The sequence below is a fragment of the Hesperophylax consimilis genome, unplaced genomic scaffold, assembly GCF_061612785.1.
Source record: "Hesperophylax consimilis isolate HC1 unplaced genomic scaffold, BYU_Hcon_1.0 scaffold_36, whole genome shotgun sequence".
In the NCBI taxonomy this organism is placed as follows: Eukaryota; Metazoa; Arthropoda; class Insecta; order Trichoptera; family Limnephilidae; genus Hesperophylax; species Hesperophylax consimilis.
In genome coordinates this window covers 1,135,882-1,280,060 of record NW_028301266.1, presented here as the reverse complement: position 1 = coordinate 1,280,060, position 144,179 = coordinate 1,135,882, and the positions used below count along the sequence as shown (strand labels likewise).

The window sequence follows — 144,179 nt, the reverse complement described above, 5'->3', positions numbered from 1 at the left end:
AGAATTACAAACTGTAATGTTTTCATATGACGAGCGTGTAGGTAAATTGTTACGGTGTACCGTTCAGTACTTTCAACACTTTTTTTCAGTTTGAAATGTTGTATGGGTACTTCTTATTTTATTATTTTAATTTCTGAAAATATTAAAACTGTTTGTGAAACAAGATAAAATTATCTTTCCCAATCAAGAAGATCAATTGGTCCCGGTTTATGACAGTCAGGATCGGCAAGAGGCAAGTCTCTCAACTGATGCCACGATGACTTATCTAGACGAACAGTTGGCATATTGCCGCAGATACTAGGCAGCGTAAGTGCCTTGATGTTGAAGAGAACCCGTCCCTTAACACCGATCTCTAATTGAATGATTCCTGACGTGGTTGCGGAAGATTGGCCTAAGCCGCTAACTCTCTGAGAACTGGCTTGACGAGGGATGCCTACGAGCTCTGCAGCACGATCGGTAATGAAGTGAGCTTGACTGCCCGAATCGATCAATGCGCGAAAGGTTTGGAAACGGCCGGATGAATCGCGAATGCCAACATTGGCGGTTGACAATAGTACTATGGACTTGTCTCCTAAATTGGTGAGGACCTGAGAGTCGGAAGAAGAAATCTCCTGGTCCGTAGACGTCGTGGGGTGTTGATGCTGATCTTCCAAAGAAGCGTTTTCGTCTCGATGGAATAAAGTATGATCTTTGTGCCAATTCGATACAGTAGACAAAATACCCTTTTCTACATTGATAGATGCAATACCTATTCCAAACAAAATGAATTTATCCAAAGGACATGTAACTACTATAATAATAAATTTGCAAATATAGACACTCGTGCTGACATATTCACTGCTAGTTACAATCACTACAGAATTTCATTGTATCACATTCTAACTCATATTCACGACTGTTAAATTGGTGGAGGCTAATATTTTAATATTACTAGCGTGGCAACTTTTCCTTATCACTCTCCTCCCCTTTCCCGTTCCAACCCAAGTCTATTTAAGTATAGTTATAATTATAATTATTTATTGCTGTTTATGGTAGGCATATTATAGGTTTATCGTTTGTTGAATTTACATTCCGCTGTCCTAGTTCTTGTATGTTATTCTTGTATTCAGTTCTGTCTGCTACCGGGCAGGCAACAGTCGTGTGCCGCTGTACACTAACAGTGCTAACACTTTGAGACCAGGAAAAATAAAACAACTTTAACGATGGAAGAAGAAGTCGATCCACATGAATTTATTAACAAAGCTAAGAAATAAATAGGTGAATTGACCGCATTATTAGAGGACAGTCCAACAAGAATCACCAAAGAAACGAAAATTGAAATCTCCAAAAAAATAAGTACAATCATGGAAAATATTTCACATATGGCGATTGACATGGCAACATTGAAAGAAAAAAATACGATGCTTAAAGAAATGTTGAAAATCGAAAATGAAAGAGCAACGTACGCATCAGCAATAAGAAGCAACTATCAACAAGAAACTATCATAAAAAAAGAAGAGACTCAGGCTATAAAATATGGAATAATAATATCTACTAAGGATGTACACATGGAACACGAAGAACTGAAAAAAAAGTTACAGAAAAATGTTAATGTAACTTCTCTAGGTATCGGCGTAAGCGGAATTAAGAAAATATTAAATAATCGTTTAATTGTGACCAGTGGCGGTTCGTGGTCTTTTTAACAGGGGGTTCAGAAATTCAAGAGAAGATAAACATATCTAATTAAAATTTACTTACTGTTGTCCTTCGTCAAATAGTCGAATACGGCAGCAGTCACACAACTTAAATAAAGTTAGTGGGAGGGGTACCTACATATTATTGTTTTTAAATCACTTCACTAGACACAAATATTAGATAATGCGTAAAGTTTTATGGGAATTAAATTGTTTAATGTTTTTATAGCACTCAATGTATGTTGCTAATTATTATTGTTTTTTCGAGAAGAATAATTTCGTAGAATATACATATAATAGATATTTAAAACATAAAAAAAAAAACAAATAAAGGTGGCACGAAATAAATTTACTAAGTCTACTTCAATAGGTAGTAGATTTGCAAATGCCATAAGCAAACGGTTGGAGAAATGCAGAAACAAGAAAACAAAAATATGTACAAAAATGACTACAAAGTTAAATACCATAATATAACATAAAAAATAACACTTGCTTCCTTAAAGGTCAAACGTCGACCGCGAAGTTCTCGGGTTTCTTCGGTTACATTCGTCAATGTTCGGAGGTCACGTGATAACATAACGCGTGTTCGGCGCACACAATTTGTCTTACTTTTGCAAAGAAAGACCAAATTTTGTATATGTCACCGTCATAGGGATCTGTACCGGCTAAAATTCTTTTGTATGAAGAGTTTGGCGCGGATTTCAACTCGCACAAAATTTGGAATATGTATCGTATTTTTCGGTGGCGCGGGTTTTGAAGGCGAAATTTTAATAGCGTGCTATCTATAATGTGCTTATATTATTATAAAACAAGTTTGTTTTATTTTCTCATCTTTTTAATGGGGGTTCGCCGCACAAACGCACTTTAGAGAAAACCGCCACTGATTGTGACATGTGACAAGAAAGATGACTCAGAAAAACTGAAAAAAGAAATAAATAAACAAACTAACATTATCAACATAATGGCAGAAGAGGTGAAGAAGAAGAAACCACATATAATATTTAAAGGAGTTGAAAATGATATAGTTAATGACAATAATTTATTGGAGAGCATTTTACTACAAAATGAAGATATTAAAAATGTTCACAAAACGGACGCTACTTTACACAAAATGGAGATAAAAAAGGTAATTAAGAGAAAAAACACAGAATTTTCGAACATCATTGTGGAAACTAGCGGACCCATGAGAAGAATTATTTTGAACAAAAATAGTGTTAATATCGGATACCACAAAGTTAAGGTAGAGGACTGCAGTCCAATTATGCAATGCTACCACTGTCTTAAATTTAATCATTCGAGCCTAAGATGCCTAAATAAAATAAAAGACCCAGCCTGCTCACATTGCGCAGGCAACCATAAATATCAAGACTGCAATAACAAACAAGAACAACCAAAATGCAAAAATTGCATCTTAAACAACGAAAGAAGATCTACAAATAATCCAATTAATCACAGTGCGAACAGTGACAAATGTGAATACAAACAGTTTATGATGACAATTGCTCGTCAAAAAATAGACTACTAAAAATGGAAGATTTTATCGGAAAACATTGACCAGCTGTATAAAATAAACGAAAATGTTTGTGAGACTAGCGACGAGTGCAACGATGTTCTGGATGAGTGTGATCCTCTGTTTAGTATAATGCATATAAATATAAGAAGTGTCAAAAAATTTTTTTACGAATTTTTGGTGCAATTAGATTTAATTTAAAAAAAAACCGGGAGTTATAGTGTTAACCGAATGTCACTCCAATACCAATACTCGCTTCGATATACCGAACTACGGATGCGTTGCGACAACACTCGAAATCAACAAAAATTCGGGAATATTATTGTTCATTAGAAATACATTCATAGTACGGAATATTGAGGAAGTTGCTTTTGACAAGGTAAACTGTTTACGTGTTTTATTATGTGTAAGTAAACTGACAATTAATTTAATTGCAATCTACAGGACACACTCGTCAGACCTTTCGCAGTTTATATGTCAACTAAATGAAATTCTTTGCAAAACACGGGATTTGTTTACGTTTTAGTTGGTGATATTAATTTGGATATATCTGAAAATCATCGATCTCATCTAAAGGATGAATATATTAATATGCTAACTGAATTGAATTTTAAATCATGTATTAACAATTTTACTCGTGACGTCGCCGGTCAGAAACCTTCCTGTATTGACCATATGTGGGTAAATAGTAATAATACTAAGAGATTTCAGTCTATTGTTTATAAAACCGGTATAACAGACCACTATATGTGCCTACTATATTATAATGCAATAGCGCGTACTAATCGATTAAAAGATAGAGAATATAATATTAAACTAGTGTTAAATAAAGAGCTTCTCCGGGAAAAAATATCTAAGGAATCCTGGGCTTGTGTATTAAACAGCCGGGATATTTTAGAGAGCTCTCGCCTCTTTGAGGAAATTTTAACAAAACATGTAGAGGCGAGCACCGTCTCTAAGGAACAGAAGCTAGTTTCTAAATACCGCCCAATAAACCATGGATTAGTCCTGGATTGGTGAAATCTGTGCGTGAAAAACAACGTTTATTTATTCTTTGTAAAAAAAACCCTTTCAATTATATATTAAAAAATACCTTTGTCAAATATCGAAATATGCTTACAAATTTAATAAGGAATACTAAAGAACAATATTATAAAACAAAAATGTGGTCAACAATTAATGAAATTATTGATAAGAAACGGAAAGGGTCGGAAATACACAGACTGACGTACAACGGTAATTCTATAGACGTAAAAGATGAGCCGACTCAATGTACGAACTTATTTAATAATTTTTTTGCATATGTTGGAAAAAATTTAGCACAACAAATTAACCCTTTAGCTGCTAGCAAAACCACTGAGGCTTTTGAGAGAAATTCAATAGATACAAATAAAATGCAACTTCTTGGACCCACATCGGAACCGGAAGTTGTAAATATAATTAGTTCACTGAGAGGTGGCTCAGCGCCGGGATACGATGGAATAACAGTAGAAATCATAAAAAAACTTAAAGATTTTCTAAAAATACCTATCGTGCATATCATTAATTTAAGTTTTTCGGTTGGAAGATTTCCAAATAATTACAAAAAAACTGTTATTAGTCCGATTTTTAAATCTGGCAACCCAGAGGAAATGACTAACTACCGGCCTATATCTTTGACATCTAATATTTCTAAAATAATTGAAAAAATAGTGAAAAAGAGACTATTCCTATTTCTAGAAGAAAAAAAAATTCTGCATTCTAACCAATATGGATTTCGACCTAATATAGGAACTCATGATGCAATTGCAAAATTGACTTCTCTAGTTACATCGGTACCGATGATTCAATCCAATATTGTATTTGTATGCCTTTCTCGAAAGAATTAAGTCTTTAAACGAACAAAACTATTGATTCATATTCATATTGCGTATATACGGACGCAAACAAATGATTTGTCTTAATATTGTAAAGCAATACCTTGCGAAAGCGTATTTAAACAAAATAAATTAATTAACGCCATCTGTGAACACGTAGAATACAACGAGCGTTGCGTTTAACCTTAAGCAACTCTACTTTGCCTATGTATAAAGTCATTTGGAGTTTGCATCAGCAATTCAAAACAAATTCCTAAAATATCTTTGTTTCAAGTCGTATGCAAGATTTAATAATTATGCAGAGGCAGCTTCATACTTTAAAATTGATTCACTGAGTGTACGGAGGAATAATTAGGATGCACTATTCCTAAATAAAGTAGTTAACAATAATATTCAATGCCCAGAGTTCCTAAACAAGATTCCGTTCAATGTACCTGCGCGTTCAACACGCTCTTGTATCCTGTTCAGGGTTGATCAAAGTAAAACGAACTCTAAGCAGAATTCTCGCCTGAACAGACTATGTAATAATTACAATAGCGTATTATTTAAGGTTGATATTTTCAGTTGCGAACTTACCAAATACAAGAGGTCCATAAAAGAATATTTCTCTGATGGTTTGTGAATAATATTTATGTCTCTATTGTTTATATTGTGTGGTGGGTTGCCCATATATATACATACATACCTACATATACATACTAGCGCGGCCGGAAGCCGATCACGCGGACAAAGCATGTCAACAACAAAATTTCCAGGAGCTTACAACCAATAGAAGCACGAATCCAGAAAGCATTACCTTTTATGGAATATTAGACAGTCCACGTGGAGTGCATGTTACTTATGAGGTGACCGCATTGACCAATGAATGCAGACATGGCCATATACGGCAGTGCCCCCCCTCTCTTCTGGCCCGCTCGCTGGACAGGCAAAGCGAGACAGGATTCCACAGTCACCCGGGGATCGCCCTTGAAGTAACATCAAGGTTTTCAGGCCGCCAGCTGTTGGCCCCCCAACTCGCGTAAGAGTCCGGAGTCTACCCGTCCGCCTTATAATTGGCTAGTGTTTTGTACGAATTACCAAGTTACGATCGCCAGGGCCCCGCCACCAGACCGTTTATTGTACAATTGTGTCATGTCCTGGACCATCACAGCCGCCCGCGGACCCTTTACATTTTACAAGTGTGTCATGTCCCGGACCGCCGCCTACCATGCCGCCTACTTCTGCCTCTTGGAGAGCCCTTTGCCGCCCGCACAGCGCCGCCTACTACTGCCTGATGCGTGGAGAGCCCTTTACCGCCCGCACAGCGCCGTCTACCATGCCGCCTACTACTGCCTGATACGTGGAGAGCCCTTGCTTCCGCGCAGGACCGCCCTACTACCGTCCCGCCAACACATGCCGCCCATGCTACCATCGTTGCTAACACGTGAGATACTAATATACCTAATTCTGTCTGAGCCCTAGATTCCTAGCTTGCCATAGTATATTCAGGTCTTAAACTGGTTCACTGTAACTGTCTAGTATTACTCCTTGTATGTGATAATAAACCATTCATACCGAAGTACCTGTTTCATTGGATATCGTACTATAGAGCCTTACCCCTAGAGATGGAGTTCTATCCTCGACCGGCACCATCGTGCGACGAGCATATAATACACTTTAACACTAGTACCCAAGTGGTCTATAACTCACCTATAACTCAAATATAACTCACATATAACTGGAGTATTACACTGGCGCCAACGTGCCCGGGGACATATAAGAATATAACACTGTATAACATAACACTTAATAACATAACAAAGCTCAAACATAACACTGGCGACCAAAGTGGAGCTATGTTACATAATACTATTCGTATTCCGAAAGGACAGAAGCACTGGACAAACACGAGGTGGTGGACTACTGATGGCATTACTGAATGAAGAAAACATGAAGACAGAACGTTTTTCACAACTAGAAACGGGCGATGAAAATTTATGGGTCAAGGTCACTATTCACGACGTTTGTTTGTTTATTTGTGCGGTTCATATACCACCCAGTTCCAAAACAAGTGTTTACACGACTTTTTTCGAAATGCTAATTAGTAATTTAAACTACCTTGTTCGCAAGAAAATTTTAGTGATTGGTGATTTTAATATCAATTCTTCACAAAATCCACGTGCTGTGAAAACCGAACTCTCGTATGTTATGGAACTATTTCAGCTGAAACAATTTAATATAGTTCTGAACTCAAGTGGTCGTACTTTGGATCTAGTGCTAGGTAATTTTAATATGGTCATAGAAAAATCTGATTTCTGTCTTGTTCCAGAAGACAACCATCATCCCACACTTTTGTCAGAAATTAACCTTAAACATGATAAACCGTTAAAAAATTATCATATACTATCAGAAAATAACTTCCGTGGTTGGAATTTCTACAAGGGAGACTTTGAGAAGCTGTACAGCCAACTGCGTGACCACAATTGGCAGGCTATCTTGGAGATTTCCGATGTTGACGAGGCAGTTAAATGTTTTTACGATATCCTATTCGCGTATTTAGATGAATGCTTCCCAAGAAAAAAAAGGCATCGAAAAGAAAACTATCCTAAATGGTTTTCGCGCGAAATTATTGGGGACATAAAGATGAAGCGCATACATCACCGGCGGTGGAGACAATCAGGTTTGGAAAGTGAACACGAGTTATTTAAAACTTATCGTACTAGAATTAAACGCAATATTTCAATAGCCCACAAAAATTATATTTCGGAGGTAGAGAATAACGTGAAAAACGATCCGAAATCATTCTGGAAATATATTTCTGACAAGAAACGTGACAGAAGTTTCTTAAGTCATGTTAATCTAAATGATAGCACACACAAAGGATCCGACATACCGGAAGCCTTCGCAAAGTATTTTCAATCCGTATATAATTCAAAAAAAGTTGATTTTGAATCTTATGTTCCAAGACAGACTGAATCAACAAAAGCTCAAAATATATCTATTCATAGCGTTGATATTGTAGATTTTGTTTTAGCAGTAAAGAAATTGAAACCAAAAACATCGTATGGTCCTGATTTCATTCCACCCTTTATTATTAAGGGATGTTCTGAACCATTATGTAAGCCACTTCTATATATATTTAATCTTACGGTTAAAAACGGAATTTTTCCTAAATTATGGAAGCTGTCGAAAGTCACCCCTTTACACAAAGATGGCGACAAGTATCAAACAACCAACTACCGTCCTATAGCGATTCTCTCCGCACCTGCTAAACTATTGGAAATAATTATCCATAAATATGTTTATACCAAAGTTGAACCATTCTTGATCGAACAACAACATGGATTTAGACATGGCCGATCAACCACTACAAATTTAATGGTATTTATTTTTATTTATTTATTTATAATGTATTACAAAAAACATGGTAAGTAACACATTATTCCCAATGAGTTGAGATAAAACTCATTACGGGAAGTACAGACACATAAAATACATTTTACAAGGATATTACACTTTTAAAAAAATACAACATATTGAAAAGGAAAATAAAAATAAATAAAAAAGGAAAAATACATTGTTAAGAATAGAGATTTTAGAAATACTGAGAGACATCTATACACATGAAACATAGTAAACCAACATATGAAAGCGAGCGAAAATTCACTGGTTTAAAAACATTTTCAGGAAATAATCTTTAAGCGTTTTAACTAATATTTTTTTGTTAGTTACTGATTGCTTTATTTCATTAGGTAATGCATTGTATTGTCTATATGCAATATATTGTAATGAGTTAATACCAAATTTTGTTGTGTGGGTAGACGATGCTAGGTGTATTAGATTTTGGGACCGTGTTTTGTGCTGTTGTATGTCTGAATTAAATGCTGGTTTGATGTTAGTGTGTGAGGATCTATGTATGATTTGTAATATTGTACAAGTGATATTGTATTTAGGTAGAACCGTAAAAGGAAGTATGTTTGTCTTTAAATATATATCTTTGATATGTATATCCCACGGTAGACGGTAGATATTCCTTATTGCTCGATTTTGAATCACTTGTATTTCTGATATTTGTTTTTTAGTAATAGTGCCCCAGATACTAACTAAATAACTCAGATGGGAGTGAATCATCGCATAGTATGTGGCCCTTAGTAGAGATGTAGAGAGAAGACCTTGGAATCGGTACAGTACGCCGGTTATTGGGGATATTTTAGATTTCACATGCTCAACATGGGAATTCCACGAAAGTTTAGAGTCTATTAATAGCCCTAAATATTTCGTGACTTCTATATTTTGGAGCTTCTCAGTTCCAAGTGTGATATTCATTGGCACATAATCCTTATTACCGAAAGTTAGGTAGTGCGTTTTTTTTATATTGAGGCTCAATTTATTAATACGCAGCCAATTAGCTAGAATTGAGACATCTACATTCATTTGAGACTCAAGGTCACTCAGGCTTGTACTGTGATAATAGATTACAGTGTCATCCGCATAAAGTTGGAGGTTTCCAGAGATACCACATTTAGTTATGTCATTGACATATAGCAAGAAAAGCAGAGGCCCAAGAATTGATCCCTGTGGCACTCCACATGTGATTTTACCTAAGCCACTCGAGCCACCTTTGACTTCAACAAGACAAAATCTATCATCTAAGTAGCTTCGGAGGAGATTTAGGGGCTTCCCAACAATTCCCAAATATTCCAATTTCTTTAAGAGTATTTCATGATCGACCGTATCAAAGGCTTTTTTGAGATCTATAAATATGGCTGCCACATATTCACCCTGGTCTATATACTGTTGAAGGTTGGAGATAAAATCAAAGGCGGCACATTGAGTACTAGAATTTTTCCGAAAGCCATATTGTTGTGGTGTAAGGATATTATTCGCAGATATGTATTTTAGGAGTCTATCTTTGATTATGGTCTCAAATACTTTTGAAAAAACCGATAGAAGTGATATAGGACGGTAGTTAGAGATACATGTTTTACAGTCTCCTTTGTGTATAGGTATTATCTTCGCTAACTTTAATTCATTTGGAAACTTTCCCGAGGACAGTGACCAATTAAAAAGTTCTGTAAGGTGACCCGCTAATTCTTCTTTACAAGTCTTAAGAACTGATGGTGTTACTCCATCGATTCCCGGTGCTGCTTTCAGCTTAGTTTTAGAGATGATCCTCAGTACCTCATCTTTGTTTGTCCTAGCCATGTACAAGGATTGGCAAGCCTTCGGTTCCACAAAAACGGTATTACAGTCATCCGGGAATGACGGAATGGTAGCTGCTAGCTTTTTTCCTATTGAGAGAAAAAACTCATTAAATGCGGATGCTATTTGGCTCGGATCCTTAATTACGCAGTCATTTACCACGAGGGATTCTATTTCGTTAGTTGGTTTATGTGTTCGGTTTGATAGAATAGAGTTTATGATTTTCCAGGTTTTAGTGGGGTTATTTTGGTTTTGTTGAAAGCTGTTCGCATAATATTTGTGTTTTAGATTTCGCCTATAATTAGTAATGGTATTTCTCAATCTCTTTTTAAGTGTTACAAGAGTAAGATTACCAGGGTCTTGTTTCCACTGCTTGTGAATCTGGTTTCGTTCTTTGATTAATGTATTTAATTTGGAATCAAACCACGGAGTATTCAGTTGTACCCGACTTCTTAATCCTGTTTTTGGTGTAGTTGTACCTGATTCTATTGCCTTTTTAACTCTTAAACCCTACCACTCTGGGAATGTAATTATTCCTACCACGGGGTACTGAAGTACCCCGCGCAAAAAAGATTAATAAAATAGAAGTTTTTGATATTTCTTTAAATATTATTTTTATTATGGCAAAGTAATATGAAAAGACAATAAAATTTATTAATAAAAACTAATAAACATATTTGCCTTTACATGAAGGACTGATTTTGTAAAAATGGTCAGCACAAATATGGCTGCGGCAAGTGTTACAGACAGATCAAGATTTTATGTCCTATGTTCGCGGACAAAAGCAGCAGCGACCAGGTTTGGGATTATCAGGGACCGGCCTATGATCTTCAATATAAATATTCAAGACTGCACGTATAGTTTCTCTGATATCCCGGGGTAAACTTTCCTATTGTAATTTTGCTCTCATATGAGGCTTTATGAGTGCCATTGACAAACTCTTAGAAATTCACGCCGCTGGTGATTTTCTCTTTATCAATGTTAGTTGACAGCTTGAATAAGACCCAAGAGTTGACATCAACAGCATTTAACAACCCGTAGAAGAGATACATGGGCCACCTTTTGGTCTTCCTGGACGTCGAGTACTTCTTACAAAGATGGTTGAGCACATCCACTCCGCATTTGGTTTTACTATAGAAATGTATTATTTCTGGAAGGTACACTTCATTATCCTTGTCAGGGCTGTCATACATGGTGGACAGCATAATTACAACTTTCTTTTTAGCTGACTTCAGAGGACAATACGACAAAAGTGTGAGAGGTCCGTCATAGGCAAACATTGATGTGCATCTCTCTCGATTTTTAGTGTCCAAGAAAACCGGAGGAATTTCTCGTTTATTTTTCATTACAGTTCCAACTAATGTTATCCCTTTTTCCAATAATTTCTTGGCTGTGGGTATAGACGTGAACCAATTGTTAATTGTCATATCTCATTACACTGCATACACTGTCATTACATTCATAACACATTATTAGTCCATGAATGTCTCGTTATTGGGCGCAGGCCCTCCCTATCAACACTGTTACCTAACCATTATCACAAAATAAAGTAAATCATAAATAATGTGTAAAATTACCAGAGAGATGTCGAAAAACAACTTCAGTAATTCAAGTATAACTGGAAGGAAGAACTAACACTATTCCTACCACGGGGTACTGGGGTACCCCGGAACACCTGTGGACGCGACTGCACTTGCCGGGCGGTCATGGCTTTCTGACGTACTTACGCGCCAATTATCGAGAGTAGATTAGCTAGAGCGATTTTTGCAACAGTGCGATATTGTTAAAATTGTTGATATTTTAAACACCAGGGGGGTACTGCAGTACCCCAGGTAGGGTTTAAGAGTTAATGTGATAATTGAAACTTTTAAAAGGGTCTTCTGAGTTGCTTAAGTTGATCGTGAAATTGTTATCAAGAAGATAAGATTTTACTGACATACTGTTGATGATAGGTCTCGTAATCCGGGATTTGGTTCTATTATTAAAACATTTTTTTAAGTTGTTCTTATAATCAACAATAAGTATATTATGGTCACTAAGTGGATCATCAATATTCGATATAGTAGTCTGAATGTTTTGCCTATTTGATAAGATGTGATCTATTAAGGTGCAGCTTGTATCAGTGACTCTCGTGGGAAATGTTTTGTTATGTATTGAAAAATTGTAAGATTGTAAGATGTTGCAAAAATTTAATGAAGAATGTGTGGATATGGATATGTCAATGTTAAAGTCTCCGAATATTAATGTATCTTGTCTACTTTCGTTCAGTATTTTTTCTAGATGTATTAGAAAATCCTGCATATTTGTGTTGGGTTTTCGATAGATAGCATAGATGTTAACTGGTTTCCTATCACTGCTACTAAGCGTTATACCTAAAAAGGAATTTTCATTTGAGAAATTTTCAATAATTGCACACTTCATAGTATCAATCACATATATTGCTACGCCGCCTCCTCCTTCGTTGGGGCGAGAAGAAAAAACACTTTTGTAACCATTCAGGGAGTAAAACTTTTCCTCTCCAATCTTAAGCCACGTTTCCGTAATGACGAGCACGTGTACAATGTACCGCGAACTTCTTACTTTTTCTTCGATCTCATCAAACTTATTACGGATGCTTCTCGCGTTCATATACATTATTCGTAGACAGTTCGTCACGGGATTATAATTCTCGATGGTGAGGCACTTATGCTCATGTATGTTACACTCCATAATCTATAGTTGCAAGGTCGTTCTTGAGTGCAGCGATGTAGGCCGGGCAGTTCTCCCTATCTCCAGTTGAGTGATCAGCAGGCTTACCAAATCTGGTGCATGTCGCGCAAACTGGTTTGATGGTGGAATTTGGGCAGGACTCACCAGTATGATTCTGTTGAGCACAATGTCCACATGTGGGTTTGGTATCTCTGCAATACTTGTATGAGTGACCAATCATGTAGCATTTGGTGCAGACAGTAAGGCCAATAAAATCTCGGACGCGGCAAATAGTCCAGCTTATAAATACTTTCTCTTGCTCGACTAGAAATTTACGTACGGTAGCGGGTACTGCGTAGATACGGTGACAAGCGTTACCTGTGCGAGCACCAGCCAGGTGACTTAGTTTACAGCCTGCAATAGTTTCTTCAATGTCTTCAACGTTGGGAATACCAGTGAGAGCCATCCTTAAAAAATCTTCGTCGGTCAGGTCCCGGGGAACATTAAAGAATATCAGTCTCGGTAGACGCTTTGACGGTAGTCGGGCCTTCAGTTTGCTCGAGTTGTCGAAGCAAGGTGCATTTAATAGCTTTTGTTGTTCGCCCGTGGTTGCCGTATTGATCAGGATGCCTTTATTTCTTATTTTTTTTATTCCCGTGACCCGAACGCCTAGTTCAGATGGCCGAATTGTATCTTCAATCATTTTTTTCGTACCGTCACTGTCCTTGGTCCGACGCGATGTCCTTGTTGAGTGATTGGTGGGGGTTGGTGAGCATCATATGGCTGTTTTCGTGCCACTGCCTCCGTTGCCACTGCCACTCTCCGCATTACAGGCCCGAGATCAGACTCTAATTGTATGATTTTTTGCTCAAGGTGCCTTTTTTCCCTCTTCTCGTGGCGTATTTTTATTTCTGCCATTCTAAGTTGTGCTGTAACTGTAGCTAAATCCGCACGCATCGTCTCTCGCTCCAACAACAGCTGAGATACGGATCTGAAAACTTCCGATACGTTTCTAGCGATCCTCAGCTGCTGGTCTTTTGAGACCTTAGATTGCTTCTCTGCTAACACAAGTTGAAGAGCTGTCAAATGTGCTTGGGTTTCATTGAGCACATCTACTCCTGAAGCGCAAGGATATTCCGCTTTACAGATTACTTGTCGAGAGCACTCGATAACAACGAGCAAGTTGACGCATCTTACCATGACTTTGCAAAGGCTTTCGATAGAGTTGATCACTTAGTGCTTCTAAATAGGCTCGAAGAAATTGGTTTTTCGGAAAACTTATTGAAACTCTTTTGTAACTATTTGAGTGAAAGAGAACAATTCGTGTCCTATGGTGAGTTCAACTCTAATGCATATCCTACAAATTCTGGTGTGCCGCAGGGATCCAATTTAGGACCCCTATTGTTTTTAATTTTTATAAACAATATTCAGGGAAAGATTAAATTCGTCCGTTTTCTACTTTTTGCCGATGACATCAAACTCTTTCTGAGAATAAGATCGATAGAAGACTGTAGAAAGCTTCAGGAAGATATCGATGCAATTATTGACTGGAGTATTGATAACAAACTTGGGTTCAACTTCCAAAAATGTTCAGTGATGTGCTTTACAAGGGCACACAAGACCATATATTTTAATTACAAAATGAAAGATACGTCACTGAAGCACATGGTGACTTGCAAGGACTTGGGAATTGTGTACGACATTCGCTTAACATTTCACGCTCATATTGAAAAGATCTGTAAATCAGCCACTAAGATGTTGGGTTTTGTCATACACAATTCGAAATACTTGACCAACCTTGCAGTAATAAGGCTGCTTTACTTTAGCTTAGTGCGTAGCATTCTCGAGAATGGATCTCAGGTATGGGGGCCAGAGGACACTGTCTATGTACTAATGGTCGAGAAGATACAAAAAAAGTTTTTACGATACCTCTACATGAGAGAGTTTGGTTATTACCCATGGCTGTTTCCAACAGCATTTATCTCGGGAATGCTGGGTATATGCAGCCTTAGTTCCAGAAGGGATGTTGCATTACTCCTGATGGCGTATAAGCTACTAAACGGTTTAGTATCAATACCAGACATTCTGGCTAAAATAGGATTTTATGTCCCGGATAATTTCGCGCGAGGCCGCCAACACAGGCTTTTGATTCTTCCTAGGTGCAGAACTAACTTACCAATGGTGATGCCCTTGGGAAGAATCACTAGGTTAATTAACTGCCTCGCAGGAAATGTGGATATTTTCCACATGTCCTACAACGTATTTAAACGTGAAATATTATTATTCAATACTTAAAATTGTAAATCTAAATTTGAAACTTTTTTCTTTGTCCCACTTGTAAATGTACCTATTTGTTATTCACTTTTTTGTAAATGTTAATTATCGATATTGCAATGTTCTGGTTCATACTGTTTTTGCAAATAAACAATAAATAAATAAATAAATACAGGCGCCCTATTATGAGGGGGCCTTCTCAGATATAACGCTGACGCCAACGTGATGCGGTAAAGCATAACAATTGTTAATATCTCTATAATGATTTGATTTATATCTACAACCTCTCTCCATGGCTATAAATGTATTTTTTTGTAAATTTTTCGTTTTAAGTATATAATCTTTTTTTTTGTATATTTTTTTTAAATTTCATATTCCTTTCTCACAAATTTAAATTATGCTGTCTCAGTTAAAGTCACAAAGAGGAAATCCATAATTGGTTTCATTTTACTTAATAACACTTATGTACAAACTGATTAAATGCAAACTGTCGATTTCCCAAAAATGAATAAATAAAATGTAATCAATAAAAAATTCTTTTATCATTCACTTAAATTTATTTTTGTCATTAACATTTAAGAGGAAAAATTTAGGTTGTCACAATTTTATTTTGCACTGAGATCCCCACATGCCCTTACAGTTCACTGTTATACTAAAAACGGCATTTGAAAACACGTGCTGCATTAAACTTAACAAGTTTCAGAACCCTGCAGTTAACTTGAACGTAAGTTTTCATTGCAAAAAGATTTGAAACCTTCGTTTTAATAATATGCACTTAAAAAACCACCACTGCAACACACATCATAATATAATATAACGTAAGCTATTTAAAATATCTCAACTTATCTTTTCGGCTATAAAATTATTCATTATCACGTTAAATATTTGAATATTTGGTTGAACAGAATTTTTCCTAAGGCTTAGTTGTCATTAACATGTACCATTACACTTATTGTGGAATAAAACCACTTAAATAATAATGCTTAGTTTCAAGAAGAGAATCCTTATGATAATCTAACATATCTGATATTTAAAAAAATTTGTTATGATTAGGTAAGTAGATTCTCATATAGTGTACAAACTGAATGTTAATAATGATGGTCCAGGAAACTGAATGAATTCCTGGACCATCTCAATACTCTCCACAGTAAAATTAAGTTCACAATGGAGCTGGAAAACAAAGATAAAATACTGCCCTTTCAAGATGTGGAGGTGATGCGAAAACACGATAGTAGCCTACGGCATACCGTATACAAGAAACCAACTCATAGGAAAAGGTACTTTCACGCTGATTCACACCACCACCCAGCGCAGAAGAGAGGACTTAACCATACGTTAGTGACCAGAATATGTGAAGAACAAAAAATCGGAGCGGAACTTACAAAGCTGACCGATGAACTGGAGCGTAACGGTTACCCAGCAAGTCAGAAAAGGCAAATAATAAGAGCCAAATCTGCACCAAACGAAGACAGAATTGAACAAGGGTCGAAAGGCTGTGCCTTCTTGCCTTATATGCACAATGTGACAGACAGAATTGCTAGGCTATTGAGAAAGGAAAGTATCAAGATAGTCTTCGGAACCACGACCAAGATACAAGACTTATTGAGGTCTGCAAAGACCAAGTTTCCTAGGGAAACAAATGGAGTGTATAAACTCAGCTGTTCCGGTTGTGACAAGGTCTATGTAGGCCAGATGGAGCGGACTATTTCCAAAAGGATTTCAGAACACTTCAGAGCTTGTAAACTCGGCCGCCCTGACAGATTGGCGATTTCCGAGCATTTAATTGAAAGCGGGCATTACTTTGGATTTGTTCTTGAAGTCCTGGGGAGACCCAAAACTTATAGAGCATGGCTGATTACGGAGGCCATTGAAATTCACAAATATCCCGTAAATATTAAAAGAGACGATGGAGCTGAGCTCAGTTGTTCTAGGTATCCGGTAATTGACGGCTACACCAGAGCTAAACGCAGAAAACTACTTAAAAAAATATACGTTTATATTAGCTCAGAGGGTTGGAGCTGGCAACACGGTATCACATCTTCACACATAAGCTCACATTTCACCACAACGTCAGATAACACATCTGCCATTATGATGGACACTGCAATGCTGTCCGAAACGTTGGCTAAAGGAGTTAGCGCAACACGGCATAACACCCCAAAAGCGAAAAAAAAAATATTTAAATTTTAAAACTAAGTGATTTCTTCAAAACCATCAGAATGCCCTCAGTGAAAAATACATAAGAGAAATCTACATGCTCTTTGCAAATCGCTCCTAATATACGGAATTATCAGACGGGGAAGTGCTAATGACAATTTATCAAAATCAACTAATTAAAACCACAAAAGCCCTTATGAAAATTATTTTGGAAGTTCCTGAAAGAATTAGCTTCGCATTCAATGGTTTTAAACCCAACAAAAAAATTCCACTCTCATTTAACAGAATAAGATCATAATATACTGACACCAAATACAGATTTAAACCGAATCCATTAACCGAATAAAAAAAACAAAATGTAATTTATTTATATATTATATTTAACTGATAAGCCGGCGTAGATCAACTTTTCTCTACTTTCAATAAATATAATATCTATGTACGTATACGTACAAAGAAATAAATATAATATCCTTATATGTATATAATATATACTTCCGGAAGAAATTATCTACATGTGAGTGAAAACCCTATCAAACTACGTTGGATAGTTTAGTAGAAATATGCGCACAAGCAGAAAAACACGGATGTTATACTATAACGAGAAACCAAAATATGGTCACGAATACGAATTTACTAAGAGTTTTTCGGAAAACGCACTGTAATCCCGTTTTCGGGCGACTAATGGAAAATACCCTTAAAAACATAATTCTCAAATGATCTATATTTTTATTTTATTTTATTTTTTATTTTTTTTTTTTTTATTATTTTAATATAGATCATAGTTACATTAATACATACAATTTTTGCAAAATATAATATTTAGGTACATAATTGGTCATGTATACCTTATCAGAAAAGAGGAGCTCTTGTGCTATATATATATATATATATATATATATATATATATATATATATATATATATATTGTCCTCTTCCCGTATTATGTTGATCCAGTAAGAAGTTGTTAGACTAAGTTGATCCACCTTAAACACCATATAACTTGGCTATTATGGAATACATCTGAATGAATTGACAACAGTGGTACAATAATTATCAATGTTGCCAGTTTGCCAGAAAAACCATTTGATATACTGTTAGTAAAATTTTCAAAATTTGTATGGAAATCGGATGCATAATTTATGTTGATCTACCTAAATTGGCATACTTATGTTGATCTCATATATATTGATCTATTCCCGTAGTATGTTGATCTACCCAAATTGGCATACTTATGTATGTTGATCTCATATATATTGATCTATTCCCGTAGTATGTTGATCCAGGTAAGAAGTTATTAGACAAAGTTGATCTGTGTATATATGGTTTTACTAAATGAACCAATCAAGGGGCAATCGGTGGACTGTTCATCACAAGGTTTTATGTGATTCCGTAATCTTTTGTGATATTGAACTCAAAGTATTAGTCTCTAGAGTCGAATATCGCATGAAATGACTGTGAAATGGTACCGTTTCAAATCAAAATGACGTGTGTTGCTTGAATTGTTTATAAGAAATGTATGCGTATTTAGATCTAAACGAAAATTTCGCAAAAACAAATCCATAAAAAAATCATAACTTAGCAGGGGTACACGGGTTCATAGGGTGAGGTTTGTCTAGGTCCTGGCGGCGGATGCGTTTTCCCATCTACTGCGTGGCGGGCCGGATCGAAATAAACTGGTTGAGGGATACCTTTCGACCATAAAAATCCAAAATGGCGGCAAAAGGAATAATGTTATGTAGGAAATTTTGAACCTGTATCTTTTACCATCTCTCCTGATTACGCTTCGTGACTTAGTAGGGGAGGCCGGGTTCTTGGTTATAATAGGTAATTAATGGATGATTGGACGCGGTTGGAGCTAACTAAAAACTGTCCAAAGAAGCGAAGCTAGCAGTCCACAATGGAGTGCTGGTACCTACCCTAATATATGTTGCTTGAATTGTTTATAAGAAATGTATGCGTATTTAGATTGAAACGAAACTTTCGCAAAAATCAAATCCATAAAAAATACCTACTGCGTGGCGGGCCGGATCGAAAGAGACTGGTTGAGGGATACCTTTTGACCATCAAAATCCAAAATGGCAGCAAAAGGCATAATGTTATATGGGAAATTTTGAACTTGCATCTATTACCATCTCTCCTGATTACGCTTCGTGACTTAGTAGGGGTTGCCGGGTTCTTGGTTATAATGGGTAATTAATGGATGATTGGACGAGGTTGGAGCTAACAAAAAACTGTCCAAAGAAGCGAAGCTAGCAGTCCACAATGGAGTGCTGGTACCTACCCTAATATACGGAAGTGAGGCATGGAACTGGCAGAAGAAGGCTGAAAGTAGACTGAATACTGTAGAAATGAGATCCCTGAGGCATATGTACGGTAAAATCATGTATGACAAAATGTGCGTATGCTGTGTCTATTCTACAGATATTTTATTAGAGCCTGTTAAAAGAAGCTAGCAGCATTGATCCCCGGTGCACCGTGCACGTGCGTGATACTCGACGGACACGAGCGGAACACAGGTTCACAGTAAAGTTGATGTTATCTATGTATGAACGGGTCGTTTCTCCGACTCGTTTTACCGTAAGTCGGCTCGCATGTGGAACGAGCTATCAGCATCTGTTTTTCCTCGTCCATATAATTCGCGCCTCTTTAAGACCAGCATTAATAAATTCATTCCTACAGCCCCTACCTTAACCCGCCTCATAACGCTGCCCAACCGGTTGGCGACATAGTTTCTATGTATTTAACGTGTAAAGACAGGGGCGCTCTAGTGAGAGGTGTCACATAAAAAAATCATACCGCCGAATTTGAATATGGAGACTTACAAAAACTTCCGTCTGGAGCCAGTGAGACTATGGCATCCTCAAAGGAGACCTCAAAGGAGATGACGAGGAGGAAGGTGGGAGAGTACCTGGCTATTCAGATATAACCAAACACTAATTGTAAAATAGTGCAAATTAATTTTAATAAAATTTATTTGAACCCGCGACCTACGGATTGCTAGTCGAGAGCCACCTCAAGTAGTTTGATATGTTTGGTGACTTAGCAGGAGTGCCCGGGTTTATGGGGTGAGGTTTGTTCGGTTCTTGGCGGCGGATGCGCTTGCCTACCAAATGCGTGGTGGGCCGGATCGATTAATTCTCTTTCAACGCATCGCCTTGCAACGCAGTAGGAGAGTTGGAATCTTATGTTTATCACTCGAACACACTGACCCCCAGAATACTACCCACCCATCCATATCTATTTCCTTCCCAGAACTCACTGACCTTCCTTTCTTTCAAAATACCCCCAACACAGCATTCACAAAGATGACATAGGCCTTGAGGGTTACGATTTTCCTTAGGGCCTCCTGTGTGGAGACGATGTAAAAAAATACAAAAAATAAACAACTATCTCGCTAAATCGTTGGCGGTGACTAATGGTAGGTGTATTGGTTATCTAATAAATGGCTCCCGGGGCGGCGGTACACATAATTGTAATAATTCTCGAGGGCTCTGATGTACAGACATTATAGCTCCTGTTGATTGACGAACATATACTAAAACATCGTTGGTTGGAATCGGTGCTTGAAATGACTTTAGCCATGTTTAGTAAAAAACAAATTGGAATAAATTTTTCAGCAATTTCAATTTAAAATTTGAAAAATTAAATTCTCACCAATCTAATCACCGCAATTTTAATAGGCACATATTATGGATATTACGCTTTGTTTCAACTTAATCATTACAAGAAACTTACGTCGGGAGAGATGGTAAAAGATACATTAAAATAAAATTTTATTCAATCAATGTTCAAAATTTCTCTTATAAAATGACTTAGACAAATCTCACCCCATGAACCCGGGCACCCCTGCTAAGTCACGAAACGTAGTAAATGATGCATTAAAATTACATTTTTGTTTAATCAAGTTCAAAAGATTTTTTAAGCATGGATTTGACGTTTTTGAAAGTTCCATTTCAATATAAATACGCGTGAGGCAGTCTATCCTCTTTAAGTACAGAGTCATTTTCATAGAATATGGATGTTCTAACGGAATCTAAAAAGTACCACAACGCGCGCGAAATTGGCGGTTACAAGTTACAACACATGCAAGCGGTCAAGTTTGTCAGAAATATATAGATCAACAAAATAAATCGTGTAAAATGTATATGCGACCGAAAAATGGGCGTGGCTTACAGCAAAATCTCGATGACACAAGTTGATCTGTAGGGATTTACATATGTATGCCAGCTTGGGTAGTGGATCAACATATCCGGGGTGGATCAACAAATGCAAACGGATCAACATATACCTGGCGTACCGTCGCGCGAGATCAACATAGTACGAGAGGGGATAAATATATATATATATATATATATATATATATATATATATATATTGACCTCTTCCCGTAGTATGTTGATCCAGTAAGAAGTTGTTAGACTAAGTTGATCCACCTTTAACACCATATAACTTGGCAATTTTGGAATACATCTGAATGAATTGACAACAGTGGTACAATAATTATCAATGTTGCCAGTTTGCCAGAAAAACCATTTGATGTACTGTTCATAAAATTTTCAAAATTTGTATGGAAATCGGATGCATAATTTATGTTGATCTACCCAAATTGGCATTCTTATGTTGATCTCATATATATTGATCTATTCCCGTAGTATGTTGATCCAGGTAAGAAGTTATTAGACAAAGTTGATCTGTGTCCCTATATATGGTTTTACTAAATGAACCAATCAAGGGGGCAATCGGTGGACTGTTCATCACAAGGTTTTATGTGATTCCGTTATCTTTTGTGATATTGAACTCAAAGTATTAGTCTCTAGAGTCGAATATCGCATGAAATGACTGTGAGATGGTACCGTTTCAAATCAAAATGACGTGTGTTGCTTGAATTGTTTATAAGAAATGTATGCGTATTTAGATTGAAACGAAATTTTCTCAAAAATCAAATCCATAAAAAAATACCTACTGCGTGGCGGGCCGGATCGAAAGAGACTGGTTGAGGGATACCTTTTGACCATCAAAATCCAAAATGGCGGCAAAAGGCATAATGTTATATGGGAAATTTTGAACTTGCATCTATTACCATCTCTCCTGATTACGCTTCGTGACTTAGTAGGGGTGGCCGGGTTCTTTGTTATAATGGGTAATTAACGGATGATTGGACGAGGTTGGAGCTAACAAAAAACTGTCCAAAGAAGCGAAGCTAGCAGTCCACAATGGAGTGCTGGTACCTACCCTAATATATGGAAGTGAGGCATGGAACTGGCAGAAGAAGGCTGAAAGTAGACTGAATACTGTAGAAATGAGATCCCTGAGGCATTTGTACGGTAAAATCATGTATGACGAAATGTGCGTATGCTGTGTCTATTCTACAGATATTTTATTAGAGCCAGTTAAAAGGAGCTAGCAGCATTGATCCCCGTGCACGTGCTTGATACTCGACGGACCGAGCGGAATACACGTTCACAGTTAAGTTGATGTTATCTATACATATATGAACGGGTCATTTCTCCGACTCGTTTTATCGTTAGTCGGCTCGCATGTGGAACGAGCTGCGAATATCTGATTATAATATTGAACCAATATTTCTATTTTCATTTTTAAAAAAAAATGAATATCGCACCAGAGTCCCAACTGCTACGGTCTGGAGCCAGTGAGACTATGGCATCCCCAATTGGGGTTGTTGTGACTGTTGTGAGACTGAAGATATTGTGAACCTCGAAGGAGATGACGAGGAGGAAGTTGGTAGAGTACCTGGCTATTCAGATCTGGTTGCCAAACACTAATTGTAAAATAGTAACAATTTATTTTAGTAAAATTTATTTGAGACCGCGACCTTCGGATTGCTAGTCGATAGCCATACCCCTCGATAACGGAGGCCGTCATTTAGGTACGTTTTAAATTATGTTTTACATTTGAAAGTAGAAGTTTATCACAATTTGGGAGGAAGGTATGTGTACCGCCGCCCCGGGAACCATTTATTGGATAACCCACACTTCTGCCATAGGTCTCCCCAAGTTGTTTGATATGTTTGGTGACTTATCAGGAGTGCTCGGGTTTATAGGGTGAGGTTTGTTCGGTTCTTGGCGGCGGATGCGCTTGCCTACCAAATGCGTGGTGGGCCGGATCGATTAGTCCTCTTCCAACGCATCGCCTTGCAACGCAGTAGGAGAGTTAGATTTTATTTTTTTATTTTTTTTATAGTGAATACCTCACAAGAGTCCCAACTGCTCCCGTCTGGAGCCAGTGAGACTATGGCATCCCCAATTGGGGGATGTTGTGAGGCTGAAGGTAAGTGGGGAAGGGAAAGACGAAGGTGGGGAAGTATCTGGCTATTCAGATCTAGTCACTAAACACGGCTAAAGCCATTTGGAGCAACGTTTCAATTCTGAATGGTGGTCTTACGTGGCGGGCCGTACCCCTGCTAAGTTATGATTTTTTTATGGATTTGATTTTTGCGAATGTTTCGAATAGCTCTAAAGATGATTCTTTTAAAATCATCTCATATTTAATATTATTAAACAATATGACCGGAAATCGGCTGAAGTAAAAAAACAACTACAAGGTGGTTACACATACTATTATATTAAATCAATTTTGTCATTTAATTCCCAAACAATGTGTATTTATATTCATTTAAATTAAAATAGCAACTTCACATTAGAAAAGAGAGGACAACGAACAAATAAGTACATTTACTAAGTGTTACGGACGGACATGCACTTGAGCTTATAAAACTTGGGAGCTGTACTCACAGAAACTGGAGTTTAGTTGTAATACGGGGTCAATTGTACCGGTATAATCATCCCCCAAAATCATTAAAATAGAAACCATATAAACTACTAAATGCGGTTTAAAGCTAACGAATCCACCTAGATTTAATCAACAATCCCATATTTTTAGATTCCATAAGTACCCACTCTATTGTGTACCTAGAGGTAAAACTAAGATATTGCCTAATATTGGCAAAATATGGCAGAAATGGCTCCAGTGGATAAGTAATAAAACGTATTTTATAAGAACTTTTAAAAAAAAATTGTCTAAAGAAACAGATAAATTTTTAAAACAATTATGAATAAAGTACATTCTGGAATCGTTAATAAGTCGTTTTGAAATATTTCGTCGTGTTTAGTAATCAATAGTATCGCGGTGGCAAGACGCAGAATTCCATAGCCGTTGATTATCAAAGACAAAACAAATAAAATTATAATTATTATATGGGTTAAATGTATTATAATCAGGGTGTTGTCAACTTAGAGTAATAATATACTAGAGACCGCACTAATATTTGTACAAATCGTTGACATACTCGCAAAATAAAGCTCTCCCTTTCAGCTCGGTTCCATCAACGTACAAAAAACAGAGACAAACAATTTCTGTTAAAAACATCTTGAGTAATAATATTACTCTAAGCCCGGCAGTCTGCAGCTGCATTGTTTTAACAACGAAGTTTTGGTCTGATCACATTTTCAATACAGTATTATTTTTTAACAAAAATAGTTTTCATACAGAGAATATACAAATAAACCTTTTTTGTGTATAAAAACATATCTGCTTTTAAGTTAAGATGTAGTGTGATATGATTTGTATTTTTTTATTAAACACTAATATGAAACATGAAGGAATTATCAAAATTTAAATAAAATATATTGAAGTGTTTTATCTTATCTTTTAGTTGGTATTACTATAAACTGCACGTGTTAGTTTTACTTCTGCCATTTGTGTGCTAAAAATACTTTATTTAACTTCTCGAAGCTAGCAGCTGTGACTTTTTGTAGGAAATATGATATCTGATTATAATATTTCTGTTTTCATTTTTTACAAATAAAAATAAATTCTTGTGTGAATACCGCACCAGAGTCACACAGTCCTAACCGCTCCCGTCTGGAGCCAGTGAGACTATGGCATCCTCAAAGGAGACCTCGAAGGAGATGACGAGGAGGAAGGTGGGAGAGTAATAATAATAATAATAATAACATGGAATTTATTTAGCGCAGTTTAGTGTAATTTCACTTCAAGTGCGCTTAACTACTCGTATAACAAACTCGTATAACAAACTCGTATAACAAACTCGTATAACAAACCTGGCTATTCTGATATGGTCACCAAACACTAATTGTAAAATAGTGCAAATTAATTTTAATAAAATTTATTTGAACCCGCGACCTTCGGATTGCTAGTCGAGAGCCACCTCAAGTAGTTTGATATGTTTGGTGACTTAGCAGGAGTGCCCGGGTTTATAGGGTGAGGTTTGTTCGGTTCTTGGCGGCGGATGCGCTTGCCTACCAAATGCGTGGTGGGCCGGATCGATTAATCCTCTTTCAACGCATCGCCTTGCAACGCAGTAGGAGAGTTGGATTCCAGATTACTACCCACCCATCATACCTTTTTCATTCCCAGAACTCACTGTCCTTCCTTTCTTTCAAAATACCCCCAACACAGCATTCACAAAGATGAAATTGGCCTTGAGAGTTACGATTTTCCTAAGGGCCTCCTGTGTGGAGACGATGTAAAAAAATACAACAAAATAAACAACTATCTCGCTAAATCGTTGGCGGTGACTAATGGTAGGCGTATTGGTTATCTTATAAATGGTTCCCGGGGTAGCGGTACACATAATTGTAATAATTCTCGAGGGCTCTGATGAACAGACATTATGGCTCCTGTTGATTGACGAACATATACTAAAACATCGTTGGTTGGAATCGGTGCTTGAAATGACTTTAGCCATGTTTAATAAAAAACAAATTGGAATAAATTTATAGCAATTTTAATTTAAAATTTGAAAAATTAAATTCTCACCAATCTAATCGCCGCAATTTTAATAGGCACATATTATGGATATTACGCTTTGTTTCAACTTAATCATTACAAGAAACTTACGTCGGGAGAGATGGTAAAAGATACATTAAAATAAAATTTGATTCAATCAATGTTCAAAATTTCTCTCTTAAAATGACTCAATGAACCTCACCCCATGAACCCGGGCACCCCTGCTTAGTCACGAAACGTAGTAAATGATGCATTAAAGTTACATTTTTGTTTAATAAAGTTCAAAAGATTTTTTAAGCATGGATTTGACGTTTGCGAAAGTTCCATTTCAATATAAATACGCGTGAGGCAGTCTATCCTCTTTAAGTACAAAGTCATTTTCATAGAATATGGATGTTCTAACAGAATCTAAAAAGTACCACAACGCGCGCGAAATACAAGTTACAACGCATGCAAGCCGTCAAGTTTGTCAGAAATATATGGATCAACAAAAAAAATCGTGTAAAATGTATATGCGACCGAAAAATGGGCGTGGCTTACAGCTAAATCTCGATGACACAAGTTGATCTGTAGGGATTTACATATGTATGCCAGCTTGGGTAATGGATCAACATATCCGGGGTGGATCAACAAATGCAAACGGATCAACATATACCTGGCGTACAGTCGCTCGAGATCAACATAGTACGAGAGGGGATAAATATATATATATATCTTTATTACCGATTCCGTATTGGAGAAATTTATTTACAATCTAATTATATTCTACTAAAGATATTCGACGTTTGTAAAGTGTGTGGGAGATTGGCATTATAAAACTTGACCACGTTCTTCATACGATCGATTGCTCTGATATTAAATAATTTGAGAATAAATTCATCCGTCCGATCTCCTTTGGATGTTTAGAAAACGTCAAAACATTTTGTTTTACTGATATTAAGTGTAGTGAGTCAAAATGTGGTTCGTCAGATGCTGCTTTCGAGAACATGAATAGTTGCACTCAGAACATAAAAAAGGTTTTTCGACACTGTGAATCAGAATATGTCTCTTCAGACTGCTAATGTAAGAAAATGAATAGTTGCACTTGGAACATGAAAAAGGTTTTTCTCCAGTGTGAGTCAGCATGTGGCTGGATAGACTTCTCTTTTGAGTAAATGAATTTTTGCACAAAGAACACGCAAAAAGTTTTTCTCCAGTGTGAATCAGCATGTGGTTCATAAGGCTGCTCTTTTGAGTACATGAATAGCTGCACTCGGAACATGAAAAAGCTTTTTCTCCACTGTGAATCAGAATATATCTCTTCAGACTGCTCATGTTAGAAAATGAATAGTTGCAAAAGGAACATGAATAAGGTTTTTCTCCGCTGTGAGTTCGCATGTGTACCGTCAAATTTCCCTTTATAGTACACGAATAGTTGCACTCTGAGCATTTAAAAGGTTTTTCTCCATTGTGAGTTCGCATGTGTACCGTCAAACTTCCCTTTATAGTACACGAATAGTTGCATTCAGAGCATTTAAAAGGTTTTTCTCCAGTGTGAGTCAGCATGTGGCTTTTCAGGTGGGTCTTTAGTGTAAATGAAGCGTTGCACAAAGAACATGAAAAAGGTTTTTCTCCAGTGTGAGTCAGCATGTGCCTGGTCAGATTGCATTTTTGAGTAAATGAATTTTTGCACAAAGAACACGCAAAAGGTTTTTCTCCAGTGTGAATCAGCATGTGGTTCATAAGGCTGCTATTTTGAGTACATGAATAAGTGCACTCTGAGCATTTAAAAGGTTTTTCTCCATTGTGAGTTCGCATGTGTACCGTCAAACTTCCCTTTATAGTACACGAATAGTTGCACTCTGAGCATTTAAAAGGTTTTTCTCCATTGTGCGTTCGCATGTGTACCGTCAAACTTCCCTTTATAGTACACGAATAGTTGCATTCAGAGCATTTAAAAGGTTTTTCTCCAGTGTGAGTCAGCATGTGGCTTTTCAGATGGCTCTTTTGTGTAAATGAAGCACTGCACAAAGAACATGAAAAAGGTTTTTCTCCAGTGTGAGTCAGCATGTGGCTGGATAGACTTTTCTTTTGAGTAAATGAATTTTTGCACAAAGAACACGCAAAAGGTTTTTCTCCAGTGTGAATCAGCATATGTCTCTTAAGTTTGTTCTTTTCAGTACATGAATAGCTGCACTCGGAACATGAAAAAGCTTTTTCTCCACTGTGAATCAGAATATGTCTCTTCAGACTGCTCATGTTAGAAAATGAATAGTTGCAAAAGGAACATGAATAAGGTTTTTCTCCACTGTGAGTTCGCATGTGTACCGTCAAACTTCCCTTTATAGTACAAGAATAGTTGCATTCAGAGCATTTAAAAGGTTTTTCTCCAGTGTGAGTCAGCAGGTGGCTTTTCAGGTGGGTCTTTTGTGTAAATGAAGCGTTGCACAAAGAACATGAAAAAGGTTTTTCTCCAGTGTGAATCATCATGTGGCTGGTCAGACTTCCCTTTTTAGTAAACGAATTGTTGCACAAAGAACACGAAAAAGGTTTCTGTCCACTGTGCGACAGCATGTGGTTCGTCAGATTGCTTTTATGAGAACATAAATAATTGCACTCGGAACACAAAAAAGGTTTTTTTCCATTGTGAGTCATCATGTGGATAGTCAATTGTGTCTTTCGAGAACATGAATAGTTGCACTCGTAACACGAAAAAGTTTTTTCTTCACTGAGAGTCTGCGGTTTTACATCGGTTTTACCTGGTGTCTGGGTAATTCTTTCAAAGTTTTCTAAGCAGTCCTTTTTAACATCTGGCAGGTATATGTCGATTTCCATGTAAGGTATTCTCTCTTCTTCCTCTGCTCGGGGTCCTAGTTCTGCCTTGATGGTATCACTCTCCACATTAAAGCCACCTAGGAAAATAATAAGTATGTTGAACATCGAATTACAATATAAGGTTTTTTTTTTAAATTGAAGGTAGCATCGATTAACAATGTAGAAGCGTGAATTTGGATAAGAGAATTTACGGTAAATTTAAGAAATATGAATGACCCAAGATGTCTGCTTCAGGAACCGATGCTTCAAGAACGGAAAACCATTTGCTTTTGAGCACCTTCCGCCCAGTTAATCCCACTTTTAACTTTCTTTAGATACGCTCAGTATCGCCCGTGTTAACGCACATAAAAACGGATAAAATATAACTCCAAATATATTTAAAATCGTTTTATTCCTATGAACCCAATTCTCAAATGAAACGTGGCTGTCTATGGCCGTGTTTAGTGAGCACATCTGAAAAGACAGGTGCTTCTCAGGTTCCACTTCTCGACCTCCTTCCATCCCTTCTAACATCACCCTCCCAAATACTCAACTTTCTCCACATGGTAGGGGGCAGTAATGTCTTTGGTGCGGAAATCACAAAAACAATTCATCAAGTTTAAAGTGTGATGTTGTTTGGCTGTTTCCGGCAAGGACACATTTTATCTGAAAATGCCAAATATATGTATGTACGGTAAGAGAGGACATTGTGAACAAGCATATGTCCTCTGTGCATGACAATTCAAAACGAACTGGGATTCCGAAAACATTTTTTTACATATGCAATGCAACTAACTGGCAGTCCAAGAAGTCTCCGCACTTTTCCAACATTCCATCTTTACATCTGGGACGTCAAAATCCATATCCGTATATGGAATTTCACCTCCTTCTTCTTGTGGCCCTGGTTCCGTCTTTATGAAAACTGTATCCGGATTTTGTAGATCCATGGCACTGCTGTGGGAGGATTTGATAATTTGTATAAGCCCAATCAAATAATCCTGAAAAAGAACATTTTTGTAACGGAACTATAATTTGAGTGTGCTCGGAATATTCTGTCAAAACAATGATAATGTATGCAAAACGCATATTTGGAAATAAGGATATAAGAACTGTGACTATCTTGACCTTTAAGTCGACATTTGAAATCGGTTGAGAGAATTGTCGTCAATCGTGAGATAACTCAATATATACTATAACCATATCTAAAGTTAAAACAGTAAACATTTCATTGGGTCCGCCTTTATGCTTTAAACAGAATATTGGTTATAGATAATTGAAATTCTTGCAGAACACTTATATAAAAAATGGTGGTTGTCTAATTGACAATTTAAAGTTCCTCAAACAAAACGCTATTGGACTTTCTAACTAAGGTATCGATTGGCGTAAGTTAAAATAAGTTGCGTAATAGCCAGCGTAGATGTGCATTTGATCATTTCATAGCACAAATTAATGGACAGTGGTAGCTCAGATTGATTTGGAATAACGGACTCTACCAAAATGCATAGCGATGAATATAAGCATTAATACTTACCAATAATAATTACAAGTATGGGATTATAAATTTAACTGCGTGGGCTGAACAGTTTAAGAATTTTTATGCAAAGAGATTAAAAACAGAATGAAAACACTAGCAGTAAGGAAAGCGTACGTCAAAAAAATATTATTTATACATACGCATTAAACAATAATGAAATCACAGACATTTATTTTACTCAATCAATCTTTATATTTATATATTTTGCTAAAACCGCAGATCAGAAATAAATTCCAAAAGCGTAAAAAATATCGACTCGCTTGCTCCACACTATAACTACAACAATCAGGATTGCCCCGGAACATACGGGCGGGCGCCCGACATTTTAATGTCTTAAAACTATTAAATGTTCAGTGATAATAATCGTTTGTCATAGATAAATAAACAAACAACGTTAAAACACAAATTTGTACAGTTTCTTTATAAATACTTCGCCGGCCACAAACAATCGTAATATTTTAGAAAAATATACAACCCATCCTGACATGTTTAAATTAATATTTTCGTAAAAATTGAGAAGAAAACTTTGAGTTTAAAAAATAAAAATGCAATACTAAAGTAACTTGAACCTTAAACCTAACGATTTTTCATCTACTTCCGTATCATCAAAATGACATTTCACATCATTTTTGAACGTGACAAGAAAAGAAAATACACATTTTCGGAACTCAATAGGTAACAGTGAAAGACTGGCAGTTTGTTTTATGGTACAATTGCCACTCATTATGTGCATTATATTGAAAAGAATCAAATTCAATAAATTTTATTCTTATTCAAGAACCACATAATAAGTGTTTATGCATATCCAGCTGCTCGAGCTCTGCTTCATTTTTAGCTGAATGTAGATTAATTTTTATTTGTATCTGTTTTCGTAAGTTCTAAGTTCGGTAGAATCGCGATATTCATTTGATTTATTATTATGCAATTAGGCCCCGTGTATCTACAGAGTAGTATGGATGAAACGCGAGAGTTAAGTTGTAAATAGCCTATTATAAAACAGCCTACAGATAAAACCATAGAAAAAAATTATGCGTGCCACGAAAAAGTAAGGAAGTTGCAAAGTCGTTAGGATTTTAAATTTACTTTGTTAAGTTATAAATAAATATGTACACATTTTACGAAATGGACGTTGGAAGCACCTTGCTATTCAGATCTGACCACTAAACACGGCCAAATCCATTTAAATCAACGTTTAAATTCTGTCCTTATAACTGGGCAATGGTGAGAGTATTTTTTTCACTGGAAACATATATTATTTTAAATGACCAAATTGTGAAATTACGCGAATTAATCAAGTGAAATTTACTTGCGCAAGCCGGGATTCAAATCCCAGAAGGCTGTCAATAACAAGGCCGGTATATTTAATTTCTAGGGTTCTTACATTGTTTTTACTAGTATAACTTTGTTTTTTAGGTAACATTATTATGATGGCTTTCACCATCAAAGGCGGAACATGGACCCCGTGAAGAAAGGAAAATTTACTGAATTTAGGGGGATATCCATATACGGAAATTGACATAGACCTGCCGGATGTTAACAATGAATGCTTAGAACGCTTTGAAAGAATTGCCCAGACAGCAGATTAAACTTCTGTATAATCTGCTATGTAAGTTTTGACAATTCGTGCAATCTTATATATATGGAATGTAACTAACTGGCTGTCCGAGAACTCGCCGCATTTTGCAAACATTCCATCTTCACATCCGGGAGGTCAAAATCCATATCTGTATACGGCATTTCACCTCCGCCGTCTTCTTGGGGCGCTGCACAATGCATTGTCCCTTGGACAAAAATACAAAAATCGACATTCGAATTTATGAATTTTTATTTTGCTATTGTAAAGATGATGAGTCATAACTGCCATGACATTAATCTTAATTACTTTGATAACGTCATTGGCTAATTATGCGCCCTCAACTTAGGGATTACCGACAGCGATGCGCTAATCACATTATCAGTTGCATTTTAGCACTTGAGTAAGACGCATCGTTTATACAAAAATACCACGTTTTTATTATCAAACCACAATGGAATCTACTGGCACAGGTATGTACAATGTAATTATTTTTAAATTATTTAATTTTTTTCTTTAGTTGATCTGTATTGTGTCCTCAAAGTTGTCACCTAAATTTCACGCCTGATTAATGCGTTACTCAACTTTGAAGGCATTTTAAAAAATAACACAAAATATTACCTCGTGGTTTTTACGATTTATTAATGGTCAACTAATAAATTTTCATGTCCCAAAAAATTGGCTGCGTCTGTCGGCGACTAAGGATTTTATGATTTTTTTTTCAGACGGAGGTAATTCTATCAAAAATTTCGAACTCGCAGAAGTGTTCTTCGAAAGCGAAAAATCCGATAGACAACTGGCTGTTTTTCAGAAAATATGTTCGCTTATGAATTTTATTGACGTCGATGATGAAAATCGGGACAAGATAAGGACTTTCAGCAGAATATTTTTGTTTAAAATTCAACAATTTGCTGAATGACGTTTCACGCAATCGAGAGAAATTTCGTGCACGCAATGAGACGTGGCTAAACCAACAAATACAGTTACCATTGGGTTTAAAAGGTCTACAAGATATAACCAATCAGCCTGGACCAAGTCGTACCCGCAGAAGACCCCTCAAGCCATTCGAGGAAGCTTCGCTCAAAACCAAAAAAAGGCGCGTATCGGAGCTCGTGTCTGGAAGAAAATCAGACGAGCTGCAGTTTGCTGCGGATGTGGCTAGGGGTACACCAGAAAAGGATGGGACGTCTTCACTAACTCCTCATCAAGCACTTACCCTGTATCTCGATCTAGATATATCAGAAAGTAAATACAAAGTGTTAAGAGCTGCAGTAAATGCTGTGCACCCAAACTGCTTTCCAAGTCTTTACCAGCTTAACAAAACGAAGAATGTTCTCCCGCCATCGTTAATCACAGTCACTGAAACTTCAGCTGAAGTTAATTTACAAGAACTTCTGCAACTAACTGCACGGAGTATTATCAATTTGGCTACATTGGAGGAGGGTAGCGATAACTTAAAACTTGTATGTAAATGGGGTTTCGATGGCAATTCGGGTCACAGCCAGTATAAACAAATATTCACGGATGCTTCAAGCACTGATGAATAGTTGTTTCTGATAGCATTGGTGCCATTAAAATTGATTTATCTAGATTCTGGACGAGACGTTTGGGTAAATCCAAGACCATCATCGACACTCTACTGCAGACCAGTAAAGTTTATTTTCCAAAAAGAAAACGCAGAGCTTGTGGGCAATGAGGAGGAAGAGATGCATAAGAAAATCAGTAATCTGCAAGCTTGTGATCTAGCTACCGAGAGTGGTCAAAGATGTCGTGTTAACTGCGAGATGTTGTTCACTATGATGGATGGTGATATGATGATATGGTGATATGGTGATATGTATATATATATATATATATATATATACCTGCATATCACCATATATATATATATGGTGATATGCAGGTACTGCAAAAGCAGTGGCAGTGAACGCAACCGTTCTGCGATGTAAAAGACAATTGACATTCAATTAGAACGCCAGTTAGAATACAAGCTATTTCGGCAAGATGTCAAATATTAAACTCGGAGATTTATTAAGGTGTTTTAATGGCGAGAGCGACGTTATTCAGTGGATAACAAAAGTCGAGTTGGTTTTAAAAATTAAAGAAGTAAAGGATGTGTGCGCGATCATCCCGATGTTTCTGGAAGGACCTGCATTTGCTGTCTACAATGAGCTGAGTGCAGAGGATAAGGGCAATGGTGACGCCATCAAAAATGCGTTGATTTGTGCCTTCGCAACAAACCCGTTTCTGGCCTATGAGGAGTTCGTGAGGCGCACATGGCGTGATGAGCCGGTCGACGTCTATATGACGGACCTGAGGAGGTTGGCAAGGCTAGCGGGTGTGACGTCGGATGCTCTCCTCATGAAAGCTTTCATAGTGGGTCTGCCTTCAGTGGTATCACGTGAATTGCGCGCGCAGCCAAAAGTAGAGACAATGCCGCTGTCAACAATCATGGAGCGTGCTAGAGCTCTTATGGCAGAGCTCGTGGATCAGCCTATCGTGGCGGTGGCTCAGGGCCAACAAAAATTTGTCGCAATATCTCCAAATGCAAGACGGCGTTGTTTTAAATGTGGTGGGCCACACATGGTCAAATTCTGTTGTGAACAGCTGAAAAGTGTCTGTTGGAACTGCGGAAAAGATGGTCACTTGGCCAGGCACTGTGGGAAGGGAAACGGAAGCAGGAGAACTGGTACGCCGGCAGCTCTTCTGAATCAAGAATAAAGGCGCTACCAATAATCCAAGTTGCAGTCAATGGAAAGCAGGTGCGTGCACTCGTTGACTCAGGGTGTTCTCGTACAGTAGTGATGAGTGGGCTGTGTAGTGTACAAGGTCCTGGTTGTGATGTGATTGCTGTTGATGGCAGTCGTGTATTTTGTGAGGGGCGAGGTGTCGCCAAGATAGTAGTGCATGGTGTGTCGCTACTGGTAGACTGTGTGGTGGTAAAAAAACTATTAAGTGCAGTCGATGTTATACTGGGCATGGACGTTATCGAAGAACTGGGTGGTGTTACGATAATGCGCGATAGGGTAGAGTTCGTAAGAAGCAGACTAGACGAGTACAGTGCGAATTGTGTCGAGTCTGGTGAAACCTCGGAAGACAGAATATCTGTTGAGAACAAGGATTTTAAAGCTACATTCAACGGAAGAAACTGGTGCGTGAGTTGGGTGTGGAGAGGTTCTCCTGCTGAATTAGAAAACACTGTAGAGTGCTATAGAAGCACTAAGTTACCAGAAGCGGAGGCAGCTTTTGAAGAAGAGATTCAAAGGTGGATCTCCCAGGGCTGGCTCAGGCCATGGAAGGGAAGCTCCGGTGGTATCCTTCCTTTAATGGCTGTGATCCAAAAGAACAAAGGAAAAGTACGTCCTGTCTTGGATTATCGTGAACTCAACGAGAGTGTTCAGTGCCATACTGGTGAGGATGTAGCAGTGTGTGATGAGACACTTCGGAAGTGGAGGAAGCTACGTGAACCTCTAAAGTTGCTTGATCTCCAATCAGCATATTTACAAGTGCACATTGACGAAAAACTTTGGAAGTACCAACTCATTAAGTATAAAGGCAAAACATACTGTTTGACAAGATTAGGTTTTGGGTTAAAGTGTGGTCCCAAAATCATGACACGGATTGTAAACGAGGTGCTCTCGCTTGACGAAAGGGTGCGACGGGGCACAGATAGCTACATCGATGACATTATAGTGAATGAAAACATAATATCAGCTGAAGAGGTTGCGGCACACTTGCATACTTACGGTCTCGTAACTAAGCCTCCCGAGAAGCTTGAGGGCGCAAGAGTACTCGGATTGCGTATTGAACGTGATAAGGTTGGACGTCTTATATTTAAAAGAGGCAATGACATTCCCATAATGCAAGAAGGATCGCACCTGAGTAGAAGGGAATTATTTTCTATCTGTGGCAAGCTGACTGGGCACTATCCTGTGTGTGGATGGTTAAGGACAGCCTGCAGCTTCATGAAGAGAGAGTGTCAAGGCCAGGCATGGGATGATTACGTTGGCGACAGGGCCCAACAAATGGCTGAAGAGCTTCTGGTGAGAGTGAGAATTGACGATCCTGTAAAAGGGGAGTGGCTAGTGCCTGAATCATTAGGTGATGCCAGAGTTTATTGTGATGCAAGTAATCTGGCCCTTGGAGTTACCTTGGAAATTGAGGGAAGAACAGTTGAAGACGCCGCATGGCTGCGTAAGACAACCGATGTAGCGCATATTAACATAGCGGAGCTAGATGCTGTCCTGAAGGGATTAAACCTAGCTCTCAAGTGGAATCTTCAAGTTGTGGAAATAATTACAGATTCGGCAACGGTTTTGTGCTGGGTGAAATCTACACTTACCGGGAGTAGTCGTGTAAAAGTTTCTGGCATGTCAGAGATGCTCGTCAAGCGGCGTCTGGGATTGGTGAAGGAGATTGTAGAAGAATTTGATCTCACATTGTCGATCACCCTTGTAGAGTCTTGTAAAAATAAAGCCGATGTACTTACTAGGGTCTGCAAGGCCTGGGTAAAGAGTAGCCATGACAGGAAACGTCATGAAAGAGACTTACAATCTTCAGAGTATGAAGAGAGGTTGGAGATACTTGAAAAAGAAACTGGAGAGCAAGTATGTGCTTTAAGCGTAGAAGCTTTACATGCTCAGCATCATTTTGGAGTAGAGCGAACGCTTCATCTTGCCCGGCTGGTTGATCCCGAGGTGAGAAGAGAGGACGTCGATAGATGCGTACGTAACTGCATACAATGCAGGACAATTGACCCACCGCCGTCAACCCATGAAGCGGGTAACCTCAATGTTGCAACAAATTGGAGTCGCTTGGCAGTTGATGTCACTCATTTCGGTAGGAAATGTTTCTTCACACTCATCGATTGCGGGCCAAGTAGATTTGCCGTGTGGCGGGAAATCGAATCAGAGAACGCAGTTTCGATTGTCAAAAATCTGGAAGAAGTGTTTCGGGAAAGAGGCCCGCCCAGTGAAGTTCTCATGGACAATAGTACTGCGTTTCGTTCCTATAGTGTTGCAGATATGTGTAAGAGATGGAATGTACGTCAAAGATTTCGCGCGGCATACCGTCCAGCAGGAAATGGTATAGTTGAACGACATCATCGAACAATAAAGAGAACTGCAGCCAGAAGTGGAAGCGATCCTCTGCAGGCAGTATTTTGGTATAATTTGGCTGCGAAGAGTCAGAAGGATGAGGGTGTTGCGCCTTCTAGCTCGGTTCACACTTATTCATGGAGGCACCCTTCTGCGCAAGTGAATATAGAAGAGGAAGTATCGACTGAGTTTGAAGTGGGCGATGTCGTTGCGGTCAAACCAGTAGACAAAAGATGCACATCACGCTGGAGGCAAGGAAGGGTGACAGGACTTAATTCAGTCAACAATATCATAGTTGATGGTGTACCAAGACATGTGCTTGACCTGCGGAAGATGCCTGACAGAGAACGAACTGAGTCTGAAGAGAGATGCGAGGAATTGGCCGCAAGTCCCACCGTAAATCTTCTCGATGTGTTTGAAGAGGACAGTGAAGAAGAAGGAGAGACCAGTACAGAAGGACGACCCACTAGGGTGCGAAGGCCTCCGGGCTGGTTAAGTCAATTTGTACAGTGATGACGACATCAGGAGGGCGTGTGGTGATATGCAGGTACTGCAAAAGCAGTGGCAGTGAACGCAACCGTTCTGCGATGTAAAAGACAATTGACATTCAATTAGAACGCCAGTTAGAATACAGTGAGCAACATATTATCAGGTACAAACTCCACGTCTAAGTGCCTAATCTGTGGAGCAACTTCAAAGGAGATGAATTTCGTTGCGACAGAAACGTCAGATCAAGTTCCAAGTCAAGAGGTGGAGGAGTTTTAATTGCAATAAAACAGAAGTTGTCAGCAAGAAAATTAACCACGAAACACAATAACATCGAACATATTTTTGTGCAAATAACGACTCCTCTCGAGAAAATTATATTTGGAACGGCCTATCTAGCACCACTTTCTGACCCTCAGTCATATAGAAACCACTGTCAAGACATCGAAACAATTTCATCAAAATATCCTGACTCGAAAATTGTTATTCTTGGGGATTATAACTTACCAAACTTAATATGGAAAGCAAATAACTGTGGTCTCATCATAAACGAAAGTGAAAACGATCGTGCACGTGAAATTTTGGACATGGTAAACTTTCTAAACTTTCATCAACATAATTTTATATATAACAGTAACAATCGCTTATTAGACTTAGCTTTATCAAACTATCCTAAAATGTCTGTTGAACTCTCAAATGATCCACTTCTACCTATAGATAATCATCATCCTCCCCTATACATTAAATTAAATATGATATGTGATAATGAAAGGAAACCTTCACAAAGCGTCCTAAACTTTAAACGAGCCGACTTCGACTCAATTAACTCCCATTTCTCAAATACAGACTGGTCTTTTTTATCCGATGAAAGCGTTGATGAATCGTTAGATAAACTTTATTTATATTTTTCTAATACTATTGAATCCTATGTACCTTTTTACACACCAAGAAGCTATACCTACCCGGTTTGGTTTTCATCAGAGCTTACAGCCTCTCTTCAGCAAAAAAAGAGTCAACACAAAAAATTCAAACAAAGTAAATCCATAAATGATTATATAATCTTTAGCGAAACTAGGAAAAAATGTAAAGATCTTTCCAAACAATGTTACAAAATGTACATAACCTCTGTCGAGGACACTGTCTTTAAATCCAAAAACCTTTGGAAATTTCTTAAAAAAATGAACAATGAAAACACAGACTACCCGCCAATAATGCATATGAATGGAATCAGTGCAAACAACACACAGGATATTGTAAACCTTTTTTCGGACTTCTTCAAAAATGTATATGATGAAGACACTCCAGATGATAAAATACCCGAATACAAATTTAATATGACCACAAACTTAACAAACTGCCAAATCAGACAAAAGTGTTGCGAACAAAAATTACTTTCCTTAGACACTGACAAATCCGCTGGCCCAGACAACATTCCACCAATATTCCTCAAAACATGCTCTAATACATTATCTAAACCACTTACATTACTATTTAACCGTCTCTTGTCCCTTGGACATTTTCCAGACCGCTGGAAATCTAGCTTCATTACACCGATCTACAAAAAAGGAGACGATACTGACATAGCTAATTATCGCCCCATTTGTATACAGTCAGTACTGCCAAAGCTTTTTGAATCATTGGTCCTTGATGAAATCTATCCCAAATTAATAAAATTAATTAATCAAAAACAGCACGGTTTTATCAAAGGAAGATCCACCGCAACTAACTTAACGGTATTTCAAAACTTCATTATACAATCATTTGCAGAAAATAAACAAGTCGACTGTATATATACAGACTTTTCGAAGGCATTCGACAAAGTATCCCATAAACTACTAATCCAAAAACTATTTGCTCTAGGAATAAGGGATAACATGCTAAAATGGTTTAGTAGCTATTTGTCAAATCGTAAACTGTTCGTTAAAATAAAATCTTGGATGTCGAAAGCTTTCCGGGCTACCAGTGGCCTACCGCAAGGTAGTCACCTTGGCCCGGTTTTGTTCCTCATTTTCATCAATGATATAACCAATTGCTTCAACGATGTCGAGGTATTGCTCTTTGCAGATGACGTCAAACTATACAAGAAAATAACTGATATAAATCATTGCCATATACTACAGTCAAATATTAGTAAGTTTAGAGATTGGTGCGTTCAAAATAATTTATTTTTAAATGTAGTAAAGTGCAAAACCTTGACTTTCTTCAGAAACAAAAATCCTGTTTTATTCGAATATTCCATCAATAACATAGCTTTAGAAAGAGTCACGGAAATGAGAGATCTTGGAATTATTTTGGATGAAAAACTAAGTTTCACCAATCATATCCATCAAATTGTGAACAAAGGTATGAAAACACTAGGCTTCGTATTAAGAACAACTAAAAACTTTAATTCTTTGCAAGCCATTAAACTATTATACGTATCTCTAGTAAGAAGTCTAATTGAATATAACTCAGTAGTTTGGTCTCCATCTTATAAAATTCACATTAACAACATTGAGCGAATACAAAAAAAATTTCTACGTTTTATAAATTTTAAATTAAATATCCCTGTCGAAGACTTAAAATACAATTTCTTACTAAATACTCTAAAAATACATACATTAGAAGATAGACGTAAAATAAACGATTTAACGTTCTTATTCAAAATACTTAACTCAAAATTCGACTGCTGTGAACTCCTGCAACTTATAAACATACATACACCCACAGTAACAACACGACAAAATACAATATTCTACAGCAGCACACATAAGCGTAACTACATTGCCCACTCTCCGATACAACGACTTCACACCATGGGAAATCATTACTTGGGTGATGTTGACATATTCAATACCAACTTGGCAAGTTTTGTGGATCATTTAAAACATTTATTTCAACAATACTCCTAAACACATCATGTAAACCAACAAATAGCTGTAATTTTCTGTTTTTGTTTCTTGTGTTTGTATGACTTGTTGCATAGCTTTTATCAAATGTAATTTTATTCTTATTTTTTATGTTTGAAAGTATTTGTCAAATTAAAATTATACTACCAACAATGTAAAAGCCCTCTGGGCGTTAAATAAAAAAAAAAAAAAAAAAAAAAAAATAAAATAAATACGGAAAACGTGTTGAATCGTCCACCTAATACTGAGAACTTTCGATTCGGTTTGTCCACCCTACACTGTTGGATTCGATTTTTTGAGTATATTTTGCACATAGCCTACCGACTACCTGTCAAATTTTGGCAAGTTAGGGGGGAGGAGCAAAAGAAAATTTTCGATAACAATAAACAAAAAATTCAAGCCGACTTCAAATCAAAAATGGGTTTGTTAGTAGACAAACCGAAGCCAGGATATGGCTCTACAAACGATGGCAACACAACAAGGCGTTTCTTCTTGAACCCCGACCTCAGCGCAGAAATTACGGGTATTGAAAAGGAGCTAATTGTGAAATTTTCTTCAATTCTCAGAGTGCTAGCAAGCGGCTACCACATCAATCTCGATAGATTTAAATTATTGTTAAACGAGACGCAACAAATGTACATCAGTCTTTATGGCTGGTATTATATGCCTAGCAGTGTTCACAAGGTACTACTTCACGGGTGTGAAATAATCGACGCATTTCCCTTGCCAATAGAACATTTATCCGAAGATGCGCTAGAGGCGAGACACAAGGAGGTTAGAAAAAATCGACTATCTCATACCCCTAAATGCTCGATAGAGAGCTCCAACACAGACCTGATCAGAATATTTCTGTTGACTTCTGAACCTCTCTTATCATCCAAAAAGAATATAACTACAAATAAAGGCGTGAAAATGGATGGAGAGGTTCAGAAGTATATTAAATAAGTAGACAAACCTTCCGCCACATCCAGCCTAAACCTACATCTAGATTTAGAATTTAGTAGCGACCAAGAATCTTCGGATTCAGATTAGTTTAAGATCCCATACATAAACTTATATCACACTTACCAATTATGTAATTTTTTTTCTACTTTCTCTCTGCAATGTACTTACTACAACCTAATACATTTAACTATCGTATTATTAATTGCTCAATAACTACAATAATGTACTGTTCACTCCTCTGATAACCACAAGCTAATGCTTCCTTGGAAGAGTAGTATAAAAATATTTTAACATAGAAAACCAATGTAAATCGTAAACTAATGACTTATGACACAGATTTAGAAAACGGCATTTTTTTTTATTTATTTTACGCGTAACCGGTTTTATGATTTTTGTCCTCTCCCCCATACACTTCAATGCACTGTGCGCTGGTTCCGTCTTTAATATGGGAATTGTATCAAGATTAAGCAGGTCCATGGCACTGCTGTAGTGGGATTTGATCCTAATTGGTACAAGCCCAAACAAAAACGCCTGAAAAAGAACATAGTTGTAACGGAACCCTTATTTGAATGTGCTCGGAATATTCTGTCAAAACAATGATATCGTATGAATAACGCATATTTGGAATAAGGATAAAATAATCGTGACTATTTTGACCTTGAAGACGACATTTGCAATCGGTCTAGAGAATTGTCGTCAGACGTCGTATAACTCAATATATACTTTATTCATATTTAAAGTTAAACCAGTAAACCGCTCGTTGTGTTTGCCATTATACAATTAACATAATATTGGTTACCGATATTTGATATTCTTCCAAAACACTTAAAAATGGTAGACGTCCAATTGACATTTTAAAGTTCTTAGAACAAAACACCAATGGATTTCCTAACTAAGGTACCGATTGGTGTAAGTTAAGATAAGTTGCTTTAGACGCGCCGTTGTGCATTTGAGTATTATATAACACAAATTAAAGGAAATTGGTCACTCGTCACTCAGTTTGATTCAGAATAACGGTAGCTACCAAAATTAGTAGCGATGAATATAAGCATTAGTACTTACCCATAACAATCACAAGTCTGGGAATATAAATTAAGCTGCGTAGACTTAACAGTTGAAGGACTATAACGTAGAATTAGAGATTGAAAATATAATGAAATCACTAGCAGTAAAGAAGGCGTGTGTCAAATAAAATTGCTGAGCATAGAAATTAAACAATTATGAGTCATAGACAATTATTCTCCTTTTTATTTATTATTGTTATTATTATTTATTATATTATTATATTTCTCAATTTAGTGTCATATATATATATGACACTAAATTGCGTTGACTAGAAATATATTATAACTTAAACAATAAACCTTTATAATCTGTTGCATCCGACTCTCAGTAATGGACTATAATTTTTTCAAATAAATAAATAGAAGAAACGAAATAAACAGGCGTTTGCTAGAATTGGATGATACTATTTATAAGAATGAAAAAGATTATTTTATTTGAGTTTATTTAGGAAACATACATACAGTACCTACATGACGTGAATTAATTCAAATTTAAGTTGAATGAAAAATAAATTATTTGAGTTCCATAAACAACGAGAAGGGAAGGAAAATGGGATGACTAATCATTTACCAATGTATCTCAGCAAAAGAGCACACAAAAAAATCACAATATAGTGAGTTCGACCGCGATACCTCCTGGTAATTATCGCAACAACAAAAACAATGAGCACTTAAAGCGATATTATGCATTTCCTAGAGGGTCAACTTTTGTATTTTTATATTTCAACGATATTATTGTGATGTATGGTAATAAGTTGGGTATTTAAGCGATAGATGGCGCTAGTCACAAAGCTTACTTCAGAGTCCGTCAGATGTTGCTAGAGTGTAACAGATGCTTGTGAGGTTATAGTGACAGGGAACAAGATTCTCGAACCAGAGAATTTCCAACCCTCGGGTAATGAACAGTGTAGCTAAATCCAAACCTATTTATTGTAACGTAATAAAAACAATTATAAGTAGAACCTTTTACTTTTTAACAAAGAGTTCCCAATCCTTAAATCTGCTAAGTAAGACAGATATAACAATTATGTACACGAAAAACACCAAAATTTTGCTTTTGAGGTGGTACTAACCCTTCTCTTGTTTTCAAAAATTATACTTACTCAAATTTAAACTATTATTTTTCAATTGTCATGTTCCATAATTCCAATAGTTTTCCAGTAATGTAATGTGAACGTAGAGGTAGGCACTATATAAATGACATTGCGGTGGGAACGAAGAAAATTCTCATGTAAAGACTAAACACAATCTAGGCTGAAAATTAGTTTTTGCTAAGCACATCAAGCAAATTATTTCAAAATCCTACAAGAAGCTAGGTTTCTTGTTAAGAATAAGTGAGAATTCAAAAAGTGCCAGGACTACAGAAATGTTATCTATATTCAGTGGCATAGCTAGGCGTGGGCGAAGCGGCCCCTCGCCCACGGCCTCGCACATAAAGGGGCCTCGCGTGAGCGAGGCCCCTTTATGATCTCATCATCGATTTATGTGCAAAATTTTATTATCAATATCGATCATCGGAAATTTTCGGTATCGATCTTTGCGTTCCCATCCCTAGACTCAGATTTTGACAGATCCTCTACTTTCGTTCGATACGTCCCGACCCGGCAGGCGTCATAGTAGTGTGCATTGCTTCGACTGATTACATTGATCGTGGGCACTGTACAGTTTTAATTAAACAAAACATTAAAGTTATCACTTATCACTAAGTGTTTAATTTAACTTAACAATTAAATAGTGAGTGACAGGTGACAGTGAATTGTGGCTGAATCATACGAGTAATTAAAATAGTAGGTAAGTATATACATAATAAAATTCACATAACCTTAGTCTACTCGATGTTATTTCTCATCAATTTCATCATGGAACCAACTGGGTAGTAATTTTATAGTACCTAGTGTCTACTTTTACTTTTGAATTGGGCTAATTTTGAACACTTTTATTTTACGTTCCTTGAAAGATAAAATAAATTAACATCACGGATGCGAATGCGGAATCTAAAAAATGTGACGTCATCATTCTTGTGGGGACCATCGTCGAGCTTTCATCGGTACATTTTACGAAATAACTCTGCAAAAATGGTGACTTGTGCTATGAAAACGTGTAAAAATAGAAGTGAAAAAGATAATAAACCTAATTGTCGTATTACATTCCACATATAAGCATAATTTTACTCTATTTTAAATTTATTCAGATAAAAGGAACATAATTTGACAAGACACGGCGGGCGGTGGCGGGCGGCGGGCGCACTACTGTCGCATCGCGGCGACGCGAAACATAAAGCCGCTGTTTACTGGGCTAGGTAAATTATGAAACATTTGTAAAAGTGTCTTAGCTAAATACGGAAACAAAATATTGAACTAATGAAAAAAATGCGCTCTTACTTTGCCGTGTTTGCAGTTCGCAAATTTGTTTATTACGCGGTGAGCAATTCGCGCTCCCATGTAAAAAGGTATATTCATTCAAAAGCAGAGTCTGCTTTTAAGAACTAAATCGTGATATTATAATGCGAGATGCCTATATACTGTCAGATAGAGTTATTGACGAATCACATATCACCAAAGTTGTATTCCCGCTCTGCGTCCCGCTGCAGTTGGATTCTACCCCTCACCTTTCTGTTCTGGTCTAGTAAATATTCATATGTCTATGATTAACATATTTTTTTTAAATTAATTTTGGGTAATCACTTTTTTTTGTTATTCACTGCATTGTTAAGAATTTTAAAACTCCTATAACATTAATTTTTTTCGCGGATTATTAAAATTTCACGCTTATAAGTTTATAACTTTATTACATATCTAATGATCTTATTTAATCAGATTTTTTGTTTTTATATGCCCAATTATTTAATCTTACCCACATATTTAGGTATTCCACCATCGTACAGTTTACGATAGTTTATTTACAGTAGACAACTCCATTATGGGAGAAGTATGTGCCTGCGCAATATCTACGAAGCATAAATTTTCTATCGTTACAAAAGATTGACATTCTCATCTCAACTCACAATTATACTGCCATGTTATTCTTATATTTAGGTACGTAAATTACAAAACGATTTACAGATATCATGTCCGGCCCGAGCAGAGATAGAGATGCACATCGGAAATGGGAATCTAGAACATCGAAGCGAAAAAGAAAAGCTGAGATGGCAGTAACTAATGCAGCTCTTAGTGCTAGCATGCAGAAATTTTTGAATCAAAAGAAAATTCTTTCGACCTCTAAACTGGAGTATCGGGAATAATAACTGATTGTCAACAGAATGAAGAGAAGTCTTCGCCAGAAGAAGTTCTACAAAGTGAATCCAACGATACTACAAATGACACTGAGCCCTGAGCCCTTATTTTATGAATGTCACAAACCATTGTCAATGAGATTATAGGGAAAATTAAAGAAAGTAAGTACTATGCTATAATGCTGGACTGTACAAGGGACATCAGTCATCAGTAGAGTCGAACAAATGTCCGTTATAATAAGATTCATCAATACCTGCACCGGTACAATTGAAGAACATTTTCTTGGCTTTTTGGCAGTTTCGGAATCAACAGGAGAATTTTTAACAGAAACAATTCTCAAAGAGCTAGAAAAATATGAATTAAATATTCAAAACTGTAGAGGCCAAGGCTACGATAATGGCGCAAATATGGTTGGAATCAACAAGGGAACGAAATCCAGAATACTGAGACCATTAATCCAAGAGCATTCTTTACGCCTTTTGGCTGCCATAGTTGGAATCTTATATTAGTAGACGCAGCCAACACATCATCTATGGCAAAGGTGTTTTTTGGGTTTATCCAAAAATTATATGTCTTATTTTCAAAATCCAGCAAGAGATGGGAATTACTGAAGGATACATTGAAGATATCATTGAAATCATTGTCTGATACAAGGTGTGAAAGTAGAATCGTTTCCGTTAAAGCTATTTTATTTCAATTTGATGAAGTAATAGATGGCGTAAATAATCTGAAAACTCAATCTGGAGACGCAGATACTCTCTGCGATTGCGAAGCAATTATTACTGAAATGCTTACTCTAGAATTTATTATTTCGATACACGTGTGGTATGAAATATTAATACGTGTGAATAATATAAGTAAAATCTGGCAAAAAGTCAATATAAATTTAAAGATCGCTATTGATAATTTATGCAATTTTCGTGACTGGATCCAAGAATTTCGGGAAACAGGCTTTAATGAATGTATTACAAAAGCTTACGAGTTCATAGAAAAGAGCAGTTATGAGATTCCAACCACTTTTAAGTAGAAAAGGGCTCGCAGAAAAAAGAGAATGTTCAGTTATGAAGCTGCAGATGAGCCTATTGATTCTGCTGAAAGTAGATTTAGAATAGATTTTTTTACTACAATGGTTAATTCCATCATACAAGATACCGATACGAGATTTACAGCACTCTCTCAATACTACAATTATTTTGAATTCTTGTATGAAATAAATAATTTAAAATCCTTGACAAATAGCGAACTTTTGAAACACTGCAATGACCTAGGTATATTACTACAACATGGAGAAAGCAAAGATATAGAATCCTATGAACTATACGAAGAACTGCAACTCTTAGTTCCTAACATACTATTCCTAATAACTATTAAAGATACCAAAAATCTGATTGAATATATAATTAAAAATGAATTGCAAGACATTTACCCTAATGTTTATGTTGCGATTAGAATTATGCTGACTATGCCAGTAAGTACATCATCCGCAGAAAGAAGTTTTTCGAAATTAAAAATAATAAAAAATTATTTGAGAAATAGCATGAAACAGGAACGGTTATCTGCTTTAGGAATACTATCAATCGAAGCAGAGTTAGCTTCAAAAATCGACTACAAATCCTTACTTACAGACTTTAGCAAAGCAAAGAGTCGAAAGGAATTATTTTTGTAAAAGATTAGACTATATAAATTTAAAAAAAAAAAGCAATATACGTATGTTTATGTCTGTATAGATATGTGCACCTACGTATATATTGTGTGCTTGCATGCACCCATATCGAAAAAAAATTATGTTCATTCTTTTAACCTAATGCTTAATTACTTGTTTTACCCTTTCTATTTTCTACTTTTTATTTTTATTTTATTATAATGTTTTCAATTTTTAGCATCACTTATCTAGATCCGTTTATTATGTTCACACTAGACTACATATATAATACAAAGTAACAATACTCCATTGGTCACCATGAAACAGGCAGCCGCCTAGTATGGTGTTCGAATATATCTACTTTATGTAAATTGTTGGTTATGTATCATGTGTTTTATAAATAAATAAAATAAACTCTTTTTAAATATTTTCTGCAAAATTATATTTTATTTTTGTATTCATAAAAAATGGTAGGACCACTGTGTTGATGTATAAAACAGGTACTGAAAGAAAAGGGCCTCGCGGATGCGCCTCTGCCCACGCTCTGATTAGTCCACCACATATAGACTATATTGGTCAGAAGTCCACTGGAGAATGCTTTCACAATAAAATATATACGTAGATTTAGAATATAAGATATACGTAGATTTAATCTCAAATGACCTACCAGGTAGGGATTGTTCTGTTTATTATCTCCATATATAGTTCGTAATAACATAGATTATTGAAGAAATGTTTTATATATTTGTAAAGCGCCCTTCAGGTGATTTTGCACAAAAACGGCGTTAAACAAAAAAACGGAGGTAAAGTTGTATTATTATCTAATAAAATTATAAAATTGAAAATTTTACGTAAGAAATACAACAAAACTAAAAATAACATAATAACTTTACACAAAAAGGAACAAAGTAGACATTGTTTCTACACTGCTAAATAATAAAATGGATGGTTCAAAATTGCTACCAGTCATTGGTTTAAATGTTCCAACGTGTTGGACTAGGCGCACGACGCTTCTTTATATAGAAGCCAACAACACTAATTCAGCAAATAACTTTCAAATCACTCGCGTATATCTAATACGAAAAATTACTACTCATATTTTATTAGCATGATTTTATTATTTTATAAGCACTTAAACTTAATTTTTCAAAAAAAAATTATAAGCAGTCAATTATGATTCGTGCACACATAAACCCAGAATCACAAAATTCTGCTCCTCTCTCCACAAACTTTCCTCTTTTTAAATACTTTTACTCATATAGTTATCCAGGTGAAATTACTAAGACATTGAATATAGATACATAATAGGTTCTCTTATCAAGTATAATTTAATACACCTTACCAATTGTATCATCACTGAGCATTTCTAAAAATAAAAATAAAAAACATATTATTAAATGTATAAGAATAATATGGCGATTTCCACAATCATCCTCCCTATGGTTTACTGTTCTGAGGCGGCATTTTGTAGTTTTTGAAATGATTATCTTAATGTCTTTACATTGTATTCATCATGTTTGCAAGTAATTATAGCAAGTTACTGTTTGCAAGTTATTATTGATTATCACTTAGTTTTCTCAGACATGTTTCATTTTAGTTAGTATACTAGATAGTTGATTTGTTAGGGAATTATATATTTTTTCACCATGAAATTTAATATTTCTCTGTCCAAAAGATGTATTGAAATAAGTTATTACTCGAAATTTTCGATTTTTTCTCTGGTTAAGTATTTATGTTGAGCAGCGGGATATTCAGAAATTTGAAATTAAAGCTTTCGTGGATTGAAAATTAAAGATATTTCATGTGTAGGAGTTCTAACCAGAACGTTTAGAATTTTCTTAAGCGTAAACCTCTTTTTGGGCTATGTTGAGCAGCTCTAAGTGAGTGATCAAGGCTGGTCTCTATTCATTGGTCCGTAGACTTTCATTGGTTCCAATTCCAAGATATTCCATGTTTTTAAAGTGTGTTATAGTAGGACAGAGGCATGATAAAACTTGATAACGTTCCTCGTACGATTGATTCATTAGAATTCAAGTAATACGGGAGTTTAGTCATCCGACCAATCTCCTATGGATGTTTGGAAAAGTTATGTTTCATATGAGTCTTCAGATGGTTCGTCAGCTGGCTTTTTTGAACAGTTGCACTCGGAATATGAAAAAGGGTTTTCTCCACTGTACATCAGCGTGTATTTCTTCAAACTTCCTTTTGGAGAACATGGATAGATGCACTAGGAACATCTGAACGGTTACTCTCCAGAGTGAATCAGAATGTGTCTCGTCAGATAGAATTTTCGAATGCATGAATAGTTGCACTTGGAACATGAAAAAGGTTTTTCTCCAGTGTGAGTGAGCATGTGTTTCGTCAGGTTGTTCTTTTGAGAAAATGAATTGTTGCACATAGAACATGAAAAAGGTTTTTCTCCAGTATGATTCAGAATGTGGATCGTCAGACTGCTCTTATGAGAAAATAATTTGTTGCACAGAGAACATGAAAAAGGTTTTTCTCCAGTGTGAGTGAGCATGTGTTTCGTCAGGTTGCTCTTATGAGAAAATGAATTGTTGCACATAGAACATGAAAAAGGTTTTTCTCCAGTGTGAGTGACCATGTGTTTCGTCAGGTAGCCCTTTTGAGAAAATAATTTGTTGCACAAAGAACATGAAAAAGGTTTTTCTCCAGTGTGAGTGAGCATGTGTTTCGTCAGACTGCTTTTATGAGAAAATAATTTGTTGCACAAAGAACATGAAAAAGGTTTTTCTCCAGTGTGAGTGAGCATGTGTTTCGTCAGGTAGCCCTTTTGAGAAAATGAGTTGTTGCACATATAACATGAAAAAGGTTTTTCTCCAGTGTGAGTCAGCATGTGGCACGTCAGACTGATCTTGTGAAAAAATGAATTGGCGCACAAAGAACATGAAAAAGGTTTTTCTCCATTGTGGGTTCGCATATGTACCGTCAAATTTCCCTTTCGAGTACACGAATAGTTGCACTCAGAGCATTTAAAGGGTTTTTCTCCAGTGTGATTCAGAATGTGGATCGTCAGACTGCTCTTATGAGAAAATAAATTGTTGCACAAAGAACATGAAAAAGGTTTTTCTCCAGTGTGAGTCAGCATGTGGCGCGTCAGATTGCTCTTTCGAGAAAATGAATTGTTGCACGAAGAACATGAAAAAGGTTTTTTTCCAGTGTGAGTCAGCATGTGACACGTCAGACTGCTCTTTTGAGAAAATGAATTGTTGCACATAGAACATGAAAAAGGTTTTTCTCCGGTGTGAGTGAGCACGTGTTTCGTCAGGTAGCCCTTTTGAGAAAATGAGTTGTTGCACATAGAACATGAAAAAGGTTTTTCTCCAGTGTGAGTTCGCATGTGTGGCGTCAAACGTTCCTTTACAGTAGACGGATAGTTGCACTCTGAGCATTTAAAAGGTTTTTCTCCATTGTGGGATCGTATGTGTACTGTCAAATTTCCCTTTTGAGTACACGAATAGTCGCACTCAGAGCATTAAAAAGGTTTTTCTCTCGTGTGAGTCAGCATGTGGCTATTCAGATGGCTCTTTTGATTAAATGAAGCGTTGCACAAGGAACATGAAAAAGGTTTTTCTCCACTGTGAATCAGCATGTGGCTCGTCAAATATTTTTTATGGAAGGATGAATAGTTGCACTCGGAACATTTGAAAGACTTTTCTCCACTGTGAGTTAGCATGTGGCTGATCAAATAATTCTTTTGAGAGCACGAATAGTGGCACAAAGAACATAAAAAAGGTTTTTCACCGATGTGGGTCAACATGTGCATCTTCAGTAGGCCCTTAAGAGAAGCCGTAAAATTGCACTCAGAACATGAAAAAGGTTTTTCGCCACTGTGAGTCAGCATGTTGCTCGTCAAATTTCCCTTTTGAGAATATGAACAGTAGCACTCCGTGGTTTCCACTTGTTGTATCTTCAGATCTGACGATAATTTAAAAATAAAGGATTAATAGTTGGCTTCATGTGACTTATTACTTTCGTGTGTTACTAAGTGCAGAAAAGCATTCCAAATTCACATAAAAGTAAAAAATAGGTTCCCACAGGAACAGGTGACTAATTTGTGCTTTGCACTTATTTATACTTTTGAATTGAAACGCCGAGATGTACATAGATAAACTTTATAAAAACAATTTTTTAAGAAATAGTGTTTTCAATGTAATGTAAAGAAATAAAAATTATAATTCTAACAAAAACTATTCATAGATTATAGTTTTTAGCTATAGAAAATATTCATTCAAATTCATCTTTAAATATCTCATCAGTATTTTCAGACGTGTTGCAGCAGAATATACCATTTCAGAGGCCGCATGTAATAGAACACTCCAATACTGCACGGTTGATTTTTTTAGGAATTTATGTAAATACGGAAAATCATTGCGACAAGTGTTTATTATTATTTCCCTTTATTTCTGTATTGTAAGCTGTCAGAATTTACTACGAAATTACAGGTTTTAAACAAAATAATAGGTAGCTGAATCGTCATCTTGCTCCCAACATGCTGAGTTGGTTTTCTTTTTACAGAACTAGCGAGCTTCTGCAGCAACCAATTCAAAACACTTGACCATTTAGATTTTCTTACTGCCTTAGAAATGTAATAAAAATAACGGCATATATTATTTTTGAAGTATTTTTTCATTGACCTTAAAATAATCAGCATTCTGGTTTTTTGTTTTGATTAACTGGACTACTAAGAAGGAAAAAACATTTTACCTGCTGTCTTGGCAGTTCTTTCAACGCGTTCCAAGCACTCCTTTTTAACATCCGGCAGGTCTAAGTCAATTTTCGTGTATTTAAATCCCCCTTCATCTTCTTCTCGGGGTCCAAGCTCCGCCTTGATGGTAACAGACTCTATATTAAAGCAACCTGAAAAACAATACAACAAAGTATATTAACCGTAAATCTACAAAAAAACTGGTTTTTAATTAAAATTAAAATAAAATATCTTCGACAAAAGATAACATTGATTGACCACACAGGAGCAAGAAAAACATGAACAGACTTTAAGCTTAATTTAAGATTTAAAGATGTCAGATGTCACTTCAAGGACCGATCTTTCAAGAAGGAAAGCCATTTACTCTTGACTAGCTTCAGAACACGGTTTTGTTGTTAAAAGTCAATGGAATGATATTTTCTTTTAAAAATATTTATGTATATTTAGTTAATGGACACGAATATATGTCGAAAACAGATGAGGTGAAAATTCAAAGAAACGGGAATTTATTGTGAGCAATACGTGAGTTAAAATGTGCTTTAGTTTAGCAAAGATATATTTTAAAGTAAATTCGTCCTGTCCTGCACGACATTTCGAAACGGACATGGATTCCGAACATCTGAATTTAACATTCTACATTTATACGTATGCAATGCAACTAACTGTCTGTCTGAGTACTCTCCGCATATTCCAAACATTCCTTCTTTATATCGGGAAGATCGAAATCTATATCCGTATGCGGTATTTCATCTCCGCCTTCTTCCTGGGGCCCTGGTTCCGTCTTGCGGGAAACAGTCTCTTGAATTGGTAGATCCATGGCACTGCTGTGGTTGCGTTTGGCAATTGGTTCCGGCCCAAACAAAATTGTTTGTGCTTTAAATATTTGGTTTCGCTTGTAATATTCTGTAAAAACAGTGAAATAGTATACATAACTCATTATTGGAAATAACGATATAATTACATTTGTACCTTAACCTTGAAGTTAAAACATTTCAAAAAGTCGACGTCAATAGTCAGATAACTCTACATTTATAAATAAATCGGTATTAGCGTTCTGCTTTTGGTACCGATTGGCATTAGTTAAACTAGGAAGTTTTAGACATTTGAGCATGACATTAGAACAGTGGTCGCTTCCAAAGTGAATAGCAATAAAAATAAGAATTATGACTAACTAATTAATATAAACTAGCGTAACTATACTTAATAACTTAATAATAGCGTAACTATATCACAAGTATGGAATTATACATTTAACTGCGCGGGTGACTGATTAAACAACGGACGGTAAAGAAAACATGTGTCAACAAAATATATGAGTTATACATAGACAAAGCACTCTTTTGAGGGTGAATTACCTAATACAAAAAAAAAAGTTATACATAGACAATAGAGTCGTAGACAATTTTTTAAAATTATTAAATTAAAATAAATTTGGTTTATAGATTTTCACGGCCAAAAGCATTTTTGTTGTGTGTTTTTGGGGTGTTATGCCGTGTTGCGCTAACTCCTTCTTTAGCCGACACATCTTCGGATCTTCCGGGTCTGCCCTGATGATGGACACTGCAACGCTGTCCTAAACGTCGGCTAAAGAAAGAGTTAGCGCAACACGGCATAAAACCCCAAAAACACACAACAAAAATAATATAATTTTATTTATGTCATATAAAAAAATTACAGAGTATATCATTAGTAAGTAAAATATCTATATGTAAGTTATAAACAATGAAATTGTTGAGTAACTTATGTTACAATAATAGTTTCTGTTCTAAGAACGAACAGGGGTTGGAATAGCCGCACTTTAAAGGGCTATTCCACACAGATAAAGTATAAATGAATTATATGGCTTGTGACAGGCGATGCAAAAACACAATACATAACGTTAATTCACAATCAACTTACCGGTGAAATGATGGTGAAATCTGCATAAGCCTCATCTGTCAACACTGGAACGGGATTGTCGTTCGTTATCACTCGTTATTTTAGATTAAATTGCGATAAAAAATACGTATTACGATTATTCCGATAACACAACCGGGGATCGATATTGACAGGACGAACCGTTTTTGTGCAACTGGCTCGGCTCACGGCTTTCCGTCGTTTTAGCTGACTTGTGCGAACTTAAACTACACAGTTCAAATTCTGACGATACGATTGGTTAGTACACGGCCTGTCAAAAGCAATTGGCGTTACGGAACATTCCGCCCACCAAAATACAACAACGTGTATTTTAAAGAAAATTTAGAAACAAAACGGGCAATGCTGTGGAACGTTGCGTGAACGAAGAAACAGTGAAAAGAGAGAAGAAAAAGAAAAAATATATATATTAATAATAATAATGAAAATGATAAGAAAGAATGCGCCGCGGAAGCGAAGATGATTAGTCACATTGACTAGGCAATGGACATAATTTGGTTAATGGTCTCGTGAGAAGAGAACCATTCGATGTACGAACCGTAGCGATACGAACAACGCCGTTGGGGCCTGGATGACAATGTTCTCGATGTAGAGCGTCTATCACAAGAGAAGTCAGCTTAGATTCGCGAGGAAATAGGGCAGGATGTTTATACTCGAATTCGAGCCCAGATTGAGATAACCTGCCACCCACCCTGAGCACACCGTGGTCGTCAATGAAGGGATTAAGCTTCCGCATTTGTTTCGACATAAGGTTGCCCTCTTTCAAGCGTGTGATATCATCATTAAAATGTACATGTTGAGTGCGTTTAACTACTGTCAAAAGTGAAGTGTGAATTTCGGCACGGTTTAATGGAAGATACAAACGACGAGATTCTTTATTCTGTAGGTTGTATATGAATCTAAGACAGTAACCGAGAATGCGTTGGGTCTTCCGAATCGAAGAAAATTTAACTAGTAATAGGTCCACCATATTTTCGTCCTGTTGGACAAATAAAGATCGAACTCGTTCCTCAGAGTGAAGTTCAATTTCGTCGAAATTGCCATCGAAGAACGGCCAAGAATCGGATGACTGGATCAGCCACGAAGGCCCCGCCCACCATAACGTGTTATCGATCAGATCGGCTGGAGATTGACCACGAGAAGCGACATCCGCTGGATTATCTCCAGATGACACGTGAAGCCAGGAAGTCCCTTCGAGGGCATCTTGAATGTGACTGGCACGGTTAGCCACGAAAGTCTTCCAGTGACACGGAAGAGAACGTAACCAGGCGAGCACGATGATTGAATCCGACCACGCAAAGATATTGGAGATCGGAAGCAATGGTACTTATAAATCTTTGACGAATTTTAATAGATCTGCTAGAAGAACTGCCGCACACAGTTCAAGGCGAGGCAATGAAATCTTTTTTGTGGGGGCGACTCGAGACTTGGCGCAAACCAAATATATTTGGACTTTATTGTCAACATCCATGATTCGCAAGTAATTGAGGCAGTATTCCGGAGGCAGATCGGCGAGTAATTCTGGTTTGTTACTAACCCACTTCCGCAATTCGAATTGACCTCGTTTGAACAGCTCGATAACTTCGGTTTTCATTTGTTGAGCTTGTTCCAAGCTGTTACAACCGGTGACGATGTCATCTATGTAAATATCCGAAGTTAGCACACGACGCGCTAGCAGTAAATCATAACCTTCATATTTGGTCAACTGTTTGACAGTACGACAGGCTAAAAATGGGGCGGAGGAGACACTATAGGTTACAGTGTTTGGTTGGTACTCTTGGATGGGTTCCGACGAATGAAAACGCCAAAATATTCCTTGGAAAGCACGATCTGGTTCTTGAACCAATATTTGGCGATACATTTGTCGTACATCAGCAGTAAACACTACCGATGGTATACGGAATTTTAGCAAAAGCTCCAGCAGGTTCTTTTAAAGCTTTGGACCGATAAGCAAGGTATCATTTAACGAGGATCCGTTCACATCCGTCGCTGAGGCGTCGAAAACCACTCTTAACTTAGTGCTAGCGCTGCTTGGACGAAGAGTGCAATGATGAGGTATGTGATACTTTCCCTTGTGCAAATCTTTTCCAGGGACACGAGTCATGGGACCACTGTGTAAATAATCAGTCATGAAAGCAGAATATTGTTCACGTAAGGTTGGATTTGCTATGAGTTCGCGCTCGAGGGAATGGAATCTACGTAAAGCGATCTCATGCGACCCTGGAAAAGAGATATCCCTTCCCCTTTCTCGGAAAGGCAAGGATACGATGTATCTTCCCGAAGATCCGTCCCGTGAGTGGTCAGTGCAGTACATTTGTTTACAAAATTGTTCCTCAGGAGTGAGGTGTGAAGACTGGGGAATGGTGTATAACTCCCACAGTCGCTGGACCTCTTCGTGGAGCCGGTCCTCGTTAGTAACGATGAAAGATTTCGTTTCGTGAGCAGTTTCCGAACCAACTGAACCTAGAAGAAGCCAACCGAATGCAGAATTGAAAGCTGATGGCTGACGTGGACCACCATTCACATTACCAGGTCTCAGAAGAGAAGAGAAAACCTCAGCACCCAAAAGAAGATCAATCGGTCCCGGTTTGTGACAGTCAGGATCGGCAAGAGGCAAGTCTCTCAACTGATGCCACGATGACTTATCTAGACGAACAGTTGGCATGTTGCCACAGATACTAGGCAGCGTAAGTGCCTTGATGTTGAAGAGAACCCGTCCCTTAACACCGATCTCTAATTGAATGATTCCTGACGTGGTTGCGGAAGATTGGCCTAAGCCGCTAACTCTCTGAGAACTGGCTTGACGAGGGATGCCTACGAGCTCCGCAGCACGATCGGTGATGAAGTGAGCTTGACTGCCCGAATCGATCAATGCGCGAAAGGTTTGGAAACGGCCGGATGAATCGCGAATGCCAACATTGGCGGTCGACAATAGTACTATGGACTTGTCTCCTAAGTTGGTGAGGACCTGAATTTTAGAGTCGGAAGAAGGCTCCTGGTCCGTAGACGTCGTGGAGTGTTGATACTGATCTTCCAAAGAAGCGTTTTCGTCTCGATGGAGCAAAGTATGATGTTTTTGCTGACATTTTTGACATGTAAACAAAGATTTACAATCTTTAAGATAATGAGAAGAATGAAGACAATTGAAATACCAACAGTGTGATTGAACAAACTGTAGGCGATCCTGAACTGACATGAGTGCAAATACCTTGCACTTGGAAATAGAGTGGTCTTCCCCGCAACAGGAGCATTTCATATAAGTGGTGGAGTACGAGGACCTATTTGTTTTAGGCTGTCCTTTCTTAAGATCGCAAAGAAGCGCTGAAGTGAGTTTTTTGGCAGCCTGATTAAAGTTCCGTTCAAGAGGTTTGTCAATAGTACTGCTATCGCGAGTCGAAAAATGTAAGTCTCGTACAAGAGCTTCGCATTTGTTATAAAGAAACTCTTTGAGTTTTAAATATGAAGGCAGCTTGGTAGGAGACTGAAGTTGTTCGAATGCGCATCTTGTAGGTGAATCTAATTTCGACAGAATTAAATAACAAAGCACGAAGTCCCAATTATCTGTTGGGAGATCCAATTCTTTTAAAATTGTTAAATCCTCATTAAATACATCGAACACGCGACGGAATTCAAAAGGATCGTTGGGCGGAAAATTTAAATTCAGCATTTCCCGCCAACACGTAAATGCGAGTTCACGCGCGTTACGATAGCGCGCGATTAATCTTTGATATGCTTCAACGTAGTGAGCTCCTTGTACTGGAAATGTCCGAATTAACCCTAAAGCTTCTCCAGATAAACATGAGAACAAATACTGCATGCGTTCGATGTTGGATAAAGATTTGTTTTCATGAATCAGAGCGTTAAACATGTCGTAAAATTCGGGCCATTGCTTGACATTTCCAGAAAATATTGGAATGTTTATTTTTGGTAATTAAACGTTTGTGCACGCATTCGCGGTTTTACAATCGAGAGGCTGACTGGTTAACTCCTGGTAAATTTCGACAATTTGATAATACATCTCGTCAAAGGTTTCGCGAATTTTATCCTCATCAATTTCGTTTGTGTCATCTAAAGCTAATATACGCTAACAGTAAGTTGCACTTAGTTGCATCGTGCAAAGCGCTTTTTGCTATTTCATGTGTCTTGACTAACCTATTATTCGCTAATGTCCGTTTCCGGCGCAATGTTTGAATGGCTGGGGCCATGTTGAATAAACACGATTGGAAACGTACCCAAAAACGAAACAAAATAAATGATAATAATTTAATCTATTATAATTATATGCGCGGTAGGTCGTAAATACTCAAGCGCTAGGTACCTACCTAATTACTGTTCGAATTGATTATTATTCAAAATTTAAGAAACATTCCACAGCATTATCCGTTTTGGCATAGATAGATTATAATCTTAAAGTTCCCTAGTTTCGGCACCAAAAATGTTCTAAGAACGAACAGGGGTTGGAATAGCCGCACTTTAAAGGGCTATTCCACACAGATAAAGTTTAAATGAATTATATGGCTTGTGACAGGCGATGCAAAAACACAATACATAACGTTAATTCACAATCAACTTACCGGTGAAATGATGGTGAAATCTGCATAAGCCTCATCTGTCAACACTGGAACGGGATTGTCGTTCGTTATCACTCGTTATTTTAGATTTAATTGCGATAAAAAATACGTATTACGATTATTCCGATAACACAACCGGGGATCGATATTGACAGGACGAACCGTTTTTGTGCAACTGGCTCGGCTCACGGCTTTCCGTCGTTTTAGCTGACTTGTGCGAACTTAAACTACACAGTTCAAATTCTGACGATACGATTGGTTAGTACACGGCCTGTCAAAAGCAATTGGCGTTACGGAACAGTTTCTAATAAAAGAAAAAGTAAATATGTGTTTAAGAGTGTTATATAGATATGGCATTATATACTATATTTTAAGTTATGCATAACCTGCCTCACTAGGCGAACCTGTGTTGAGGCAGATTTTTTAGTTAATTTTTTCTCGCATTTTGTAGTTGAGTGGATTTAGTGACATTACATTGCAGAAATCAATTTTGAAGTAAATAGTCATCAAATTGATAATATTGTTGACATTAATTTACCTATGAGTACTACCTGCAACCAATGTAACAAGGCACTACAAACGTCTGACTGTATGAGGTGTATATCTTGTAAAAACCAAATGCATCTCAGCTGTGCCAAAATTACGTCTGCAAATTTAAGAAGTTGTCGGAGGAGGGTCGGAGGATGGACGTGCGCCAAATGCAAAACCAAGGGCGGATCCAGCTTTGGCGCCAGGGGGGGGTCACGTAGTCGTGGTCAAGTTTTTTTTTTTTTTTTTTGAAAGACAAACATTCCCGGGTTACGAATAACCCAACAATAACTCCTACCACCACCACAGAAAGCCGAAAATGCTTGCTTGTGTTGTGATGGAGGACTAAGGTCCGGTCAGTTACAGTTACAAGAAGTTATAATTTAATTTTGATAATAATATATACAAGTAAAAAGTAGGTATTGTTGGATATGGTAACACTAGGTATATCATTAAGATTGTCTTTTGCTCCGCAAGCCCGGGCGGCGTAGGCTCGTGTAATGTCAATTGTCAACCAATACAGTACAGATTACAATTATTAATCGTGTTCTTATTTCACCACAATATAACATGGTGTCAGGTGTGTCTTCAACATAGTATTGTGTGTAGGAATCTTACAACTTTTTGAATTTCCTTTTCCTCGTTGTAGTTATTCGCCATCATATATAAAAGAAATGATTGCTTAAAACGTTTCCACTCGCCAACCATATCCGTAGCATTCTGCATTTGCAGAATTTGACTCGACATTATTATTGTAACACTTTGCTTGTCACGACAAAATAGACAAATAATAATATTAATTAAACAATTATCTATGCGCTTTTGTTCCGTCAAAGGCGACAATTAATTTCGTTTTATCCGAATGACAGCTACCTACCTGACATCTGCTGACGGCAACCGGCTTCGTATTCAAAATTTCAAATACGTAAATGTTAAAAACAGAAACATTAGGATTAGAAAGGATTGGACCGATAATAGGCCACATGCATCACATTTAAAAAAAATCCGGTTTAGGCAAATATTCTAAGACGTTCCGTATTTTTTTTGAATCGTATTTTTGAAACCCTGGTGATTTTTTTAAAATTTCAACTCGAAAAATCAGACCATTTTTTATAAACCGGAAAGACGGGACATAATTTTATATGTGCAAAAAAACGGTAATTAACTAGCCGAAAGTCATTTAAAAAAGAACATTTTCCACACGAATGTCACAAAAATGGCATGAAATTGTACGGAGTTCTGTTCATAACATCTGTCAAAACACCGCCATCTTTAGCAAAAAGCATAAATATACCAAACCACCTACTCATGCAAAAAGTTAAATCAAAGGTTAAGTGGTTAAGTTCGCAGAGAACAAACAATAAATCTAGTGAACGTTAAACGTCAAATTCAAAAATTCGCCGGATATCAAAGTGTTGCCGTATAAAAAAAATAATCAGTGTGGAATTTTACAAAATTAAGGGAACATAATCGGAGACGGAACATTTTCATGTAAATCATTCAAAATCCATCATTAAAAATAATACTATGCATTTCTAAAAAAAATTACTAACGTTTTCGTAATCTTAGTAAAAAAAAATCTATCCACACTTTTAGCCTTCATTTTAATTGATTCTGAAGAATTTGTTACAAATATTAAAAATGTGTCCACTTCCGAAGTTATTAATTCATCATCTAGAAAAATAAAATCTGGTACTTACCGCTAAGTCCGCTAACTTTATAGTTATACACGGGTTATAAAGTTTTAAAATCGTTGAACGTAAAATATATTAATTGTAAGGTATTGTTTTATTAATCTAAAATATAAATAACTTGCATCCCTCATGCGGCATAATTTTATTTTTTTTAAATTCAATTATAATTTCGCCGAAATAAATTAAAATGTTAGCCTTGGGCAAAACCTCGATGAACGAGGTTGTGTCTCGCCTTAAGAATTGCTTTAGGAAGTATAGGAAGGCTGGTAATTCGCGCGGGCGCGTTAGACCTGTCCAGACCTGTCAAAAAACTTCCGAAAGAATAAGTTCTGAAACTTACTAAAATTACGTTAAGTGACTTTTGGTGTCGTTTACATTGGGAATTTGGCCAAACTCGCCTTCAAGAGCGATTTACAGGAAAAAAACTTACGAGTCTAACCCCAGCCTTAGAACATTAACAAATAACATTCGAGTTTAAACACACATACACTGGCATAATGAAGAAACTGATTAGATTACTTACCATTTCTTGTAATGAATTGAATTTGCAGCAACAATTTTTAAGAACACTATTACTTATATTGGAACTTATTTTTTTTAACTTAGTAAACAAATAAAAGTAAACACTTTATTAATAAAGTTTAGTCGTTCCGATTGAGGTTAGGTTTTGCTAGACGCTAGAAGTTAGTCGAAACAAAGCGCGGGCAAGCGTCACACGTGGTTACACGAAATGTGTCATAATAATATGAAAGGTGGCGGCCGAAGCGCGCGCCGGTGGCGGTGCGCGGTGACGCGGTAACATTCGAATTTTCGATGCGTTCATTCCCGAATAATGCGTTTGCCGTCAATTAAAGTATTATATTAAATTAATTAAATATTGAAAGTACTTAAATAAAATTTATATTGTGACAAAAAATATAAAAAAACATTATGTTTAACAATTTTAATTAGTGGTCCACCTAGGTCCTGGATGGGCCCAGGACCTAGGTAGTCATGACCCCCCCTGGGCTGGGGCCCAGGGGGGGTCATGACCACCGTGACCCCCCCCCTGGATCCGCCACTGTGCAAAACAGGACAATCACCGCTTCCAGCAATCTCAACTTTGTCGACTCTTCAATTCTTCTTAGCGAAATCAAGAAACTCTCCTCCCAGCTCCACTCAATTAATTCAAAACTAGCTTCCTTTGAACAGACAATCGTTCATAATAATAGCACAATCGAAGACTACATGAACAAAATTTTGGTTTTAGAAGAAAAGCTAAATAAATGGATAAGCTTGAAGTCAAAGTAATCGAATTAAAAAAATTGTAACTTATCTGGACAATACTGTCGAAACTGACAACATTGTCAAGTCTAGTATTGACGTTTTTCTGTATCTCCTTCAAATTATCAAAAAAATTAACAAAATCGACAATAGAAAATAGCTAAAAAGTGGTCAATTCATCTAAATCGAAGATTGCGCACTGTCCATTGTATTTCTTTTCACAAAAAGTGTGTTTTTTGCACCAAAAAGAGTTTTTTGTTTTTCCTCGAGAGCTTGTGTCATAAACTCAAAAATCGGTGCCATAGTTCTTGAACATTAAAGAGTGAAGATCTCAAGTGTAGCAAAGTTATCCATCCTTAAAGGAAACAATTATTCAATAGTGCTCTTTTAGTGTGAATTTCACGCTCAGCGAATTTAGAATGAATTCTCAATGTACTGCATGCGAAAAAAACATTGAATTTCCGGCCGACTTTATAGCATGTTCTGAATGTGAAGATGGATATCACATTTTGTGTGCGGATATAGCGGAAACTTCTCGCCGAGGTGCAAAAAGTCAATCTCAATCACAACAATGGAAATGTAGGAAGTGCATTAAAATTCCAAAATCAACTAAACAGAAACTTATCGATAATAACATGAATGAACTCAATCAAGACCTGACACCTGTTGCCAAAAATCAAAAACGAATTGCACAAACAGCGAAGCTTACAACCACACCTACAATAACCAGTGAAAATCTAGCATCATCATTCACAGATGGCTCTAATCAGCCGTTAACATTGGAAATATGCTTGAAGGAACTTGAAAAATTTAAAACAACAATGATTTCTTTTGTAGACAAGAAACTAAGCATCTATGATCAAAAATATGAAGAAATATTAAAACAAAACAATGATCTACTAGAGTCATTCCAATTCATGGCGGATCAACAGGAAGATCTAAACAAGCGTGTGACTTCTATGGAAAAATTACAGGTTAAAGATAATGCTGATCTAATCGAATTAAAAAACCAAAACAACATTTTAATTAATAAACAAGAATACTATGCAAACCAATTGCAAAAAGCTGATAATGATTCTAAAAAAACATGGCAAGTCATAAATGAAATAACGAATAGAACACACAAAATAAAAAGATTTCCCGAAAAAATTGTAACAGACGATAAAATAGTCATAACGGATGTAGGAAAAATCGCAAATAAATTCAATGATTTCTTTACAAACGTTGCCGCAGATTTAATAAATAATAATCCCTCATTTCAAAACAGTATACATAAACCAACCCAAATAGACATACCCACCCCCGAATATACTCCTAATTTATCTCAATTTAAACGGATAACTGAATCTGAAATTATAAAACACATTGACAATCTTAAAACAAATACAGCCAATGGTCCAGATGAATTAAGCTGTATCACAATCAAGTCTATTAAACAACACATTTCTATGCCCTTACAACACATTTTTAATTCCTGCCTTGAAAAAAACATTTTCCCAAATGCATTTAAACTCTCAATTATTGTACCCATACATAAATCTGGATCGATCTCTAAACTTGACAACTACAGACCAATATCGCTGATATCCCAACTTGCAAAGATATTAGAAAAAATCATAAAGATACAAGTACTAGAGTTTCTAGAATCTAATGCACTCTTGTCACCACACCAATATGGTTTCAGATCAGGTCTTAGTACTGATGATGCTTTATTTAATCTAACAAAAAAATTATACACCAATCTAGATTCGAATATGAAAAGTTTAACAATATTCTTAGACCTAAAAAAGGCTTTTGATACCGTCAATCATAATAAACTGCTTGGAAAACTTAATAATATGGGAATCAAAAATAATTGTCTGTCACTTTTAACAAATTATTTACTTGATCGCAGACAATCCACAAAAATTGGCGTAAATATTAGTAAACCAGCATCTATGAGACATGGGGTTCCACAAGGAACAGTTATAGGTCCGCTTTTGTTTCTAATTTATATTAATGACCTATGTAATATTAGTATTCCGGGAAAACTTTTCTCGTATGCTGATGATACTGCAATCACAGTTCATGGTAAATCCTGGGACGAGGTCTCTAAAAATGCAAATAAGTGCACAATTATTGTCAAAGAATGGCTCAATCAAAACCTTCTAACTCTGAACTGTGAAAAAACTATATATATTCCTTTTTATAATACCAAAAAAGCGGCACCCTTAACTCATCTAAGCATAAGGTTTCACAAAAATACTTGCAATCCTGTCTTATGCACTAACTGTACAGAAATGAAATCGGGGAATACAGTTAAATATTTAGGAATTATAATAGACAGCCAACTCAAATGGACAAATCATGTAGAAAAGCTTGTAAATAAACTTAGATATTTAACTTATATTTTTAAACGTTTAAATAACATAGTAGATATCAAAAGAATCAAATTGGTGTATCATGCATTGGTGCAATTATCAGTATCTTATGGAATAATTGCATGGGGGGGGGATTTATAACACCCATATTAAGCCACTAGAAATAACACAAAAACTAATACTAAAAATAATGTTGCATAAAGATATGACCTACCCCTCCTCGCAATTATTCGAAGAGGCTAAATTGTTAGAGATAAGAAAAATTTACTGTACACAATGTTTAAAATATATATTTGCTCGAAATTTTCTTTTTATAAAAAATGAAAATCGGTCTAGTAATAGGGTAAATAATGTATTTAAAGTTCCACTGTGCAAAACAAGGCTTGCGCAAAGACATGCTTATTTTATTACACCAAAAATTTATAATGCACTCTATACCAATACAGAAATCAAATGTGAAAATATATCATCCTACAGGAAACATAAAAATGTAATAATGTCTTGGATAAATACCATAGATATTAATATTTACCTGCTGTAACATCTGATCTTAATCTCTATTAACTTTTAACAAATCCTTATTAACTTTTATTTTTCATATTTAATCCCGTAAATACAGTAAATAATGATTTTTACTATAAATATTTTCATTCTTTTCTTTTCAATTTTCTACAAAGATAAAATATGTATATTTAGAGTAATTTTAACTGAACTGCCTTAAAGAAACACAAGTATACCCACGAACTGGCGATGCCTATGTGGGATTTTTTTGCTATCATACATTTATGCATATTATTATTTTTATGTATATGCTGTTTATGAACTCGTGTGTGTGTACGTGTATTGTGTGTGTATGTTATGTATGGTGTGTAATACACTATATATGTATACATATGTGCATGTGTACATATACTTTTCTGTAATTCGCATTGTTTCTTTCTTATTAATATGTATGTAAAAAACATAATTTGTATTTTAAAACCATGTATGTAACAAAAAAAAAAAAAAAAATAAAAAAAATAAAAAAAAAAAAAAAATACAATCTCACAACAAGACGTCAAAATCGACAGACTATAATATATGTCTCAAATATGTAATATTGAAATAAGAGGCATTCCAGAATCCATCTCTAATAATTATTTAGAAATTCTCAATAAAATAACAAAAATTATCAACTTTGAGGACTCTTCAGGAAATATGAACTCGGCAATAAAAAAAATCTATAGAATGGGGCCTAAAATTGCTGAAAAAAATCCCAGATCAATCATTGCGACCTTTAATAACACACTAGATCGAGATAATTTCTTATGCAAAATAAAAACATACACAAAGGCCACAACTCCCAGCACAAATAAATTAAATACATACGATCTAGGAGTATCGCAAGATGCCCAACGAATATATGTATCGGATCACTAAACACAAAAAGCAAAATTCCTCCTAGGACAAACTAAACGATTCGCCAGAGAAAACAATTTTAAATATGCATGGACATCTTCAGGACGTATCTTAGTGAAGAAAATTGACAGCTCAAAAATCATAACAATAAATAATGCCAATGACCTGCAACGTTTAAAACATCAATCTATCTGACTTCTATTTCACTCTGTCATTATGGCTGTTAATGAAGATATCATTTCATGTTCTCATATTGTAATATATTGTTATAGAATATTTATATACTCATTTATTTTTATCACAATCAGTAAGATCTCATGTAACCTCATACTTCTAGTAAATCTATATAAATCTGGGAAAAAAATAAATGAATATATCTATATTCCTTTTATGGTCAGATTCTGGAATAGTTCGCAGGTAATTGTAACTTCTTTTTCTATTGCAACACACCCGTCGCACCTACATATTTACAGATTGAGTACTCACCGTGCTCTGATTAAGATTAATAAGTCGGTAATTATGAAATTCATTACTTGTTCATTTAAGACTCATTTCATAATTTTCAATAGGATAACGAATAAGCAATGTGATGTATTCTATATTTACCTACCACCCTTAGCTGTTGTTATCACATATAATTTGTCATTAGGTAATAACATACAAATAAAAACTGTGCATGTACCAGAAAAAAAAATTTTTCATTGCAAATACCTACGCACTATTTTGGCCACATCGCTGTGTATTTCAAATGTTTTTGTATGTATTTATTTTATGTCAACTTATTCTTTGCAACATCTTTACAACTTAAGTACGCTCCATGCTCTGAGCTATATTTTTTTGTTAATATCATTTAATAATTGTTGTTTTGTTAATATCATAAAATCATTGCAAATACCTGCGCACTATTTTAGTCACATTCGGTGTATTTCTAATGTTATTGAATGTATTTGTCATTTTAGTTGCGTTCTTGATGGTAACTTATTTATCTTACCAATCTATTACCACCAAAAGATCTACTACCACTCTATAACCACTTTTATTGCTATTATTCACTTTATTATAAATATATACTTTAAGATTGATAATTATGTAAACATCATTTCCTTCATTTGTACCTTCACGGGATATACCTACATTTTCGACAAGTTTTCACGGGCTCAAATTAATATACACCCATTATTATTCTTATTATTATTATTAATTACATCGCATATTATTTGCTTTTGTTTTATGAGTCACACCACCAACAGCAACATGTATAAAAAAGTATTAATATGGATTCTATATTCGATGAAGAACTAAATGACGACAAGGAAATCAATATCAACATAGATGACCCATCAGTATGTAATGAATTTCTAAACCATTCTGCTCTCTCTATATATTGTATGAATATAAGATGCATAAAAAAATTTCGATGATACTATAGCTGTTCTCGACGCAATACAACATAGATTTGGCATTATTGTTTTTAGTGAGGCTTGGTTGAAAGATTCAATCTATATCCCAAGTATTACTGGATATTCATCACATAGCACCAAAATAAATTATTTACAAAATGATGGAGTTGTCGTTTACACTCGGAATGATGTCATAGTTTCTGTTGAAGAAATAACTATTCCACATGCCAACTGTCTTAAATTACAACTACCTTATAATGTATGTGTTTTAGCAGTTTATAGATCTCCTTCTCAAGCACACATTGATACCTTTCTTGACCACCTAAATGACTTACTACGTTCTGTATCAACACATAACCATGAAGTGATTTTATGTGGTGATATAAATATAAATATTCTGGATATGAACAACATAAAAAGTGAACAATATCTTTCACTTTTGATTTACCACGGTCTAAAACCATTTATTATTTCACCGACTAGAGTAACATCAAGTACTGAGAGTTGTATTGATCACATTATGGTTAAGTCAAAAGACGATCCTCAGAGTGCTGTATTCAGGACCAGTATTACAGACCATTTTGCTACATTATTGAAATATCCTAAATCCAGAGTAACAAAATCAAAAAAAATAGACGTTAAGCTTAGACTAACTGTGGATAATGACCTACTAAATTCGACACTGAAAGAGGAAACATGGGATACAGTCTTATCCACCAGTGATGTCAATACTGCAGCTGATAATTTCATAAGACGTCTAAAATTGCATATTGGAAATTGCTCATATACTAAGAGAATCCATTGTAATAAAAAGCACTTGAAACCATGGATAACTTCTGGAATTGTTAACTGCCTCATTAAACGTGACAAATTACACAAGAGTTGTCGTAAAGAACCAAATAATATCGAACTGTTTGCACATTATAAAAGATACAGAAATTGGTGTTCTAAAATTATAAAAACGACCAAACAAACATATTATAAAGGGAAGCTTCACGAGGTAAAAGGAAACATAAAGCAAGAATGGAAAATAATAAAACAAGCATTGGATTTGCAAAAGGAATCAGTGCCCATAAATAAACTGAAAGTAAATAATAACGTTATATCCATAAATGATAATCCAACAGTCATTACTAACCATGTGAATAATTTTTTTAGTGATATAGGTCAAAATTTTGCTAATCTTTTGTGTAGTGCAAATAACACCAGTGAAGAATCTTAAGTAAAAAATTATAATCCAACACAATCTATGCAAAATGCCTGCTTTGAATTCAAACCAACGAATTGTAATGAAGTTTTAAATGTGATTAATGAGCTAAAATCAGGTTTTTCGAGTGGAAATGACAATATAAGTGCAATGGTCTACAAACAAAATGCTTCTGAACTAGTAATACCTATTACACACATTGTAAATGTTAGTTTTGAGAATGGCTTGTTCCCTAATCATTGCAAAAATTACAAAGTTATTCCTTTATTTAAAGGAGGAGATAACAAAGATGTAAATAACTATCGACCTATCTCCTTGCTAAATACGTTATCAAAAATAATAGAGAAATTAGCTAAAATTAGGTTGATGTCTTATGTAAAAAGATATGAAATTCTCTCAGATAATCAATTTGGCTTCCGAGAGAACATGGGAACAAGTGATGCTGCATTAAAAATGATCACCACAGTCGTAGAAGCTCTTGATACTGGCAATAAAGCAATGGCCGTCTTTTTAGACTTGTCTAAGGCATTTGATACCGTATCCCACGGTTTACTCTTAAAAAAACTCAGTTCAATGGGTATTGTTAATAAATCTTTAGATTGGTTCAGATGATATCTTGAAAATAGAACACAGAGAGTAATAATTAATGATCACATTAGCTCAAATAAATCAATTGTATATGGTGTTCCTCAAGGTAGTGTTCTGGGTCAAATTCTATTTTTTTTTATATATTAACGACCTCTGTAAACTGAAATTTTCTGGATCTTCAATTGTATTTGCAGATGACACTGTCTTGGTGTTTGCTGCTGACACATGGAACGAAACGTATGCTAAGTGCGAGGCAGGATTAAGGGCAGTCAAAAATTGGCTTCATCAAAACTTGTTAACCTTAAACATGAACAAAACTAAATATATAACTTTTAGCATTTCCTCTGTAAATCAACCATCTTTGGAACGTTCATTAAAATTGCATTATTGTGTGCAGGAGTGTAACTGTCAATCTTTGGAAAGAGTAGACAACATCAAATACCTGGGTTTAATTATTGATAAAAATTTAAAATTTAAAAATTTAAAAAATCAATCACATTACTATATTAAGAAACAAAATAAGAAGGCTAGCCTACATTTTCAAAAATCTAAGAAACATATTGGACAAAGTTACATTAAAAACTGTATATTATGCTCTTGTTCAATCAATGCTTTCATATAATGTTGTCTGTTGGGGTTCTTGTAACAAGACTACCTTAGAGCCTTTGAATGTTGCACAAAAATTAATTTTAAAAATAATGTACAAGAGAAATTTTATGTATACATCAAAGTTATTATATAGTGAAAGCAAAATTATGATAATAAGGCAGTTGTACATAATACAGGCTCTCTGTAAATTTGTCAACAACACTATTACTGCTAAAAGATCTCAACAAGTGCGCAGCACTAGAATGGGTTCTTCTTTAATGTATCAGCCGGTGTATACCAGAACATCCTTCGGACAAGGGAGTTTTTCATATAAAGCTCCGTTGCTATATAATATGCTTGGAGAAAATATAAAAACTATAGGTGCGTTAAATTCATTCAAGAAAATGGTCAACAGCGCATGTACTTATTTACTTCTAAAATAACTTTTGGTAATTTATAATTATGTAACTTATTATTATTATTATCTACTTAATTATCGTATTAATATTTACTTTAATTATTGTCTAGCAAAATTATTTACTTACTAACTTTTTATTATAATATTATCTACTTACCTATCGGTTATTATTTACCTTTTTTTATTAACTTATTTTTATTTTTTCTTATAATCTATTATTCATACTATCCATGTTGTAATTGTTAGTATGGTTACCCTATGCTTGTGTCTGATAAGCCAGCACAGGTACCTTGTACTTTAGTTAACAGAAGAATATTATTGTTGCCAACTTACTTAATAATGCTTCTTTTGTTGACTTTTTTGTTTTTATTTTTTTCCATACATTTGTTACTAAAATTTTGTTTTTTTTTGTCTACCGGTCTCGAAACGTCCGTGTCATAAACTTTTCTTTTTTGGTTTAAATTTGATTTAATGTTGTTATTATTTTAAATTTACATATATGTATTTTTTAAAATGATATTATTGTAAAGCTGCACATCTTGATATAGGAATGCCCTAGTGAGATGTGCAGAGTATGCTTTTTATGTAAAAACTGTTTTTTGAATGAAATAAATAAATGAAATAAAAAAAAAAATACAAACAACGAAAGAGAACAGTGGCTGCTACTCAATAACATTGAAATTTTCAGTCTCCCCGAAAATAGGGATAAACACCTAGCAGACAGTCTAATAAAAATCGCATCTAACGTTGGACAAATCATTAAAGAAGAGGACATTGAATTCATTAGTCGAGCCAAACCTCGCCAACATTCTCAAGACGGAATAGCAGCAGCTCCCCGGGACGCCCGCCCTCAAAACGTGGTGGCGAAATTCATCTCCAAAAGGAAGAAGGACGAAATGCTTGCGGCCATTAAAAAGAAGAAGGGGGTCGACTGCAAGAGCGTAGGTGTTGCAAGAGGTAATTTTTTTATAAATGATCACCTCACCAGAAAAAACAAATTGATACTGAGATCAGCTAAAGAATTTTAAAATATAAAGAAATATGATTTTAAATGGGTAGGAAACGCAAAAATTTATATAAGAAAGAATGTTACCTCTCCTGCTATCTTCGTCTCTGGTCAAACCGTATTGAACAACTTAACACAATGATTTCTTATAAACTTAATTTTAATTTGATTTTATATAATTTTCGCTTTCAACTTATACCACTTTTGTATTCAACTCTATTCTATATACACACTACTCAACTTACTCAAAACACTACAACATAATACACTCACATCTGCGCAAATCGAAAACCATGCTCACCTCAGTGGATTTATGGGTGCTGAGTAAACAAAATAATATGTAATTTTTTATAAATATTATTCTATTTACTTGGAATCAAAATTGGATTGTAGTTTCTCTTTTACATGATGCATAACACCATTATAATTTTTTTTATCATAACGCACGTGGCCTCCGATCCAAGACGAAAGAATTCTATCAAAACGTCCTGATCAACGAATTCGACATAATATTAACTAGCGAGACGTGGTTAGTTGACAGCATATCCGATGACGAGCTGTTTGATTGCCGGTATAACGTATATAGAAATGACAGAGATACTAATCGAACGGGTAAAACTAAAGGAGGTGGAGTTGTTATACAAAAAAAGACTTTAAAGTTCGATCTCAGAAGTCATGTACATCAGAAGCCGAGGATATATGGATCTCACTATTACTAAGACATAAAAAAATCGCGTTTCAAATATTAATATTTGTTGCTCTTACTTACCAGGAGTCCTAAGTTGTCTAATGCACAGCGTTTCTCTATTATCAATAGTCATACAACTACCATATCTGACTTAACTACTGACTTTCCAAATAACATTTTTCTAGTAATAGGCGATTATAATATGCCAAATGTGAGCTGGGACTCTACGTATCAGCCACGTAGTATTGACCTCTGTGCCTCTACCCTCCTTAGCTGCCTTTCGTTTTCCAATTTAACACAGTATAACGAAATTTATAATACTCAAGGACGAATTTTAGATCTCGTGCTCGTACTACAGTCATTGTCTCCGCGGCTGACTCGCCACTAGTAATCGAAGATGCACATCATAAATATGTTATAGTTGAAGTAAATATTCCTCTCCCTGCTACCATCCTAAAACCCCAGATAGTAAAAATGTTCAATAAAGTAAACTACGAGGTAGTTTATTATGCTCTCAGAAACTGTGATTGGTCCTCTGTCGTTAATGAACAGGATGTAGATGCTGCGGTACATCATTTTTATGGTATTATTGATGCCCTGATAGATGATCTGGTTCCAAAGAAAGTGACCAAATCAACCAAATTCACAACATGGTTTTCGTCGGCTTTAATTAACATAACTAAAGAAAAATTAAAGTTTTTCGTGTCTAGAAACGGTACAAGAATCCCCTAGATTACCTATCTTTTTCAATACTTAGCAAAATACAAAAGAAAATTTCTAGTCATACTCATAACTTCTACATTGCTCGATTGGATTCAGATATACAAAATAATGTTAAAAAAATATGGAATTATGTTAAGATGCAAATAAAATCTCCCACTATACCAGAACATATAACCTCGACATCATTCGACGACGGCCCCCGGAAGACCCACGGCCTTCACCAGTACCTGATACATCAACGAGTCCGGTCACCAGCAGCGACGTCGACTCACTGACCCGCGCTTGACCAGCACTTCACCCCCTGCATCCAGAGTCTTCATCATCGGTCCTGGGGGCTGACTCTGTATCTCTCACAAGCGTCCGTATCACTGATTTTGGTACTCTTTGGCAAGTCGTTAACCCGAACTTAATCGAAAACTCGAACTGACAGTTTGACTGACGTTTCGGTTTAGATCGACGTCTGCCGACGCTCCCTGTATTTTGACACATAAATCAACTATCTATAGATTGATAACTCCGCCCTCTTTCCATACGTTTAGTTTGGTCAAGTTTTAACCTTAGATCTGGCAAATTTGTAGATACCACGCATCGCTGACGTCACACCACACCATCGACAAAGGATAGAAGAAATTTAAAAAAAGGCGCAACCGTAGAAAATATAATTCTGCTTCAGAACCTACCGAAAACCCAATTCATTAGCCTAAAACATAAGTAAAATGTCACCCAAGACGACAAGGTCCCATCTGACAAAGCCCTGTCCTAAGACAGAAATGACCTTTAAAGTATCTTCCTTTACAGCTCATTTTCCCAAGACAGCGTTTTATCAGAAGGAAGCTGAAAAACAAACTCTTAATTACATGTACAATAATTTTATTTTTTAAATATAAACATGAAATACAATAATATAAGCACAAAACACATTTAGAAGGTGACTTTAGAAGAAATTACTGTATCAATTTATAACTAGCTGTTGGAAATGATAGTTTTTTCTTTCAACATCCAACGCTATTGAAAAAATATTGTCAAAAAGGCAGTCAACGATTAGATTCCGGACTCTTACGCGAGTCGGGGGGCCAACAGCTGGCGGCCTGAAGACCGTGGTGTTACTTCAAGGGCGATCCCCGGCGTGACTGTCGAATCCTGTCTCGCTTCGCCTGTCCAGCGAGCGGGCCAGAAGAGAGGGGGGCACTGCCGTATATGGTAATGGCTATGTTCGTTGGTCAACGCGGTGACCCCATACGTACAAGCAGAGTCCACGTGGACTGTCTCATATTCCATATATAAGGTAATGCTTTCTGGATTCTTGCTCCTATTGGTTGTAAGCTCGTGGCAATATTTTTGTTGACATGCTTTGACCGCGTGATCGGCTTCTGGCCGCGCTAGTATGTATATGTAGGTATGTATGTATATATATATGGGCAACTCATAACAATGGATACTGTCTAAAAACGAAAATAAATTCAATTCTCACGTGAAGTTAACCTTTCCTCATCTGTGGTGTGTATTTACTACACATTGCTTCTAATATTTTTAATCACTCTATAAATATAATAAATTCTGGGTTCAGATTTTAGGTATTCCTCCGTTATACATTTATGCGCTGAATTAAAAAATAATATTTAACATAGTTTTCAAATTCAATTAAAAATCAAAGATTTTTGTAAGAAATCGGGAACAAATATACCAATACAATCAACCGTGTGCCATTGCTAAAGCGAAGAGTGTGCGAGGAAATGACACGCTATTGATGTCCCGCTTTACTTTGTTATGTAGGAACATGAGAAATCCACTTGTCCCCAGTTCTATTTAGACCATCGATACCTACGACCGCATTGTGTAGCTTCGTCTCGTGACCAACTTGAGCAGGGGTACTAAAGTGAATCATTATTTCCGTTCGATAATTAAATTAATAATTTTTGGTAAGTACTTTTTCATTTATTTCCGAATACTGTGTTATACTATTACCTTATATTATAGTTTTGAAAAGTGTGTATTACGTAACTATTTATCCGTGCGCTTTCGTCATTTAATCATTGATCTAATATTTATTTTTGAATATTTATTTCAAATGTTAGATTTTTTTTCTCATTCATTTTTAATATTCAGTTAAGCAATACTGCGTTTTACATTATTTACAAAAATCCTTCCATTTTCAGGAAGAATAATGACTGACAGAAATTTAACAGAAGAAGAGATAGCGCAAGAACTTGATTATGATAGTGATATTGAGTTTGAAATGAACAATGACATATCAGATAATGAAGATTTGGTTGAACATTTAGAAAAATCAGACTCGGAATCGACTAGTGAAAATGAAGACGAGGGAGAAATACTGGTTTCAAAACATAGATTCGAATGGAGTGTATTACCACCATCATCATCGAGACGTCGGCAATGCAATATTGTCAATGAAACTTCCGGCCTGAAAAATGGTAGTTTATTAATTAACACAATAAGAGAAATGTTTGCTTTATTTATAAGCGCAGATATGGTGACAGAGATATGCCAAGAAAAGAATCGTCAATTGAGGCGTTTACCCGGGAATATGATTGAGCAATTATCCGAAGATGAATTATATGCTTTCATCGGTATAATGCTTGTTTCCGGCAGAAATCGCACCCGAAAACTTAGTTTGAATGAGTTGTGGACAAGTGAAAGTCCATTTTGTCAGCCGTTTTTCACGGCAGCTATGTCTCGAGACAGGTTCATAAATATCTATAGTCAGATCCGTTTTGATAATAGAGATACAAGACGAGAGAGATTTGAAGCTTCTTCAGACAAGCTAGAGCCAATTAAGTCGATTTTCAGTAAATTGGTAGATGCGTGTAAATCAAATTACTCTCCATCACTTGACATAACCGTGGATGAGCGTTTGGCGGCGTTTAGAGGCAAATGTCCATTTCGGATATAATATATATGAAGTCAAAGCCAGCCAGGTATGGCATTAAAATATGGATCGCTGCAGATGCTAAAACAGCATATATATATGTAACATCAAGGCAATCGTGTCGTTATGGAATTGATGGAACCTCAATATGGCACCAATAGAGGCATAACCACAGACAATTTTTTTACGTCAGTAGGTACCACTGGCGGACAATCTTCTGTCTAAAAATCTGACCATAACTGGCACTCTTCGCAAAAATAAGAGGGAAATCCCTAAAGAGTTTTTACCATCAAAAAAAGGCCATTGTATAGTAGCCAGTTTGGTTTTACATCAAATAAAACACTTGTGTCGTATATGCCTCAGCAAAATAAAGCAGTTTTGCTGCTATCAACTCAATTCCTTGGAAATGAAATAAGCCAAACCGATACAAAAAAAAACAGATATAATTTTACATTATAATAAAACCAAAGGTGCCGTTGACACAGAATGAGTATTCGTATGTAAGGGCGACAAGAAGATGGCCGTTTCGCTTGTTCATGGAAATGTTAGACATTGCTGCACTGAACACATATTTATTATGGATTCAAAAGTATCCAGAGTGAAAAAAAAATAATAGAAGTAAAAGGAAATTATTCATAAGACAGCTAGGTTTAGAGTTGGCTTAGCCCAATGTAATGAAAAGAAAAAAACAGCACGGTCAAATTTCACAAACAACAACAAGATGCTTTCGAGACAGTTTTGTCATATTATCAAGAAACACCACCCGCAACTGCTGTTACGAATGATATAACGAGTGATTCAAGAAATGTACTAGTGTCCCGAGCACCGTCGAAAACTTGCAGATTTTGCCCATACAACACAAAAAAAAGAAGCACCATAGTTTGTCATATTTGTCAAAAACCTGTATGCTCAAGCCACAGAAAAGAAAAAATATATTTCCTGCCGCAATTGAGATGCAATTTAGATTAACAATTTAATATATTTGGTTTAAATTTTTTATTATTTTTGATTTCGCTGTATTGTTTTGTTCTTACATAATTTTGCTGTTATATTTAAATGAAATACATGTGGAATTTTTAATGTTTAATTTTGTTTCTCAATATAATATTTCTTTTTACGCATTTGTTTATTTCATTTAAATAAAATTAAGTTTGAAACCCCTGCAAGACTGGCAGCGTAAACACGGAAAGCTGTGTGCGTGTAGTCCAGCGCACATCCGCCGCCATTCGGTCACGGACCGTCATTAGATAAGGACTCCTCGCACGTTTTTTTAGCATCTGCCGATGGTTTTTTTATGTTTTCAGCTATTAAATTACAGTTATTATCACTTTTGACATATAATATAATAAACATAAGCGATTGGCTATGAATATTCATATTTTTCCGACATTAAATCGCTTATTTTAAGATGTGTCGGTATTGACTACACAGCACCGGAACCCGTGGATTTTTTTACAGTAAGGGAAATGTTAAATATGTTATACTTACTTGTATTTTGAAAAGATATTGGTAGTAGAGGTAGTTAGGTAGGTACATACGACTTTTAAAAACCTTTTAGGGATATTTCGAGAATAGCTATTTGCAGGAAATTTAATCGATCCCTTTGTAGTCGTTATAACCAAGTTTTTTTTTGTTTTTAAATTTTAGAAAATTAACAGTTTATTGAACTTGAATAATTGTACACATTAACGCAGGATTGCAATTTTAAATCACGCACCAAATTTATTTATTTATTTTGCAAATGCCCATATTATGGTGGTAACATAGATAAGAAAATATTAAAAAGAAAACATAAGAAAATATAAAAAAAACAATTATAAAATGTAGTACATATATCGACAAATGGTAAAACAAAAACAAAAATAGTAAATATGTACACGATAATAGGAATAAGGTTGGAATGAATTCACTTAATGGTCTTTCTCTAGCCAGACAAAAATGTATTTCTTTCAGGAAGCTTTCAGATTTCATTCTGCCACATTCTATGAGCCATAAGGTAATTTGCTTTTGAAGAGGGCCTGTTTAAACCTTACTGCATTGCTGCTTGAACCCATTATACACCTTAGGAGCCAGGAATACAGAGAAACGTTGTCCAAACGATGTGTTCAATTTTGGTACTATCATCCTTTGTTCTGATCTTAGTCTTGATGTGTAAATGTGATCTACAAGAATATTAAGCTTGGGATTGTTCGTATAGTACATTATGAGTGCATGTATATAAATCTGTCTTACGTCTAATAATTTTGATTCCTTAAATAAGGGTGTCGATGGATTATTATCCATCACTCTTATTACAGCTTTTTGTGCCTTGGCTAACGGATCTAGTATAGTCTTGGCTGCACCGCCCCAGCTTTGTATGCCATACCTGATAAAAACTGACTGTATTGTAAAAACAAAAACAAAAAACACTATCCAAATAAAGTTATTTTTTTCGTTCATTCATCTTGCAGTTCTTGCAAAGCTACCCGTGTCAAGCTGCAATACCGTTTCAATTTTTCCGGACGTTTGCGATGATCTTTTTAGGTTAATATTGGGTAGGCTACCAATTTGCTATAGATAATTTTTTTTATGAATTCAATAATATGATGGCAACATTTCTATTCCATAGATAATTTTCCAAACACATCTAATAATGTCTGTTTGACGTTTGTGTGTAGGTACATTGATCTGTCTTCGGACCAATAAAAGCAAAACTATATCATATAATATTACTTTTCTTCATATTTAGCTATCACGTATACTAAGATAACTTTCAAGGTAAGTCTGGATACCAGTTTTTTTCAATATTACGATAAGTTAAACAGTTAGGTGAAGACTTTTCGAAGCCAACTGACGTACATTGCTTTCTATAACGATTTCTACATTTTAACATATATTATCTCGTCATATCTATTAGTAATATATCAGGCTTTTGGTAACTTTCTGAGCCCTAAAAGCGAATTGGAATGTTCCCCACTGTATGATTATGACAAGTAAGATACGGTTAATATGAACTTAACAAACACTCTTTATCAGTTAGATATCAAAAGGAACAACTATTTTAGTACCCGGAAATTAAAAAAAGGTAAAATTTCGATCGCGCTGGCCTCGCTTATTATGAATATTTTTTAGATAAAACCTTTAGATTCACCTTAATTACTGTACGACACAACTTTTTGCATTCGGGGCGGTGGAAAATATTGCAATAAAAATTTCAATTACGTAAAACTAAAATTAGCTTTCGTTTTGTTAAACGAGACCGTCCATTTTCAAACTTTATTTGTTTATTGTCAAATGTCATTTTGTTTTGTTGGTATTTCTGTTACTATATGACGAAACGAACGGCTAAAAGTAGCTAGAGACAATCGCGCGGGCGTTTTTTTAATGTTAAAAAATTCCGTCAAATAATTATTTACCTATTATGCATGCATTATGTGCGTTGTGATTGAAATTTATTAGCTGGATTTTATTTTTTTACGTTCAAATTTTATTTAAGTTAACTATTTCTGCGATGTTGAGCGGCTACGCTAAGTTTGTAATACAAAAGAAAGTGCCCCCTTTATAGCGCCTGCTCGGGTCAAGGCAAGAAAAACATCCCAGTTTTCAAGTAGTTTAGCGGCTACGCTAGGTTTGTGTAACATGGTTTGTGATACAAAAGGAAGTGCCCCCTTTATAGCACCTGCTCGCGTCAAGGCAAGAAAAACATCCCAGTTTTCAAGTAGTTTGGCGGCTACGCTAGGTTTGTGTAACATGGTTTGTGATTCAAAAGAAAGTGTCCCCTTAATACCGCCTGCTCGCGTCAGGGCAAGAAAAACATCCCAGTTTCAATTAGTGACGCGAGCAGGCGGTATAAAAGGGACACTTTCTTTTGAATCACAAACCATGTTACACAAACCTAGCGTAGCCGCTAAACTAATTGAAAACTGGGATGTTTTTCTTGCCTTGACGCAAGCAGGCGGTATAAAGGGGGCATTTACTTTTTCATCATAAACCATGCTACAAAAACTTAGCGTAGCCGCTCAACATCGCTGAAATAGTTAACTTAAATAAAATTTGAACGTAAAAAAATAAAATCCAGCTAATAAAATTCAATCACAACGCACACAATGCATGCATATTAGGTAAATACTAATTTGACGGAATTTTTTAACATTAAAAAAAAATGCCCGCGCGATTATGTTTCTAGCCACTTCTAGCCGTTCGTTTTTTCCTATAGTAACAGAAATACCAACAAAACAAAATGACATTTGACAGTAAAGTTTGAAAATGGACGGTCTCGTTTCACAAAACGAAAGCTAATTTTAATTTTACGTAATTGAAATTTTTATTGCAAAATTTTCCACCTCCCCGAAGGTTAAAAGTTGTGTCGTACAGTAATTAAGGTGAATCTAAAGGTTTTATCTAAAAAATATTCATAATAAGCGAGGCCAGCGGGATCGAAATTTTACCAAAAAAAAAAACAAATTTTCAATTCTTATTTCCTGAAAATTAAAATCGATTGTTCACTTAGTGGCCATTTTGATTGGTGTGAAAGTTTAATGGTTCTTTTTTTCTTCTCAGCAATTAAATTAAAAATTTTATCAGTTTTGATATAAAATATAATAAACATAAGCGATTAGCTATGAATATTCATATTTTTCCGATATTATATTGCTTATTTTGAGATGTGTATTAACAACACAGCACCGATACGCGTAGATTTTTTCAGCACAGTAAGGGAAAGGTTAAAATAAAAACTATCCTCAAAAAATATTTTTATATCAAAACGTGAAGAAATTATTTATTTCTATATCAAATTATTTGATTTTGAACGAAATAGCTGTTAAAATGCATTATTTTCCATTTTTGGTTACTAAAATAGTTGTTTCTTACTGTTATCTTACTGATGTAAAGTGTTTTTTTTTTTAAATAACATGTGCTGACCTTGATTTCAAGTGGTTTTATCGTTTTTTTGAAAATCAATAATAGTAAATATTTCACCAAATTTCACTGCAGTTCTTTGAAAGAATCAGGTTTAAAATTGTAATACATATTTGAATGGTTTGCATTTATGATTATTTTTTATGTTAATATTAAATATATCATCTTCATAAGATAATAAGAAGTTTTAATTCATGTTCTGGTTAGGGTTGCATCGAAAATCTTTTCTATTTATTTTTCTCCTTTAATATTTTTATGTTTTCTTTTTGTTTTAATATTGAGAATTGAATTTCATGTTCCTTTAAAAAACTAGTGCCATTTCTCCTCATTTTATGTATTTTTTTAACTAACAGCACAGGTGCCATTTACGCACATTTACGTACAGTATGCAAAGAAAGAGAAAAATAGATAATATATGTTAACAAGATAAAAGAATACAGAAGATACAATACAGTTTCAGTGCCAGCAACCAGGGCGTTTATTTAAGGTTGGTTCTGTACAGATGTTTTCTTTTTTTCATTACCCTCCTCACTAGACATAGTCTGTTCTGAGGCTGGTAATTAACAATTTATATATAATGAACTATTTCTCAATATTGATAAATGTCAAACGATAACTTTTTCCCGAATCAAAAATCCCATTACGCATCAATATAGCATCAACAACATTTTCCTAAAAAGAGTTGAGAATATTAAGGATCTTGGTATTATTTTTGACAGGCAACTAACATTTGTTCCTCATATAAACGAAATAACCAACAAGGCCATGAAATGTTTGGGTTTTATATTAAGGACAACGAAAGATTTTAAATTAATAAATTCCTTCAAACTGCTATTCACTGGTTTAGTTAGAAGTAATCTAGAGTATAACTCAACAATCTGGTCTCCATTTTATAAGATTCACCAATTAAAAATTGAAAGAGTGCAACATAAATTTCTGCGATTTATTAATTATAAATTAGGAATTCCAAACGAATATCTTAATTACACTTTCCTCATGAACTTACTAAATTTAACCGATTTATCATTGAGACGCACAGTGTGCGACTTAGTATCTCTTTTCAAAATTTCGAATGGCAGACTGGACGCCATTGATTTGACGAGTCTTATATCGCTCCGTGTACCTACGCGCGACACTCGACAGACCGCTCTATATAATGTTCCCATATCTGCTAACAATTATTTTCAAAACTCACCTATTCAAAGACTTCACATACTCGGTAATAAGTATAGCTCAATTGATGTTTATCATCACCAATCAGTATACAAACTAAAATACAGTATACTAGAATGTTTGTAACAGATTCATAATTTTTTTTCAAACGCATATTTTATTGTTTCATTAACTAAGCTTTGTTTTGTAAAATTCCCAATCGGGCAAAATAAAGATTGATGATTACAAAGATGGTTTACAACAAACTGTAGTGTTTATCTTTATAATAATAATAACAAACTTACTTGTCTTGTGTGTATTACCTACTTACATTATTGTACTCTTGTAACTACACTATATTTATATAAACTTATCGAACTCATTGTCCAAATTCCAATAACACCGTAACTATATACTTGAATTGTATCTACTTAACTACCTACCTATATCTGTTATATTTTTCTCAAGTTTATGTATTAGTTTAACCTATGTTCTGTAAAATATTCAACCGACGTACTTTGTACAATAAACTTTGCTTGCTTATGTTTATAAAATAATAACACCATAACAATAACCCTACACATTGTTATGTAAGTTCATACTCAATTTATTATGCTATGTAATTAAAATATTTTATAATGCTACTGAACAACAAAACCCATAACATGTATATGTAAAAGCCTTCTAGGCGTTAATAAAATAAAATTAAAAAAAAATGAAATAAAATAAAATAAATAAATAAAAATAAACTAAATGTTTAGTAAAAAATAGTAAAATAAAAATAATAAGAAAAAATAGAAGTAAAAAAATGAGTAATATAAAAATAGAAAAATAAGTGTAGTACTATATGTGTTGAAGAATTATGTATAAAAATATGAAATGAGTATTTCGTATTATAATTAATTGTAAAATTTTGTAATTTTGTTAGAATTTGTGTGCAGTATGGTTTGTAAAATGCATTAGATGTTTAGAATATTTCTAATATCTGTTCTTTGTTTTACCATCAACCAGTTTACAAATCTTTTGAACACCCAATTCAAATTATTTGGTAAGACGTAAGTTTTAGTTTGGGTTAGGAACATGTTGAATATGTGAGGAGCCAGGTAAGATTCATGTCTTTTAGCGAAATTTGATTTGATATACGATACTTGTAATTGTTTGTGTGTAATTGCTCTCGTGTTTTGCGAGTGAGTTATGTGATGTGGTAATTTTTTTATGCAGTTTTTGTAGATGATCTTTTTTTATGAACAGTTTATCTATGTCTAATAAGTTATTTTCAATCATTAACTGTTCTGTCGGATGTTGATAAGGCTTTCTAAACATAATTCGAATTAGTATACAATAGTGCGTTTTGGTTTAACGTCCAACAGTTGGCGCTATTTAAAAAAAAACATGTTTTTATCTGTCACGGGTCACAGGTGATATCTATATAATAATAATCCATAAACTCACACGCGTATTTCAAAACAATCGGTAAAGAACTTTTGGATATATAAGATTTTGAACAAACGAAAATTTTGAAATGTATTTATATATATATGAAAGCGAAACATGAAAGTGAATCAATATTTATATATCAGGGTTATCCAAGTGATTATTATTTATTGGTAAAAAATGTGTTAATTGTAATAAATAAATATACCTACATGATAACTTCGCATTTGGCTAACTGTCGGATGTTTTGCAGGTTTTCATTTTTTTATATATTGCGTCTCAATTAATTTTATCATGGAACCCATTGACACAAGAAGTTTATGCACAATCAAAGGAAATGCAGCGGAACAACAAGTTGATACAGGTATGTAGGTACATATTTTATATTGCGTCTCCTTGATGAGTCAATTCATTTTATCATGGAACCCATTGACACACGAAATGTATGTAAAATCGTAGGAAATGCAGCGGAACAACAAGTTGATACAGGTACAATCTTTTATAGCCGTACAAAGTCGTTGAGGCATGCTAGGAATTTTTACAGAACCTGTAATTTCATCGTAACCACTATTTATTTGTACGGCTTTAATAAAAACATTAACATGCACAGGGTCAAACGCTAAATCAAAGGTTGAAATTGAAGGTTTCTGTTCTTTAATGACTATATACAGCTTGGCTAAATCCCTCATCTTCGATGTTATATATGTCTTCAAATGGTGTTCCTTATGATTACTTAATAATAAAGACCCATATGAACATATTAATGGGTCAGACATTGCTATTTTTGCAATATTATAATTTTTAAATACATGAAATATTTGAGTTCTCAGAGATTCTGAAATTTCAGAATTGTCTGGGCATAATAATATAGAAGATGATTTTAGTACTCTAACACGATTATGTGGATTTTTCTCAGGTAACGTACTTTTTGTACATTTTAAAGATAATTACCTCTGTTTCTAAAGGATGAGTTGAATTTGCATTTTCTGGCTGTTCTGAAGGATGAGTTGAATTTCCATTTATTGTAGTGTCTGTAAAAGTTGGTTTTCTAAATATTTCAAAAGTATGTTTATTATTATTCTTTCCAATTGTTAGATCTAAAAAAAATATTTTACCTTTGATCTCATGTTCGACTGTGAAGCAGATTTTATTATTAACAGTGTTGGCCCAATTAATAAAGATATCTAATTGACGGTTGGTGCCTTTCCAACATATTAAGATATCGTCTACATATCTGACATAGTATATTATATATTTAGCTAAGGGAGACTTAAGAATAATATTTTCCATATGATCCATAAATATATCCGCTAGAAGTGGGCTTAAAGGGGATCCCATGGGAAGTACGTCCAATTGCTCAAAATATGTATCATTAAAAAGAAAATAATTTGTTTGTATGCAAATTTTTATGAGCTGGAATAACTCTTTTCTTATTATTGGGTTGACATTAGATTGTTCTAGGATATTTTCAATTATTTTAAGGCATTCTTTAATGGGGATGTTGTTAAATAAGGATTTTACTAAATAGGGAAAATTAATTAGTTGAAAATGAATGCAATTTTTTTTTTTAAGTGAGATTTATTTCTCTATTTTGTTAAACTCTGATAATGTCAGTTTGGTATGACGTTTTCCATATTATTTTAAACTGAAATTATGTAAAAATCATTAATTAATTATTTTTTAAGTATGTTTTGTTTCTCTCGATTTTGCTATTATATATTTTGTTAAACTCTGATAATGTCAGTTTTGTATAACGTATTGTATATTTTTTAAACTGCAATTATGAAAAAAATCATTACTTAACCTTCCAGCGGGCGCGCTGTCGTAAAATTTACAACAAACGCGCCTTATCGCTTCCCCCACTCTTGCGACTTAGTTGTAAGCATCGAGCTTCGAGCTATGCTAGAGTCAAATCAAATGTCAAACATTTACCGCAAGATATAAATGCTTTTCTCAAAGTGAATTACGGTAGGGCAGTTGAACCGATAACAGAAGAATAAAACAGAAGCTTTCCAAAATGCGGTGTTTGTCGGTTATGTGCACTGGATAAGAAAAGATCCTTCGCATCAATGAAGTGTTGCCGTTGCCAGTCCTTTACACGCAAAAACCATTCTTCAGTTGAGGTGGTTTGTAACAATTGTAAGGATGAGAATATTGATTCTGACTAAATAGGTCGATAAAATATTTTGTTTTGAAATATTAACATGTTTAGAGTGTTGCCTCGTTTTTTTTAAGAAATTCAAATATATTTTTTTAAAGTAGGTACTGCCTATTATGATTTTTCATATCCTCAAAGAAATTCCCTAACGTTTGTATAAAGAAAACACCACTTACATGGAGAAAACTTGATGACGTAAAATTTACGACAAGCGCCCGCTCAAGGGAAATTTCTCAACGCGCCCGCTGGAAGGTTAATTAGTTTTAAAGTTTGTTTTAGTTCTGTTGAATTTCCTAATGAAAGTTGTTAATTAAAATGTGAATTTTTTCAAATTTGTTTTTATTTTACCAAACAATGAATTTGTGCAAAATTTTATTAAAACACAAGACTTGTGCAATATGTGGCTATGGTAGATTATACTACAGCTACTGCCGGGTACATTCCAGAGTGGAAGACGTGACTGGTAACCCCATGGGGAATGGCGACCATTCAGGAAAGTATCTTCTAATCTATTTACAATTTGGTACTGCCACCCCGGGAACCATTTATTGGATAACTACACCTCTGCCATAGGTCACCCCAAGTGGTTTGGTGACTGTGCCCGGGGTGAGGTTTGCTCGGGTCTTGGCGGTGGATGTGTCCTCCAGCTACGTGGAAGGCCGGAGAGACAGGTTGAGGGAAACCTTTCAGGCAGAACTCTTTGGGAACATCGTCTTGCACCGCAGTGGGAGGGATGGATTCATACGTCCGTCACTCCTGGACCCACCCCTCACACCTTATCCTTCCTCTCCTTCCCTTCCCCTCCACATACCCTCCACACAGCATCTTCAAACATGACATAGGCCTGAGGGAAAATATTTTCCTCAGGGCTTCCTGTGTGGAGCTATTGTTAAACAAACAAAAAAATGGCTCAGTAACATAACTAGTTCTGAATATTTCAAATAATTGAGGTTAATGAGGGCGTACTGTACAGGGCCCGTAAATACTTTAATAGTACACAACTGCTGACCCTGTACAAATCACAAGTGCGCCCCACGGTTGGATTTGGCAGCCACCTCTGGTGTGAAGCCCGAAAATACCTGAAAAACCCTCGACTCTGTGCAGAAACGGGCGGTCTGTTTGATAGATTCTCCCATCTTAACAAACGGATTGCAATCTTTAGAGCATATGCTTGTTCTACCGGTATTTCTATGGAAGATGCTCCGAGGAACAATTATAATATGAGCAATTGTTATTTTACAAAGTTCCCCATAGACCGCATAAGATTTTTCATTTTCAAATCGTTGTGCTATATTCAGTTCTAGTTTCATAACTTCGTCGCACATTTTTTTAAAATCGATAGTTGAAGGCGTAACATCAGATTTCAACATTTTTTGTTTTTTTCTTGAAATTTTTTTTTTATATTTAAGGTTATAAAATTAACAAAAATGAAGAACTATTAATACAAAATATGTATAAACATACACCAGCACAAATATTGTGTGCAAAAATCGTTTTCTGAAAATCATATAATAGGTATTCTATAATAAAAGGAAAGAAAACAACTCAAATAAATCAGTACAATTTTCCGGCCTCTGTGTTTCCTCCCTCATAAAACATGGGTCTCTTCAAGACACATGTTCACTCCTTCCCCTCCTCAAAAAGACCCTCCACACAGCATCTTCAAAGATGACATAGGCCCTGAGGGAAATTATTATCCTCAGGGCCTCTTGTGTGGAGTAAATGTAAAAAAAAAATCAACGATTTATTCCACTAAAAAATAATAATAATATCTTTATTTAGGAAAGTTTACACATTACAACTATACATACATATTATGGTGTACATTGATTTGTAACTTTTATATTTAAGGTTATAAAATTAACAAAAATGAAGAACTATTAATACAAAATATGTATAAACATACACCAGCACAAATATTGTGTACAAAAGTCGTTTTCTGAAAATCATATAATAGGTATTCTATAATAAAAGGAAAGAAAACAACTCAAATAAATCAGATTTTATAAAATATACTTTCAATAATACTGTAAACACAATACTAATATTATTGAACTTTGGTATTTTAATTTTTTTATTTTTTTTTTTATTTGGTACATTATTTTGTTACAATTTATGTTTTCCAGTAATGTAGGCCTCACTGGGTGGCTTGCCCGTGCTGAGGCCTTCATTTTATAATATGAAAATCTTATCTACATATTACATTTAAAGAGAAGATAGTAAATTTGAAAAGAAAATAATAAATTTAAAATTAAAAATAAAAATACATAATAATACATTTAAAATTAAAAAAATTATACAATGAAAATAATCTTGTGTGTTTGTGAGTGATGTGTGTTTATGTTGGTTGTGTGTGTTACGTGTAGGTTTTATTTTTATTTTATGCTATGACATTTTGGTAATATTGTCTTTTTTGTTGTTTAATCCATTTTGTAATTTTGTGTGTGAATTTATTTTTATTTTCCTCAATTTTAATTTCAATTTTTAGACTGTTGAAAGCTTTTATAGCATGGTATTGGTAGTGTCTTTGTCCAAATGTTGAATTTACTGTTGGAGTTTTAATGTTTTCTTTGTACGCTTGTCTAACTGGTCTGTTAGTGTTATTTTGTGTATGTTGAAATTTATTTTTTTTGTTAAAAATGTAGTTTAGTAGTGTTTTAACGTATAATTGGCGTATATCTAGTACGTCACAGCTGTTGAATATTTGGTCTGTATCGGTCAGTCTATGTTTTTTTAGTATTACCTTTAAGATCGTTTTCTGAGCGGTTTCTATGTAATTGATAGCCGAGTTTGTTGCTCCTCCCCAAGCAATAATTCCATATTCTATTATTGATTGGCAGAGTGCAAAATATATTGTTTTCAATTGTTTTATTTTATATATGTTTCTTATGTTAAGGAAAATGTGGATTGTTTTGAGAAGTTTATTTGTGATATGTTTGATGTGAGGTATCCATCTAAGGTTATGGTCAATTACGATTCCTAGATACTTTATTTGTTCTGTTTTTTCTAGAGGAGGGCAATCGCAGATGTTGGTGTTTAAACATTCGTGTATTTTTATGGTGTTTGTATTGTTTTTTATTGTAAATCAATCTACATTTTCAAATAATATATTAATGCTATTAAAAAGATAGAATATCTTATAAAAGCCTGTTCTACAAAACGAATTTCAAAATAATGAATTCAACTGTAAACGTAATATAAATAAGTTTTGATTGTATAACTTTAATTTTAAATAAACCCGCAATTTTAAATATTCGCGCCAAACGTTACAATGCATTACGTATTTTCGAATATTCAACCAACAAATAAATCTGTTCAAGTCCGTCCAAACAGAAGCTCGACAGTAGGACAAAAGATTTGGCAACATTGCATATCAAGTAAGTGCTTTCATAAAAAAGATCAACAAGCGTTCATGATTAAATGATGAAAATTTTGTGAGCATATGCATAAAATAGCTGTATATATAATAGCTGACCACATTTTAAATTTATTTCACAAAAAAACATGTTGCCACGTAATTTACAGCGTTATATATCACATGTGAAAGGATGATCAAGAAAGGTGGTTTACTCAAAGATGTTCCAATAAGTGTTGTCCGATATAAATATATATATATTTTTTTTTTTAAACAAAGACAAACATTCCCGGGTTACGAATAACCTGACAATATTTGAAAATCTCCTACTACCACCATAGTAAGCGGAAAATGTTGCTTGTGTTGTGATGGAGGACTTAGCCAGCCGAGGAATTGAAAACACTACGCCTGGTTGGGACCCAGGCGCGATGTCAACTCGGCCACCGACCGGTCAAAAAGTATAACAATATTAAGTTAAGTATTATTATATTAAACAAAGTACTATAATATTAAGTTAAGTATTATAATATTAAACTAAGTATTATAATATTTATTTATTTAAACTTCTACTATTAAACTATTTATCTTCCACTAAACGGTGCCGAAATTCACACTTCACTTTTGACAGTAGTCAAACGCACTCAACATGTACATTTAAATGATGATTTCACGCGCTTGAAGGAGGGCAACCTTTTGTCGAAACAAATGCGGAAGCTTGATCCCTTCATTGACGACCACGGTGTGCTCAGGGTGGGTGGCAGGTTATCTCGATCTGGGCTCGAATTCGAGCATAAACATCCTGTCCTGCTTCGAATCTAACCTTACTTCTCTTGTGATGGACGCTCTACATCGAGAACATTGTCACCCAGGCATTAACACAATGCAATATTTCTTGACACAGCAGTTCTGGATTCTGTCCCCCAAGCACGCCATCCGACATTGTCTGTCAAAGTGTATACAATGTTATCGCATAAATCCAGCACCTCTACAGCCTTTCATGTGACCTACCCGCCGCTCGTGTTAATCAGGTTAAACCATTCTCGATTGTGGGCATTGATTACGGTGGTCCGTTTCGTATAATGGCCGGCAACTATCGCTAAGATAAACAAGTATTATCTTTGCTTATTCGTCTGTTTTACCACCAAGGCTCTACATCTTGAAGTAGCTTCTGACCTGTCTACCGAAGCTTTTATTGCAGCGCTACTTCGATTTGTAGGTCGACGAGGTCGTGTAAACGTCATACACTAAGATTGCGGCACGAATTTCGTTGGAACTAAGACTCAGCTCCATTCATTTATGCAAACTGCTACACAGTCAGAAAAAATTGAGGTCCGTTTCAATCCACCATCGAGTTCCCATTTCGGTGGCGTATGGGAGATTCAGGTTAAATCGGTTAAGGCGAAATAGGTAGACTTGACCTGAAATTTGGCATTTTTGAGGTCACTTTTAGACGTATGGACACTTTTCTAGAAAAAAACACAAATTGATTTCGAAAGATCGTTATTTTATCTTGTAAAGTAAGTTGTAAAATTTTGGAAAATGATATTATTTTCATACCATAATAAAGTGTTACCGTTGGACGATATGCAGATTTGTTGCATTTTCAAAGGCGAAGTTGTATCATACAACAAATATTTCAAATCATATAATAATACAGTATAAACAATCAATAAATTATCTATCATATATATGTATAAGAATTTTGTTTTTATTTCAAATAAAATTACTAATAAATAAATCCGAGGACGCGTTTTGTGACGAAAATCCCTCAATTTGACTATTTATTTATGACCTTACAAATTGGTATAGTTGAGATCTTTTTACAAAAATAATTTACTATGATATTATTGAAACATTAAAAATAATTTATGACCAAGAAATATATTCTTAAAGTATATAATAGTAATTAATTTCGATTCGCGTTTATTGTTTGTTCGTTGTTTCTGATTACCTCGGCGCAAGCCGAAATTTTATCATTCCCCGCTGCGACAGCGCGGCGTGCAGACGTCTATTCCACGCCAGTCTACTTGATAACATTTTAACGAAATTCCTCGTTTAAAAATGAGGAGAAAAATACTATCGGACAAAATTTTTATAAGAAAACAAAAATTTCGTCATCAAAAACGTACATGGGAGAAATATTTGCAGAAAAAAAAGGGTTAGTCATATTTAATTATCCTTGTACATTGTACGTACTCTATATGCTACAGGGTCGTTCAAACGAATCAGTCAGAATACGCATATATTTTTTATAACATTTAGCGATAATTTTGTGTTGTTTAATTTTCAGGGAAAATAATCACCTACCGACAAATGGTTGTGATTCTGAAGCAAATATTGTCTCTAAAATTCCGTCGGTATGTGTAATTTACATTAATATTATTATTATTTTATTATGTAAATAGGTAATACCTACAATATATTGTGAATCATGGATATTATGGTGACCGAAACCGTCAATATCGGGGTATTTATAAACTAGCAATTATTCCCGGCGTTACGCGAGTTACACGCACAAAACCATACCCTTGTATACATGGTGTCGGGAAACGCGTAGTATATTACTGTGACCGATTCAACTCTAATTACCGCGGTAATTATAAACAAGCATTTATTACCCGGTGTTGCGCGATTTACGCGCATGCAACATTACCACGTGTACACGGTGTCGGGAAACTCGTGGTGAAATTACGGTGACTGAAACCGTGAATATCGCGGTAATTATAAAATATCAATAATTCCCGGCATTACGCGAGTTACACGCACAAAACCATACCCTTGTATACCAGCGCCCTTGAGGTGATTTCAGCGCCCTTGAGGTGATTTTGCACAAAAACGGCGCTATACAAGTCATCCAATTATTATTATTATTATTATTATGGTTTCGGGAAATGCATGGTATATTACGGTGACCGATTCAACTGTAATTACCGCGATAATCATAAACCATAATTTACTACCCGACGTTGCGCGAGCAACACGTATGCAACAGTACCTTGTACACACGGTGTCGGGTAACTCGTGGTAAAATGTTTCCAGTCATGGATTCAACGTTGGGATAAGTATATCTCTAGTCAAGCACAGTACTTCGAAGGAGATTAATTCCATTTCCATGTAAACTTATTTGTAATAAAATTTTCTTAGTTACACATTAAGCTGTACAATTTCTGTTTCGAAATCTTCCTCATATAAATATATTTAACTGGCTACAAAAGAGCAGGCAATGCCGCATTCTAGTCTATGCGTATATGATTCCCGTCAAAATAACGGTTTTGAATCGTGATGTGCGATTCAAATCATGTTTTTGTTAATAATTTCTCTTCTATTGTCCAATTCCCCATTACATTGGTATAATTCAACATATTTTGTATTTTTAGTGTTACTTTTTGTCAGTTTAATAATGTCATATTGTGAATTGAGCTTCTTGTTTTAGAAGAAAAAAAACAAGGTTATTTTGATATAATTACTTTAAGTATTAGAAATAAAACTTACTGGTAATACCTATCTTACAAACGGATAAATATGTAAGACGAGAGATTTTTTACAATCAAACTTAATGTTAATCACTTTTGTAAAACCTATGTAAAATAAAATTTAAAAAAAAAACAAGTGAATAAAAATATTTGAAAAATTAAAAAAAAAAGTTTATTCAAATACCTACCTATTTTGTACCTACTATGTCAACGCACTACATTTGTATTTATTTATGTTTACGCACTCCGACGTATAATTTACAAATAAGTATGTAACTACTTATTAGGAAGAAAGCTACAACCGAAAATTCAAACACAATAATTGTTATTTCATCGGAACCATGCTGTAGGTTTCGACCGCCGCGCGGAGTATACGGCTGGCAGTGGAATGAATATGGTATTTCTGTCTCGTTCTAAAAAACTTCCGATCGTGAGACTGTCTTTTGACGAAATTCGAATTCTCGGTCGCTGGTTAATACGCCTTAAAGCTCATCGCTTAATCGGTAACAAAACGTTAACTTTCGAGGAGCTGACGACACTATTTGTGCAGATTGAGGCCATGCTAAACTCTCGGCCTCTCTACCCGTTGAGTTCTGACCCAAACGATTTGCGCGTGTTGACTCCAGGTCATTTTTTGACTTTGGAACTCTTGACTTCCGTGCCGGACGAGGATTATACTTATCTAAAAATCAACCATCTGAGTCACTGGCAACTCATTTAACGTTTCCAAGGGGATTTTTGGAAACGTTGGAAGTTTGAATATCTCCAATTGCTAACACAGCGCGCCAAGTGGACCAAAAATTGCAACTCACTCTCTGTGAATGATGTAGTGATAATCCGAATCGATAATCTGTCCCTTTGCACTGGCCTCTCGCACGAGACGACAAATTGCACCCAGGTCCCGACGGCGTTGTGCGTATCGCTACGGTTCGTACATCGAATGGTTCTCTTCTCACGAGACCATTAACCAAATTATGTCCATTGCCTAGTAAATGTGACTAATCATCTTCGCTTTCGCGGCGCATTCTCTCTTATCGATTTTCCTTATTCTTATTTTTATTGTTCCATTTTCTAATTATTATCATAATTATCATTATTATTATTAATTTTTTTTTTCTTCTTTCTTTTCACTGTTTCTTCGTTCACGCAACTTTTCACAGCATTGCCTGTTTTGGTTTCTAAATTTTCTTTAAAATGCACCTTGTTGTTTATTATTTATTGTTATTAAGTTTAATTTGTAGAACTCCATTTTATTTTTTTATTTTTTTATATATACAATAATATTATTATTGGGTTTAAAAAAACAGTTTATTTTAAACAAGTTCTGCTGTGTAATTATTATTACGCGTGACAGCTGTTTCGCCCTCTATTAAAATAACCCTATGAGTCATCGTTTGGGAATAACTAACATTAAGACATTCAGTCAAATTCAAACATTACACTAATTGGGGAAACTTTACTAGGGTAATAACCATCAATAATTTCTAACATTTTTACTCAGAAATCAATTAAGAAATCAGTAATTGAAATTAAAATACCTACCTAGAAATAATATAAATGTATCGTCTGTAAGTGGGCTACCCACAGTTTGAAAATGCCTTTAGAGGGCGAAACAGCTGTCACGCGTAATAATAATTACACAGCAGAACTTGTTTAAAATAAACTGTTTTTTTAAACACCTTGTTGTATTTTGGTGGGCGGAATGTTCCGTCACGCCGATTTACTTTTGACAGGCCGTGTGCTGACCAATAGTATGGTTAGATTTTGAACTGTACAGTTTGAATTCACAAACGTCAGACATTGAATACAGATACATAATAGGTACTCTTATCAAGTATAATTTAATACACCTTATCACTTGTATCATAATGAACTGAGCATTAATATAAAATAAAATATATTATTAAATGTATGAGAATAATGTTGCAATTTCCACAATCCTCCTCACAATGGTTTACTGTTCTGAGGCGGCATTTTAGATTTTTAAATGATTATCTATATATGTTTACATTGTATACATCATGTTTCCAAGTTATTGTAGTGAGTTAATGTTTGCAAGCTATAATGATTATCAATTAGTTCTCTCAGCCATGTTTGATTTAAGTAAGTATACTAGATAGTTGATTTGTTAGGGAATTATATAGTTTCGCACCATGAAATATTTCTCTTTCCAAAAGATGTGTTAAAATTAGTTGTTACCAGGAATTTTCGATTTTTCCCCTGGTTTTGTATTTATTTTAAGCAGAGGGATATTCAGATATGTTGAAATAAAGGTTTTGTGGATTGAAAACTTAAAGATATTTCGTCTGTGGGAGTTCCGACCAGAACTTTTAGAATTTTCTTAAGCGTAAACTTATTTTTGGCTATGTTGAGCAGCTCTGTGTGAGTGATCAAGGCAGGTTCCAATTGCAAGATATTCCATGTTTTGAAAGTGTGTTATAGTAGGACAGAGGCATGATAAAACTTGATAACGTTCCTCGTACGAGTGATTCATTAGAATTCAAGTAATTTGGGAGTTTAGTTATCCATCCAATCTCCTTTGTATTTTTGGAAAGGTTATGTTTCATATGAGTCTTCATATGGTTCGTCAGCTGGCTATTTTAAATAGTTGCACTCGGAACATGAAAAAGGTTTTTTCCATATGTTAGTTAGCATGTGTCTCTTCAGATCGCTCCTTCGAGAACATGAAGAGTTGCACATAGAATCTGAAAAAGGTTTTTATCCACTATAAATCACCGTGTGTTTCTTTAAACATCCTTTTGGAGAACATGGATAGTTAGACTCGGAACATCTAAAAGGTTACTCTCCAGAGTGAGTCAGGATGTTATTCGTCAGACTACTTATTTGAGAAAATGAATTGTTGCATTGAGAACGTGAATAAGGTTTTTCTCCAGTGTGAGTCAGCATGTGTCTCATCAGACTGCCCTTTTGAGAAAATGAATTGTTGCACAAAGAACATGAAAATGGTTTTTCTCCACTGTGAATCCGCATGTGTAGAGTCAGGTTTCTTTTTCGAGAACATGAATAGTTGCACTCAGAACATGTAAAAGGTTTTTCTCCAGTGTGAGTCAGCACGTGCATTTTCAAATCGCTCCTTTGAAAACATGAATATTTGCAAAAAGAACATGAAAAACGTTTTTCTCCAGTGTGAGTTCGCATGTGCGCCGTCAAACTGTCCTTTACAGCACACGAATAGTTGCACTCAGAGCATTTAAAAGGTTTCTCTCCAGTGTGAGTCAGCAAGTGTCTTGTCAGACTGCTCTTTCGAGAACATGAATAGCTGCACACAGAACATGAAAAAGGTTTTTCTCCGGTGTGAGTGAGCATGTGTTGCGTCAGGTTGCTCTTATGAGAAAATGAATTGTTGCACATAGAACATGAAAAAGGTTTTTCTCCAGTGTGAGTCAGCATGTGGCTCATCAGAATGCTCTTTTGAGAAAATGAATCGTTGCACAAAAAACATGAAAATGGTTTTTCTCCACTGTGAGTTCGCATGTGGCTCGTCAGAGTGCTCTTATAAGAAAATATATAATTGCACTCGCCACATGAGAAAGGTTTTTTTCCACTGTGAGTCATCATGTGGCTAGTCAATTGTGTTTTTCGAGAACATGAATAGTTGCACTCGCAACACGAAAAGGTTTTTTCTCCACTGTGAGTCTGCGGTTTTACATCTGTTTTACCTGGTGTCTGGGTAATTCTTTCAAAGTCTTCTAAGCATTCCTTTTTAACACCTGGCAAGTCTATGTCAATTTCCATGTAAGGAAACCCCCCTTCATCTTCAGCTCGGGGTCCTAGTTCTGCCTTGATGCTAACAGTCTCCACATTAATGCCACCTATAAAAATAATAAGAATGTTGAACATCGAAAAACAACAAAGGGTTTTTTTGAACGATTGAAGATAGCATAGATTAACAATGTAGAAGCGTTAATTTGGATAGGAGACCTTAAGATTAATTTAAGTAATAGGAATGGCCTAACAAGTCTGATTCATGGACCGATGCTTCAAGAACGGAAAACTGTTTGCTCTTGAGCACCTTCCGCCTAGTAAATCACACGTTTAACTTCTTAGGATACGCTCAGTATCGCCCGGGTTAACAGACATAAAAAACATATATAATATAACTACAAATATACACAAAATATTCATGGTTATATTCATATGAACACAATTCTTAAATGAAACGTGTATAAAATGGCTTTGGGCGTGTTTAGTGACCACATCTAAGGCAAGGACACATTTTATATGAAAATGCCCATAGACATATGAATATTAGTAGACTTTCCCTAATTGATAAAAGCGTATTATTCCCCACTCCCCATACCGGTTCCATTGGAGCCGGCTGGGCTCGCGTATGGCCTCCCGTGAATCTAGAAAATGTGACATCATCATTCTTGTGCGAACTAGCGTCGAGCTATAGTCGAGCTTCATGGGTTCATTTTATGAAATAACACGGCAAAATGGTGGTTTGTGCTATGAAAACTTATAAAAATAGATGTGAAAAAGAGAATAAACCCAATTGTCGTATTACGTTTCATATGTTAGCATTATTTTACTTTATTTTAAGCTTATTCACATCGTATAATATGGATCAGTTGTAGAAACATATACTATCACATCGAGATACATCTGGACGCGTACACAAAGCCGTTTGCATAAGAATCAGGGATGTGCTTTCGCCTTTTGGGTTTTATAAAATACATAATCGTATCATTTGGAACGTCTATTTTTTCATCTGTTTTTTCTTGCTGGAACTCCGTCGTATTAATTAAGGATAATAAACCAATCATTTTTAAATTTATTCCACTTTAATGGCGTCATTACGTATGTACGGTACTGCTAGAACGAGAAGGAGTGCATATCACGTAATGCGCTAGGTTATACCGAGTGGCGATGTGTGATAGAAAAACATGTTTTTTGTTTTTAATTGAAAAAGTGTCATCGGACGGCAAAATGATGTCTAAATTTTTACTCCAAATACTCTTAGAAATCGCTGGTACAAGCTGTGTGTATATAATTTCATTTGTTTTTTTTAGTTGGTTTCCTTTTTTATTATTTTCTTAAAAGTGAAATGTTATATATTTTATTTCATTATTTTATTATTAATAGGAACAGAGCTGAGAGCGGTTGTGACAACCCTCCAAAATTGCTCGAATGTAGCGATTCGCAAGTGTGCTCATCGTTGTTTACTGGAATGTAAATTATGAAACATTTATAAAAAGGTCTTAACTAAATACGGAAACAAAATATAAAATAAAATATCATTCAAAGGCAGATTTTACTTTTAAGAAATAAATGGTGATATTATAATGCGAGATACCTATATACTGTCAGATTGATTTATAGACGAATCACAGTCACCTTTCCCCTCTGCGTCCCCCAACTGTTGGTTTGACCCCTCACCTTTAAGTTCTCGTCTATCAATATATATATATATATATATATATATATATATATATATATATATATATATATATATATATATATGTCTATGAAAAATGCCAAATATATGTATGTACGGCAAGAGAGGACAATTCAAAACGAACTGGGATTTTCTGGGAATGAAATTTTTTTTTTACATATGCAATGCAACTAACTGGCAGTCCGAGAAGTCTCCGCACTTTGCCAACATTCCATCTTTAAATCTGGGGCATCAGAATCCATTTCCGTATACGGTATTTCACCTCCGTCGTCTTCTTGGGGCTCTGGTTCCGTCTTTATGGAAACTGTATCCGGATTTAGTAGATCCATGGCACTGCTGTGGTAGAATTTGGTAATTAGTACAAGCCCAAACAAATAAACTTGAAAAAGAACACTGTTGTAACGGAACTATTATTTGAATGTGCTCGGAATATTCTTTTAAAACAATGATATTGTATGCAAAATGTATATTTGGAAATAAGGATACAAGAACTGTGACTATCTTGACCTTGAAGTCGACATTTAAAATCGGTTGAGAGAATTGTCGTCAATCGTCGGATTACTCAATGTATACTATATCCATATCTAAAGTTAAGCAAGTAAACCTTTCATTGGGTCCGCCATTATACTTTCAACAGAATATTGGTTATCGATATTAGAAATGCTTTAAAAATGGTAGACGTCTTATTGACAGTTTAAAGTTCCTCAAACAAAACGCCACTGGACTCCCTATCTTAGGTTTCGATCGGCGTAAGTTTAGAAAAGTTGCGTTAGAGACAGCGCAGTTGTGCATTTGAGTATTCCATAGCACAAATTAAATGACAGTCGCTCAGTTCGATTTGGAATAACGGTCGCTACCAAAATGCATAGCGATGAATATAAGAATCAGTACTTACCAATAACAATCACAATTATGAGATTATAAATTTTACTGCGTGGGCTGAACAGTTCAAGAATTATAATGTATATCGATGTATAGAGATTAAAAACAGGATGAAATCACTAGCAGTAAGAAAGGAGTAGGTAATTTTTTTTTCATTGACATTAAATAATAATTAAGTCATAGAAATTTATTTTACTCAATCAATATTTATTTTACTTAAACCGCATTAAAGAAATTAATTACAAGAGCGATTGTGAAAATGACAAGAAAAATTGTTGGCGTAAAAAATATCGCTTGCTCCATAATATGACTTTAACAGTTATAATTGTCCTGCAACATTCGGACGGGCGCGCGACATTACAAACAATCGTCGTAGTCTTTTTGGAAGATAAACAACCCAGCCTGACATGTTTTATGTAATATTTTTGTAAAAAGTGAGAAGAAAACTTTGAGTTCACAAAATAAAAAAATAAAAAATTATATCTTACGCCTAATATGGCTTTTACATACATATATAACAATATTTAAGAAATTATACTAGTAAATAGTGCCGGAAATGACTCAAAGGCGGAACATGGACCCCGTGAAGAACGGAAAATTGACTTAATGTAGGGGGGTATCCATATACGGAAATTGACATAGACCTGCCGGACGTTAAAAATGAATGCTTAGAACGCTTTGAAAGAATTGCCCAGACAGCAGGTTAAACTTCTGTATAACCTGCTATGTAAGTTTTGACAATTCGTGCAATCCTATATATATATGCAATGCAACTAACTGGCTGTCCGAGAACTCGCCGCATTTTGCAAACATTCCATCTTCACATCCGGGAGGTCAAAATCCATATCCGTATACGGCATTTCACCTCCGCCGTCTTCTTGGGGCGCTGGTTCCGTCTTTAATATGGGAATTGTATCGATATTAAGCAGGTCCATGGCACTGCTGTAGTGGGATTTGATAATTGGTACAAGACCAAACAAAAATACATGAAAAGAAACATAGTTGTAACGGAACCCTTATTTGAATGTGCTCGGAATATTCTGTCAAAACAATGATATCGTATGATTAACGCATAGTTGGAATAAGGATAAAATAATCGTGACTATTTTGACCTTGAAGTCGACATTTGCAATCGGTCGAGAGAATTGTCGTCAGTCGTCGTATAACTCAATATATAATTTATTCATATTTTAAGTTAAGCCAGTAAACCGTTCGTTGTGTTCGCCATTATACTATTAACAGAATATTGGTTACCGATATTTGATATTCTTCCAAAACACTTAAAAATGGTAGACCTCCAATTGACATTTTGAAGGTCCTCAAGCAAAATGCCAATGGATTTCCCAACTAAGGTACCAATTGGTGTAAGATAAGATAAGTTGCTTTAGACACAGCGCCGTTGTGCATTTGAGAATTCTATAAAACAAATTAAAGGAAATTGGTCGCTCAGTTTGATTCAGAATAACGGTAGCTACCAAAATTAATAGCGATGAATATAAGCATCAGTACTTACCAATAACAATCACAAGTATGGGAATATAAATTAAGCTGCGTGGGCTTAACAGTTGAAGGACTATAACGTATAATTAAAGATTAAAAATAAAATGAAATCACTGGCAGTAGAGAAAGCGTACGTCAAATAAAATTTTTGAGCATAGAAATTAAACAATTATGAGTCATAGACAATTATTATATATATATATATATATTTAAGGCCCGTTTATAATAGGAATAAGTCGTAAAGTCCTAGGCCGTAGAAGTTGGAATATAGGAAACCTGTGAATCCGTTTATAATAGATGGCAATAATCTCTTATTTTTTTCTATAACCGAAAAGATGGTCCAACTTTATCTTTTACGGTTACGGATTACAGAAAGCTGAGATATTTACCGAGATTTATGTATTTTCGATCGATACTCTATGGTATCTACTATTTGACAAGAGTAGTTAATTGTGTATTTGACAATCGAACAATAATATTTGTGTTGTAGAAGTCCTAACAATTTATAGAAATTGGTCTGCGACATTCTTGTATATTTCTTAAATTGATCGTTGTATAACTGTCGCCATGTCTTTAAACAAATTATGGAAATGTCCTGTTTTCTTCCTTTTATGGTTAATGGGACGCACAATCCAACGTCGTTTTTTCCTTATATTTTTCGTCAACTGTGTGTCTCCTATTGCAGCGTATGCTAGCCCCAGAATTGACAAAACATTCCACATGCAACAATATCTGATGAATCCATTATCCATCGTTTCAATATTTATTTATACAAAACAATATTACTTTTATAAGATGGAGGAAGTTCAGTGATACTAACATCTAACATACTAACATCAGTGATACTAACATAACAGTGCGTTCCTAATGGCGGCGCATTGTCGCCACATCGATTCGCGAAGTGAATTTTGGTTTTACACAATTGAAAATCAAAATGCATAATTTTCCGCCGCCCGAAATGCAAAAAGTTTTCTTTTATAGTAATTAAGGCGAATATAATGTTTTTTTCTAAAAATTATTCGTAATAAGCGCGTCAGGCCCTATCCAAAATTTACCTAAAATATTTTTAGGTTTTCTTTTATATTCTAATCCATCGTATTTTTTTGTAAAAAACTTATGAAAAAAAAAATCGAAAAAAAAAATTACGTAAGTACATTTGTATTTTAATTTATTTTTCTTCTATGTACTTTTCTTAACTAACTTTTATTAAAAAAAAAAAATTATTAAATATTTTCGTTTCCTAAATCAACTTTTTTGCTGGCCCTATACTTGTCATTCACATGTCAACGGTGTTGGGAAACAAACACCGATAAGTCACAGGCTGGTGAGTTCCTATATACGATTAATTTGACGGTTACTTTCAAATGCCGATAAGTCCATCATTATTTACGTAATTACTCCTAAACTATTAAGAAATTCATGGTTTTATCTTATTATTTACATCCGTAGTTAACAACGAAGCCCACCTAATAAATAATTCTCTAGTTTTTATTTAAAAAACCTTGTAATTAAAAAATATCAATTTGCCAACATTTCACGAAAGTGGACTTATCGTAGATAGGAACTATACGACTCAAATAGTGGATACTATAGAGTATCGATCGAAAATACATAAATCTCGGTATATATCTCAGCTTTGTGTAATCCGTAACCGTAAAAGATAAAGTTGGACCATCTTTTCGGTTATGGAAAAAAAAAAGAGATTATTGCCATCTATTATAAACGGATACACAGGTTTCCTATATTCCAACTTCTACGGCCTAGGGCTTTACGGCTTATTCTTACCGCTTATTTCTATTATAAACGGGACTTTAATGATGCATTACACCATACTTTTTTAATATTGATCACTATATCGGGATCAGACGAAATATTTTTGTCTTCCACGATAATTTTTTCGTTATCAATGTTTTTCAATTTTGTATTTATTTTCGATTTCATATGAAAAGTTTTGCCATTCGAGAAGAAATAATATTTTGAGACGGTATTAAATCGTCAACAAGTGGCAATAACTTAAAAATAAACATATATCACAATCATGAAATACTGTCACTCATTTGCGAGCTTTGTCACGTGCTTTGTCGTCACCCAGTCGATATTTTTGTTTGCTGGTTCGTATAGGTACCAATGCCTTAGCGAAATTGCCTACATGATCTTCGTATCTTGATCGGTATGATATTCCCATAATATTTGTGGTAGAACTACCAAAACACAGCAGCAAAAATACCGAAGCAACAACTCTCACAAATATCCATAAATAAACCACTCGCCCTGTTTCTATTTCATTAATTTAATCAAAGTAAATGTCTACTATCGGGTTTGGTTTGACAAATGTATAATCGATAAAATTAAATTCAAGGAATCTCTTCGCAGAAAATATAAAACAACTAAAAGCAATTTATATAACTCATTATTCTCTGCAAAAAGAATTTTGGGGATCTGGTGAGGAGACACAATGAAAGATGTTGTGAAGGTCACAGTGTTTTATTGAGTCAGGTTGCCGTAAATGAGATGTGACTTCAGGGGGCTTACTCGGTATATTTCGATTTCACAAACGAATACGTTTCTGTTTGGCCAAACTTATCACATCGGACTCAAAACAGTACTCTATTACTCCATGGATTAAGTTCGGTTTATTTTACCGTCGTCTGGCGTCGATACGTTTGCATCTCACATAACTGGAAAATCTACCATTTCTAACTTGTTAACCTATCAAAACTATATATTTGATTCCATGTCTAGTAAATGTCATGTTGACTCTATTTATACCGATTTTAGCAAGGCTTTCGATGAAGTCAATCATGAGTTATTGCTGAATAAACTCCATAAATTCGGTATAGGTGGTTCACAATATAGGTGGTATAACAGTTACTTGACCAACAGATTACTGGCTGTAATAATTGATGGTACATTTTCATACAAATTCACTGCTACGAGTGGTGTTCCCCAGGGGTCACACTTAGGTCCAATCCTGTTTTTTATTATCTGTTAATGATGTGTTATATATTTTCAATGATGTTCAAGATTAATGTTTGCAGACGACCTGAAATTATTCAAAGCAATCAGAAATATTAAGGATTGCCACATATTGTCAAATAACTTGTCAATATTTATTATATGGTGTCGTGATAACCGCTTGCAACCAGAAGCAAATGTCAAATTATGAGGTTTTATCGAATAAAGAATCCAATATTTTATTATTATTAATATGTCGTTAGTATCTGTCTCGAAAATTATTGACTTAGGCATTTGGTTTGACACGAAACTTAACTTTATCAATCATATAGAAATAATAACCAATAAAGCTTTGATGTTGGGATTTATTTTAAGGGTATCTAGTGATTTCAATAATGTCAATACTGTAAAAACATTATACATGTTACTAGTAAGGAGTCATGTAGAATACAATTCCATGGTTTGGTCCCCAAATTATGAGGTTCATTCACATGCGATTAAAAGAATCCAAAATAATTTTTAAGATATGTAAATTTTAAGTTGGGCATTCCTAGAAAACCTAAATTACGATAACGTACTTTGTTCAGTAAATTTAATAAAATTATCTGATTGTAGAATCATTTCCGATTTAACCTGTTTGTATAAAATCATTAATTCAATGTTTGATACTATTTATTATATGTAATCTCTTTTCATACTCCAAGCAGGTCGGTTACAAGACAGTACCTACCGTATTATTGTAACAATTCTATATCAACGTCCCAATATCTCACTCCTATGCGACGGATTCAACAGCTAGGAAACAAATACTCCGATGTTGTTGATATATTGTGTACATCAATTTAATTTTATAAGCATACCTTATCCACTGGATTGCTTTTAGTAATATAAATGCGCCAATTTAAATGCCTCCGATTGCTTTATTGAAAAAAATTGCAAATTATCTCGTGATTCGGAAAATATTTATTTTAAAATTTTAGCCCTTCCCGCGTCTATTATTTTGAACTAAATACGAAGCTATTGAAATGCTTTATCCGTTAAAACATAGATGTCGCAAATCCTAGGATTAATTCGTCTTCTATGGAAATTTCAAGTTTTTTGTTTTATTCAGAAATTCTCTGTGTTTGTTTCGCGTGCGTTTTACAACTGTCAGATATATATATCATTGAAATGTCGTAAGTATATCGTTTTAATTTAATATTATTGTACCAGTGTATCTGCTAATCATTTGTATAACTATTTAACGTGTTTTCAACTATATTATAAAAAAATATTGTTTTTAATACATTTCTAAAACCAAATGTGAATTTTTGCGACGCCATTACAGAATGTGTTTTGGTTTTACAAAAATCGATTTAATTAATTCACGTGTGCATTGGAAATAAAGTTGTTCCATTATAGTGATTCGTAACAAAGAGAAAAATATAAATTTTATATAGATTGGGTGTTTTTTAAACAAGTAACTTGCATTTGAAATCTGTAGCAATTTATGAACATATATTCGCCATTTCAGGCCATTTCTGGAATTAAGGTCCCACTACACAATACGTTTTCGATGATTTCGTTTTATGATTAATTAATTTATTTCAAATTTGAAGGTTTGAATGTATTTTACTAAATATAAGTATTTACATGAATTATTTTGAATATAAAATATATAGTGGACTGATGAGAGGCAGATGGAGACGAGGAATTGGGCCAGCCGCTGGTGCCGCTCCAGTATCAGCACTAGCTGCAGAACGAGGGCGAGGTCGTGGACGTAGGCGAGGAGCTGTAGCTACAACTCGGTATGGAGTGTTAGTATTTTTTAATATTTTTAAAGTCGCTCTTTTATTGTGGATCTGTGTAGCGCTATCATATATTTTTTTTTTATATTCAATGATCCAGCTTTACTAATAATGAGATAGGATCGCGCCAGTGCCCAAAAGGCAGTAAGGGCCCAGTCTGCTTCCTTCCAACTGGAATTTGAATTCAGAAAGTTCCAGAAGCAGCCGGCGCGGATCCTTCTCCCCACTGCGCCCCCAAGAAAAACAAAAAAAAGTAAGTGAACGTGTTTAAATATGCATGATTTTTTTTTTTTTTTTTTTTTATAGTGAATACCTCACAAGAGTCCCAACTGCTCCCGTCTGGAGCCAGTGAGACTATGGCATCCCCAATTCGGGGATGTTGTGAGGCTGAAGGTAAGTGGGGAAGGGAAAGAGGAAGGTGGGGAAGTACCTGGCTATTCAGATCTAGTCACTAAACACGGCTAAAGCCATTTGGAGCAACGTTTCAATTCTGAATGGTGGTCTTACACCAGGGTGATACTGGTAGTATCTTTCACTCTGGAACGTGCCGCAAATATACTATATATTATTTTAATTAATTAATTGTGAAATAACACAAATCAATCAAATAAAATTTATTTGCGCACGCCGGGTTCGAACCCGCGACCTTCGGAATGGCAGTCCAATGCGTTACCACTGGACTATGCCGGCCGTCAACACAATACAATGATACAATATTATTGTTTTCCTGAGTGTTCTGCAACAGTAAGAGTGAGTTGGATTAGCGTTGGTTATATGTGCATTGTACAGATGAGGTAGAATCGAAGCTGTCCATGACACTGATGTTGATTTTTCATTTATTTTACCTACTGGCTTTTTACAGATTCAGTTCACGCGTGAATGAGAACAATCCGTTAATATGATTAATGTATATGTTTTCAGAATTCCATCTCCGGAGAGAATAGGGTGTCCTTTTTCACTAGGGACACCAGCAACATTACCTTCACCAGTTCCCCCAACATTGACATCTCCCGCTACCTTCACTCCCTTACCTGGGACATCACGGGATGAACCGCGGTGGGGTGATGATAGCGAGTTGTGGGTGGACGTCCCACTCTACCAAGAAGTGTCTGCGTTTGGCAACGGTGAGTTTATTTTTTAAAACATTCTACCTGGTGCGGACCGTAATTTAAAAATAGACCATAATTGGATTCGCGCGATTATAAACTTTACGATTTTTTTTATATTTTTTCTATAAATTCTACAAAAATGAAACAAACAACAAGATACAGGTTAACTCATTGGCTATATATCTCTATAATAAGTTGGTATGACTTAATGTAAAAATTCTAAGTTATGTTTTTTTTAAGGTTGGCGAAAAATTAAAAAAAAATGATCGTCTGGATATCTCGAGCAATCGAGGCAAAATTATTTATTTCGCGTGTTCGCTCCATTTTTAATACATTTTTAACTCACTTTAAACATGAACTTACGTATGTAGTACATCAAGTTGAATATATGTTTGTAACTCAGTAACACTTCACTGGATTTATATGTTTTTTCACGAAAACTTTAACAAGCAATATTTTAGACACGAAATGATATAATTTAACTAATTTCGGCAACCGTGTCGTTTCCCGCGTGGCCTCGAGTGAAATGTCAAACTCTACTCCAATCCAATGAAATCTATTATTTTTTTCTTAAAGAAAACGGAATTGGGCGTCGGTTTCAAATTAGTTTCAAGGACAGACCCATAAATAAACCACTCACTAAATCGACATCTTCGGGCCTTTTGTACGTAGCAAATTGGTTCTCTATTTCACCATAAATATGTCAATATTTAGAAAAAAAATTGCGTGCTACAAAAGTACGTCACACACCAACGACGAGGATAGAGGAAACTAAAAAAAGGCGCGATCATAGACAATATAATATTCATTCGTAGCCTACCCCATTCATCGGACTAAAATATTATTTAAAAAATAAAAAATTTTAAAATCTCGAAATATTCCATCATAACAAGAAAGATCTTTAAGACAAAGTGCTGTCCTGCAAAAACTAGGTAAAAGTATCTTTCTTTACTGTTCATTTTTTCAGGACAGCCCAAGTCATGTAATCATCTTGTTGTTGATTGTTAATCTTGCTCCAAGATGAACAATCAACTTTTTTGCTGGAAAATGATAAATATATAGTGAACTACTACTAGGAGAGGCGTTTTTATCGTAGCCTGTAAAAGAACCGGGTATTTTCATGTGGTACTTTGTACTTTTGTACTTTGGACAAATCTACAAAATACCTTGTTCCAAAAAACTTAAAAGTATTTCATACTGGAACCAAGAATTAAATACTTATGAGTTATTTTACGACCCCCCCCCCCTTTGGAGTCGAATAAATATAGTCGGAAATTACTTCCATCAAAAATTCTCTATTAACTGCCCCTCAATGGATTTGAAAAATTACTGTGGGGAAGCAAATATCCGAAATTTTTGTAGGGAATGACCTTTCCAGAAAACCTTTCTGGAAACCCCTTTTCAACCCGCCTAAAGTGAGTGTTATGATGATTAAAGGGATTTCGACTCATATGTGTAAAATCAATGTGTAATGGACAAAATCAGAATCACTTGACCTAAATATTCGATAAGAAACGAATTTATTTCGTTTTTCTTGTTGTGTTTTTTTAATGGGCTTGGATTTCTCACAGTTGAAGATCTGCTATAGCTTTAATATTTACAAGACGCAAATTGAAATAAATTATCATGTTCTTAAAATGCCAGGTTCATGAAAATTATATTAATTGTCTATGACTTCATTCTTGTCTATGCATAACCTATATATTTTTTGACATGCGCTTTCTTCTCCGACAATCTTTCTTCCTGTTTCTAATATCCCGCCCTGTTAAACTTATTATTTCATGCATGTGATGGTTATTCGTAAGTAATAATACTTAAATTCATTTCATTTTTGTAGCGGTGGTTCTTCCAGTTTAGTTAGGGAATCATTGGGCGTTTTGTCACAACAGAATGTTTAAACTGTATTTTGACATCTACCTATTATTAGATTAGAATTTCAAATGCATTTTTTTTAAATTCCAACAAATATACGTATTACAGATGTTTTACTACAGGTAGATTTCAACGGAATACCGGTTGACATAACAGTAAATAAATAAAGAGTTTACCCAAGATAAACGACGTTTATCTCAACCTTTGTCAAAACTTCAAGGTTTTCTAATGTGTATTTTTGCTACGACTTAAGAACCCAAATTTTAAAAACTTATTTATATTTGAGTTCCGTTACAACTTTGTTCTGTTTCAGATATATATGTTTGGGGTTAAACAAATAACCAAACTCTACCAAAGCAGACCATGGATTTACTGCAGCCAGATACTATATCCATCAAGACGGAACCAGGGCTCCAGGAAGAAGATGGAGGTGAAATTGCCTTTTCGGATTTAGATTTCGACCTCCCAGCTGTAACGAAGGAATGCTTGCAATATGCGGAGAGTACTCAAACAGCCAGTTGGTTGCTTGCATGCGTGTAAAATATAGAACTTTAAATACGGATGTCAGGAATCCATGTGTGTTTTGAAATGTCGCGCAAACAGGACACATACTTGTTACGTCCTCTTTAATAATACATGTGGTGTATTGGGTATTTACCCTTAAATGCGCCCTTGCCCGAAAATCTCAAAATACAAGACTCTTGTTACTTAATTATATTATTCACAATAAGTTGTCGATTCCTCGATTTTCAGATAATTTTATTTTGGACATGAAGTAAATTACACTTCATTTTTGTGCGTTAAAAAAACATAAATATTGATTGATAAATCACTATCCCATTGTCTTAAAAGCCCCTACTTAAGGTTCTCTAGAGCAGGTTTTTTCCTACTTTAAGAATCGGTCCCTCAAGCGGACATCTGAGGTCATTTTTATCCGATATTGACCTTTGAAACTTTCATCCAATTTCCCACTTCTACATTGTTGATCAATGGTATCTTTATTCGTAAAAAAATAGTTCATTGTTTGTTGAAAAAAAAAAAGTTTCGTTTTATATCAACGATACGTAGATACGGGGCTAGCTCTAACCGGGCCCAATTGGAGCAGTCTGGGCATCAAATACCCAACCTAACACATCACTCTTAGTATAATTTTTGATAAATACTGAGCTACAAACAAACACAAATCATTTAATTATTGATTACATTGATAGCCTGCCTTGGCGTCTACTAGTTTTGACTGTTTGGGCAGCCAACATTAAACTCGCGCCAGGCGCCGTTTGGTTCGGGGCTGGCCATGCAAAGATACACTCTACATATTGTCCTTTTTTATCCCAGGAAGCATTAATGTGGAAACAAATACCATCAATGAGGATCTTGGACCCCGACAGGATGAAGCGGGTATTACTTATATGAAAATTGACCTAGATCTGCTGGATATTAAGGAGGAATGCTTAGAACGCATTGGAAGAATAACCAGGGCAGCAGGTAAAACCAATTTTCATTGTTAGCTTGAAAAATTCGGCCTCTCCTATTTTTTTTATATTTCTACGTACTTACTTCGCTTACTTCACTTATTTAACTGAGTCATTTTCATGCATGTTCAATTTGTCGACAGATCTTCAGACGCACTTTGTGGAAAAGGGATTCACTCCTCCCCATCGCAACTACTCCTTCTCTCCTAAGTCAAATTTTTCAATTAATGTACGCACCCGTGTAAGTGAAAAACCTTTTTCTTGTTCTAAATGCAACTATTCAAATTGTAAAAAGCGAAATTTAAAGAACCACATGTTGACCCACAGTGGAGAAAAACGTTTTTCATGTTCCAGGTGCAACTATGCATGTAATCATAAGGATCAACTGAAGAACCACATGCTGACTCACAGTGGAAAAAAACCTTTTTCATGTTCCGCTTGCAACTATGCATGTTATCGAAAAAGTCAACTGAAGAGCCACATGCTGACTCACAGTGGAGATAAAACTTTTTTATGTTCCGTTTGCAACTATGCATGCCTTCAAAAGGGTCAGCTGAAGAGGCACACGCTGATTCACAGTGGAGAAAAACCTTTTTCATGTTTCGAGTGCAACCATTCATGTGTTCTATGGACCGATCTGAAGAGACACATGCTGACTCACACTGGAGAAAAACCTTTTTCATGTTCCGTGTGCAACTATGCATGCAATAGAAAGAGCCGCCTAACCAGCCACATGCTGACTCACAGTGGAGAAAAACCTTTTTCATGTTCCGTGTGCAACTATGCGTATTGTCAAAAGGGTCAGCTGAAGAGGCACATGCTGACTCACAGTGGAAAAAAACCTCTTTCATGTTTGGAGTGCAACTATGCAAGTTATCATCAAAGTCACATGAAAGGACACATGCTGACTCACAGTGTAGAAAAACCTTTTTCATGTTCCATGTGCAACTATGCGTGTTGTCGAAAGGGACAGCTGAAGATGCACATGCTGACTCACAGTGGAGAAAAACCTTTTTCATGTTCCGTGTGCAACTATGCATGCAATAGAAAGAGCCGCCTAACCAGCCACATGCTGACTCACAGTGGAGAAAAACCTTTTTCATGTTCCGTGTGCAACTATGCATGCAATAGAAAGAGCCGCCTAACCAGCCACATGCTGACTCACAGTGGAGAAAAACCTTTTTCATGTTCCGTGTGCAACTATGCGTATTGTCAAAAAGGTCAGCTGAAGAGGCACATGCTGACTCACAGTGGAAAAAAACCTCTTTCAATTAACACAAAATAGCCTAAAGATAGCCCACATAGTAAAATTGATACGGGCCACGAAAACTTATAGAAGTTGCAAGGTCATTAGAATTTTGATATTGTGTTGTTAAGTTTTTTGTACTATTATATAAATTGGTACACTTATTGGGAGTACGACAGCCGTTCTTCGCTTGCTTTGTATAGTTTTAAGCGAACTGTTAGTAATAAAAAAAAGATAATATTGGCGAATCGAAGAAACGAGATTGTTCGACAAGTGGTCTACTTTCAACGAATTCGTAAACAAAACCCAATGTGAAGAAAGCAAAACATACGACGACAATGGCACAAACGAAACTCTTGACCTCGTTATTATTGATAATGATAGTAATGAAGAAATGGAAGTAGATTTGGAAAATAATTAATCCAAATCTCAAGGAGAAAATTGAGTCCGTAGCTGAACAGATACTGAAGAAATTTAAAACTGACAGTGAATCAAACGTACATTTCTACGAAAATGTAGGTACTTTTGAAATCACCTTTCTTCGATAAAATGTGTGTCTTGATAAATTCAACTGTTCCTGTTAACACAGTGCTGAATATGTGCAAAGCTTTTTTCGTTTGGACAAATTGTAGATTGAACAACATTGTAAAATATTCCAACCATGTTGTCTTCTGCCAACCATTTTGTGTCACGATTCGTCAAAAGAAATCGACTTTTCCCTCTTTGAATGCCTTAAAAAGGCTGAATACACTTCAGTTTGCTGTTTATTATTTTAACAATGCTGCTAAAGAGCACAGCATCTTGTTTATTTAACGTTAGTTTTGTTATCAAGATCTCGCAGCTACAAAAACAGTTTTGGTCAAAGAATACTTAATAAACTACACCGCGCAATTTTCGTGCAGTTTTCCCATTCTGTTATCCTTTTATACTTCTATTGACTCTGATGCTGATGACGCGGTTAATGATTGAATGGCCGATTACCTTCTGAAGGGATCAGTCTCATACAAAAAGGATGTAAGATGTTGCAAGCTGTTGCCGTGAATGTTCGTAGAAAGGATTCAAATTATTCAGATTTATTGATTAAATTGTAAACAACTTCGCAGGAAATGAGACTGCTTTTAAAAACAAGTGCCTGAGTAAATTGTCAAAAATTAAATGAAATGCTGCAATAACCAGAAAGCAGCTTAAGAATACGAATGGACCGTGTTTACCGTACAGAAACAGAAACAGAAACAGAAACAGAAACCGAAAATAATAATCACTGAAAAATTAAACCGATAAAAGTGCATTCCTGACGTTACTGTGATCTTGGAGTAAGGTCATATTTTCCTTACTTCGAGTGAAATACTAAAAATAAATCAAATATTGAAATTCGAATTCATTGTACTGATTTTATTTTCAAAATATTGATTTACTTTTTTGTTGTAAGTAATGTGTTCACCATTTTTCAAAAAGTAAATTCTTTTTTTCACTTCGTTTATGGCTACCTTTACACTTGTAAGTTTTTTCCTGTAAGTTGCTCACGTAAGCGACTTACGACAAATTTACCAATGTAAACGACACCATAAGTCACTTACGTAATTTTTACCAAATTACAGAAGTTTTTCTTACGTAAGTTTTTGACAGGTCTAATCGCTCACGCGGGAATTTACGGGTCTCTCACAGCTTATCAAAACAGATTGATAAGTTGAGTCGCTTACCGTGAGTTTTGACGTCACTGTCGGGATGGTAAAACAGAAATCTGCAACACTGACAGGTCTTTCTGCCGTTGCTCCTCGGGACTTGTACAATGTTTATTTGTCGCCATGAACAGCTTTATGAAATAATACACTGCAATAATCTATGGAGTGGAGACTAACATAACATTATTTATCATTAACACAATGTCATGTTTAAAAAATGCCTGTGTAAATGTGTGATAGTGATTCTAGTATTCGACTTCACGAACTGATGGATCAGCTATCAAACTTCACAACAAATTAATATCTTCAATGAATGCATACAAAAATGCAATACAAGAATACATAGAAAACATTACCTGACGACAAAAATCGAAGAGTCACCATTATTTTTCTAACTAGCTAACTAACCATCACGCCGTTTCCCCGCAGGGGTAGGCTGAGAGGACGGACCGCCAAACAACTCGGTCTTGGCACACGCTTCTTGCATCATTCACATTCATACATCGTCTAATACATACTCTTTTATTATTCTGACTCTTGACATGGCCCGATTCAAGAATATGATTCACTTGGTCGTGCCATGTCTTCCTCGGGCGTCCCCGACTTCTGCTACCATTCACATTTGCATCCTATATTCTCCTTACACTCCTTTCTTTGCTCATTCGCTCTACATGCCCAAACCATCTAAGCGTCCCTTTCTTGATCTTACTCATTACGCTTACATCAGCCTTGTACTCTTTGCGGATCTCCGCATTTCTCACACGATCGTACATGGTGTTCACACATACGCCTCAGGAATCTAATTAATTTTTCAGTTGGTGAAATAGCATTCCGAAAACGTGTATCATTCTTTTTAATTAGCGGTCCAACCATTTCCAATATGTATTAGAAGTCAGTTGCTCTAAAATTTGGATAAAATTAAAGAATTTCCGTTCATCCTCAATTCTTAATTCTGCCGTTAAACGAACGAAAGCCCCATCAGTACTTTTTCTTTGAAGCCAACTCCTAATCCAACACTCTGCGGGCCCTTACGTTTTTGTTTGACAAAATTGTGCATATTATCGCAGCGGCAATCCGTTGTGTGCGGAAATGGGTACTATATGGGGATCCATTATCTAACCGTAAATAAACAAATCCCTGTCATCAAATATTACTAACTGACAGCTGTCAAAGTCGGCGGCAACGCGTTGTTGTCAGGAAGCCATCTTACCAAAAACAGAATTACTGGTGTAGCGGTCTCTGTGAGATGTTCGTAAGTTAAACTTCCAAACAACTTCCGTGAGAATTATTTACGATAAGTTGGATGCATATGTAATCGCTCCTGTGAGTAACTTATCAAAAATTTACGAAAGTCGTAAATTTTACTTACAAGTGTAAACCCAGCCTTACTCTTCATCGGTGACATTATATTCTTAATATTGTCATTTTAATTAGAACTTGGGATGCTGTTAAGAAATACAGAAGTTACCCATTATTACTTTGATATTTTTTTTGGTTGGAAGTGGAGTTTGGTGACCAGATCGAATAGCCAGGTAGGTACTTCTAAACCACCTTCTTCCCCGTCTCATTCCCTTCCCCAAAATTGGAAGTCTCACTGGCTCCAAACGGTCGAGAGCAGTAGAAATTGCGGGGCTCACATTAAAAAACAAGACGACTTACTTAATATTATTTAACACTAAAAATATATTGTTCAAAATATGCGCAAAAAGGGACGAACAAATATGATCGCTGAACGAATAAATTAATATGCACCAATGGGTTACATAACTGGTTTACTGCCCCAAATGTTGGTGCCCTCGAAAAATTTAACCTATTATTTTGAGATTCCTGTGTACCTGTTTGGCATCATTCCCAAAGTTGCCATAGCCCCTGTGAGAAAATTATTTTCCTCAGGGCCTCCTGTGTGGAATATGAACACGTTGCTTACGGTGTGCACATATTTGTGCGTTTCAGAAACCTTACATTGCGGCGGGGCGCACATTTTTGTGCATTTCTACGACCTTCAACTTCACATACAAAAACTACGTCTTAACTTGTAATTTCTTCTGTTATATTGGCTTTGCTGTGTATCGGTTAGGTGTCGCTATAATAAACACAGCATTATGGATTCTTCTCTGGTTCAAAACATTGCTAAAAGTCATCATTAATTTCAATGAAATATTAGAAATTAATTTTAAACAAAGACAATAGTATTTTTTCTTCCTCGTCAAAAAATGAAATAAAATATGTAGAACATTGACCTTTACTTTAGTCGATAGCTGATACTTATGACGCAATAAACTCAAGTGAGGAAACCCCAATATCATTTTTTATTCGCAGCTGTTGTGATTTCAGCGCTTGTTAAACTGTGTTGTTATTATGGAATATATATTTTAAACATTATAAAACGCGTATATGACTTTTTATTATTATTGTGATTTGTGGACTTATGTGATTTTATTTTGAGACGTTAGACATTTACAATTACATTTGTATTTTTTCGAGTTCATTTGAGAGCATCATTGTGGAATAATTAAATGTGTATTTAATTTTTTTTTACTTGATTTGATTTTACGCCTTTTGGAATTACGATTTTTTTTATAAACCTAAAATGGACGATAGTGTAACGTCAAAGAATTGTGCAAGTTTGGATTGCCAGGGTAGTGCCCGATTATTGTTTTGTTGAGAGTTTTTTTCGGGTGGCTGCCCTGCGATCGGTTGGACGGGCGAGCAAAAATAACGCGGGTAGAGATAGATCGGAACAATACGGGAACAAGACGCGAGACGACGATTCCGCATTGTGCGTTGCGTTTTGCGTTACAAAATTAATATGGTACAAAAATAATGAAAAAGATCGCGCGGATACCTTGAACTGATCCTTCGGAGACTTTCCGTTTAAATTTACAAAACATAAAACAAACGTTTCGACTCCTGTGTGAGATCGGCCTGTGCTTGTTCGAGTGTTGTGGCTTGAGGAGATGAAAATGTACAATTGGTTGTTTGAAATAAAACATGGTTTTATTTGTGAGTGGTTTTGAGGGGTAATTCCTTGGAGACTGCACTGGATTGCCAAGCATGCTGTTGAGGTGACGCAAAGATGAAGCATCATTGTCCCTTTAAACGTTCAATGGATGCGGAATGATTGAGGATGGCCTCGCGCACTCTTTCGCACTCTATCCCACGAATCATGCACGGCGCAATCTGCTCACCGATGGCGGACTCTCCAAACACCTTCAAACATGATCAAGGTTCTTCAATGCTTTTATACATTATGTCTCCTTGCCTTAGCCCCATAATAGCCCTGGTGATTGACAAGGGTCAAAGGATCAAAATTATTTTAAAGTGAGTAGTATCTCTATATAATTGTATACTGTACAGTATTAGTAGCCTATATGCACTTTATGTTAGTAAACGGTACATATAAAAAATCAATCGTAAAACTGTAAAAATGACAGATGTGCTTTATTTCAAATAAATCCATTTCAAATAGAAATGCAAAATGCAACATGGGTATTTTCCATTTTGCATTTTAAATGCTTTTCTAAAAACCATTTTGCATTTTGCATTTTAAATGCTTTTTTCAATGCATTTTCCATTTTAAATGCTTTTTTTCAAAATTCTTCCTACTATCTCCACTAATCTTTTTTTCATAAGCCCCAAATATCAGTCGGTCCTCAACCTCGCTATGAGAGATAATTTACATTTGTCAAGTTGCTCCCTGGTAGGAGCCCTGGCAATTGCGTGATACCATTACAAAAAATACTGATTAAATACTGAACATGGGGCCATGACGCTGTAATATTAAATATTAGATAGCAGTTTCTATGTTTTTACGTTGGCAACATTAGTCCCGCGCAAATTTTTTGTGGTTTCATAATCTGTAGTCGTGGTGTTTTTGGATTTACCATCATATAATATGTTTTTTCTACATTGATTTCCATTATTAAATCACAAAATTGTTTAAAAATTCTAAAATTATTTTAATTGTCTGACCTGAGAAACCATTTTGCATTTTCAATGCATTTTGAAAATAGGTATTTTGCATTTTGCATTTGAAATGCTTTTCTAAAAACCATTTTGCATTTTGCAATTTCAAATGGAAAAGTTTTGACCCATTTCCATTTTGCATTTCAAATGGTTTTGGGTACCCATTTTGCACATCTCTGAAAAATGACACAACTTCACAGATCGTTACTGTTCATCTGATGATACCGATTGGACACTGACACTATCAACTTCGCTTACACTTTCACCTTCATATTCTTCTTCTTCTTCTTCCGACCCGGACGAAGTTGTTGCCGACTCAGGATTATCTACGTTTTCTTCTTCCTCAGCACAGTCATTTGGATGTTTGCGTTTGCGAGTACCAGATAGGTTTGAAACATTATTTGAGTTGTTAGACGATTCCTCCGTGTTGTATGAATGCGACTAAACGTGCTAAAAGATCTCTCAGTGGCTGCTGAAGTAATGGGAGCAGTCAATATTCTTATGGCAACCTGTGACAAATCAGAACATCCGCACATCCCCTTCCACCAGGTCACTGGCATGATTTTATCGTGTTAGGGAAGTCCCTAGATCAGAAGATGTCGTCTTAGATAACTGCTCTTGGATGCTTTATTGATCACTCAATAAAGCATCCAAGAGAAGTGTAGAAACCATTTTACTAAAATTAAAATAAATTCCCCGTTTTCGGGAATTTATTTCAGGTCGGGGAATATTCCCCGGGGAATATTCCCGGGTCTACATCACTATATATAATATTTACATAAATGACATTTATGTATGCTTTCGAAATAGTTATTTCGTGCTATGGACATGATCATTTTAAAACTTTTACAACCCTAATCCGACTACTTAGACTACCGAAACAATTTATTGTCCATGAGACGAGGCCGACGAGATTGATATGAGGCTCTCTTCCCTCGTGGGTCCCCCAGGGAACCAAGGAGGAGTGGACTCTTTAGTCGTAGGGCCTTCATGGAACCAACGGGGAGTGGACTCTTTCCCCATGGGCCCTTCGGGGAACCAAGGAGGAGTGAAGAGGAGAGAGGAAACCCTCTTCCTTCGTGGGACCTTTAGGGAACCAAGAAGGAGTGGAGAGGAGAGATAAAGACACCTTCGTGAACTCTTTCCTTTTTTGGGACTTCACAGAACCAAAGGGGAATGGAGAGGAGAGATGAAGCTATCTTCTCTTGTGGGGCCTTCAGGGAACCAAGGGAGATTGTAGAGGAGAGATGAGACCTGGAAAGACACATTGTGGAACCAGAAGACAAAGCCACATATCCAATGAAAACCCTGGTTATCTTTATTAAAGGGACCGGTTTACTGTTAAAGGAATGAGGTGAAATGGGAGACAATGGGCCTATGGCCTAAGTGCTCACGTGAACTATATGTAAACCGTCTGCACTCGATAAATAATAAAACTTATTTTCAATATTTATGACACTAAATTGCGTTGACTAGAAATAAAAAATATTATTATCTATTCTTACTTACAACTTGAACAGTTTCATAAGCACTAGTAATGGACTATATTTTTTTCAAATAAATAAAAAGAAGAAACGAAATAAACAGGCGATTGCTAGAATTGGATGATACTATTTATAAGAATGAAAAAGATATTTTTATGTGATTTTGTTTAGGAAACATACAGTTGTACATGTGAATTAATTTAAATTTAAGTTGAATGTAAAATAAAATATTTGAGTTCCATAAACAATAAGGAAGGAAGGAAAATGGGATCACTAATCACTTACCAATGTATCTCAGCAAAAGAGCACACAAAACAATCACAATATCGTGAGTTCGACCGCGATACCTCCTGGTAATTATCGAAACAACAAAAAGAATGAGCACAAAGCGATATTATGCACTTCCAAGAGGGTCAAGTTTGTATTTTTATATTTCAACAATATTATTGTGATGTATGGTAATAAGTTGGGTATTTAAGCGATAGATGGCGCTAGAGTGTAACAGATGCTTGTGAGGTTTTAGTGACCGGGAACAAGCTTCTCGAACCAGAGAATTACCAACCCTCGGATAATGAACAGTGTAGCTAAATCCAGACCTATTTATGGTAACCTAATAAAAACAATTATAAGTAGAACCTTTTACTTTTTAACAAAGAGTTCCCAACCCTTAAATCTGCTAAGTAAAACAGATATAACAATTATGTACACGAAAAGCACCAACATTTTGCTTTTGAGGTGGTACTAACCCTTCTCTTGTTTTCAAAAATTATACTTACTCAAATTTAAACTATTAATTTTCAATTGTCATGTTCCATAATTCGAATAGCTTTCCAGTAAGGTAATGTGAACGGAGAGGTGGGCACTAAACAAATGACATTGCGGTAGGAACGAAGATAATTCTCATGTAAAGACTAAACACAATCTAGACTGAAAATTAGTTTTTGCTAAGCACATCCAGCAAATTATTTCAAAATCCTACAAGAAGCTAGGTTTCCTGTTAAGAATAAGTAAGAATTCAAAAAGTGCCAGGACTACAGAAATGTTATTTATATTGGTCAGAAGTCCACTGGAGAATGCTTTCACAATAAAATATATACGTAGATTTAGAATATAAGATATACGTAGATTTAATCTCAAATGCACTACCAGTTAAGGATTGTTCTGTATATTATCTCCATGTATAGTTCGTAACAACATAGATTATTGTAGAAATGTATTATATATTTGTAAAGCGCCCTTCAGGTGATTTTGCATAAAAACGGCGGTAAACAAAAAAACGGAGGTAAAGTTTATTATTATCTAATAAAATTAAAAAATTGAAAATTTTACGTAAGAAATACAACAAAACTACAAATAACATAATAACTATACAGAAAAGTAACAAAGTAGACATTGTTTCTACACTGCTAAATAATAAAATGGATGGTTCAAAATTGCTACCCGTCATTGGTTTAAATGTTCCAACGTAGTGAACTAGGCGCACGACGCTCCTATATATAGAAGCCAACAACACTAATTCAGCAAATAACTTTCAAATCACTCGCGTATATCTAATACGAAAAATTACTACTCATATTTTTTAGCATGATTATATTATTTTATAAGCACTGAAACTTAATTTTTCAGAAAAAATTTTATAAGCAGTCAATTATGATTCGTGCACACATAAACCCAGAATCAAAAAATTCTGCTCATCTCTCCACAAACTTTCCTATTTTTAAATAGTTTTACTCATATAGTAATCTAGGTGAAATTACTAAGACATTGAATATAGATACATATAAGGTACTCTTATCAAGTATAATTTAATACACCTTACCAATTGTATCATCATTAAGCATTTCTAAAAATAAAATAAAAAACATATTATTAAAAGAATTATAAATTAAGAATAATATCGCGATTTCCACAATCATCCTCACTATGGTTTACTGTTCTGAGGCGGCATGTTGTAGTTTTTGAAATGATTATCTAAATGTCTTTACATTGTATTCATCATGTTTGCAAGTTATTATAGCAAGTTATTATTAATTACCACTTAGTTCTATCAGACATGTTTCATTTTAGTTAGTATACTAGATAGTTGATGTGTTAGGGAATTATATAGTTTTGCACCATGAAATTTAATATTTCTATCTTCAAAAGATGTATTGAAATAAATTATTACTCGGATTTTTCTCTGGTTTAGTATTTATGTTGAGCAGCGGAATATTTAGATATTTTAAAATAAAGCTTTTATGGATTGAAAATTTAAAACATTTCATATTAAGGAGTTCCAAACAGAACGTTTAGAATTGTCTTAAGCGTAAACTTATTTTTGGGCTATGTTGAGCAGCTCTAAATGAGTGATCAAGGCAGGTCTCTAATCATTGGTCCGTAGACTTTCATTGGCTCCAATTTCAAGATATTCCATGTTTATATTAAGTGTGTTATAGTAGGACAGAAGCATGCTAAAACTTGATAACGTACGTCCTCGTACGATTGATTCAATAGAATTCAAGTAATACGGGAGTTTAGTCATCCGTCCAATCCCCTATGGATGTTTGGAAAGGTTATGTTTCATATGAGTCTTCATATGGTTCGTCAGCTGGCTTTTTTGAACAGTTACAATCGGAATATGAAAAAAGTTTTCTCCACTGTACATCAGCGTTTATTTCTTCAAACTTCCTTTTGGAGACCATGGATAGTTTAACTAAAAGTTACTCTCCAGAGTGATTCAGAATGTGATTCGTCAGAATACTTTTTTGAGAAAATGAATTGTTGCACCAAGAACATGAAAAAGGTTTTTCTTCAGTGTGAGTGAGCATGTGTTTCGTCAGGTTGCTCTTTTGAGAAAATGAATTGTTGCACATAGAACATGAAAAAGGTTTTTCTCCAGTGTGATTCAGAATGTGGATCGTCAGACTGCTCTTAAGAGAAAATAATTTGTTGCACACAGAACATGAAAAAGGTTTTCCTCCAGTGTGAGTGAGCATGTGTTTCGTCAGGTTGCTCTTATGAGAAAATGAATTGTTGCACAAAGAACATGAAAAAGGTTTTTCTCCAGTGTGAGTGAGCATGTGTTTCGTCAGGTAGCCCTTTTGAGAAAATGAGTTGTTGCACATAGAACATGGAAAAGGTTTTTCTCCAGTGTGAGTCAGCATGTGGCACGTCAGACTGCGCTTGTGAAGAAATGAATTGTTGCACAAAGAACATGAAAAAGGTTTTTCTCCAATGTGGGTTCGCATGTGTACCGTCAAACTTCCCTTTCGAGTACACGAATAGTTGCACTCAGAGCAATTAAAAGGTTTTTCTCCAGTGTGAGTCAGCATGTGGCACGTAAGACTGCTCTTTTGAGAAAATGAGTTGTTGCACATAGAACATGAAAAAGGTTTTTCTCCAGTATGAGTCAGCATGTGGCGCGTCAGATTGCTCTTTCGAGAAAATGAATTGTTGCACAAAGAACATGAAAAAGGTTTTTTTCCAGTGTGAGTCAGCATGTGACACGTCAGACTGCTCTTTTGAGAAAATGAATTGTAGCACATAGAACATGAAAAAGGTTTTTCTCCAGTGTGAATGAGCACGTGTTTCGTCAGGTAGCCCTTTTGAGAAAATGAGTTGTTGCACATAGAACATGAAAAAGGTTTTTCTCCAGTGTGAGTTCGCATGTGTGGCGTCAAACTTCCTTTTACAGTAGACGAATAGTTGCACTCTGAGCATTTAAAAGGTTTTTCTCCATTGTGGGATCGCATGTGTACCGTCAAATGTCCCTTTTGAGTACACGAATAGTCGCACTCAGAGCATTTAAAAGGTTTTTCTCTCGTGTGAGTCAGCATGTGGCTATTCAGATGGCTCTTTTGATTAAATGAAGCGTTGCACAAGGAACATGAAAAAGGTTTTTCTCCACTGTGAATCAGCATGTGGCTCGTCAAATATTTTTTATGGAAAGATGAATAGTTGCACTCGGAACATTTAAAAGACTTTTCTCCACAGTGAGTTAGCATGTGGCTGATCAAATAATTCTTTTGAGAGCATGAATAGTTGCACACAGAACATAAAAAAGGTTTTTCACCGATGTGGGTCAACATGTGCCTCTTCAGAAGGTCCTTAAGGGAAGCCGTATAATTGCACTCAGAACATGAAAAAGGTTTTTCGCCACTGTGAGTCAGCATGTGGCTCGTCAAATTTCCCTTTTGAGAATATGAATAGTAGCACTCTGTGGTTTCCACTGGTTGTGTCTTCAGATCTGACGATAATTAAAAAGAAATGGATTAATAGTTGGCTTTATGTGACTTACTACTTTCGTGTGTTACTAAGAGCAGAAAAGCATTCCAAATTCACATAAAAGTTAAAAAAATAGGTTCCCACAGGAACAGGTGACTAATTTGTGCTTTGCACTTATTTAAACTTTTGAATTGAAACGCCAAGTTGAATATGGATTTACTTGATAATTTTTTTTTTTCAAGAAAGAGTGTTTTCATTGTAATGTAAAGAAATAAAAATTACAATTCTAACAAAAGCTCTTCCTAGATTATAGTTTTTAACTACAGAAAATATTAATTCAAATTCATCTTTAAATATCTCATCAGTATTTACAGACGTGTTGCAGCAGAATAAACCATTTCAGAGGCCGCATATAATAGAACACTCCAATACTGCACGGTTATTTTTTTCAGGAATGTATGTAAATACGGAAAATCATTGCGACAAGTGTTTATTATTATTTCCCTTTATTTCTGTATTGTAAGCTGTCAGAATTTACTACAAAATTACAGGTTTTAAACAAAATATTAGGTAGCTGAATCGTCATCTTGCTCCCTACAAGCTGAGTTGGTTTTCTTTTTACAGAACTAGCGAGCTTCTGAAGCAACCATTTCAAAACACCATTTAGATTTTCTTACTGCCTTAGAAAGGTAATAAAAATAACGGAATATATTATTTTTGAAGTATTTTTTCGTTGACCTTAAAATAATCAGCATTCTGGTTTTTTGTTTTGATTAACTGGACTACTAAGAAGGAAAAACATTTTACCTGCTATCTTGGCAGTTCTTTCAACGCGTTCTAAGCACTCCTTTTTAACATCCGGCTGGTCTAAGTCAATTTTCGTGTATTTAAATCCCCCTTCATCTTCTTCTCGGGGTCCAAGCTCCGCCTTGATGGTAATAGACTCTATATTAAAGCAACCTGAAAAACAATACAACAAAGTATATTAACCGTAAATCTACAAAAAAACTTTTTTTCAATTAAAATTAAAATATAATATTTTCGACAAAAGATAACATTGATTGACCACACAGGAGCAAGAAAAAGGTGAACAGACTTTAAGCTTAATTTAAGATTTAAAGATGTCAGATGTCACTTCAAGGACCGATCTTTCAAGAAGGAAAGCCATTTACTCTTGACTACTTTCAGAACACGGTTTTGTTGTTAAAAGTCAATGGAATGATATTTTCTATTTTAAATATTTATGTATATTTAGTTAATGGACACGAATATATGACGACAACAGATGAGGTGAAAATTCAAAGAAACGGGAATTTATTGTGAGCAATACGAAAGTTAAAAAGTGCTTTAGTTAAGCAAAGATATATTTTAAAGTAAATGCGTCCTGTCCTGCACGACACTTCGATACGGACATGGATTCCGAACATCTGAATTTAACATTCTAGATTTTATACGTATGCAATGCAACTAACTGTCTGTCTGAGTACTCTCCGCATATTCCAAACATTCCTTCTTTATATCGGGAAGGTCGAAATTTATATCTGTATACGGTATTTCATCTCCGCCTTCGTCCTGGGGCCCTGGTTCCGTCTTGATGGAAACAGTCTCTTGATTTGGTAGATCCATGGCACTGCTGTGGTAGCGTTTGGTAATTGGTTCCAGACCAAACAAATATACCTAAAACAGAACATAGTTGTGACGGAACCCACTTTGTTTGTGCTTTAAACATTTGGTTTCGCTTGTAATATTCTGTAAAAAGAGTGAAATATTATACATGACACATTATTGGAAATAAGAATAGAATTACGTTTGTACCTTAACCTTTATAATATGAACTACCGTAACTATACTTAATAACTATCACAAGTATGGAATTATACATTTAACTGCGCGGTTGACTGATGAAACAACGGATGGTAAAGAAAACATGTGTCAACAAAATATATGATTTATACATAGACAAAGCCATAAATGAACCACTCATAAGATCAGAGGTTCCCAAAGTGGTCTATAATGACCCCCAGGGGTCGATATCGGCATGCTGGGGGTCTATGTCAGCGAGAAAAAATTTGGGGGTTCACGAGATTCAAATGGGGGTAGGTACATACGAGCGGACCCCCATTTACCTCAAGTCAACATTTAGGAGTTCCGTAAATGACACAATAGAACTAACACAAATATAATGGACTGAAAAATTACTTATTTTATATTTGTATTTTTATGTTTCGTAAAGTTGTTAATTGAGGTATACAAATAGAGTCTACGTTCCTTTTCTTGTCAGAATTAATATATTCAAGCAAAACATTGCACATTGCAAGCCGCAAATTTTCCTAGTTCCCCAACATGTTTTTGAAAAACGTCCAGGGAAATAATGACGTTCAACATTTAAATGCACTTCACACAGACTTCATAACTAAGTTTGAGGACATTTTGACAATGGAAATGGAACGTTGAAGAATCGGTTATCATGTGACAAGAAGAACTGACTTTGAAGGTACACCCACCCTGTCCCACCCCGGTATAGGTGACTTATGGTCACCCCTTCGGAGCTCTCGCATGAATCTATTTTTTTTGAATAAAAGGCTCTACAATTTATATAAATGAAGCTAGGCCTTCAAAGTCCCCGCATACGGTGTTATGAAGCGGTATGCAAGCGCTTACAAGTACTAAACTAAGGACAACACAGAAAAATAAACAACAAAAAAATCAAGATTAAGTGTCAGGCAGATAGTTGGTGGAGGGGACCCACACTCCAGTACTTGTAAACACATAAAAGTAAAATAAACAATAGAGTGAAGGGGGAGTTTCGCCGAACCACGACTGGCAGTCCTGTTGAGAAATTGGTGGTGGTTGGGGCGACTGGTGCAGGTCAGGACTTCCACACCCCTTAGCCGACCACCCGGTGGTGCCCTGAAGATAAGTATTGGAAAAAGAGGGATAAAACCCTAAAGAACCTAGGGGAAAGAAGCGTCAGGAGGTCGGAGGCAGGGTGGAGGTTACCCCAGCCCGCACAGTCACCCCTCTGACCACCAACGCTCATCAGGGGTGGCGCAGGTGATTGGCGGAGTCCCCCGGTAAGAAAGAATAATAAGAAGCTCCAGTCGTGCATGCGGGGACGAGGCCCGTTATCCAACCCCTAATGGGGAAAATAAACAAAACAAAACAGACAACGGAGTTCAGTTCTCGCCTGTAAACTCGTTGCTGTTACTAAAAAAAAAAGAAAAGAGAACCGGAAAAAATACATGTAAAAAGAAGAGAAAATAAGAGGAAAAATGAAAAACAATAATCAATCCAAAAAGTGCCACATAAGGGCAACGGTAAATAAGTAAAAACAAAAGTAAAGGTGTAAAAATAAGATCTGCATGGTCTGTAAAGAGGACAGTAAGTATTGAATAAGATAACAAAGTAAAGTAAGAGAGATAATTAGTAAACACAGATATATAAGAGTGCTTACAGTGTCTGTAAAAAGAAAAACAGTGTGTTAACCTTAGACAGGGAAAAAGAAACATATGAAAAGAAAACAGAAAATAAGAATTAAAAAGTACAAGACAAGTTAATTAAAAAAAAAAAAATATATATATAAACGAATGGAAATCATCTGCAACAGCTGGTACAGTAAAAAAAAAGAAATAAGATAAGAATAATAAAATAAGAAAAACAGAATAGCATATACAATAATGAAAGAGTTGTAAAATAATAAGTCATGGAGCAGGAGCAGTACACCGGGGGTTCCCAATTATTACACTAGTCAACGACTCTAAGCACAGGCCATCTCTCAACCCAGATCCTAGTAAACTTCCTCAAACATTCGAAATTCACACTGTTAGAAACAAGATCGGTGTTCCACACCGGTCTAATGGGGACATTCAGACCGTCTATCATTTCGTCTCTGGCATCCTTCAAAATCTCACAGTGCCACAGAATGTGCTCGGCCGACTGGTAATTATTGCCACAAGCGCAATTGGGGTGGGTGGACAGGGCAAGGCTGTGAAGCCTTCCCCTGAATTCCCCATGTCCTGAAAGGAGCTGCGTAACGTGATGGTCCAGTTTGAGGAAGGCCCCTTCCATTCTGAGTTTAACTGAAGGGAAGAAGGAGAAGGTCCATCTTCCCTTGCTCGACCTATCCCAACGGACCTGCCACTCTTTGAGCGACAGGTCCCTCATCGTTCGGAGCAGTCCTGGGAGAGTTCCTGGTCCACCCGGTGTCAGGACGACACCAAGGTGGTTGGCCGGGGATCCACGGATTAATCGCTGCTTCGTTAACACCTCCCTAATTTCTAGATCGATTGGTAATATACCAGCAAAATTGGCAAAGCGTCCGAAGCAACGGTTCGATATGCCCCAGATAGTGCCAGCAGGGGAGTGCGCTGACCCCTAGTGAGAGCAAGAAGTATTAAACAGTTATCCAGGCGATGCTCCCAAACAGAGGCGGCATATGCGACTTGCGCAACATATACCCCCTTGTAGAGAGCGTGCAAAGCCGGTCTGCGAAGTCCCCACTCTGCCGTGAAGATTCTTCGAAGCTTCAGAAACAGCGACTGAGCCCTGCAGGATACATCTTTGACATGAGCCAGAAAGGAGGACGATCGATCTAGAGTGACACCTAAATATTTAACGTTATCCACAAATTTGATATTAGTGTCTCCCATACGGATGGTAGGGTTTCTTGTCTTATTGAAAGAACCCTTCATCAGGAGGCCCATAGTCTTCTGGGGAGCGAAGGTCATTTTATTCCTCTCCCCCCATTTAAGGAGGGTGTCCAAACCTTCACCAGCCTTACATTCGACTTCTCTTCTACTGTCCCCAGAGACAAGATACATTTTATCATCCGCATAGTCGATCATGATACATCCTTCAGGTAAGGGTAACCTAGAGGAGTCATCGAAGGTTATATTCAAAAATTTAGGAGCTAGGACGGAGCCTTGAGGACACCCCATATCGGTCTCGCGTTCAATAACAGTGTCACCATGAGAAATAATGACAGTTCGGCCCGATAAATAGTTGTCTACTGATTTAAATAGGGTTTTCGGGCAGTTCCTATTTTTAACCTTGATACGTATCATGTCCTACCATGCGTAGTCGAAGGCACCAGTAATATCGAGGAAGATTGCAACTACATACCTCTTTGTACAAACCTTCACCCAGTTAAGCGCAAACGAAATGGCGTGCACGGTGGATCTACCGGAGACGAAGCCAAATTGGAGATCACTAGACGGGGAGGGTGATTGTTGTAGCCTATGCCGGATAAATGATACTGACTGGAATAAGCACTGTCAAAGTTCATTTGGTGTAATACCTCCCAAGGGTGCCCCTGTCTGCACAGTGTAAAGACAGAGGAACTATATCGCCACCCGGTTGTTGGACAGGCAAGGGAAGGGAATCTTTTTACGAAAAAAAATAAATGATTATCACATGGGACGTTAATAGTTTTAGGAAAATTCAATACGGAAAAAAAAAATTGGCTAGTGGTCTACGGGGCAAAAAAGTTTGGGAACCTCTGCACTAGATCAATATCTTTGGGTTTTTTGTACTGAGCCCATGGTAGTGATGGGAATGATCGAAATATTTATATAATCGATTTTTTTAAACCGAATCATCAAAAGATTCATTCGAATGAATCGCTCGGAGTGCGGGAGCAATAGCTACGGACAGGGGCAGAAACTCGAAAATCAAGACTATTCCTATCGTAAAAAAAATTGTTTGCATATTCCGGTTGTAATTTATTTTCATTAGTATGGCAATATTTTTGGTAAGCAGGTACTAGCGAAATTTCAATCACTAATTTTCATTCCTGGCAATGATTCCCTTGTTGTCTGCTGGCAACATTAGTATTATTCCTTTTAGCCACGAATTTCAAATATGTATGCATATGCAATTAACATTTTTATATATAATTAATAAGATTCGAATATCTACATACGTACAATTAAAATAAATTATTAAACAAGTTTTTTAATTGCAAAGAAAAATATTTTCTGAATTTCTTTACATTATTTAGGTGGATAGGACAGGTACTGTAAATAAGTCCGAATTATTTTTGGTTTTTGGGGAATTTCCCTTTTTTCGAAATGCACCTATCTGTCTATAAAATCATTCCAAGCTTACTCTCTTGTCACTTTTCTGACATTTCAGAGCGATTGTCTCGATTCCACTTTCGATGACATTTGAAAACGATTATTTCGGACCGTGCATTCGAATTAATTCTGACCAATCACAACGCTTGGCTGGCATCGATTATTATGTTACAATAATAGTTTCCAATATAAAAAAGTAAATAAGTATTTAAAAGTTTTATATAGATATGGCATAATAGGTATACTGTATTTGAAATTGTGCATAACCTGCCTCACTAGGCGAACCTGTGTTGAGGCAGATTTTTTAGTTAATTATTTCTTGCATTTTGTCTATGGTTTACTTATAAATGTTTAATATAGGTTCCTATACAGCAATATATTATTATAGGTTATATTTTTATTAGCATATACACAATACAAATACAGCAAGTTTAAGCACAAAACATCCTATAATAACTATCAATGACAAGGCGTTTTGTTACATTACATTTCATATATTATACAATATAAATACAGCAAGTTTTAGCACCATACAGTATTATATTTTACCAAACTTTAAGAAAAGATTTGTCAACAAGGTGTCCTCAAAACCATTTGATAAACCGATTATATATTGTCATTCAAATTCTTTATAATATTATCATCATTGGGGTGCAATATTGAGAATTATATTTTTTGTAAAGTAAATAAATTTAATATCATATAACGATTTTGAAGTAAATAGTCATCGAAGTGATAATATTGCTGCCATCAATTTACCTATGAATACCTACTACCTGCAACCAATGTAACAAGGCACTACAAACGTCTGACTGTATGAGGTGTATAAGTTGTAAAAACCAAATGCATCTCAGCTGTGCCAAAATTACGTCTGCAAATTTTAAGAAGACGTCTGGGGAGGGTCGGAGGATGGACGTGCGCCAAATGCAAAACGGGACAATCACCGCTTCCAGCAATCTCAACTCTGTCGACTCTTCAATTCTTCTTAGCGAAATCAAGAAACTCTCCTCCCAGCTCCACTCAATTAATTCAAAACTAGCTTCCTTTGAACAGACAATCGTTCATAATAATAGCACAATCGAAGACTACACGAACAAAATTTTGGTATTAGAAGAAAAGCTAAAAGAATGGATAAGCTTGAAGTCAAAGTAATCGAATTAAAAAAAAATCGTAACTTATCTGGACAATACAAACAACGAAAGAGAACAGCAGCTGCTCCTCAATAACATTGAAATTTTCAGTCTCCCCGAAAATAAGGATAAAAACCCAGCAGACAGTCTAATAAAAATCGCATCTAACGTTGGACAAATCATTAAAGAAGAGGACATTGAATTCATTAGTCGAGCCAAACCTCGCCAACATTCTCAAGACGGAATAGCAGCAGCTCCCCGTGACGCCCGCCCTCGAAACGTGGTGGCTAAATTCATCTCCAAAAGGAAAAAGGACGAACTACTTGAGACCATTAAAAAGAAGAAGGGGGTCGACTGCAAGAGCGTAGGTGTTGCAGGAGGTAAATTTAAATGTAAATTTTATAAATGATCACCTCACCAGAAAAAAACAAATTGATACTAAGATCAGCTAAAGAATTAAACAATATAAACAAATATGATTTTTAAAGGGTACGAAACTCAAAAATTTATATAAGAAAGAATGTTACCTCTCCTACTATCCTCGTCTCTGGTCAAACCGTATTGAACAACTTAACTCAATGATTTCTTCTAAACTTAATTTTAATTTGATTTTATATAATTTTTGCTATCAACTTATACCACTTTTGTACTCAACTCTAATTCTATATAAAAACAACATCAACACATAACACAGTGTATAATAGTGAAATACGTTCCGTATTAAATTTACATAAACGAGGTCGGTTTGCAAGCAAATACAACAGAAAGTGTCACTCAGTATAAATCATCTCGTGTTTAACATTTTAAGTCAGTTAGATTTCTGCATAATAGTGAGTGCTGTACGGTATTGTGAATTTAAAATCACAATTATTTATTAAAAATTTACCTGAAATCAATAACAATCAATAACGCGCAGACGCAAACATTTGAACTATCATTGGCTGAAAGTGTCATCACCTAGTGCTACCATTGGTGGAAAGTGTCATCATTGCCCGTTTGTGCTCAACGGGTTGCGGCAATCAGGAGCTGGTGCGAATTAACCTAATAAATTTAAACAATAAATATTACTAATTGATCATGAATAACTGCGGAGTTTGCAAATCTACAATCTCACATGGTCCTCAATGCTCATCATGTAAAGAATACTTCCACTACAAATGTGGAGGTATTTCGGAAGAAAACTTTAAAAAACTGAAATTAGAACTGAGATCTGCCTGGCGATGCAGTTCCTGCAAATCCTCAAACATTGTTGTCAGTCACCAGGATATAAGTACTATTATGGCAGATATCAGAAGAATCCAGAGCGACTTATCATCCTTCAAGACTCTACACGAAGAGATAAAAGTCCTACGCGAAGAAGTACAAGGAGTTCAAAATTCAGTAGAGAGCTGTCACATGGACGTAGCAGCATTCGGGAAGAGAATAAACACACTCGAAAAACGTTTAGAAAAAGTTGAGAATCTGGAAACGGAAGTCACACATCTACGAAAGGAAGTGCGCGCTTTTGCAGACGAATTAAATAAACGCGACCAATGGGCAAGGTTACAAAACCTGGAAATCAAGGGAATACCTCACCGAAATGATGAAAACCTGATGAATATAGTTAAGAAAATATCAAACGTAAACAACATTAACATTGGCGAAAGTGATGTGGAATTCGTGACTCGTGTAGCTACAAAAGGAAACCGCCCTGATATGATAAAGCCTATTATTTTAAAACTCTCTAATCGAAGCCTGAAGAACCAGTTTCTTCAGGCGGTTAAAGCGAGGAAAGGCTTAACCACGGCTGACATCGGGTTCGCTGGAGCACCAAAAAATATCTACGTCAGCGACCACCTCACTAAGGTAAATAAAAATCTTTTCTTTCGGGCGAGAGTTCTGGCTAAGGAACGGGGGTTCCAATATGTTTGGCTAAAAAACTGTCAAATCTTTGCACGACGCAACTCAACTTCCCCACCAATCATCATATCGAAGGAGGAAGATCTGAACAAGATGGAGGTCCAGCGGAATTTCTCTCCTCACTCTGGATCCAACGCTGGGAGACCCTCGTCCCAGCCAACCATACAATTAGCGAGACCTAAGCGAAAACTATTCTCTATTTTTTTCTTTACTTTCATATATTTTTTATTTAAATATTTTTCATTCAAATATCTATCTCTTAAAATTCTATTTCTTAAAGATTACTGTTATAAATTTTCCTCCTTTGAATATTTTTCATTCAAATATTTTCCTTTTGAATGTTTAACCTTTGTATATTTTTCATTTAAATTTTTTCCTTTTAAATATTTTTCTTTTGGATATTATGGTTCTCTTAAAGTTTTTATCTTTAAAGATTACTGTTTAAAATGTTTTTTCTTTAAATATTTTCTTTTTAGATGTTTTATTTCTGTATATTTTTCGCTTAAATGTTTTGATTTTAAATATTTTTCTTTGAAATATTTTTTTATGAAATGTTTTTCTTTGAAATATTTTTTTATGAAATGTTTTTCTTTGAAATATTTTATTTTTATATATTTTTCTTTTAATTATTTTTCTTTTGGATATGTTTCTTTTGAATATTCTACTTCAAATTATTTTTCTCCCGTATATCCTCCGCACCTACTATGCACCTCTTCCTCAACCTTTCCTCACCTCCTACTCCCCCCTATCATTACATGTTATGTACACACTTCTACCTTACTGCACTACACTTTAAAAAAAAGAGTATGAGTATTACAAATTACTTTAAAATCAATTTGACCTCCCATATGAAATCAGGCATACAACAAGCTAACTATCTTACACCTAAATACAGATTAACACCACCCATAAAATGACATTAAATATATATTATCAAAACGTAAGAGGCTTACGCACAAAGACTGATACACTGATAAATGCTGTCAGATCCAACGAATACGATATTATCGCCTTAACTGAATCGTGGCTAACTGATGGCATCCGTAACGAAGAACTGTTCGACGATCGTTATGACGTGTTCCGCCGAGATCGAAATTACTGTGCAACTGGTCAACGCTTGGGCGGAGGTGTCTTGCTCGCTGTTCGACGCGAACTGGTAGCCCGCGGGCGTCCAGAGTGGCACTCAAAAGCGGAAGACTTATGGTTATCCTTACAAATTAAGAGTTCGTTGTGCAATACTTTAAACATATGTTGTGTTTACCTTCCCAAAGGTCCAGCGTATAATGAAAACATGGAAAGCTTTCTCAGCGAAATTTCAAGATTAACCTTACAATGTCCTTGTGAAAAATTTCTTATTTTAGGCGATTTCAACCTCACTGACATTCTGTGGAACAAAAGTCCAAACAACACTTCATACACACCTACCAATCGTTTATCTCCTCTCAGCTCTGCATTTGTTGATTGCCTGCATTTTTCGGGTCTCTGTCAATATAATGGGATTTCAAACTCCAACGGCCATTTTCTAGACCTCGTCCTCTGTAACGATTGCGTTAAGGTATCAGCCTGTAATGACTCACTAATCGTCGAAGATATTCACCATGCATCCATAACGATAGATGTAGCATTCTCAGAACCCGTTGCATTAAGGGAGGAAATACGAAAGGTTCGCGTCTTTAAACGTGGTAATTACGAACTTATAAATTTTCTTCTTAATAAAGTAAACTGGCACGAGCTTCTCTCAGTTGGTGATATAAATTCAGCTTTACTTAATTTTTACTCACAAATAAACCAACTTATAGATGCTCACATTCCGCAAAAATCGAGTAAAAACTCAAAATATCCTCCATGGTATAACTCAGATCTTATAAAGTTAACGAAGGAAAAATACAACTATTTCAAAAAGTTCAAAATTTAAAAAATCAATCTGACTACTCCATTTTCTCTCTTTTAAGATCACGCCATAAAAAACTACAACGAGAATGTCACAATCAATACCTAATTAATGTTGAACACAAAATATCCTCTGATCCAAAAAATCTTTGGAATTATGTTAAATTAAACTCCAAATCACAGGGTGTGCCAAACACTGTATTCCTAAGGGATGAAAAAGCTGAGAACGGATCTGAGATTGTTAACTTATTCTCCAAATATTTCAGTTCTGTCTACACCAACGACATTCAAACTTCTCAAAATATGCCAGACAACTACAACATTCATAATTCTTCCACTATTCATTGTATTGAAGTTGACGAACGTCTGGTGCAGACATATCTGGAAAATTTAAAACTAAATAAAGGCGCAGGCCCAGATCAAATTCCCCCCTTCTTCATCCTGAAATGCGCAAGCAGTCTCTCTAAGCCGTTATCCATTATATTCAATCGTTCCTTAAAAGAGGGTGTGGTACCTAATACTTGGAAAACTGCCTTCATAACACCCATTTTCAAAACTGGGCAAAAATCTGACATTGAAAACTATCGTCCTATTTCAAAATTGTGTGTCTTCAGCAAGGTGTTTGAAAAAATAATATACGATCAGATGTTTCCCGCTTTGAAATCCTCACTCAATGTTAACCAACATGGGTTTATGAGTGGAAAATCAACAACAACCAATCTAATAGCATTCACGGAATTCTTGCAAGATTATATGGATCAACGTGTACAAGTAGACGCAATATACACGGATTATAGCAAAGCTTTTGACCTAGTGAATCACGACATATTATTACGCAAGCTTATGCAAATCGGAGTCCACGGTGATCTTCTCAGATGGCTCTCATCTTATGTATCAAACCGTAGTCAAGTCGTAGTTGTGGGTGGCTTTAAATCGGACTGGGTAACCGTCCCATCAGGTGTGCCTCAAGGATCTCTATTGGGACCGTTACTATTTAACATTTACATCAATGATATAGGCCAATGCTTCAAATACTCCAAAACATTACTTTACGCAGATGATATGAAGGTTTTTTATCCTATCAGATGTACTGCTGACTGTCAAAAAATGCAAGAGGACCTAAACCGTCTTAATATTTACTGTACACAGCATAACCTTAAAATTAATGTTAAAAAGTGTTTCGTTGTGAATTTCACACGAAATAAAAATATCATTATCAATGAATATAATCTGAACGGCTCAATATTAATCAACAAAAAAGAAATCAAAGATTTGGGAGTGACATTGGACTCTAAGCTAATTTTTGATATTCAAATAGACTTAGTGACATCAAAAGCCTCTAAAATGTTAGGATTCATTCTTAGGACATGTAAAAAATTCTATAACCTTAGAACAATGAAAATCCTATATTTTGCTTATGTCCGCAGCTTACTAGAATATGCGTCACAAGTTTGGAACCCGCAATACATATCGTATGTGGAAATTCTAGAACGTATTCAAAATCGTTTTCTACGATACTTGGATTTCCGCAGCTACCGCCCACATCTAAGTCACCAAGATTCAGCAGCGTACTTCAATATACCATCATTAGAAGTTCGAAGAAGCTCGGCCGATGTACTTTTTCTTCAAAAAATAGCCAGGTCCGTTGTTGATTGCCCTGAACTCCTAGAACGAATTCAGATACGAGTTCCTAACAGACGAACCAGATCAAACATGATTTTTAGCCTCCCCCAATGCAACACTAATTCTAAGCAGAATTCTTTCATATATCGTGCGTCCAACACTTTTAACACACACTATTCACAATTTGATATATTTAACTCTGCACCACACTCCTTAAAATCCCACAGACACTCTCTCGATACATTACAATAACAATAACTACAGATACCATCTAATACAACCACCACTTTATTAACTTCCTTTATACATACCTCAACCTAACCGATCCCTCCTCATCCTACCCCCTCCCTATTCCCCCCTAAATAACTTGTTTCTTGAAATGTAATTTTCATTAGTAAATATCTCGGAATCACACTCAGATACACTTGTATATAATACCTATGTGGAAACCTGTAAATGGTTTATTTACTGAAACTAAATTATTATTATGCTGTTATTGATGTAAACTGTTGGTATCCCAAATAAAATAAAATAAAAAATATACACACTACTCAACTTACTCAAAACACTACAACATAATACACTCACATCTGCGCAAATCGAAAACCATGCTCACCTCAGTGGACTTTTGGGTGTTGAGTAAACATAATAATATGTATTTTTTATACATATTATTCTATTTACTTGGAATCAAAATTGGATAGTAGTTTCTCTTTCACATGATGCATAACACAATTATAATTTTTTTTATCAAAACGCACGTGGCCTCCGATCCAAGACGAAAGAATTCTATCAAAACGTCCTGATCAACGAATTCAACATAATATTAACTAGCGAGACGTGGTTAGTTGACAGCATATCCGATGACGAGCTGTTTGATTGCCGGTATAACGTATATAGAAATGACAGAGATACTAATCGAACGGGTAAAACTAAAGGAGGTGGAGTTGTTATAGGTATAAAAAAGACTTTAAAGTTCGATCTCAAAAGTCATGTACATCAGAAGCCGAGGATATATGGATCTCACTATTACTAAGACATAAAAAAATCTCGTTTCAAATATTAATATTTGTTGCTCTTACTTACCAGGAGTTAGTCCTAAGTTGTCTAATGCACAGCGTTTCTCTATTATCAATAATCATACAACTACCATATCTGACTTAACTACTGACTTTCCAAATAACATTTTTCTAGTAATAGGCGATTATAATATGCCAAATGTGAGCTGGAACTCTACGTATCAGCCACGTAGTATTGACCTATGTGCCTCTACCCTCCTTAGCTGCCTTTCGTTTTCCAATTTAACACAGTATAACGAAATGTATAATACTCAAGGACGATTTTAGATCTCGTGCTCGTACTACAGTCATTGTCTCCGCGGCTGACTCGCCACTAGTAATCGAAGATGCACATCATAAATATATTATAGTTGAAGTAAATATTCCTCTCCCTGCTACCATCCTAAAACTGTTCAATAAAGTAAACTACGAGGTAGTTAATTATGCTCTCAGAATCTGTGATTGGTCCTCTGTCGTTAATGAACAGGACGTAGATGCTGCGGTACATCATTTTTATGGTATTATTGATGCCCTGATAGATGATCTGGTTCCAAAGAAAGCGACCAAATCAACCAAATTCCCAACATTGTAATCGGCGGCTTTAATTAACATAACTAAAGAAAAATTAAAGTTTTTCGTGTCTGGAAACGGTACAAGAATCCTCTAGATTACCTATCTTTTTCAATACTTAGCAAAATACAAAAGAAAATTTCTAGTCATACTCATAACTTCTACATTGCTCGATTGGAATCAGATATCCAAAATAATGTTAAAAAAATATGGAATTATGTTAAGCAAATAAAATCTCCCACTATACCAGAACATATAACCTATCATTCGACGACGGCCCCCGGAAGACCCACGGCCTTCACCAGTACCTGATACATCAACGAGTCCGGTCACCAGCAGCGACGTCGACTCACTGACCCGCGCTTGACCAGCACTTCACCGCCTGCTTCTAGAGTCTTCATCATCGGTCCTGGGGGCTGACTCTGTATCTCTCACAAGCGTCCGTTTCACTGATTTTGGTACTCTTTAGCAAGTCGTAAACCCGAACTTAATCGAAAACTCGAACTGACAGCTCGACGTTTCGGTTTAGATCGACGTCTGCCGACGCTCCCTGTATTTTGACACATAAATCAACTATCTATAGATTGATAACTCCGCCCTCTTTCCATACGTTTGGTTTGGTCAAGTTTTAACCTTAGATCTGACAAATTTGTAGACACCACGCATCGCGACGTCACACCACACCATCGACAAAGGATAGAAGAAATTAAAAAAATAGGCGCAACCATAGAAAATATAATTCTGCTTCGGAACCTACCGAAAACCCAATTCATTAGCCTAAAACATAAGTAAAATGTCACCCAAGACGACAAGGTCCCATCTGACAAAGCCCTGTCCTAAGACAGAAATGACCTTTAAAGTATCTTCCTTTACAGATCATTTTCCCATGACAGCGTTTTATCAGAAGGAAGCTGAAAAACAAACTCTTAATTACATGTACAATAATTTTATTTTTTAGATGTAAACACGAAATACAATATAAGCACAAAACACATTTAGAAGGTGACTTTAGAAGAAATTACTGTATCAATATATAACTAGCTGTTGGAAATGATAGTTTTTTTCTTTCAACATCCAACGCTATTGAAAAAATATTGTCAATAGGGCAGTCAACGATTAGATTCCGGACTCTTACGCGAGTCGGGGGGCCAACAGCTGGCGGCCTGAAAACCGTGGTGTTCCTTCAAGCGCGATCCCCGGCGTGACTGTCGAATCCTGTCTCGCTTCGCCTGTCCAGCGAGCGGGCCAGAAGAGAGGGGGGCACTGCCGTATATGGTAATGGCTATGTTCATTGGTCAACGCGGTGACCCCATACGTACAAGCAGAGTCCACGTGGACTGTCTCATATTCCATATAAGGTAATGCTTTCTGGATTCTTGCCCCTATTGGTTGTAAGCTCGTGGCAATATTTTTGTTGACATGCTTTGACCGCGAGATCGGCTTCTGGCCGCGCTAGTATGTATATGTGGGTATGTATGTATATATATGGGCAACCCATAACAATGGATACTGTCTTAAAACGAAAATAAATTCAATTCTCACGTGAAGTTAAGTTAAAAACTCCTTGGGAAATTTTTTGAAATATTTTTCAGATTAATAATAAGCGATTTTATCTGAAACAAAACGTAATTCAAAAATATTTTCCACCAAATATGTATTTTGACGGTTCTCTTATTTTTATTTTTATTTATTTATTTATTTAGTACAGGTGATCATACAATGACACATGAACATATACATACATAAAAAATACTTTGACTGCCCATTGCCCAACTAGGAGAAATTCCCGTTTTAGGACAGTCAAAATTGAATTAGTATTTTTGCACGCATAAATATATTGTAAGAACAAAAACAAAAAAGGAAAAAGAAAGTAATATAATATATATATATATATATATATAAAACTAAAAAATAATGATACATAATTGCGAATATATACTGTTATTGAACTAAAAAATGACTTCACCGACTCCAGAATCAATAAACCCTAGAACAGTAGCTCAAATAGAAAGGTAAGTCTTAAAATTATGTCATTTATAGGCTTTTTCACCATATTTTACATGTACTTCTTGAATTTGCTAGGCAAATATACAGGATGCTTAATTTATTATTTATTTATTCAATTATTTATTTACAAACTTTTACCAAAAATGAGTATTAAAAAATTATATTAGTGCATTAAAACTCATTTTTATTCAAGAAATACAACAAAAAGTCAGGAAATGGAAATGTGCAAAAAGTCGACTGTCCTCATAGTCCGATTGAAAGACATCTACGACACATATTTTGTCCGTTATCACTGCTAAGATCGCTGATGAAAATGAAGTCCAAATATTTCAATTTTGAATTCATTCAATTGAAAGTTTCTGATTTTTTGTTTTTTTTAGTCACATAAAAAACAATAAACATATTCTTATGTAGGAACTTTAATAAAACCAACTAGGCAAACGACTAACAACAATAAATTTAATGTTAAATAGCGCACACCCATAACCCCAATTCTAATTTTAGGATTTTAAGAGATTAAAGTATTTAAAAAAATAATATTTTAGTCACGATAATCAACATAAATAATAAGCTCACGGCAAATAAGACCTTCCTAAAGAAAAAAAATCTTTCTTAAGTAAGTAAACTTTAAAAATTACATTTATCAAATGTATGTAACGAAACAATAAAAAAAACAAATTTTCAACTGAAAATTGAACTTCAATAATTTTACGCATCACTCGGGATTTTTTTTATGGAACACCGCACACAGTCTCAACTGCTCTCAACAATCTGGAGACAGTGAGACTATGGAATCCCCAATTGGGGTATATTAGTATATTGTGAGGCTGAAGGTAGTGTGAAGGGGAAGGAGATGGAGATGAGAAAGAGAGGAAGGAGGATGAAGGAGAAGAGAGATGGTATGTGAGTATCTATTCAGGGGCTCTATTCCTGAATCGAGGGCGCTCGTAATCGCCGTCGAAAGCACGTACGCTGGTCGTCGTTGCTTTTCCCGAAATTGGTCGAAGGTACATACTTCGACGCCAAACGTCAAAAGTCATTCCATACGACAACTACTGGGTATAACCAGTAGAAACAGGGCAGCGAGTGGTAGGTTGTTGGCGTTTCTATGGAATTGGCTGTCAAAATCTAGTCTAGCTGTCAATTTTTGTTTTACCGCGCAAACGTTCGGACCCGCAAAGAGGTTTATAAAGTAATGCAATCCTATTACAATTTTACAATGGCTAATTTACCAGCGTCTTTATCGGAGCCTACAAGCTCAATTGAGAGTTGCTTTTGGCAATTTGTAATATGTCACGCAGCCATTTATGTTTTGAATAACGAATAACTGTTGTCTGTTTGACAGTCACACCATAGAAATCCCAAAAACATCAGGAACATAGACAATATTCACAGGGGTGCCAATATAATCATCTCTTCTACCAACTTCGACCGTTCGACGCTCAAGAATAAGTAAAATTGAAACATTCGAAAAAGTTAGTCGCAACGACTAGTAGTTTTTCACTCTTAGACGGCGCATACGAAAACGATTGATCGTTTAACTCCAGAATCGCAGGTCAGATCTGATCACCAAACACGGCTAAAGTCATTTCAATTCTTATGGTGGTCTTTACACCATATTATCCTCTCTGGAACATGCCGCAAATAGACTAAATGTTATTTTAAATGAATAATTTGTGAAATAACATAAATGAATCAAATAAAATTTACTTTCGCACGCCGGGATTTGAATCCGCGACCTCCGGATTTCTACTCAAGAGTACCCCTAGACCACGGAGGCCGTAATACGTACGATGTAAGAATATTTCACAACACGCATGCACCGACAGCCGATAGTAGTATATTAGCGGTAGTTTACTTGTGCATTGTTTTCAAACTTCCAAAATATTGGATGATTTATATAGAGCATTTTTTGTGAAAAATCAACTCAAGGACTCTGTTTGTATATTTTAAAGTAATACTTTAGGTCAATTACTAACTAAGATAAAAGTAAATTATTTGAAATCTGAAAATCACGCTGTATATACAATTTACCACTAATTGGCTAATTGAACAAAATATACCTCAAACTTATGAGAGCCGAATTGTTCAATCTCCAGACGATATGTTCAATATCCAAAATAATCATTCATCATTTTCAAGCCATGTTCAACGTCCACATTTAAAGTCATAATATCGGCATATTATAGCTTTAATCTTGGAAAAATGATCTTTAATAATTTCCTGTTACACATATGTATTAAACGAAATGACCAAATTCGAGAATTTTTTAGTATTTGCCTGTAAAAACAAAAAAAACGTCTCCTGTAAAATTTGCTTAGTGGTCTATTGAACATACAAGAACTTAGGCAGCGTATTATAAAAATAAAAATGTCCTTGAAGCAGAAAAATGTCGAAATGTTTTCCGAGGGTAAGGTTCATCTGACTAGGAAAATGAACTTTTACAGTTTATTTCCTTAAGATGAAACTTGTTAATCTGAGAAGAAGAAACCCAAAATTACAAGAACAATTCCAAAACATGATTGTCCGACAGTACGACGATGAATTCCGAGATTTTTCTGCCTATTTTGAACTCATTGTTACATATGTTTCAAAACTTTAATTTCACCAAAACAATAAGACAATACAGGATAACACTAATCAATAACATGAATAAGTTGGTCGATATAATAAATAACATTTATTTGTTGTGGTGGAAGACATATGCCAAGTATGTTACGTAATAACCTAAAAACTGTCAATTCACTTTAAACTTGAACTTACGTAGGTAGGTTGAATATATGTTTGTAACTCACTAACACTATACTGGCTTATATTGTATTTTTATCACGAACAACTTTAACACCCAATATTTTCGACGCGAACTGATAGTATTTCGGCAGCAAATGACAACCCGCGTGTAGAAATAAACCACTCTCATTTTCTTGGAATGATTTGAAAACTGTCAAACGGCAAAATTTCGTCATCTCTTTCTGTTACACGAGTCATTATGGTAGAGAGCGAGAGATCAAACCAATCCTTCTGCTCTAACCAATGAGATCTGAGCTTTTAGCCATATTGTTCGTTTTCCATAAGAATTTTGAGGTGGGCGTGGCGTTCAATCATGTTCAAATGATTTTCAAGGCCAAAACTGAGAGAAATGCCCCTGGTTGGCACACTACTAGAACCGTTCTAGCTTGGTAGTTGTACAACATAACCGACTATACAAAGAATATTTGAAAATAACCGCAACTACGCTGGCAAGAGCTCGGTTATTTGGTTATTTGGTTATTCGGTTGTGGATGTTGTTGAGTGGTTATGGTTAACTCGCAACTCGCAACCATCTCGCAACTCACATCACCACATTACATGGGCCATGGGCCGTTCAAAACTATTCTGACCATGATGAAAAAAGACGGCGCTATATGGGCTGCATGTTTATCTTTTTTTTTCTTTAGTGAGGCGAAACAAGATAGGCATATATAGTTTGTAAGAGGCTATCCCTTTCTGTGGGCTAAAAACTACCCCATACCCCTACTTCCTCCATTGACACAACCATTACCTATACATATACAACCATAACTAGAGATGGCAAAATTTCGTTTTAACTAAAAACGCGAAAAAATATTTATGGTTCGAAAATAGGGCATTTATAAGTTTTCCTTGCGTTTCAAGGCATTTGAAAGTGTTTCCAGTGATTTCTATTTCGCGAATTAACGCGAAAAACGTGATTTTAGCCATATTTCAGCTAAATTATTCTAATTAGCGAAATAGGCGCGAATTTTCCGAAAATACCGGGTATTAAAATAATATGTGACAATTTCAAAAAATCGATATTTATCAGCGGAAATAAGTGATTTTTAATCATCTCTAACTTCAGCTCGCGCTCCACCGACTGTGTGCGTAAACGCTTTCCGAGAATATAGCGTATTTCAGAAGTCAAAGAACCATACAAATTGGAGAAGCTGATACAGTAATATTTAGTCCAGTACAACTAAAGAAGAATTGAGAAAAATGCATAAGGAAGGTAGTTTCGTGTGAATGTGCAGGGAAAAGTATTATGCCCACTTTATTTCATTTTTGGAAGCCTTTCCTACGATTTTTTATAATTTTGTTACTATTTTATGTGTAAATATTTAATATTTTTGTACTGTAGGCTAAAATTGCTTTTTGAAATTACGCCTATTGATGTTAATCGCAATCTGCATTTGTTGTGTTTGTGTTCGACCCGTACTTAGAGTTTCCTTCCTTATTAATTTAATATTAAAATTAATTTATTTATTTTATTTATTTATTTATTGTTTGTTTGTAAATATTACATAGTACAATTAATGAACTTAAAATGTCTAACTAGGCGATTGCCCGTTTAAGGACATTCCAATATGATAATGTTTTTACATGTAAATTATAGTGTTGACTATTCTGTTGTTAAAATAATATATATGTATATTCATATTCTAGAATACTTTCAGTTATACCACGACATATTTTACTATTGTTTAGCTGACATTATACTAAAGAAATATTAATAGATAAAAACAAGAAAATGAATTTGAAAATGAAACTGAATTGAAGAAATTCTGTTGGTAAAGTAATACAAATGTATATTCATAATCTAGTATACTTTCAGTTATACCACGACATTTTTTTTTCTTTTACTATTGTTTAGCTGATATAATAAACTAAAGAAATATTATAAATATTTATAATCTTTCACATGGAAATACTTGCAAATGAAGGTTAAACATATATTTTACCAAAAATACTTAAAATATGCGCTAAAAACATGCAGGAAATACTTTTTTTTCTATTTTGCTACAAAACGCTAAATAATGCCTCAAAATGCTATAAAACGCTAAATTTCCAATTATTAATGCTAAAAAATCTGAAAATTAATGCTCAATTTTGCCATCTCTAACCATAACCCATAACAACTACTGATAAGTTCCGACAACTACAATACATACATAACAAATCGTTGGCAACTGGCAACTGGCAACTTGTTCAACAAAACAACTACTAGTATATCAAATATCAATCAGCCGAAAGTTGAAAACGTAGTTGCCAGTTGCCGGCCCGCGAAGTTACTATTATATACCTATACAACGAAATAACCATACAACCGTTTAACAACCAGTTATTTAAAGGGTAATAACCAGTTGGTTGTGTTATTGAAATTCTAGCCAGTTGCCCAAGACTACTAAAATCTTATTGTTGTCTGGAATGTTTTGATGTTTTATGCAATCCAACTTTTTTATTAAAAAATATGTATTGATCAAATGAATGAACGGAATTGGCTTACTGCAATAATATTGACCATGGTGGCACTTTATAAATTGTAATTTTTTAAAACATTAGAACATACTGTATTAAATTATATGGCCATGAGTTTCGTCAATCATCGTCTATGGTAAACACGTAAGTCCGTTATATCTGTGGTTAAGTGGAACACAATTTTTTTTAATAAAAAATCCTGACGATATCGATCTAGCGAATAAAATATCTAAGACTCAGATTTCCGGAAGCGCTGACATTAGTCCACAGTCATATCGCGTATTGAATAAATAAGTTGTGGTGTTCGGAAGAAAAATAACATTGCCGCATTCAGTATTTGTAAATAGGTCGCAAAATAATATAAGTGGTTTTCGATTTTTAAATTGCATTGATTACAGTTCACACATTATAAAAATTTTTATTTCCAATTTTCTGTCAAAAGCGGAGTTTCGGATCCAATATAAGGTAATACCGGTTATTATCTTTGGACATAGATATTGAATGAATTGAGTTATCTGCGACTTATGAAGATTTTATCGACCGTTTGAAAATGTCGAGATACCGCCACAATAATATACTTATTCCCAATTTTAAGTTATGTATAAGAATTCAACGTTTTGACAGAATATTCCAAGCGACAACAAATATTCAAATATCTTTGTTTTGTTTCAGGTATATTTATTTGAGCTTGAACAAATCACCAATCACTACCATAAAGCAGTGCAATGGATCTACTAAATTCAGAGACTGTTTCCATCAAGACGGAACCAGGGCCCCAGGAGGAAGGCGGAGGTGAAATGCCGTATATACATATCCATTTCGACCTCCAAGATGTGAAGAAAGAGTGTTTTCAATATGCGGAAAGTTCTCGTACAGCCAGTTAGTTTTTTTATTCATTTATCCTTTTTTGGTTTATTAGATAATCTCAGTGTAAGCTTAACTAGACAGAACGTAAAAATTAAGAAAATTATGAAGTAATAACAAGGTCATAGCAAAATAATAACAAAATACGAATTGTCCAATAACCATGTATAACAAATTTGTTATTTGAAACGATCCGCATAGCGGTAAATAGATGTTCGTTGATGTAAATTAATACTTTCCTAAATGAGAATAACTCGTCTTTAGGGAGGGAATATTAAATCTGTAAGAATGGTAGGATGTTGAATTCGGATGTTCGGAATTGATGTCCGTTTTAAAATGTCGTGGAAACAGGACACAGGCATATATATGACATCCTCTCTTGCCGTACATAAGCATATTCGTTTGTTTCCTTAAACAGCGTCTGCCTAAAACTGCT

At 35.5% G+C, this 144,179-nt stretch overlaps 2 protein-coding genes across 2 annotated transcripts; both read right to left on the bottom strand.

The window, feature by feature from the left end:
* Positions 1 to 45,035: 45,035 nt before the first annotated feature.
* Positions 45,036 to 50,687, bottom strand: LOC149409109 (uncharacterized). Its single transcript, XM_089650132.1, has 4 exons — positions 50,432 to 50,687; positions 50,266 to 50,324; positions 49,968 to 50,105; positions 45,036 to 45,131 (listed from the first exon to the last, which is right to left on the bottom strand). The coding sequence occupies exons 1-4, from the start codon at positions 50,685 to 50,687 to the stop codon at positions 45,036 to 45,038; spliced, it is 549 nt and encodes a 182-aa protein (XP_089506258.1).
* Positions 50,688 to 52,231: 1,544 nt separating this feature from the next.
* Positions 52,232 to 99,377, bottom strand: LOC149409108 (uncharacterized). Its single transcript, XM_089650131.1, has 4 exons — positions 99,354 to 99,377; positions 97,393 to 97,553; positions 95,468 to 95,631; positions 52,232 to 52,246 (listed from the first exon to the last, which is right to left on the bottom strand). Exons 2-4 carry the CDS (start codon positions 97,544 to 97,546, stop codon positions 52,232 to 52,234), a joined length of 333 nt encoding a protein of 110 aa, XP_089506257.1. The 5' UTR covers positions 97,547 to 97,553; positions 99,354 to 99,377.
* Positions 99,378 to 144,179: the final 44,802 nt, after the last annotated feature.

What these genes read in the sequence shown, in the direction of transcription:
- LOC149409108 (XM_089650131.1), bottom strand. Translation starts at nt 97,546, where the DNA reads ATGGATCTACTAAATCCGGATACAGTTTCCATAAAGACGGAACCAGAG. An exon ending in GGAGACTTCTCGGACTGCCA is followed by an intron (nt 95,632 to 97,392) that starts GTTAGTTGCATT and finishes TTATTTTTATAG; the next exon opens with GTGGCATTAATGTGGAGACT.
- LOC149409109 (XM_089650132.1), bottom strand. Translation starts at nt 50,687, where the DNA reads ATGTGCAACAACTCATTTTCTCAAAAGGGCTACCTGACGAAACACGTG. An exon ending in ACCTTTTTCATGTTCTTTGT is followed by an intron (nt 50,325 to 50,431) that starts GCAACAATTTAT and finishes TGTACTCGAAAG; the next exon opens with GGAAATTTGACGGTACATAT. An exon ending in GCTACCTGACGAAACACATG is followed by an intron (nt 45,132 to 49,967) that starts GTCACTCACACT and finishes TGTTAATCATAG; the next exon opens with ACATATGAATATTTACTAGA.